Below are 119211 nucleotides of genomic sequence, written 5' to 3' on the forward strand. Positions count from 1 at the left end.
GGCCAAGAAATAATTTTAAATTTCTTATTTACTTTTAGCAGTAGATTACAAACTCTGTATAAAAATGCTCCAACAAAGTACTCCTACTGATCCCAAAGCGATCAGCTCAAAACAAGGTTTGAATTTTACCATGGTTAATAAAAGTTGCATATTGCCTCTGATATAACTCTGAGAATAGAACTCACCGAAAACACTCAAGTTTGCCAAACACCAAATTGTAACCATAAGTTGCTTATCAAGTGGCACAAGGCACAGGCACTGTTCCACAATGAACTGTGGAGTCAGAAACGCTATATAACTTGCCAAGTAAGTCTTCAAATGTACAAAGAGTTTATTCTAAAAATGAGATTTAAATGTTTTATCTGAAAGTCAGTGGCACAATTTCTTCAGCATATTGTTGTACCCTTGGAGCTCTTTCTACTTCTGTTTCACTATCACTGCTGCCAAAAATATACTGTTCGCAAATTTAACATCAGACCTATTGCCTGGTCTGTGTTTATATCCATTTTAGGCAGATTTAAATGGAAAGTCTTTTTTCTCTTTTTTTTTCTTAATTGAGGTTATATCACCGAACCACACAGAAAATAGGTTATATTTATAGTATTTTTGAACAGAAAGGCTCTGACAGCTCCGAAAACGTTCGTCTTCAAAATCGCATATCCGAATACTCCGCAATCACGTGATTTAACTCGGCCTCTGCCCGCCCTCATCTGCGATTTGTAATGTCGAACGCAGCTGTAATATGTTTTCGATTTCGATGAAGTTTTCGATCGTATGTTTTGGAAGTTCGAGTTGAATTTTCCTTTTTTTGTTTCTTTATGAATCGCTAACTTTGCAAAAGTAATATAATTGTAAAAAAAATAATACATTTTATACTAGATAGGATAAATGGAAATGTAAGCAAGTAATCCCTAGATATTACCATTGTCTATATATATTAAAATATTATTGTATATTAAAATATTAATATTTTTATATAAAGGATTTTATGTTTTTTTCGTTTAGAATAAGTGAAAACGCTGCTAGTCTAAGTAATTATGAAGTATTTGTGCATTTACAGAAAATCAAGGAAAGTAGGAAGAAACAAAAAGGACAACTTGCCACCATTACTTATGAGGTAAATTAATATTTATATATGCTTTGTTCACATTTCTATGCAGATACTTGTAGACTTTGAGATATCTAGAAGAAACTTCTTGTAAAAATCAGAATCCAGAAGATATAACACAATGTCTAAAAGACTTGGAGGAATTTAATTTAAACAAATCTGAAAAATTAATGTTAGTAAATACACCTCCCGCGACTCCACTTGAAATTCAGTTGGCAAGTTTCCCTTTTATTTGCATTTACAGATATACATAATAAAGTAGGTAATTTTAGATGATTGAAGAAAGTGAGGAAAGACTCTCGGAGGAGCAAGTACAAACTATATTAAGTATCTTGGCAAAACACTTTCCTCATTTGCACATTGTTAAAACAGAGCAGGAGGATGAAGAAAACTTAGATTAAAGAACAAAATGTATATTTTTTGTTACATTTATTTATGTTAATTAATTTTTATACAAATAGTTTATTAAATTATCTTTTTTGATCTCCTAGATCTTCAATAAAATCTTCATCAATCTAAAATAGTTAATAGTTAAATAGAACCCACATTTTTTATTAAAATTAACCTACTTCTGACCACTTTTCAGGAATTACATCAAATAAATCATCTTTTACATCGCCTTGAATCACAATTTCATCATCGCCTGTTACTGAGGAGCCACAAGCAAATCTCTGTCCAAAAAATTTTGCAGCTACTTTCAAATCAATGTCTAAAATTGACCAATATTATTATACGTCCATTGATTTTTATCACCTTACCAAAAGTACTAAGTCCTGTTACAACAGTCACAGACTTCTTTTTTCCTCTTGGTGCTCTAGATACACATACTTGTTTAGGCCCTTCTTCCTTCTTCTTAGTTTTGATAATACCTTTTCCACCTCGTTTTTGTCTTTTCTTCTCCTCTTCGCCTATTGCTGTGTCACTATTATCTCCTATTTTCACTTTTTCAAATTCTCTGGGCAAATTTTTTTCTAGCCATTGTTTACATCTGTCATATTCGGGATAATATTCACAATACTATAAATAATTCTTTAATCGAATGAAAATCAAAATAATAAATGATGAGTTACCTCAATAGGCATTGTACAATTGCCACAATATACAACTTGAATAGGGTATGTTACACCTTCTTTAGGTCCGATTCTCAGGCGATTTTCCTCGGCCATTCTCTGTAAGTTTTCAAATATAAATTAACTTGAAAACCTGCAAGAAAACCTTTATTTTAAATATATCTTATAAATTTACTAACCTAAACCACAACCTTTGACAGTGACAAACGACCAAAGATATAGAGATCTTCTTCTTGTTTCACGATGACCACATAATTTTCCTTTGTATGAGGCAAGAACAGTTAACCTAATACAATGACTAAAGAATAGAGGTGGGTTGTGAAATCGCAGTCCGCTACTTTGTCACAGCTCCACCAACGTCGCAGTATGTGACTGCTCCAGTTCCAAGAAAATCGCAGTGACATTTCGGAGCAGTTTACAAGTTTAGGACATCTGCGCTCGTGAGTAGCAATAGGAGCAATAGCAGGCAATAGTGTAAATTCTGACAGGAGATCTGTATTTTTGGGGTTATGGTTAAGAATTGTTTATTTTAAGACTTTTTTAGTTCGTTTAATTTAATAATTACTAAAACCAGCAGTTCCAAAAAATATATTTAAAAATAATAATTATCTATTAACATGGATTAGGACGATAATAGGTAAGAATACTAAATTTATTTCTATATTCGGTATAAAATTGTTTATTAGGTTTTAGTTTGCGATGTTTATGGTAAATAATTTTCATGTTCATTGCCTCTGAATTCACATGAGGACAGAGATGAGGATATCTATGGAAAAGTAACCACAAGAGGAATTGTTACATCATTTAAAAAATGTTGGAAAGTTTATTGTTTCCCATTGAACAGTAGAAAATGCCAATGCAGATGAATGTATTGTAATTGTGATAGAAGTAATTCCAAGGGTGAAGTTTATTATAATTAGTGGAAGTAATTCCAAGGGTGAGGTTTATTATAATTAGTGACCTGTGCTTCTTTTTATATGTAGATGTTTCAGGTTTTGAGAATAAATCGGTTGAACGAAACCCAAAATTTAGAGGAAGATGCCCATCAAGGATTATATAGCTCAAATTTACTTTAATGGTAGGCAATTATTCAATGCAAATTAACTTTTTAAGTGACTGAAATATTAAATAGTTTACAATATGGTATATCAGTAAAAATATATTTTACTTTTAGGTACAATTAGGGCCCGATACATTTCAAAAAGTAGAATATTATTTTATATTAAATGAGGTATTGTACCAACAATCAATTTATATTAATACCGGAGATTAAAAAATCACAGAATAAATAGTTCTTTTTTTTATACTACAAAAATAAACTATAGAATACAACAGTATTTAAAAAAATAAATAAAAAGTTATGTCCCGGCCGAGATTCGAACTCCGGTCTCCGCTTCCCTAACCCGACTCCTTATGCACTACTCCACAGTAACTTGCTTAGCGATAATTCAATGACGGTATATAAACAAAAAAACAGGTTTATAACAATATCTTGACGATTTGAACTGGCGCGCGAGGCGTGCTGACCAATAGCGCCTGTTATCACCTGTGACGTAGCAACCAACCTGCGCAATATCATACCTTGTATTCTTTGTACCATGCTAGAGACCTGTCCCAAGTTATTCAAAGGTCCCAAGGTTTTAAAAGATAAAGGTAAAAGATAAGCTTGTCTCGTATCCAGAGATATGAAAAGTTAAGAGACAACCTTATCTTTTAATAACCTTGGATTCACTCGGCAAATTTTAGTAGGCCACCAGATGGGCCACTGACCATAATACGGCCGAGGACCGCGGTTCGGATTCAAATATATATAGGAACTAGACTTGAACGAGATCATAGTCATTTTATATGATTAAAAATTAAGTCAAGGTTATATGATTAAAAATTATAATCGTCCTTGATTCTTGATGTCCTTGATCTAAATATTTTATTTTGATTTGTCAAAAAAAAATTAGCTAAATTTTATATAGTGTACATCTGTAATCTGTAATCAACTGGAATCAACATAGAATAGATAAATACATAACATACATACCTGTTTTTTTTTAGAAAAATATTAACGAAAACTAGAAAATATAAAATGAAGAGTGTTAATCGAGTAAGAAAAATTACAGTTAATACTAAATGTACCTAGTATACATTAAAAAACCGACATTTATTTCTAGTGGAAATCGTTTGATTTTGGACCTAAAGCTATTCTAGATGAAAATATTCCGCATAAAAAACTAAAAACCAATCGTAAAAGTTTGGTAAACTTCAGGAAAAATAACCACCAAACAATAAGTAACAATATAACTGAGATCAATTTTTTGAATGATATTATTCCCCAAACTGTTGGTGATCTTTGTGTACATCCTAAAAAAATAAAGGAAATTGAAGAGTGGTTAAAATTTGCTTTACATTTAACCAATCATAAGGTGAATAAAAGCATAACTTGATTTTTAACATAAATATAAGAACTATTTACAGAAGAACACACAATTTCTTCTTCTAACAGGTCCAACAGGATGTGGAAAGACTGCTACAACATTAACAGTTTGTAAATCAATGAATGTTAAGGTAGTGGAATGGATAAATCCTGTTGATATTGATTTTGAGTTCGTTCATGGTTCGACACAAACATCTAGATTTTTAGATTTTTTTTCCCAATCAAAGTATAGTTCTCTATTTGATTCCAGTGATAGTAAAAAAATATTGCTTGTTAAAGAATTTCCAAATATTTTTTTAAAGAGAATTGGAGAGTTTTTTGATATTCTTGAGTATGTCAAATTGACTGCATGTGCTGCAAATAAACTATATCTTTTTAGGGAATGCTACTACAAAGCAACATATCCTGTGATTTTTATCTGTTCAGATACATCAAGCAAAGACCTAAATTTCCAAAGAATTTTATTTCCAGAGGAAGTTCAAATGAAATATTCCATTGCAAATATCAAGTAAATATTTACATTTAAGTATATACCTTAAGATAAAAAATTGCTTTAAAAGGCTTTCATAGGTAAAATTATATGATGCATGTCATCCTTAGATGGTCATTTCTGAGGTAACTTAATGCCAGTTTTTTTCCATCATTTGGTATAATTTTTATGTAGTAGGGTTGAAGGTCAAAAATGGATAGGTATTTAAAAAGCATTAAGGTTTTATTGACAATTAATTTCCAAATCTTAGTTATAAAAAATGTAAGATGTTTTATATGTATATATAGATAAATTTAGTAAATACTGGGATAAACTAAACTCTTCTTTTTGACCCCTTAATTGAAAATATATTATATTAACCTTCCTACCCATTTCTTGGCAATTTTGATCTGATATCCTTTTGAAAAACTTATTTTAGTTTTAATGCTTGTGCACCCACTTTATTAAAAAAGGCCATAGAAAGAGCACAAGATGTTCTAAAAAGAGATCCAAACACATTTAAAGTGCCTTCTCCGGCTATTAGAGAGGCAGTTATAACTTCTTCAGGGGGCGATATACGATTAGCTATACACCAGTTTTATATGGCCAGTTTAAGAGGTAAAAGGAGGATATTGCTATAAATATACATTTATTAAAATATAAAATATTGATTATTATTTTAGAGTCTGCTGATCTCCATATTATAACAGATAACAAGAAATCTCATAAAAAATGTTTGGGCAACAAATTTACTATTAAAAATATGGGCAAAGATGAAAAATTAGGATTATTCCATGGATTAGGTAGAGTTTTGAACCCCAAAAGACAAGTAGATGGTAAACCTAATTTTATCACAATGTTATAGGTATTAAATATCCAATCTTTAGGGTCTTCTTGGAGGATTAATTGTGATATTGAAAAACTGATTGATGAATTTAATGCCCAGCCTAATAATTTCAGTTCTTTCCTATTTGAAAATTATTTGAAATATTTTGGTAACCTATTAGATGCAGGGCATGCTGCAGATGTTTTAAGCTTCACTAGTTTACTATTAGGAAACTGGGAAAATTCAGACTGCATGAAAATAGGTTTGTGGATTGAAGTTTTGGGATTGATGATTTTCAATCAACATAGAGAGAGCAGGTGGACTCAGATTAGTGCACCAAAGAAAATAGAAAAAAAGTGGTGAGAATTTCAGAAATCTTAGTGTAATACTGTAATTAACCATTAACCATTTGGTTCTTATTTCAGTGCCATTGGTGATGTCAAGTATGTCCATGCAACTGATAGATTTTACTATAATCTTCTTGCTGAAAATAAGAAGTATCATGCATTTAATTAGCTATTACTTTTTAATGAATAAATTATAAAAAACTAAGTCTATTATATATATATATATATACATTCTATTTAATAAAATAATACTTGTTTAAAATACCACTAAACATCAAAACGTTTTCTTTTAAACACTGGATTTTAAAGGTTTTGCTAACCATTGCAGCAGATAATATAAACTATATGTTTGTGTAATTCTGTCCTAACAAGAGAGCTTCCAGGCTTATTTGTATTTGAAAAATAAATCTTGTCTACTTGTAAGTAAAACGCAAGGTTTCGCGGCAAGTTCGATGACCACAGAGACATTATGATATTTTAGAAAATTTATATTTATATTTGCATTTATAATAATAAAAACAAATTTTTATACTTGAGAACATAATAATTTATATATTTATTTCTGTTTACAAAATTATTTTTTCTGAACGGTAAAAGTCGCCTATTCCTATATAAAATTCACTACAAATTACGTTACTGCAGCAAAATACTTACCTACTTTAGTCTTATCCATTTATATTTGCTTTTTGTGTCTGACACTCTTAGCAGACTGTACGGAAAAATACTTAAAATCCTAATAGAAGATGAATTTAGCCTCCATGAGATTGAAGAACAAGCCGGGTTCAGGGCAGGCCGCTCATGCATTGATAATATCTTTCCAATAACTCAGATCATTGAGAAAAGGGAGAACACAGATCATTGAGACGGCAACGAATAACGACCAAATTCATCTCCTTTTTGTGGACCTTAGTAAGGCTTATGATACGGTACCAATTAAGAAACTATGGGAAGTTCTCGAAAAAAGCCCAATAAATATAACACTAATAAAAGCGGTACAGCAACTTTACTGCAATTGTTCCGCAAGAATTAAAATAGGCCTAACCTCTATCTGAATTATTCCCAATATCAAAGGTCTAAAACAGGGTTGTTGTCTGTCCCCAACTTTATTTAAAATCTACCTATCAGAAGCTCTTAAGCACTGGCGCAAGAAGTGCTCTCAGATGGGAATACCTATTAATGACAACCTTTCTCTGTACACTCTGCATTTCGCCGATGATCAGATAGTAATGGCCCAAGACAAAGAAGACCTAGAATACATAACCAGAAAACTGACAGAGGAGTACGAGAAATGGGGACTGGACCTAAACAAGAAAAAGACAAGATATATGTGTGTTGGTGGCGAGTTGGAAGACCTAGTATTAAATAACTGTGAAATACTCGGTGGTTGAATGGAAATCAAACTTTATATATATTTTAATAATACTATATTTTAATAATGTTTAAAATAGCCAGTATAAACTCTACAATGAAACTGCGTCTTAATATCTAAATAATATTTTATTTATATATCGCAGAACTAGGATAAAATCAACATTTTTTTAATTCTATGTACCTACAAACATGATGTAATAATATGTATATATTACATTCTCCCCTACTAATTAATGTTACATCTGAACAATTTTTAAGAAAAATCTTTAACAATTTAAAATGTTATAAATAAAAAAATTCTTTAACACTTTCAAAAATGTAAACATTAATTAACAATTTAATTTGCATCTTACACAAAAAATAAATTATAAACATTAATCAAATAATTATTATGTGATAATAATAAAGAATAATTTCTTACACTATAAATTAACATACTAAGAAATTAAGGATTGTAAACTAATCTATCTGGAGGTTTTGTACATCTTTTAGGCCTCCCTTTAAATGTAGAAGGTACATCAAAAGGTATGATGGTTAGTAATAATAGGTATGATGATTAGTAATAATATAAATTATTACTAATCTCTCTTTTTTCTATTTGAATTGCATCATTATTATCGCTATTTTGGATAGAAACTTCAGAATCAACAATACCACTTTGAATTTTTGTTTTTCTTATTTGATTTGTATGTCGTTTCTATTTTTTTCGATCTCAGGAATGTAAACTATGTATGTACATTTACCGATTATTTTTAGAATAGTACCTGGTATCCTTGGTATCCAAGAAACCTTATTTACTTGCCTATAATCTTTTACTAAAACTTTGTCGCCAAGCTGAAATTTATTTTTTAAAATACCTCCAAAATTCTTTATTTGAATTTTTTGCTTGTTAAGAACTCGATTTTGAACTTTTTCATTTGAACTGTTGTTCAGATCAGGTTTTAATACCGAAAATCTTATTCTTAAATCGCGACCAAACATGAGCATTGCAGGAGAAACACCCTTTTTTTCCTCAGCTGCTAGCTCAGTTACAGCAACTTGCACTACTTCAGCAAATTTGGTAGAAATATCCAATTTAAACAATCTTGACTGCACTTGTCCTTTATCAAATCCAATGATAAATGATAAATCGATCACGTAACGTCATGTCAAAAACTGTTTCGGAAAAACTACAATTAATTGCCATACTTCGAACTCTTGCTGCCCATTCAGTCGCACTTTCATGAGTATCTTTGAACGAAGTAAAGAACTTTGACCTTGCTACGAATACTGACTCAGCCACTTTAAAATGTGTATTGAACAGTTCGGTGAGTTCATTGTAGGTCTTATCTTCTGGCATCTTCTGGTAATCTTGGTAAAGCCAAATTATAGATAAGTTTATAAGCTTCCTCATCCAGAGCATTAAGCAACAATGCCTTCCTCTTCTCGTTGTCAGTTATGCTATTTACGGTGAAATAATTTTCCAGACGCCAGTCACTATTATCCCCCAGTCACTATTTTGAGCACTGAATTCTCTCATTTTTCCATAATATGATGGTTTCTCAGTTTCCTCCATTTTTTTAAAATCTTTCTTCAAATTATGTTTTTCTTTCCAGGAATGGAGACTAAGACTGATTATTTTTTTATCCTCGTCGCCAATGTGAAATACTCGGTGGTTGAGTGGAAATCAAACTTTATATATATTTTAATAATACTATATTTTAATAATGTTTAAAATAGCCAGTATAAACTCTACAATGAAACTGCGTTTTAATATTTAAATAATATTTTATTTATATATCGCAGAACTAGGATAAAATCAACATTTTTTTAATTCTATGTACCTACAAACATGATGTAATAATATGTATATATTATATATTACAATAACAATATAAAAATTGAAGCTTGCTAAGAATATATGTATTTAGGGGTAAAAATCGCAAGCAAAGGGAGATGCGAAAAGGAAATCGAAGAACGGATTGGTAAAGGCAGAAAGGTGATAGGAGCCCTGAACTCGGTGCTTTGGTCTAGGGATATCTCGGATCATAGAAAAAAACTGATTTATATCGCGATTCTGAAAAGCGTAATGTTATATGGCTCTGAGGTATGGCAGTTAAGCGAAAAACATAAAAAGAAGTTGTTGTCGACCGAAATGGACTTCTGGCGAATATCAGCCCGAATCTCCCGTTTAGACAGAATTAAGAACGAGAGAATTCGTGAAAAAATGAAGGTGGAGGGTAACATTGTACAAGATATACAGTACATCTGCTGGATCTGTGTCTATGAAAGGAATGCGGACAAAAAACATTTAAATAAACAGCAATATATTTTATACGTCGATTTCACGAGTGCGTCACCGCAAATCGCTCCGCCCACTCATTTTATTGGCTACTTGCAAATTTGTTGAATTTTTATTGATGGGACGGGTCGTCTATTTTTTTACGAAAAACATCGAGAGAATATCGTTTCCCCTCTCACGGATACCCCGTAGCTACAGAACGGACAGACGTACTGTACAAGAAAAACAACTGCAGTGGTACAGCCATGTACAACGAATGGCTGACAATAGAATACCAAAGCAAGTGTTGCAGTGGACACCTACAGACAGACGTAAACGAGGCCGACCTAAACTCTCCTGGAATCATGGAATTGACAGAGCCATGTCGGAAATGAACCTACTACCAGGAGATTGGGATAATAGACGAGAGGCGTTTATAGTAATAGAGAGAGATTGAGATAATAGAGGTGGCGCATGGAGACCGGAGGGCGACGAAGGACGCTGTAAAACCGGACATACATACATACAATATTTGCTTTTTATTGTCATTATTTTTACAAATTCCGCATTTTTTCATAAGCTTTTAACACAAGTATAATATTACTACTGACGTCTTTTCAAAACCTTACTTAATTTCAATAAAATAGTATATTTAATAAATCAAGTTAAGATGCAAATACCGTATGATCGAAAAAAACGGCGTCCAGTTGGCTAGGAAATGACGATCGCTGACATTTCCCATAAAAATTCACATATAGGCTTGGTCCATTTCAGTTGATTTTAACAAATTCCGACCGCAGCGCACTCTACGGCAGAAATCAGAAATTATCAATAAATAGTTCACGCCGCCGTCATGTCGATCGCATTAAAATAATATTGAAATGGGGTTTTGTCGTAATATTTAAGTATTTTAGTTTTTTGCTAGTGCAGTTATTGAGACTATAAAACACTCAGATACGAAGTTTGTGTGATGTAACGCTGTTTCTGGTAGTAAAAAATAAGTGAAAAAGAATTCGAACTAGGCGTCTTGTTGTGTTGTGACAATTTCAAATATTAATAAAATTGCCGAGAGCATAATTAGGGCATTCTTGGGTGCAATAACATTCAATAACTCAACTTTCCCGGATACTCAACTCTCCCTAAACAATATTTTATAGCTTCATAATTTCTTACACCGATTTGATCAATAGCAAAAATGGATTCAAGCAGTTCGACGAAACAAGTGAGTAAACAAAGTGCTCGTTACATAATCAAAAAATTAAATAGACATATACCATACATATACTATGAGAGGATGAAATATAATTTGTGTGTGTGTGCAATATTATTGGTATACTTTTTTAATTAACTAGTGATTAAATGTTTTATGAACATCTTCTAAAATTATAATTATGTACCTTTAAAAAATGTCGTTATAGCCAAAATAGCTCCAATTATGCCCCACTAGCAAAACCGGTGATAAGACTATGCTCGCTACCGTAGTTCAAACTCATATAATTTTTAGCCGACCATACCCATAGCACATTTAGGAGGGGGTTAAAAATTAAAAAAAATCGTAACTCCAAAATTACAGTAGCTAGCGAAACGCGGTTTTCAAATTAAGATTAGGAATAATATTTGCAACAAAATTTGTAATAACATCAAAATCAGGCAAAGTCGCAGTTTTCGAGATATTAACATATTTTAGTATGGGCGGCTATACGTGCCTCCCGGCGCCAATTTATTTTTAACTGGAATAATAAATTATAATGCAAGTTAGACCTTCTGAAGATATCAAAATATTTACCTTCTTATTTTTTTTGTTTAGAATTTCCACAAATTATACTTTCTAACACTTTTAGAATAATTATATACTAATTTTTTCTTTTACTTTCCATTTAAACCCGTGTATTTGTATGTGTTCGTTATTTACGATATTCTCGGGCGGTGGCAGCAGCGGCGGAGAATGCACCAAGCCTATAAAATGAGAGCGTTCTTCATTTCATAGCCAATATGCATGCAACTGCAACAAAACCCGCCTTATCCGAATTATTATTTTTTTGTTTAAAAATTAAATATTAATTTTTATTTTATTCCACTCAATGGACACGTTTTTTGAAAATTAACTAATCAAACATTTGCTAAAACAGTTTTTGCTTATTATCTGGAAACCACGTTTGTGGGATAAGACGGGTTTTGCAATTTGACGCCTCATATAAATGGATACCCTAATTTTTATTAAGTATTTAAATTATCTTAAAATTTTATGAATTTTTATATTAAACACTCTATATCTAACATTAACCGTTTTTAAATTATTTAAAAATTTTTGTCACAAAAAACTGCCTATCAAAAAATTTGTGTCTATAGGCTTTGGTCAAATTTAGTGATTACCACAGTCACTGTGACATAAAGCGAAGACGTGTGTGCTATCTATTTCAAAAATTAAATTGTTCAAATGTCATATAATATTGTCCGTAGCTGTCATGGAATCAAGTGATAACAAATATAAATTAATTTTTCAAGTGGAAACCAATTTTTTTTATTTTACTAGTGAAAAGGGTTTTCAATTCGTTTCTTTTTAATTATACATATCCCTATAAACTAAATAATTTTTAAGTTATTTAATATTTAGTTTTAAAGCTTATATTTGTTTGACTCCAGGTTGCCTACGACTTTAAACGTTAAACAATGCAAAACAGCAAAATAAATATGGACATGTTAAATTATGACACTTTGTTAAAAAAATATTGTTTGTCATTTTTAAGCCAACGCTGCGCCATTTGATATAAAGATTGAGTGTTTGATAAAAAATTCCATAAACTTTTTAGATTTAAGTTACATACGGAGCTGCAACAAGTCAGTTTTAAAATGACTTAATTCTTAAGTCAATTCTAAAATCAAAATGATTTAAGTCTCAAGTCAATTTCAATATAAAGTTCAAAACTTAAGTCATTTTCTTTCAAGTCAAGTCATTTTTGTAAAGAATTTTGGAAAATTTTTAAATCTTTTAGAAGATTTAAGTCTTTTGTAAAAGACTTAAGTCATTAAAAAAAATTAAATCTTTTCTAAAAAGACTTAAATCTTATAAAAAATTTAAATATTCTGAAATATTTAAGTCTTTTACAAAAAAGATTTAAATCTTTTTTAAAGACTTCAATCTTTTCCAAAAAGACTTAAATCTTTATCTAATGACATAAATCTTTTTTTTTACTTGGGAATAAAGACTTAACTCACAAGTCATTTTGAAAATGACTTATAATAAAAAATAGGAGTATCCATTTAAAATACGAAAGTTGTTGTCTACTTCCGGTATTTCCGAAGTGCCACCATATTGCAAATAGTTTTAATCGATAGACCTCGTTGAGAAACACTGATGTGCAAAAAATTTGGGATCTAGATATTGTAGTTCTCTAGAAACTACTAATGCAAGCTCAGTTCCTCAGAATCCTCTTGTAATAAGTTTAAGGTTGTGCCAGGTCTTATAGCAGTGTGCGAATTAATAAAAATATATTTAATATACATTGTAAGCTTTATTAAACAAATAGTAACAATTATAAATGAATAAAATATAAAACAATGACTAAATATAAGCCCGCTCATATGTAATTTTACTTAAAACAATTCTAATATTTACTGAAAAAGCAGCGACAAGGGTTCTAGGAATGCTTATTTACGTAAATTAACTGTAATATCTAAATATAATAAAAATATTTTCTATACACTTTTCATAAATGTTAACAATACAAACTTTGACAATACTCTAGATATATTCAAAATTACACTATACAAAATAATTCTATGCTGATTAAAATTGTATAATTAGTATTTTATTTTATAAAGTGCCTGATTTAGTATAGTTTATAAATACTATGTTATATATATATTTATAAATACTGATTTATAAGCATTACTGTTCCTTTTTGTTGGTATTCATGGCCTGATTGTAACTTGGTGGATTTTCCTAGAAGTAAAATATATTTTATTCATAAAATTTTATAAGAAAAATAATATAGCTTACATAATATGCTGGTGGTGGTACGTATGCCATTTGCGGTCTATTGGGATCATAATAAGCAGACTGTGCAGCTTCTGCTGCTTTAGCATCTAAAAATTGTTTTTATTATAATATTAATGTAACCACACAATATGTTTATATTATTAGAAGATAATAATTCTTATAACTTCTAGACAACTACACAACAAATTCTAGGTTATATTTTCAAAGGTAAGGTGTGAGTGTGGATATTAGACAATCTACTGTACAGGTTTGACTAATATCCACCAGTTTCATTAAAGAAGTTTATGCATTAAATGCAAGGTTTTTGATATTTAGCGTTTTCAAAAAATGATGCAGAAATTTTAAATTTGAATAAAGACTACTTTATTTATAATTTTTGTTGTATAGTATGCTGCTGTATAAGATTGCCTACCTTCTATATATTAATATTTATAATTAAATTCACTTTTATGATTAGTGCCATTAGATCTTAATAAAAGCCAAAATAGCAAGATGAGGAATTCTGATACCCTATCCTCGTGAATTTTGGCAGATAAAAGGTTTTAAATCAAAAAATGAAAGAACTGGAAAAAGTTCTTATTCACAAAATTATTTAATTTCCATAATAGGTCAATCAAATTAGAGGGTTCATTTGGAAAAAAGTGTTGGAAAGCTAATTATGGTCTTGATTTGTTCAGTTGCCACGAAAGATAAGTATCCTAGTTTAGCACGGTTGTTCGACCGCTGCTCGACTCAGGAAGAGCAAAAGATGGTAACATTTTTGGACTTTTTTCAGATTTTCGCTTATAGTTCCGAAACGTTGCGTTCTAGCCAATATTTCACTATTACAACAATTAAAGACCAATAAATTCTACGTATAATTCGTTTAATTTTGTCCAGTAGTATGGCAGAAATCCAAAGATGAAGAATGGTGATATTTACCTATTTTGCTGATAAACGCATTATAGTGACATTCAAACGTTCGTCACACGGAAACGACCATTCTTAATAATAAACCATACAGTCACATTTACAGAGCATCAAATTAGCATTTTACATCAAGTAATACATGCCGAGAAAATACAAATTTTCGTGTTCCGTCGTCCAACAATTATGCGTTCTATTTGGTTCAGTAGTATTGCTAAAATTGATGCTTAAAAATAGTTATTTTTACCAGTTTTGCAACTTCAAAAGGGTTAAAAAGTTATCCAACAACCTCTAATTAGCAAGCTCCATAAAAAGCTATATGATGAAGGATTTATTGTTAAAGACAGAAGAAGATGCCAATAGACTCATTGTTACAATTGCAATTCACTATATTCAAAATAATTTGTACTCTCCCAGATACTTCAAATATTTGGAAAGTTTAAAATCAAACATTCTATTCCTGCATGCTTTGTGGATGTGATACTACGTCATCATTGTATCAGCAGGAGGAAATGAAGTTTGTCAAACCTTTTGACAGGAACATAGGTGACAGATGCTGCGCTTATCTTCAAAAATAATGCTTGTGCTGATGAGATAGATGCTGTTGGGATAAAATTCCTTGTAGCCATTTATGGCTAGCCGTGCACACCATGAAGGAAGTAGCACCCCAGAAGTACTCAACAGCGTGTCCTGTAAGTGCTCTACGGGATGCCGAGATCGCTGAAGTTGTCAGAAAGCAGAAATAAAATGTTCGGCGATCTGCTTTGAATGTCATTGAAAGGACATTCATGCTCAAATGCGCCCGATGATGATGACATCTCGCCTTTAGTCGTTAACGAAGATGACGTTGTTCAATTAATATCTTGATCTCAGTCAGGTCTCTATTACAATTGCTTCATATACTCATAACTCAGTAAGGCCCAATTCAGTTTTTACGTTACAGAATATGGAGATGATATCATGATCTCGGCCAAAATGTCAAACAATAACAAGTCAGTTTTGAAAGATTGTGAGCCAAATGTGAGCGACTATGGGCCCTCGACTTCAAAGCGTATTTGTAAGAATATGCCATGATTCCTTGAAAAAATGGCATTGGAAGAGTAATCTAAAAAATAAAAAAGTAGTTTTTGATAAAACAACGCTGCATAGAATGCAAACCCAAACTAGCTTGTAAGTTGCTTTTTACTCGTAAAAGAAATTTGACACAACACTTCGTTAGGCAAATTTGTTTTACAAGTAAAAATTTACTGACAAGCTAGTTTCCGTCTGGATTAGACGCAGTGGTATTTTACAAAAAAACTTTTGACGAAATATTAACCCCCCATGAAGTGAAGATATAGACATTATGGTGATTGTTGTTTAAGAAGAATACTTCACATATATTATATAATATTAGCAAAATTAGTATATAATATTTTAATGTTAATTAAATGTACATGTATATTAGTTTAATTCAGAATACCACTTCTTAAGTAATTTCATGGAGAGTTGGACGGAACGCGAAAATTTTAATTTGCTCAGCACTCAGCATGTATGTATTATTTGATGTAAAATGCTAATTTGATGCTCTACAACTTTCATTGTATGGTTTATGATTTAGAATGATAATTTCTGTGTGACGAACGTTTGATTGTCACTTAATGCGTTTATCAGCAAAATTGGTAAATATCACCATTTTTCATCTTTCGATTTCTGCCATACTACTGTACAGAATTGAACAAATTGATACTCGTTATACGCAGAATTTAATGGTATTTAATTTTTGTAATAGTGAAATATTGGCTAGAATGCCAGGTTTTGGAATAGGCGAAAATCCGAAAAAAGTTCAAGAATTTTACCATCTTTTGGTTCTCCTGAGTCGAGCGGCGGCCGAGCAACCGTGCAAAACTAGGATACTTCTGTTTTATGTCAACTAAACAAATCAAACCCATAATTAGCTTTCCAACACACTTTTCCAAGTAACCCCTTTAATCTGGAGGCACGTCAGTGCCCCCGTCAAGTCGAGCATAGCCCTACCGTCCTTTTCTCGAAGGTATTAGCGGCACTTTTGACCACCCTGTAAGTTCGTTGTGGATAAAGCAACAATATTAATTTTCACTACACTTGAAGATATACTATAGCTGGCTAGGTTACCAAAATATCTAGTAATTATACCTCATACTTTATGAGTTATCGCTTGTCAAATTTCTTTAGTTTCGACATTGACCACTGCCAGATCATTAAAATTCTAAGGTACTTCTAGATGTGTCACAAATTCCAAATTTAGAATTTTACGTAGCTTTAAGCTTATAACCAAAGAAAAAAATAAAAAATCTCGAAATATCCTTATAGATTAAAAGTTAGTTGTCTAGCCGCTACCGGTAACTGGCTTTCCAGTAGAGAAAAGATAGAAAACTAGAATTAATAGGAGCGGTCTCTTCTGATTTTATTTCAATATACCAACAATAATTCAAGGATTATGATTTTTTCTATACCGAATTCAAATTCGAAATGCACCAGTATACACAAATGCACAGTGCGTGATCAGCACGTGCTAGGCGAGAGCCAGCGGCGAAATCTACCCTGATTGGCCGGCCAGCCATGAAATAGTTGAGGTAGGCGGTTGAGATATTTTACAGGGTCGGCTTGCATAGCTCGTATAAGGAATACTCTTTGATAGTCCACCGCGTGCCGAATATTGAGATTATATTGCTTGTCCGAATTTATTATTTTAGCCGGACTATTTATTTTTTTATTATATTATTATTTAAAATCGTTTTTTGTTGCCTTTCGCGGTCTGTTATTTATTTGTTCTTGTTTATTATTATATTTTTTCTATTATTTCAATATTTGTTGATCACTTCGTACAAGTTACAATTAGAGAAAATAATATTTATGTTTAAATAAAATATTTCAAAACAAAAACTCAAAAGTTAGATATTTTATATTATTTATTTATTTATTATTATATTTATATTTTTGTAAATGTTAATAAAATTATAAATTTTATAAATCTAATGTTAATAAAATGTTTGAAAATAATTAAAAAAGTGTTTATTTGAAAAGTTTTAATATATCCGGCTTTTTAAAAAAAATGTCGTTAGACTTTAAACCGGATAATACAGCAAGTTAAAAGTGTTTTTTTTTAGTAAACTAAAATGTATTAAATTATGTTATAATTTAACTGGTCTTTTAAATGTAAAAAATGTTTACATCATTGCATTTTTTGCAAATAGTATTATAGAAACAAATACCTATTTAAACCGATATTCAGATATTGCTGTCAATAATGGAAATAAAAAAATCAGTAGTACCAAATAAAAAGATAATTATTTTAAAGAACAAATTAATCCCTTTTAAAAACACTAAATTTGTTAAAATCGGTCGTGCCAAAGAGTAATGTAATATTTTAATATGCCCGCCCCCTACCCCTACCCATCACTTTATTTCACTAGTTTTATGTAGTTTGATAACAATTAAATAATATAAATTTCCATCATAAATCATAAACAATAAAAAAAATCATAAAAATATACATAATAATTTTATAATTTGAAATACCCGACCTTAGTGCGGCCCTGGTGATATTACTACAGCGTTCCTGTTCACGTGCTTGCCTCATGTCTCTGTTTACGTTTGGTGCAGCTCGGGGTTGAATATACTTTAGTCAGACTTTAACTTGTAATGAAGTCCCTATTTATTTTTTTAGTTTAATATGTTAAATGCTAGGCTTGAACATATTTCGACCAAGGCTTGATAGCGCGGTGGCAAAGTATTCTGCTAGTTCGGAAGGCCGAACTCGGGAAGCCCCGAAGGTTTTTTCGGGCACCCCATCATCACACAAGAAGTTTCCGGTGAAACTCACCAATAGAAAAATAGTACTCATCACTAATCCTGATAACTAACCTGCTGGATTAGTAAATCCTGTAGATCCACTTGGACCTCCTGGAACAAAGCCAGCTAACCCTTGAGGTGGGAAATTCCCACCTGGAGCATATCCTGGTGCTGGACCATAACCACCTTGTGGAGGACCATATCCATTAGGTTGTCCTCCTGGGTAAATACCTGGATAAGGAGGTGGAGCGTCAGTCATAAAAACTCCATCAGTAGGTGGTTGTTGAGGAAATACGTTTGTTGGGGGTACCCAACCATAGTAACCTAAAAAATATTATGTACTTTTTCTAAACAATTGGGCACATATGTATATCTACCTTGAGGTGGAGGGGCATAAGCAGGCGGAGGAGCTGCATACCACTGTGGTTGTGGCGGTTCACATGGTGGAGGTGCATTCATAGCGCCTCTGGTTGCTGAAACAAAATATTTTTCTTGAACGTCTAGTCTATTATTTAATAAACAATATCACAAAAAAATATCACATGTAGGTAGAAGTAATAGCAGATCCATAGACCCCAATAGTGTAGTGGGATCCATAGGTCCAATAGAGGAAAGAGGGATATTTACAATGGAGTACAGAAGCAAATCGCGAGGGGACCTCTGAATCGACAAGTGGCAGGAAAGATGGGTGAGAGGTGAGACGAATAAAATGAAGATGGCAATAAAACTTGATTCCTGATATTAGGCAACGGATATCCAGGCCATGCGGGGAGACTGATTACTTTGTCACTCAAGCTCTATCGGGACATGGTTGCTTTATAAAGTATCTAATCGGGAATGCGAATCAGATAGCTGTAACTACTGTGGAAATATTGATGATGCAGAACATAACTGTTTAGATGCACTAGACGGGAGAACATTCGTAATGAATATAAAACACATACCGGCTCAGTTTTCAATGCGGAAAATATGATGAAATATCTCACTGGGACAGAAGAAATGTGGAAACTAACTGCAGGAATCATAAGACAGATATTAGATTAAAATAACAGTAACCGTACAGCTATCATGGCGAACTAATGTGAAAGCGGTTTCCACCATGATCAGTGTTAGGGTAGTGTGGGTTTTTAGCTGGTATCCAGCACTACCCGACACTAACGACGATAAGTTACTGTTATTAGTGCTTATGCAAGACATTCTTTCCCACAAAAAAAATCACATGTACAGTTCGTCTGTTGGATCTGTGTCTATGATAGGAATGCGGACAAAAAACATTTAAATAAACAGCAATATATTTTATACGTCGACTTGACGAGTACGTCACCGCAAATCGCTCCGCCCACTCATTTTATTGGCTACTTGCAAATTTGTCGAATTTTTATTGATGGGACGCGTCGTCTAATTTTTTACGAAAAACATCGAGAGAATATCGTTTCCCCTCTCACGGATACCCCGTAGCCAGAGAACGGACAGACCTACTGTATAGTAACCTCAACCCTATCTCCGCTCTTATAGATAGGTATTACAAACGACTTCTTCCAAACATCCAGATAGGATCCAGCTACAACTGACTTTTTAAAAATAATACTTAAAATAAAGGCCAAAATAAATGAACATTTTTTCAGAACCAAAACTTCCAAAACATATTGTTATGCACAATACTCGAATTCGGGTAATTGCCGAAAAAAATGAACAGAACTAGGTTTGAGCAAAAAATATTTCCCAAACCCGAAATTGTACATTTAAACGGGTATTGCGCATTACAAAATAGCAAAAACTAGTATTGTGCATTTTAAATTGTCCAAAACTAATTTAGTGCATTTCAAAATGACCAATACTAGTTTTGCCCGTTTTCTTTAAATAAGACGGCAAAAAGTAGGGTTAGCAGTTTGTTTAGGTTTTAAAGGATTCTTATTTTGATTTTGTTGTTGGTGGAAATACGCAATACTTGGTAAAATAAAATATAAAAATGCAAGAAAAAATGAAAGCCGAGTTCGAAATTCAAGTAAGTCGATTGATGATGGCTAAAACACAGAAACATAACCTTATGTCGAAAAACCAATACCTAACGATATTGACTGAAGTTAGGGAGGCAAATTTTCTTATTATTTATTTTTCTGATTTAAAACCTTTGTGTGCGAAACAATATAGAAGGATAAAGCGTTTTGATATAATAACTGTGGGTGGTGTGGAAAAATTGATCAAGAAGCGCCAAGGAGATTCCGATGTCATACATATATAGCTACAGGCCATAAACGACATAAAGGTTTGTTTTTTTTTTTGTTTATATTTTATCTATTAGGTATCTAACCACCGTTATTTTAATTTTAATATTTTATAAGTTGAATGATAAGTACTAAGTACACTAGACTAATAAATTTACAGGAGCGTATGGTCCTGTGGATAGAGTATTTGCCTCTCAACCAGGAAGTTCGGGGTTCAAATCTCGATAGCGACAAAAACTTTTTTAAGTATTTTATTGTCAGTTTAATCATATTTGAATCAAACACATTCATAAACAATCCATTCTTTGTGTTAGGGCGTTATTGATCAAATAGGACAAGCAAAACTAGTATGGAACATTTTGAAATGCACCAAACTAGTTTTGCGCAATTCAAAATGCACAATACTGGTTTTGACTATTTTGTAATGGACAATACCCGTTTAAATGTACAATTTCGGGTTTGGGAAATATTTTTTGGTCAAAACTAGTTCTGTGCATTTTTTTCGGGCATTACCCGAATTCGAGTATGGTGCGTAACATATACATCATTTTCACTAATATCACAAGTATTTATGGCAATAGATCTAGGAACATTAAAGTCATAAATATCACATTTTTTGTCACAATAAACAGATGAGAAAAAGTCTTCAAAATAATTGACGTCAGAAGTTTCATTTTTGTAAGACATAGTCTTAGGAATATTATATGAGTTATACTTTTCCCTGACATTTCCAAAAATCTCTGCTATTCTGATTAATAGAGCTTTCAACTTGCATTATATGATCACAGTAAGAAACTTCAGAAAGACTGTTACATTCACGACGTAAGTCGGAGAAATGTTCATAATCATCATTATTAGTCTGCCTAAACCAATTATGTGCAATTTTTTTCTTTAGAATGCACTCTTTTAAAGCATCACTATACCATGATGGAAAAACTGGCTTGTTTAATAACCTTCTTGGAACATACAACTCAAAGCTTTTATAAACAATGTCATAAAACACTTTTATATCTATACTAGCGTGTACCCGCGACTTCGTTCGCGTCGAATTAATCATTTGTAATGGTGATGATAAAGCAAAGCAAAGCAAGAATTTTCATTAACATACAAACTGGATAAAATTTTCTCACATTTATGTCAGCATGAGAAAAAACAATATAGGTCTGTTCTCAGAAGAATCCCTGACTAGACAGCACGTTTCTCATTGGTTAAAATGCGTAGAAACCTGACTGTTAGTCTGGTTTCTACACATTTCAACCAATAAGAAACGCGCTGACTAGTCAGGGATTCTTCTGAGAACAGGGCCTATGACGATATTATTGAGTTTTATGTACGGTGATATTATTATATAACTTGGTAATATTTGAGGCGTAGTTTCATTTCGTTGGAATTTGACTTTCGAAAAATCCGTTTGCCAAAAATAAGCTTTTTAGGTCAAGCAGTTTGAGTAGAATCGTGGTTAATCAATTACCCAACTTTTTGAAACATCCTGTATGATTTTTTTAAAAATTTCAAAATATGTAGAAAAACAAAATAAATTATGCATGTCCAAGCGTTTTCCCGAAAAACTAACCGTTTTTTAAATAACAAATATTGTAATATTTGAGGGGCGTTTTCACCCTCTTGGAATTTGAGATCAAACCTCTACACCCCACAGTCAATCCGTTTGCCAAAAATCAGCTTTAAACGTCAAGCAGTTTAAGCAGAATCGTGATTACTCAATGGTCATATTTTATGAAACACCCTGTATAAATTTATAAAAAATCTAAAAATATGTAAAACAAAATACACGTTTAAGAGTTTTTCTGAAAAACTCACCGGTTTTTAAATAAAAAATATTTTAATATTTGAGGGATAGTTTCACCCCCTTAGAATTTGAGTTTCGAAAAATCCCTTCTTATCGAACCTCTACACCCTGAAGCAGGGTTGGTTTTTGATTTAAATCAGATTTTTTTATTTAAATCAGATTTTTTTGGTTTTAATAGAAAACATTATTTAAATCGGATTTCCAAATAATTAGGACTTAATTCGAATTAAAGTCCTATCCTAAATGGCTAAATCTTCATAACTCTGCCCAATATTGACAACAATAACAATTCTACGTCGCGTGTCATTTTCCCTCATCGGTCATCAATATATTCCGCAAAAAAAGTCGCTCGCATCAGATCAAAAGGAGTAAAAATGTACTTTTGTGTCTCCCTGTTTACGCTGGTCCGTCAAACGTACAACCTCGTCAAAAAAGTATAATTTTTAATTTTTACTCCTTACACAATACACTATTGTTCGGAAATAGTCTTAAGTCGAGAATCAAATTAGTATTATCTGTTTTGTCAAAGTGTAAAATAAAGAAATATAAAACAGCATAATTTCAAAATAAATCTCTGCCCTTTAGAAGTTAAAAGTCTTAATAATAATAATAAGAAGAAGAAAATTTATTGTAATTTGTGTACATATATTAGATACAAACAAAAGAATTATAAAACACAATAAACAAAAATATAAACAAAAGAAAAATATACAAATTACAAAAAGACTGGAAATACAGCATAACTGATCAAGTTCCAGCTTTGTTTAATGCATTAACATGTAAATAGCAATAATATAAAAAAAAGAAAATATAAAAAAGAAATACAGGGTTTGCTTAACAAATTAAAAATTAAAAAAGGAAAAAGAAGAAACTTAAAAATAGAAACTATATGTAAAATTGTTTAGGAAAACACTAAAAGGAAAGAAACGCTGCTCAAGTATAATTTAACATTGTTCTAGAAGGTGTCGCTTTAAATGCGATTTAAAACTATGAACTGGCAGGTCTCTAAAACATTTATCGATGCCATTATACAGTTTATAGATATTGTACGTAAAGGATCTTTGGAATAATGCTGTTTTATGATAAGGTGGGGAGATGAGCCCTTTATGTCGCAAATTCAAATTATGAACATCTGTTCGAAACTGAACCTTTTCGTATAAATAAGGTGGACACTTGTAATTAATTATAGAATGATATAAAGTTAGCGAGTGATATTTTCGTCTAGTTTCCATATTCAACCAGCGAGCCTCATGAAGTTTGTATGATATGCGATCGAATTTACGAATTCCGTATATAAATCGTAGACATTGCTTCTGTACACGCTGAATCTTAGCAGCATCAGCAGCATCCAGACAAGGCCCGTAAAGAACATCGCAGTAGTTAAAATGACTGAGGACTAACGCATCGGTGAGTTTCCTCTTAAGTGACTTATCCAGTATATGACGATGAGGATAAAGCATTTTCAAATTCAAGTAAGCCTTCTGAAGAACCCTTGTCATGTACTTCTTAAATCTCAACTCGACATGAAACTCCACTCCCAAATTTCTAGCAGTGCGTACAGATGTAATTTCGACGCCATTAATTTTAATTTTCAATGAGCTCTCAACTGCCTCGCGGTTGGTCCCAAAGACCATGACGAAAGATTTACTGGGATTTATAACTAAATCATGTTTATAGGATATCTCAACTAAACTGGAAATTTCTTCATTAATTATTTCATTAGCCCTGTCAACATCTTAATGGATTCACACGAAATTACTTCAAAAATCGGTCCAACATTTTAATTGATGAATAGATATGTAGTAGGTATATGTGTTATACAAATCATTTTTATACTCTATATTTATATATATAGTTTTATAACATTTACAATTTTTTTTTTCGATTTATTAAACGTATTTAAACGTTACAATAGCAAGTGTAACATTTTATTTAACTAATAGATATAGGGTATATATGTTATAGAAATATTTTTTATAGTTTTCTAGGACACATTTTTATAACTTTTACAGTTATTAAAAAAAAATTTAAAGTTTTAAAAAAGTTGATCTTTTGATTCAAATCACCTGATTAAAATTAAAAAAATCACTTGATTTAAATCATGCCAACCCTGCCCTAAAGTCAATCTGTTTTCCAAAAATCAGCTTTTTACGTCAAATGCTTTAAGCAGGATCGTGATTAATCAATGACTGACAGATTTTTTGAAACACCCTGTATACATTTTTAAAAAATCTTAAAATATGTAAAAAAACGAAATAAAATATACGTGTTTAAGCGTTTTTTCGGAAACTTGGCTGTTTTTTAAATAAAAAATATTGTAATATTTGAAGGGTGGTTTCACCCTTTTGGAACTGGAATTTCGAAAAATCCCTTCTTATCGAACCTCTACACCCTAGAATCAACCTGTATGCCAAAATTGAGCTTCTTACCTTGAGTGGTTTGAGCAGGATCTTGATTAATCAGTGAGTCAGTCACTTAAGGATTTTATATATTAGTATAGATTAATATTATCAGAATTTAAAATCTGACGCCAATCAAACGATCCAAGAAAGTTAATTATCGATATAGTTTCTGAAATCATAAAACTCCTGGAAATAATTTAAAGTGTCAGATGACTGACTACTGACTACTTATATACACTCCAAAGGACAAAGCTGGGTGGTAGCTGTCAAGAGATATCAGAGAGGTTCAGAGAATGATCAAGAGGTTCAGAGACTGATGAAACATTCAAAGAGTCAATATCTATTGCTATCAATACAAGGTACCCCCAACTGCATTTGGAATATTATTCTTCTGGCTTAAATTCAAGCATGCAAAAAAATCTAAAACAACAGGAACGCTACACTTCTACCTATAGGTATGCATTTTCGGTCGAAAAAAGCCATTGGAATTAAAAATGAATAATTAAAATAAAATGTACTTGATAAAATAAGTACAAATACAGTAATGTATATTAATGAGAAAACGGCCAAAATCACACACCGAATATTCACAAAACACAAAGAAATATAAATATTGACATATTTAAAAGCAAATGAATATTTGTTAACTTTTTAATGACTAGCAGCGCCTCTAGTGTTTGTTCGCAGAGTATAGCTTCCAGTCATCAGTCACTGCCATTACAGAAAATGTTCTAAAGGGTGAGGTTTTATGATTTATAAATGTCACCCCAGAATACAGAATAAATTACCCTGCCTGCATTTTATGATGTGACCTAATTGTTTTTCTAGTTGTCAATCCTAAATTTACAAGAATATCACTCCAATGGTTTTAAACGAATCTGAGCATACCAATAATTAATATAAACAAGTTTTATATAGAAAAATTTATATAGTAAAAACTTACCATAATGTGCAGCACGTAATAGTGCTTGGCCAAAATCTATTGCCCCACCATGTTTAAAAGTAATTTTAAATTTGGCTTCTCCTACCCAATTGCCATTTGGTTGTGCTCTTACTTTCCCTTTTACATAATTTGCCCCAAAAACTGGTTGTTCAACCTCTACCTGTCAAAATATATGCATTATTCTCAATATCTCAGTCAAAGATAATTACTCACTTCTCCGAGAGTCACAAAAGGCATGCTAAAACTTTGCATCTCGTCAGAACTTGAATTATTATTAAATATAACCCGGTGAGTAGTGAGAAAAATTCGTCCATGTTTCTTGCCTCTGAATGCACTGACCTCTTGACCTGACCATTCGATGTTTACGTTGTCAGAAAATAATAGGATTCTAGGAAAGATAAAAAAATAATTATTCTACGATGATTAAGTTCGTATGTTATCCGTGATGATTAATGACAAACTGGGTAAATATTGCGAAATAGGTAATTAAAATCTAAAACATCAATGCAGGTACTTACTGTTCACCTGAATGTATTAAAACGCCACCGTTTATATGAGCCGTATTTAACGACATTTTAATATTGAAGATATCTACCTCTGTTTAATTTTATTTTCAGAATGAAATGAAAATCAGTAAATTTTAGATTTTAGTAAATTAAATCAGCAAGATTTGTCACTCTCTCAATTTAAATCACAAAATTTAAATTGTCAATGTCAACTAATGTCAAGATTGTAGGAATTGTCATTTGTCATGATTTGAAATCATATATGTATATTTTGCATATATTTTCAAATGGTCCCTATATCATATATATACATATTTTTGTCGTATATGATCCGGCCACAGCATGTAGGTGTATTGAAAGAGATAAAATGACGACCTAAAACTAAACTAGAACCAGCTAAAACTACATCCCGTGAGAACTGCGGTTTATATAATATAAATTCGTAGATAACCATTTTAAGCCAAGTTACGGGCATGTTACGGGGCTTAATCTAAGGGCTTGTGGCCGTTGCGGGTAGCAAATTAGGCACACTAAATAATTAAGTCATTTAATTAACTCGATCAATTGTTACAAACTAAATAACTATTACAAAACATAAGAATTCGGTTTCTTGGCGCGAAACGTGAATGTTGAAGGTCAAAATGTCTATCCACAGAATAATCCTTCTTCTTCCCCGATTGACAGATATCAGCTGGGTGGCGATTCAAGGTTGCTACTCTCCTCCCGTGGAGCCAACCAATCTGTGGCGGGCACTTGCTACCTTCGGAAGTCTGCCACAGGCTTAATAACCACGGCGTAACCTTGCAAACCAAACCAAACCAAACCAAACCAAACCTTGGCGTAACCGTTTTTATGTCAGCTCAGTTGTCATATGTCATATCCAAATGTGATCCAAAATCCAAATCTTGTCAACAATCTGCAACAATAGAATTTATTCCGTTGTGTTCCTGTATTTATGAAAATCATTTTGTGGGATATTTGGCGTGATAATATATATTTTCTTCGCAAGACGCCCAATTAGACATTTGGTAAGTTTATTGTTTATCAATTCTTCGGAGAATTTTTCTGATGTTTTTAATAGTTTGGTCAAGAAGTTGCATTTTTCTAAGAAGTTGCTATGGCCGAGGAACAGCCCGAGCAGACCCACCTTGTGGAAGTATCTCCACAAGAACTTGAAAAAATGGAAGAAGCCAAGCTAAAAGCTAAATATCCAGCCGTTCCAGGTGGTCCAGGAAGGTTAGGAGGTCACTCTGCTTTCTTACAGAAAAGATTGGCTAAAGGTATGTCTTAGATAGTATTTAGTAACAAAGAAATAATATTTTCTGTTTTAGGTCAAAAGTTTTTTGATTCGGGTGATTACCAAATGGCTAAACAAAAGATGGGTGGAATTAATAAAGCTCCATTAAAAGTGCCTGGTTCAGTACCATTCCCAACAGGTGAAGCTATACCAACACCAGAAACCGTTCCAGCAAGGAAAACTTCTCTTGTGCAACCATCCAAACTTACTACAAGTGTAAATAATTCAGCAGCAGTAAATAGCTCAAACCATAGTTAAAAGATTAAACTTGACTGAAACAAAAACAATTGTGATTGTAAAAATGAGGGTGTATTTGAGCTATTATGTCAAATCAGAATATTTACCTTGTTTTTATCATTGTCTTAATACTTGAATTTATAGGCTCTATTCTATAAACCTGATATACTTGATAAAATGTATATCATACACATTTGGTTTCGATATGTACTGCTTTGAATTATATGAAAGTACTAAATTACACTGATTAGACAAAGTAAAATTAGTTACAATAAGTCAACATTTTAAGTTTAGTTATTTTTAAATTAAAAAAAAATTAAATTAGTTATTTTTAAATTAATCTCAGTATTTATGTCCCTAGTTTAGGAAATACTGTAAATAAAAAAATTGTAGATTCATTATAATTATTGGTAATAAAAAAACAAATTACAGTTTGAGAATACTTTTATTATCACTTACAAGACACTATAGATCTATATATACATAAAAATAAACTTAATACCTATATAGTGCATCTACTTTTTAATAAAGGGTAAGGGTTATACCGTATGATCGAGAAAAAACGGAGTCAGCGATGGCTATGGAATGAAGATCGCTGTCATTTTATATGTAAATTTATATGGGAAATGTCATTGATGTTCATTTCCCAGCCAACTGGACTCCGTTTTTTTTTCGATCATACGGTAGTTCTCACATTACTTTTCCTTGTTTTCACATTGTGTATGGTAAACTAGCTCAAATAAAAATATCTGCAATTGATACAAATATACACCGCGTTATTTCTGTATTATTTATTTTATTTTAAATTTTCAATTACCCCTCTTTTAGTAAATACATTTTAGAAGATTTTTAAGAAACAAAAATTTAAATGCTTCTAATTAAAACGATACTTCTGAATAATACATTTCATATCATTCTGTTTTGTTTCGCACTAACTTAATGTTTTATAAAAAAATACCAATTTTCATTGCTTTGACGGTTCGTTATTGAACATATTAAAAAAGGAAAGGCTTTGTGATTAGAACTATTATAAGTTGGTACTCAGAGTGAATAGATTTTTTTAAAACATGCCGAAACTTCTGTAAAAATATTGAATCATGTAAGTATATTACTATATTTATGATTAAATTTGAAAATTAAAATACTTATAAACTATTTGTTAAAAATTTGCGCTGTTCATGATATTGATGATTTCTCGTTGTCTGTCCCAGTATCAGAGTTTTCAACTAATGCAGTAGTCAATGGCAATTCAGCTTGGATTTCACAGAAATTATTTTCATTTTCCTATAAAATTGAAATAGTAAATTGACGAATTTGCATAATGTCAAATAAGAGTTTTTCAAGCGAGTAACCATAAATTACAATTTAACGTTGACATTTACACGTGCGACTGCGACTCTTCGAAGTAATAGTTTCCGGATCATTATTGCATTTGGATTCGTGACGTATTGAAATATATTTAGCGCTTTCTCATACCTATTCATGCAATTCGTATTCAAAAAGACAAAAACGAAAAAAAAAAGAGTGAAACCAAAGCAATCATAACACGCTTACGGCGTGACAGCGTGTTTAGATTGCTAGAGCTACATTATGACAACTTCAACCTTATTTCAGAAGAAAATCATATAAAACTATTATATTGGTTTGACATAGGGATGACGTCACGGATTCAAATGCAAAAATGATCAGGAAACTATTACTGCGACGAGTCTCTCGAGTATTTATCAACGAAATTCAAGCGATTTTGGTTATATGCCATTATCAACCTTTAAAAATGTACACCATTTGTCATCTGCAAAACGGTCATAGAGAAATGACCGTAATTTTGCAAATATAAGTACCTTTTATAATATAAAACGGCATTTACTAATCTTAACCTACTCATAAAAAAAATAAAAACACTAAATCACCACAATACACCAAAACACTTTTACTTTTACACTGGACGCGCGTTTCGCTAACCATGTTAGCATCATCAGCAGATGATTATAAACTGTTTTTTTAAATTTTAAACTTCAGTTTATAATCATCTGCTGATGATGCTAACATGGTTAGCGAAACGCGCGTCCAGTGTAAAAGTAAAAGTGTTTTGGTGTATTGTGGTGATTTAGTGTTTTTATTTTGCTGTTTAACACCAAAGGTTCCAACCCTCAACTGTAATCTACTCATAAAGCTGTGTTATAAGCAGGGGCAGTGCCGCACTTAGGCCTAGGCCAACTAGGCCCGGGCCTGGGGCGGCAGATTTTTAGGGGCGGCAAATTTTGAGTATACCAAAATATTTATCTTTTTTTTTAACTATTATTTGTTCATAAAATATTTCGAATAGCCGATTACATATTTATTTACTTAACTATTATTATTGTTTAAATATATAATTCGCTTGGGTTATTTTTTACTGCATTATGCCATGCATCCAGTTAATAAATACATAAATACCTCGAATATAAAATCCCCTTTTACTTTGAAATCGCCGCAAAAAAAGAAGGGCATAAGAAGGGCCATAGAACTGTTAGGTGAGAAAGAATATGAGACAGATAAAAAGAGAAAAGTGAAACGGAAACGATGAAACCAGTGATAATGAAACTCTATTTAACGCTAGGGACGATTTTAGGATAAATGTATTTAATGTTATTATTGATAAATTAATCCTTGAAATTTCCTACAGGAAAAGTGCCTACAATGACTTTTCAACCAAATTTGGTTTCTTTAGTGGTTTATCTACTTTAAGTACTGACGATCTTCTAGTTTGCCCAACATATATACAACAACAATATTAACTAGATTTAAAGAACATTTGGCTCAGATAAGATATGGTAGACCGGATAAATCTTGCGTTGCCGAACATATTGTTGATAAAGAACTTTGTATAGATCTTAATAACTTGAAATTAATTAAACAAGTCTCAAATTACAGGCAATTAGATGCATAGGAAAGCATCAGAATTAATAAATGTAAAGATAGTATGAACAGAGACAACGGTCCAATTCCTTCAAGTTCTTTGTTCCTACTACTCTAGTGGCGGAAATCTAACTGTTACGCTCGGTGGGTTCTGACTCGGTTGGCTAGATCTTGCCACGCCCACTCTGTGCCCACTGAGCGAGTATATAAACGCTCCAATTGTAGATTGTATTTTAGTTTATAATCATCTGCTGATGATGCTAACATGGTTAGCGAAACGCGCGTCCAGTGTAAAAGTAAAAGTGTTTTGGTGTATTGTGGTGATTTAGTGTTTTATTTTGCTGTGTAACACCAAAAGTTCCAACCTTCAACTGTAATCTATCTGTTATATGAAGAAGCGAAGTTGCCACTGTTGCCATTTATCAAATATCTTTATATCAAATACGTTTAAATAAAATATACGCAGGGTACCGCTTAATAGTTTTCTTGCAGTTTTACGTATATAAATAAATTATATAATTCTTGCCGTGAACTGCTATGAAAAAATTTTAAGTCCACGTTGTACCAGATCTCCACTATGTACCGGCGATTTAATATCTAACTGCTAGGTTCCGACAGTACCCATTGAAATTCTCCGCGATGCGTTTGTCATTTTAAGAAATCGACCAGAGCTCACTTGATGAAGGGTAAAGGCCCAGAAACCGGTCGTGAGAGGTTGGTTGATTTTCCCGAAATGACAAACACAACGTGGACTTAAACGAAATGACAAACACAACGTGGAGTGCTTTTCATAGCAGTTCACGTACAGGGTGTCCCAGAAATGAGTGCAAATATTTTAAGGGGTAGTAGATCTGGTCAAAATAAACATATTTTCTCTTTACCATTTTTAAAATTAATTGAAAATAACCGAGTTATTTAACTTTGAAAATTTAAAAAAATAATAGCAACATTTTGAGAACGGCCGGCAGATATTGCCAACTACATCCAATTACCCGGATCAAGCCCGGATTTCAGTTAATTCGACGCCCTGTGTTGCCATATGGACAAGAAAGTATATGTTTAAAAGTAAGTCATAAAATCACAACACCTGAGGAGTTTGCAGAGATGCATTACATTTTTAAGATTGTGATATTATTACATAAAATAAATTAAAAGTTAAATGTTTAAAAGTTAAAAAAGTTAAATTAAAAAACATACCCAACATTAAAAAAGATACTTATGACAAATTGATGTAACTGCGACAGTTCCCTTTTTCGATACACACTTAACTAAAATACACTTCATTGTGCTGCTTTACTTGTACATGCTATTATAAAAACTGCTAAAATAACAGTTCCTATTTTTAACTTAACAAATTATTTTCATATAGGCTTCATCACAATTTGAACCACTGATTTACAAAACACCTTGAAAAGCACACGTTACACATTACTTTGAATACCTTTCTGAATGAATAAATGTTGAGAATTATTGTCTCTTACCGCCACTTTACGAACTACTTTCAATCTAAGAAAATACATGTTTCACTCAACAATTTTAAATACGTATTTTGTTTTTTCGTTATTTTTTCGATGTACTTCGACAATTCCGTCGACAGCTCAACCGTCGGCCAAGACAGCCGCGCATCACTGGTTGGTAACTGGCGTAACTGCTCACTGTCCTTTGTCGCGCCGGCGCGGCGTGTCGAGCTTGCGTCATGCGAGGTTGCCGTAGTTTCAACAATTTCAAATTCAAGACACTCGAAGCAATCAAATTCTTATTAAATTTTAAAAATAAAACAGAAAAACATGAAAGGAAACAAACAAAACACAAATGAATTGATTAATGATAAGGTCACAAAAAAGAAATTTCTAAAATGTTTATCGTAATTCAGAATTCAATATATCGAAAACAGCCCGACGAATAATCAATTCATTTTTGTTTTGTTTGTTTCCTTTCATGTTTCTCTGTTTTATTGTTAAAATTTAATACGAATTTGATTGCTTCGAATGTCTTGAATTTGAAATTGTTGTAATTGCGACAACGTTGCTTAACATCGTCGTCTGACGCAAGCCCGCCACGACGGCGCGGCTCAAAGGACCAGTTCACACGTGGCACTCTTGGACGACGCGCGACGCGACTGAAATACATCGGCTGTCGAAATACATCGAAAAAATAGCCAAGAAAAATTTTAAATTTTCAACATTTTTTTTTCGCAAAAAAACCCTCATAGGCGTGTTTCTGGGGTTGAACTATACTACCAGTTAAAATATTTGCACTTATTTCTGGGACACCCTGTATAATTTATTTATATATGTAAAACTGCAAAAAAACTATTTCCACGTTGTTAATTAAATTGTTTTGATACAATTTCCCCTTCTACTCGTAGATTGCACCTCTAAAGAAAACCAACTGCAAAATAAATCATTAATACCATAAAATAAGCTCAGTATACATCCGAGACAAAAAATCCATAAAATTTCAAACTGTCAAGGATAGGGACCTATGATCTCGATTCTACCCACCATGCATGAATTCATGGATAGTATTATACTCTTTCCTTAATATTTTTATTTAAAGTTATAACGCAATAATTTCAAGTCAGTGTATACTGCCGAGGAAACAATGCGTAGGTAATGCAAATCGCAAAAGACGTAGACACGGCAAAACTTAGCGTTATGACTTATAATAACGGTTACGTCTAAAATATAATAGATATATTTTAATAAATCATAAATTAAGGAAAAGGGGATTTCGTATATACTTTCTAATTTTTTTTTGTATTTTATTCATGTTAGTACACAAATTCAAAACTAAAAACGTTATATTAATCACCAGTTCAAGAAGCAAAAGGAGTCTTCGAAGCGCGATCAGTTTAGGATTTAGCACTATTATATGTCAAATAAGAATGCTAAGAGATAACCATTTGACCAAAATTATAACCGATATATTTATCAATTCGATCCTTTGATTACCTTAAAAAAAACTTACCAGGGTTTGTTGTTGGCCATCAAAATCATCCTCCCCAACCATTTTCATTCTTGTTTCAATCTTTTGAATTTCGCCATTTTCTTCTATAAAATACTCTTCAACTATACCTTCCATTTCTTCGTCTTCATCTTGAGACTCGTTTTCAGGATCTATGCTCTAATGGTTCATATAAAAGACACAAAATTAAAAATGATGGGATATACCGTCGGCATGGTAAAAAAATTGCGTCAAGTTACCTCGGGAATGTCTCTCGTGAAATTGATTACATATACTATATAATGTAATCAACAGTAATGATTATTACTGTTGGTTACATTAACTATGTCACGTAAACAGCATACGATATCGTAAATCCGTCTATACATATATTTAGTAAATAGCCATCCGTGATTCCAAATTTTAACTGCCTTAACTCCACTAATTTTAACTGCCTAAACAGCAGACGATATCGCGAAATTTGTTGATTGGTTGCTCGTAATCAGCATTCAAGATCGCAAAATTCGCAAGTGCGAGATGTCTACCAAAGAATATAGTACTAAATAATATTTTGCAAAAAAAAGTTAATTTGCGCCCAAACCACGAGTATATAAGTTAATAGATAAAGAAATTATAACACGTTTCGTTAAAAAGGAAGAAATTCAGGTAAGTTACAGAAATTAACAAGAGTAATTAATTACTCACAACAAATTAACTTAAAAAAAAAAAACAGATTATAAATCGAAACCAAAAAATGGTTGAAATGAATAAAGTTACATAATGTTTTAAATTTCGAGGACATTTTACCCAATGCTTAGAGAATGACCAACTTTACTTCGAAAATTTAAAATAAAAACTACACTTTGTGTTTTGTAGGTAAAATTTGACTTTTTCTAGTACAATAAGATCAAGAAGATTGTAACTTAATTCCTTCTTGAATATTTTTTATAGTTAAGGACAGATCTTTTTTTTTAAGAAAACATAAGTATTAGTATTAGAAATTTATTACTATTTTGTATTATTGTTTGTTTTAAGTAATTTGCATACGAATGTAAGTTGGATGTAAGTTAAGCAACAATATGCGTGGTTGTTATTGGAAGGGGTGGCCGCTTAAAAAAACCTTTTTTTATTTTTAGCTCGTTAAATTTGTGTTGACAAACAAAATTTGCGATCCTGAATGCTGATTACGAGCAACCCATTAATTTATAAATTTCGCGATATCGTCTGGTGTTTATAAGAGGTGTTAAGGCAGTTAAAATTTGGAATCATCGTTTTCTATTTACCAGACGGATTTGCGATATCGAATGCTGTTTACGCGGTATCGTTCGGCAAGGGTTCGGCCTAGAACCGAATCGCGATCATGGACGTCGTTTACAAATATGCATCCCGGATCAAGTTATTACCGCGTCCTTTTTTGTAATAAAAGTTGAGTAGAAAATTTGTTACTTTTAAAAAGGCTAAAATGTCAAGATTCCATGGGTATATTGATAAATACGAGAACCTTAAGAAATAGCTTAAAAATAGTGTAATACAGTCAGTTTGATAAATATAATTAAATTTTGCATGTGGTGCTTTCAGAATATACAGTTATAGCATATAACTGTTCTAGTAAATATACAGGGTGGTCCGAACTGTATTCCGGAAACTTTGGCAGCATATTTTGCAGATAAAAATAAGTAAAAAAGTTCGCATAAATGTATATCCTAAAATGCTTAGTTTCGGAGATACAGGGTGTAGAAGTTTCATGTTTAATTCGATTTTTTCCAAATAATTTCTAAAGTAACATGAATATTTGGATGAAAATAGGTGTCTGGGAGATTTTTGATATGAGAAATTTGATTTTGATGTCAATATGACTCCTACTTCTAGGGGGCGCTACCTACATGTGTTTGAGCTGCTTTGAAGGGTAATAACTTTTCGTCCGTACCTGTATAAAACTACTGAGTGAAAAATATAGATCTCCGTGACTTTTTATGTAAAAAATATTTCTTGGTAAAAGTCGCTACGAGCAACCGCTCTCAAGATATTTAGAATGGAAACAGCAAATACATGTCATTATTGACAAAAAATAACCACGTTGATCTTGACTAGATAGTTATTTGACTGAAATAATAAATTTGGGAAATTTTTATTTTTTTAAATTAATCCAAAATTTTTCTGCGAAAAAGCTATGATAAAACAGTTTCTATTGAACTTTTGACACAACAACATCTCAAATAAAAGTAACAAAATTTTACTCTAATAACTATTTAGTGAACATATTTAATTTATGTCAATGATGACAGGTATTGATAATTTCGATTCCAAATATCTCGACAACCATTACTCGTAGCGATTTTACATTACCAAGACACCTTTTTTACGTAAAAAAAAATCGTAAATGTAAGGTTTTTTACTCAGTAGTTTTATACAAGTACGGACGAAAAGTTATTACTCTTCAAACTTCAAACCAGATAAAAATATGTGGGTTGCGCTCTCTACATTGTAGGGATCATATTGAAATCAAAATCAAAACCCTTATGCCAAATACTCCCAGATGCCAATTTTCATCCAAATACTTACGTTACTTCAGAAATTATTTGGACAAAATTAAAATAGAAATGAAACTTCTACACTAGTTCAGTCATTGGGGATTTTTGCTTGGAAAAAAGTCCGGAAGTTTTGAAATTTTGCAGGTTTATAGGTTTTGGGGTCCCTAACTAAAATCCATAAAATGCACATTTTCAGACTTGCCGCCGGCGCCGCCATCTTGCCAAGATGGCGCCCAAAATCGGTATTTTGTAAATATCTCGAAAACTATGCGTATTTTCGCAAAAATTTCAGGAGGAAAGAGAATAAAATATCCTATAAAAAAGATTCTATGAAAATTTTCGCTAAAGTCAACCGTTTAGGCCCAAAATCTCTGGAAATTTTTCAATTTTGCGTAAAATATGATACCTATATGTATAGTCGATTTTCCGAAATCAAATGTCGATTAGGGTTCACTAAAACTAGTTTTAGTTTAGTTTCTTCAATTTTATCATGAAATAGTGGCGTATCATTAATTTATGAATAATTAATTTTAATTATTGAAAATGTGTACTTGTTTCCACACCACCCAAGAAGTAAAGTAGATGGCGCGTTTTTTTAACGTGGTCTCCCCGGAGGCCTACTCCACTAGGTAAATTAAAAACTTTAACTTATCTGCACAAGACCGACGGACCTGGCTCATTGATGTCAAAGTCGATCGTGTCTGCTGTACTGGGCTCATCAGGGTGGTCTCTCAACTCGTCCAACTCTTCATCTTCAGCCGCTGGAGGGATATCTACAGGCAAGTCCAACTCCTCTTCATCGGATTCGTCGAGTGACACATCAGTGACGTTGTCACAGGATTTCCCATTGCAGTATGCACAAATCATTGAACATTTTAATCCTGTTTTTCTGCATCCGCAGGCTTTACCACAGTTGTTGGTTTTGCATTTACAGGATAAAAATGCCAATAGGGATTTTGGAGCTGGATCTGTCAACGTTGTGACTGGAGTAATGCCTGTTTTTGTTTTCTTCCAACCCCATTCTTCGGCATCTTTGGTACAACCAGACCAATGCTGAACCTGGTGGTAAGTTCGCAATGAATGCTGTCCAGCACCAAGGTTATTAAAAGATAAGGTTCTCGTAACTCGATCCGCCATTGTCGAAAACGTCATCTACTACGTCATAGGAATGACACCGCTCATAGATAAAGGGATAAAAACTGCCCACAGTCCGACAGTGCATTTCCGAATCGATATTCATTGTGTATGGCGTCAATAGTTTTCAGTTGTTTGATGTGTGCTTTATTTATTGTATTGTCCATTTATCTCTCTTTGTCGGTTGCACTTTATTTTCTATTCCCTTTATCTTTGATTTTATACGTTCTATCTACGTAAGAGTGATGATATTCCGCTTCGCTCCTATTGGTCCAAAAGTTACGAGACAACCTTACCTTTTAATAACCTTGGTCCCGCACGACAATTAATTATTCATAAATTAATGAGCGAATTAATGATACGCCACCGTTTCATGACAAAATTGAAGAAACTAAACTAAAACTAGTATTAGTGAACCCTAATCGACATTTGATTTCGGAAAATCGACTATACATATATATCATACTTTACGCAAAACTGTAAAATTTCCAGATTTCCAGACTTTAGCGAAAATTTTCATAGAACCCTTTTTATAAGAAATTTTATTCTCTTTTGCTCTCCTCAAATTTTTGCGAAAAACGCATAATTTTCGAGATATTTACAAAATACCGATTTTGGGCGCCATCTTGGCAAGATGTAGATTTTAGTTAGGGACCCCAAAACCTATAAACCTGCAAAATTTCAAAACGTCCGGACTTTTTTCCAAGCAGGCCCCTTTTTTGATCTCCAATGACTGAACTACACCCTGTATCTCCGAAACTAAGCATTTTAGGACATACATTTATACAAAACTTTTTTACTAATTTTTATCTGCAGAATATGCTACTGAAATTTCAGGAATACAGTTCGGACCACCCTGTAGAGTGTTCTAGTTAAATTAATGCTAGAAAATGCAACAAGTAATATAGATTATTTTTTAGATACCCTGTAGAAGCTAGCATTGTTTTAATTATAGCAACACAATATTTCCGAGATAAGAAACTTCAGTGTATATACGGTTTTAAAAACTTAAATACTCAAAAAACAACTTTTTCAAACTTAAATATTGCAAAAACTGTGCTTCTTGAAAATACTTTTAAATTTTCCCTCTAGTAGTCTTTTAACGACGCGACGCCAACATTTCTAGAAATTTAATCTATTCAGCTATAATTCTCCCTGTCAAATAGCATAAATAACCCCGTATATTTCAATAATTATTGAATGTAATTTGTCGGTTTTTAACAGTAAAACTAATCTTACGTTGCAAAGGCCCTTCAAGTTGATATTCAAAATTAAAAGAAATTTAAAAATATAATTACGTTTAAAATTAGTCTGAAGAAAGTAATATTCGTTTTACCTCTATAATCCGAACTGGACCTTCATTAAGTATGGAAAAATTAGCAGCATTTATTAATTGATCGTTATCCTTTAATGCATATCTGTAAAATCCCCAAATCCACAACTAAAAGTAACAATAAAATATATAATCGATATAATCAATAGAGTATAAGTTTTATAAATACCTGATTCTCCATGCATTTAATATATCCTAAAACCTTCATGAAGAAATGATTAATATTAATTTTGGGATGTTCTTCTATATACTGCCATGCTTTTAAGACATTTTTCTTTTGTGAGCTACTCAAATCTTTTGCAAAAGATTTTTTCAAGTTAGGGTTGTTGTAGGTCTCTCTCAAGAAATTCTCCAGATCAATTAATTTTTCTATTACATGAATTAATGGTATATTAACCATCACATCAGCCCACCTGGCATGCTTTGAACTTTTTGCAGCCATAATTAAATCCCTAAATTTCTTAAAAGGAGCCACAATATGCTCGTTTATTCGGTTTTCTAGTCGGTGAACACAGAACAATTCTGGAGTAACTTTGCAAATCCATTCATCATAAACATGTCTAAACAATTTACTTGAAATACTATCCACGTCCAATTCTTTAGCTTGAATTTCGATATTTTTCAGTCCATCCAAAATAGTATTAACTGGTAATAAAGGAAGCATTAAAATCATGTTATAAATGCTTCTGAAATTAGAATTCAGTTCTAGCTCCTTTGCTAATTTCAAACTGCACACTTTCTTATATAAGTTTTGTGTATAATAGAATAATGATCCCCCTAAAAAGTGTAAAAAGTTATTCTGGGAATTGAATAATTTGGATAATTCCATGATATGGTAGGGTAGTCGTCCTTTTCTAACAAACCAACATATTAGTTAAAAAAAGTAATTTAGCATTGAAAAGTGTTTCGGATTCGCAAAAGCTAATGATTGCATCACATTGACTATTCTAGAGAACTAAGTGTAAGTCCGCTCTGATCGTCTCTGTTGTGTCGTTTCACATGGAGTAAATCGTCCGTCCGTTAAACGGTAGTCCGGACCCTCCGTTAGATGAACAAGCACCAGCGGCCGTTTTTTGTGTCCAGTGCTCACTGGTTATTACCAATGACTAAAGAATACAAGGACTAATAACACACGAGACCAAATTGTTACCCTTTGTTAACCCTCTGACAAAATATACATACAGGGTGGAGCCTCTCATACGCCGCGGCGGCTCCAAGGAGAACGACAGTTTGTATTGAAATGAAATTTTGTGAGCATATGTAGGATAATTCAGAGCACTTTTTAAAAATATAGAGAGTTCTACAGGGTGTCCCAAAAAAACTTACATATCAAAGTTGTTTTTTGTAATGAAACACCCTATATATTAATTGATTTTCGGATTCTGGTAGAAAAATAAAGGTGAATTTTATGTATATGACTAAAATGTAAGGTTTTTGACATATTTAACATTTTCTAGAAATAAAGAACAATTTTTAAATTACAATAAAACTACCTAAATTGGAATTTACCCGGTATAGCCGAATATGTAATTAAATTAACTATTATACTTTAAATCAAATTAAAACTTGATCCAAACAAATATACAGGGTGAGACAAAATTAATATTGAACTTTGGTCACCTTTAAAAGCATGTTACTTTTTTATCTTAAATAGGACACCCAGTATATTATTCCGAGATTCGATGGAGAATTCATGTCTCTTCAAAATACTATTAAGGTTGCCTACCCCTCATACAAAGATCTTCCTAGACATTTTGATTTGCATGATTTGATCTGAGTAGATCTTTATTATTTGATAAAATCTAGCTGGTTGTGATATGTCTGACGTTACTTCAACATAGCTGTCTAATTAGTCCAACTTTAACAACTAGTTATCATTTTGTGTCAGTTAAAACAAAAAAAATTGAGAGAATTGATATGATTCTATTAGTTGGCGAATGCAGTGTGCATTCACCAATTAATAGAATACTTAAATGCTCACATATGCCTTTTAAAATGAAAAGATCCTTTTGAAAAGACAATCATTTTATACAGTTAACAAAAAAGGAAGCATTTTGAGCATTTGATTTCATTTAGCTAATTTTTGTCACATAATTAGAGGTTTAATTCTGTAATAATTAAAATATGTTTTAAACGTGTATCTTTTTATTACCGTTGAGTATTTTACTCTACAATCTTTAATTTTTGTTAAGTTAACAAAAAGTATGTCACACAGCCACCTAGATTTTTTCAGATAATAAAGATCTACTGACGTAAAATCATAAAAATTAAAATATCTAGGAAAATCTTTGTTTGAGGGGTAGGCAACCTTAATAATATTTTGAAGATATATAAATTCCCCACTGAACACCGGAAAAATATAGTGGATGTTCCATTTAAAATAAAGGAGTAAGTTGCTTTTAAAAGTGACTAATATTCTATATTAATTTTGTCTCACCATGTATAACTTTTCGGGTCAAATTTCAATTTGGTTTAACATACAATGGTTACTGTAAGGTGAACTAAAATTTAGGTAGCTGTTATCGACATTTAAAATTTACTCTTCATTTTCACAAAATGTGAAATAATATGTCAAAATCCTTAGATTTTTGGTATATGTTTCTATAATAAAACTCACCTTTATTTTTTTCCTAGAATCCGAAAATCAATTCATATATAGGGTGTTCCATTAGAAAAAACACAACTTTGATGTGTTTAACTTTTTTTGGGGACACCCTGTATAATTCTATATATGTTTATAAAATGCTTTCAGTTAACCTACATATGCTGCTAAAATTTCATTTCGATATAAACTACCATTCTCCTTGGAGCTTCCGCGGCGTATGAGAGGCGCCACCCTGTATACACACATATATAATATACAGGGTGGTTCGAATTGTATTCCGGAAACTTCAGCAGTATATTCTACAGATAAAAATAAGTAAAAAAGTTCTTATAAATGTATGTCCTAAAATGCTTAGTTTCGGAAATATAGGGTGTAGAAATTTCATTTTTATTTCGATTTTTTCCAAATAATTTCTGAAGTAACATCAATATTTGGATGAAATTTGGTGTCTGGGAGTTTTTTAATATGAGAAATTCGATTTTGAAGTCAATATGGCTCCTACTTGTAGAGGGCGCCACCTACATATTTTTAACTGGTTTGAAGAGTAATACCTTTTCGTAATAAACAAAATCTGTTGCCCACTAAATACAAGCCGAACTAGTAGCTTATGCCATATTTAAACAGATAGCGCCACGCATAGCTTCAATAAGTGAGTATTCTAAATTACCAACAGTATTCCCAATTACCCTCATTGTCTCTACGCATTTCTAGAATCAATATAAGTTCATTGGACACAATTTACCTCTATACAAAAAGGCTTCGTTTGTCCGCTAGAGGGCATAAAATAGAAAAAATAAACACATTTTTTCAGATATTTTAAGAACCGTTATTTCGACATTGTGATCTGATTTTGACTTTCACAATAATCAACAAAAATTACGGAAAGGGTAAAAATAAACGGAAAGGGTAAAAACTATCCCTACCTCTACATAAATTTTAGTTTAAATATTTTCCAACTCAACCGAACCGAGTTTTTTTTTTCGTAAAATGGTCCGTTTAGTATTTACTACATTTCTTGTCTCCAGTAAAAAAATGCCACATCGCATAGTTTTTGAGAAAAAAAAGATTAATTTTTTTTAGTTAAAAACCATAATTTCTTGATAATATGGCAACATAGGTAGTAGATCGAAAGTAAAGAAATATACATTTCCGACGTTTTTAACGTAAAAAAGATCTCTTAATAAAAATCGCTACGAGTAATAGTTCTCGAGATATTTGAAATCGAAATTATCAATACCTGTCATCATTGCATACATTAAACATGTTGACTAAATAGTTAATAGACGGAAATCATAAATTTGAAATGTTTTCGAAGAAAATTTTATGATTAATTAAAAAAAATAAAAATTTTCCAAATTTATTTTTTTAGTCCAATAACTATCTACTCAACATGTTTATTTTTTGTCAATAATGACATGTATTGACTATTCCCATTCTAAATATCTCGAGAAGGGTCGCTCGTAACGATTTTTATCAAGGGACATTTTTTACGTAAAAAAATATGAAAATGTATATTTTTTCACTCAGCAGTTCTATACAGGTACGGACAAAAAGTTATTACTCTTCAAAACAGTTAAAACACATGTAGGTGGCGCCCTCTACAAATAGGAGTCATAATGACATCACAATCAAATTTCTCATGTCAAAAAACTAACAAACACCAGTTTTCATCCAAATATTTACGTTACTTTAGAAATTATTTGGAAAAAATCCAAATAAAAATGAAATTTCTACACCCTGTATCTTCGAAACTAAGCATTTTAGGACATACATTTATAAGAAGTTTTTTACTTCTTTTTATCTGCAGAATATGCTCCCGAAGTTTCCGGAATACAGTTCGGACCACCCTGTATATAAAAAATGCAGAACTGAATAAAAATTGGAATTTTAATTTTTCACAAATATTTTATTTTCGGACGTAGGGTTCAGAACCGGGAAATCCCGGTACCGAAAGTACCGGGAATTCCCGTTTTTTCGGGCCTTTTGTGACTCGGTAATAATAATTAAAAACATATTTTTTGTTACGTGCGTTAAGACTTTTGCTACTTTCTAGCGGTCGAAATCAAACTCTTCTAAATAGTTACTTCTAAATAGTAGTGATGCTATCTCTTACTGTTCTTACTTCTGAAGTTATTTTGAAGTTTCTATAATGTTTATTAGCAATTATTGAAATTTGAATATGTTATTTTATTATTTAGTATATCTTTTTATTACCGTTGAGTATTTTACTCTACAATCTTTAATTTTTGTTAAGTTAACAAAAAGTATGTCACACAGCCACCTAGATTTTTTCAGATAATAAAGATCTACTGACGTAAAATCATAAAAATTAAAATATCTAGGAAAATCTTTGTTTGAGGGGTAGGCAACCTTAATAATATTTTGAAGATATATAAATTCCCCACTGAACACCGGAAAAATATAGTGGATGTTCCATTTAAAATAAAGGAGTAAGTTGCTTTTAAAAGTGACTAATATTCTATATTAATTTTGTCTCACCATGTATAACTTTTCGGGTCAAATTTCAATTTGGTTTAACATACAATGGTTACTGTAAGGTGAACTAAAATTTAGGTAGCTGTTATCGACATTTAAAATTTACTCTTCATTTTCACAAAATGTGAAATAATATGTCAAAATCCTTAGATTTTTGGTATATGTTTCTATAATAAAACTCACCTTTATTTTTTTCCTAGAATCCGAAAATCAATTCATATATAGGGTGTTCCATTAGAAAAAACACAACTTTGATGTGTTTAACTTTTTTTGGGGATACCCTGTATAATTCTATATATTTTTATAAAATGCTTTCAGTTAACCTACCTACTTTTAATTTTTCACAAATATTTTATTTTCGGACGTAGGGTTCAGAACCGGGAAATCCCGGTACCGAAAGTACCGGGAATTCCCGTTTTTTCGGGCCTTTTGTGACTCGGTAATAATAATTAAAAACATATTTTTTGTTACGTGCGAAAGACTTTTGCTACTTTCTAGCGGTCGAAATCAAACTCTTCTAAATAGTTACTTCTAAATAGTAGTGATGCTATCTCTTACTGTTCTTACTTCTGAAGTTATTTTGAAGTTTCTATAATGTTTATTAGCAATTATTGAAATTTGAATATGTTATTTTATTATTTAGTATAATGCTGAATGTATTAGTTATTTTATTATAGGCATTTGCATCTTTAATTGAAAATGTTATTTTTTTCCAATTTAGTTAAGTTGATTTCGAGGTTGGTTGATGTTGTTTGATGTAATTTTTAAGCTACCTATGTGTTTTCTTTGTTTTTCGCTTGTGTTCATGTTAACTTTCTCATGACTTAATAATAATTTCATATTATTTTTATTTGGAACTGAATTTTTTATCGGTTTTAATTTTGAGAATCATCCCTTGCTTGCTAATTGATGAACTCCACAATCGTTAAACGAAAATATTTTAGTACGATTCTGGAAACTCTAATTAATACTACCAATTAGGGTTCAGATCTTTTTGGTCATCACAGAACCGGGCCTCGGTAACAATAACTAAACAATTATTTTTTTATTACGTGAGAAAGTCCTTTGATACTTCCTAGCGGTCGAAATCAAATTCTTCTAAATAAGTAATGATGCTATTTCTTATTGTTCTTGCTCCTTTTCTCTTTTGAAGTTCTTATAATATTTATTATGTTATGTTTTAATATATATTTGCATTTTTAATTCAATATTTTAGGACTTTTGTCTCAAATTCAGTTCAGTTGGTTTATGTTGTTTGATGTGAAATTTAATGTTGCTAAGAAAGTATAAGATAATAATGTAACATTATTACCTATACTTTTTTTTACTTGTGTTCATGTTACTTTTTTCATGACTGATTACTTAATAATTTGATATTATTTTCATTAAAAATCTCAATTTTTTATCCATTTTAATTTGAAAAACCATCCCTTGCTTTCTGGTTGATGAACTGCACCACCATTGAACAAAAATTAGTCAGTATCAAAAAAAAAAACGGAAAATCCTGGATCCTAAGAGGCGCGGTACCGAAATTCCCGGTTCCGAAAAACAGCTCCGGTTCTGGAAGACCTATTCGGACGGTTACAAAATTTAATTTATTGCTTAGTGTTACACTTATAGACTTATTTAGTTAGACATATTATAATATAATATCAAAAAATAATTATGAAATTCAATAAGAAAACGCTAAAATGGTTGAGTGCAGAAAATTAACTGTTTTAAATATAATTCCTGGCTCTTTCTTATCGTTGCGACTTTTACACTTGAAAGCTGACCAAATCACCATTGCAATAAAGTTTAGACCTGGTTTAGACAAAGATCACTACATACAACAAACTATTAATAATCGTTAAAATTGTCGCTAGTGCCACATCTGATATCTCCAAAAAATGGCGTCTAACATCACAAATTTTGCTTCAGCCCGTAATGCGCGTTACGAGTCCTTGTATTCTTTAGTCGTTGGTTATTTGGTGTACCTTTTGTACCGACTTTACGCCACAATCATTAGCAATTTGAAACTGTTACTTAGCTTCAAACATAAACTTGATAGTAAATGTTTAGTGTTGCAGTATTGTTACAGTAACACTCCTGTATTAACACCGCAATAGGAATTAGGGAAGATTCAAGTCTAAGTCCAACATCAATCGTTTTGGAAAATGGTAGAACAAACGCAAGTGACAATTATATTTTTGTATTTGCTTGAGAAGATTGGACCGTGTAAATATCAAATGAATTTGGAATATTTTTGAGTACTTGTGGAAGCACGTTTGCAATAAGGTATCGAGATGGTTCTGTGATACGGGTGGTTGCCATCTTTTGTCGGTCGAAGATCTGGCGTAATAAGGAAAAACAAACATTCTCTTGTTCATAGCTTAATGAAAGGCGAGCAAGTAACGCCAGGAAGCAAGAAACAAAAAATAAATTCAGCAATAAAAAAATACCCGTTGCAAAACTGCATTAAATTCAAAGTATAATGTAGGTCGAACTTGAACCACATTTTTCGAATATGTCAGCTACCTGCGATTACTCCCTAATATAATTTAATAGAGCCGACATATATTCAACGTATTAACGTTTGACATTTTATGTTTAGTTAAAATCGGACTCTCCTGCAAAATAAAACACTAATAATTCACCCCAATACACCAAAACACTTTACTTTTAAAATTGGACGCTTGGTTTTTAGTTTTAATTATCTGTTGATGATGCTAAAATGATTAGAGAAACGCGCGTTCAGTGTTAGTAAAGTGTTTTGGCGTATTGTGGTGAATTAGTGTTTTATTTCGCTGTTATAAACCCAAAAGTTCCAACCACCAACTGTAATCGGACTATCCTGTTAATATTCATTTACCTATGCTTGAATCCAAGTATATTTCACCTAAAGCATAATAGAGATTACATTCATAATCGGTAATGATTTCTGAAGGCCTTAATTTTGGGGCTAAGCTGTTGTATATGAAGTCGAATATGAATTTGTATAGTTCTTGGGATTTTGCATTGACAATGGCAAATACTATAGGATAATACTGGAAAACATGTATTTTTATTAGTTATATATAAAATATGCATTTTTAAATAAAGAGATATTGTGTTAATAATTACATGAGAGAAAATTAAAAAAGAGTTCTTATTTTACAATCTGTGTGACACAAAACATAAAAACATATAATTCATTAAGTAAGATAATAAAACAGCCCAACAAATACGAGGCATACACTAAGTCAAAAGAGTACTAGTTAAAACAATTATTATAAAACAAACAAATGTAAATGCCTTGCAGTTGTACATTGTGCGAATAGCCTTGTCATATTATACCAGTTATTGCTGAAGATAATGCATTGCGGTTTTTACGAACGTTAGCTACTTTTTCGTGAACTTACGGTCGCGTAATCAAAATTGTCATTTTGGAACCCTTCTCGTATCTCGGTTATCAATCAACATAATGAAGAGTCCAAGGGAAAAACTTGATAAGCGCCAATTTCTTAATTTTAGGATTTTACAATATTATAGGTCTAACTGGTCCCTACAAAATGTATAAACTCTGCAGGCAATAAGGTGTTAAATCCTATGATATATGCCTCTTCCCCTAGGAGATGCAAGACCTTGTCGTTGGTGGGAAAGCTCCTGGTCAGGTGCTGAGGGGAATCCCATCTAGCACTTTGGTTTGGTCTATGAAGTATCTCACTCATTGTCTTGTCCCTGGCTGCAGTGTCGCCAGGGAATTGCACCAAGATATATAACGATACCGGACGGCGCTATCTTTTAATTTTTAACGCTATGGGGCTACCCTGTCCGTCATACCAGGCACCCTCTACTGTCTGTGGTCAAGTCTCAAGGATAGAGGATGTGGGGGGGGGTCTTGGCTTAACCGCCCGGACCAAGAGGAGACAACCTCACCAAAAACCTAAATCCCACGATGGCGGGACCAGGTCAAAGGGATGCGTGGCTAGATAGAAGACTAGTCTCTACTGGTCTCAACCTTGGGGCACCGGGGGGCACCTCATTATATTTACCTCTTACTTCTACATGCGGGGCTCTTGTGCGAGGCCAGCCTCCACAGGTGGGACACAAGCTACCACTTTCTCTAGTAAGGGTCGGGAGTCTACCTCTAGACCCAACAAGTGACACAAGCTACCGTTTCTTCTACCGGGCCTGAGTCAACCAGGCGGACTAGACGCTGAGAGTAGCTCTTAGCGGAGCAGAAGCACGGATATACTCCCGCCTGCTCCACGTAAGACATGCTCCGGAGAAAGCAAAAGCGAAAATACTCATCGAAAAAGGAACCAAGAAACAACCGGCGCATCTCCACAAAGGGCAAGAGAGGGAGTGAAAACCTTTGCTCCGGCAAGGATGGAAAGCCGTCTGACAACGAGAAGCAAGCAGGGACGTATCACTAGCTATGCCGCTATTGCTGGACAAGTGAAAATTACGGTGCTGCCACAGGATTATCCGGAGGTTGTACTGACCACCGACCAGCAAACGGCTCTAGAAGAGGCGAGGTTGGACGAAGTAGTAGTGAGCGGATTGCGACGCAACGATCCACAAAGTGTGGGCCAGCTGCGCTTGGCGGGGATACACCTTTGGATGGACATGATTCTCATAGATTGTGCATCTCAAGAATCGGCGGATTGGTTGGTGGAAACGGCACCTAAGCTTAAAAACTGACAGGGGCCGGGACTGGTTGCAATGAAAGGATAATAATTGTCACGGTCTTTCTGCCGAGAAGCAAGGGGAAAGACACCACCTACCTGCTAAACCTTATCCAGGCTCAGAACGAGAATGTATGTACATCGAGATGGCGAGTCCTCAACTCGAGGGAGCAGGACAAGGACCATGGTCAGGTCTTCACAATAGGAATTGACCTCAAATCCAAGGAGGCAATAGAAAAAGAGGGATATATCCTCTATTATAGATTCAGGATAATACCGGTATCAGGCTCAAGGAGAGACCAAGCTAAATAGGGGGAGAAAATGGAGATAAATACTCTAGCCTCCACCTTACAGGTACCTCAGTTGGAGACAAGTTCCTCGACTGTGAAGGATACTCGGAGGAAGTTGACCTCCTCAGAGAAGGAATATCTGTTGTCAAGGGGGGAATGGAAAATAACCTGTCCCCCCTACAACAGGGGAATCCTTACATACCCCAGAAACCTGCATGTATACTTAAACAACATTAACTACACATGTGTTTTGTTTTGTTACAACCCGAATCAGAATTTTCAACCCGAGATTTTGTTCCAATCATGGTTCAACTTAATATCGAGGATTGTAGAAAAAATATCGTGATTGTCTCTGCAAGTACAGGAACACCTGCCTCCGGAAGTACAGGAGCTTGCGCGATTCTGCAGCCAACGGCGACTACCTCTGCTATTGGGTTGTGACTCCAATACGCACAATGAGGTATGGGGAAGCACTAATACTAATACTAGAGGTGAGTGTTTACTTGAATTCCTCTTAGCATACAATCTTGAAATTCTCAATATAGGGAACACCCCCATGTTTGTGACAAAAAAGCGGACGGACGTTGTTTAGAATTAGATTTAACAATCGAGAGTGATAGTTACGTAAAAGATTAGAGATTCTCAACGGAACCTTGCCTATCAGATCACAGAATCGTCAAGTTCAAATTAGGGGAAATCATACTCCAGACAGAAATTCGAAGAAATCCAAGAAGAACAGATTGGGAACTATACCACACCAATTTCGTAGACAATCTGAACCAAATAGATGCACGTAGAGCTAGGAACCACCTATATCTAGAGTGGTACGCAAGGGAAGTCAGTGTGCAATATTGGATGCAGATAAATCTAGTTGCCCCACAAGTAAAGACATACAAAAAAGTAACAAGCCCTGGTGGAACAAGAAGTTGGCCAATCTTAGATCGGAGATCCGACGACTATTCAACAGAGCCAAACCCAGCGGCGAATGGCAGCTCTACACCAAGAAATTAACTGAGTATAATAAGGAGATTAGAAGGGCAAAGCGGTCTGACTTCAGATCTTTTTGCGAAAACATCACTTTAACTACTTATGCTACGATGCTACCGCTCTACTTAACCGACGCATGTTCGAAAGTACCCACTTATACTTCGGCGCTCAAATCTCTCGTTTTTGGTGCACTCCTGGAAAGTGAATGTTTTTTGGTTAATATTTTTTTGTTGATTCCAGGGCTATTATTTGCGTCTTATAAAAGTTCATAAATAAATTTATAGTTTCTTTTGTGTGACGTCCGGATTTCAGAGCTCATTTGTCCGGATTTCTGAGTTCATTTGTCCGGAATTTCGAAAAGCCTTTATAGGCCAGTAAGCGAGGGTTTTAGGGTCCGAATTCTGAACACCTACACTGATTGACGTGAAATTTTAACAGTGAATAGATATATGTAAGAAACAAAAGTTACATAGTAGCGATGTGTGCTTTCACCCTGGGGGTGAGTCCCACCCCTTCTCGGGGGTAAAAAATAAATCACCCATTTTAATTACAAAAATCAATAAAGGGATGAAATATGTAAGCAAAAACTGTTCTATAACATTTTTTCTTAAAAATAATATTTTCCGAGTTATTTAGGATTGAAAATGTCGATTTTTCATCTAAAAACTGCATTTTTCTGCTATTTTTTATAATTAACTCGAAAACCTTACGATTATCGCAAATTACGTTTTATCGCAAAACTCATATAAAGAAAATATGAAGCTTTTGGAATAACTAAACGTTTCGTTTTTTGTTGTTTACCGTAGGTGTAATAATAGCCGAGTTATCACTCTGTAAGTGATTTTTTATTTTTCGAAAACTAAATTGCAACATTTTACCGTAAAATAATGGCGAAAGAACACATTTTTCGGAGAAAATGACCGTTTTCAAAGTGCTTGAAAATAGCTTTTAATTCTTTTTTTTTCTTCAGTATTTCAAAAACTTTGTAAAAAAAGTCGTAGCTCAAAAACTCGCGGAGTTATGATAAAAATAAAATGGTCCCCTCATTTTTTTGTAAAAAAATTAACAACAAAATCTATGACTAAAATCATAAAAATAAAAACTATTCGTAATACATGTACAGTTGGCTATATTTAGGTACTAACAATGGTCTCTTCAAGTTCGAGCGGTTTAGAATGCCTAAATTTGTAAAAAAGTTGAAAATAATGAAAAAAAAAATAATTTTTTAAAAAAATTTAATTTTTTTGACATTTGCTCTCTTTCAATTTTCTGTAGATCTCTTAATTTCGTAGATATTACGTTTTCTTAGTTTGACTTGCGTGTAAGAACCTACTTCTTTGAGCCCTTAAAACCCAAAAATTTCGTAAAAATGAAGAATTCAAGACTGTTCAGCTATAAAGGTTTATTTGTAGCTCGTGTAATTTCCTACAACCTGATAGTTTTTATTTTTATGATTTTAGCCATAGATTTTTTATGGCTAATATTTATGTATGGGAGGGGCTTAAAATTTTTAAAAAATCGTAACTCCAAAATTACAGTATCTAGCGAAACGTAGTTTTCAATTTAAGATTAGGAATAATATTTGCAACAAAATTTGTAATAACATCAAAATCAGTCAAAGTCGCAGTTTTTGAGATAATTGAAACTAAAAGAACTGCCTACCAACTTTTTATTAACATATTTTAGTATGGGCGGCTATACGTGCCTCCCGGCGCCAATTTTTTTTTATCATAACTCCCGCGAGTTTTTGAGCTACGAACTTGAACAGACCTTTGAAAAAGTCTTTTCTCAACCACTTTAAAAACGGTCATATTCATTTTCTTCGAAAAATGTGTTCTTTAGCCATTATTTAACGGTATTTTAATTAAAAAATGTTGCAATTTTGTTTTCGAAAAATAAAAAATTACCTTTAGAGAGTGATGACTCGGCTATTATTATACCTACGGAATTAACGATAAATGAGTCGATTCGTTATTCCAAAGGCTTCATTTTTGCGTTACATGAGTTTTGCGATAAAACGCAAGGTTTTCGAGTTATTTATAAAAAATGGCAGAAAAATATATAGTTTTTAGATGAAAAATCAACATATTCAATCTTAAATAACTCGGAAAATAATAATTTTCTGAAAAAATGTTATAGAATATTTTTTACTTAGAATTCAGTTCTTTACTGATTTTTGCAATTAAAATTGGTGATTTATTTTTCACCCCCGAGAAGGGAACTCACCCCCAGGGTGAAAGCACATATCGCTACTAAGTAATTGTTATTTCTTACATAAATCTCTATTAACTGTTAAAATTTCACGTCAATCTATAGTCTAAAATAAAGTCTATATTTATCCTCGCTTACTGGCCTATTATGGAAACTATATAAAAATGCAGTAACAATTTTAATGCTTCATTTCTCTAAGTGTATTTAAGTTTTTTAAACCAAATATTGTACTGAAGTTTTTCTATTTACTACATTTTGTGTTGCAATAATAAAAATAACATTACCTGATGCAGAGTGTTTAATAATTTATGTAAAATAATTACTAGGTTTAAACGGCAATAACTTGTTTAATTTAAATGGAACACATCGTATATTTTATGTGAGTAAGATGCAAGGATACTATATAGAGATACGGATAGTTCGATACCTATCTTCCTGCACTGTCAGTTTTTTTACGTCATCTACTGACCGAGTTGAAGTTGGCGCTAAAGATTTTAGACAGTGACCGTTATTATTTGCACAAAAGCGTTTGGTTAGAAATAAGCCAAAAAATGTGTACTGATAAGAATAAATAGTAGACATTCCAATTGATACAAAAATGCATGAATATTCTTTGTATTTCGATACATTTTTATCAACCAAATTTGGTCGTTTTCTGCTCAGCAAGACAGAGATCATACGAAAACAAAATATTTACAAGTGCTTATAGTGTCAAGTGCTTTTATTAGAAAGCCAAATTATGTTGAAGATTGCCAAAGGTATGTACTTTTCTAGTTTAATGTATATTATATTATATTTTTCTAATGCATATTATTTATTAAAATCTTTCGTGCCTTTGTTCTGCAGATATAAAACTTTCACTTTTTTTTCAAATATCGATATATTGAATGATGTAGATCTTTTGAGTTACCAATAGTTACCAATACAGGGAGTTCAAGCTTAACAGGTGAATGCCCAAAAAGATTAATTTCAATCGGATAGTATAAAAACAAAACACCTCCATCAAAAGGCACTGAGTTTAAAAAATTGTCTTAGATACTTATATGAATTTACAATTACCGAGTGTTAAAATTAAAATTAAAATATCTATCTTATTTATTATTTTCAAAATAAAATATATTTTTTAAAATAAATTATAGAGGGTGTCACAAGATTACAAATTAATTTAAAAAAAAACTGCTAAAGAGTTTTTTGATATCATAATTTTATGTATTTGGCAATAGTTTACAATACGGTTTTTGTGTGTCATGTACGAATAATATCATAGTTTTATTATCTTGTATTTATTTATTAATAAATTAAGTTGTTAATAAATAAATAAATTTAACCATATAGTTGCTATATATTAGACTATTTGCTACGTTCTTAGATTTTAAGTCCCAAACATTGCTCTTGAGATTTTGTCGCGCTAGAATAACCATCCGGCGCCCTGTGGAGCGCTGGTCAGCGCGTGACGTAGCATTCCACGGCGACTACGACAGCGGCGATTTGACGCGATCGAACAGTCCTTTAGAATATATACAGTCCTTGAGTAAGATGCACAATTTAATTGTGTATCAAATTGTCTTATACCGTTTTTACCCCAGTTTTTTTATCTCTTCCAGTTTTCCTAGAAAATGCATTTTGGAATATTGACATTTTAGATTATTTTTAAAGATGTAATATATTATCACAGTTTAGGTACCTATACTATAAGTATACAGATAAAAATCTTGTCCCTAATTCGTGGTACGAAAATTGGTTTTTATGACGATGAGCAAACGAGTAAAAAGCCATAAGAGGGCGTGCTATGTGCGCGAACTAGTAACCTAACTAGTGCGCGACTCCGAAAATTGGAACCACGAAAAACAATGCTTTTGACGATAAGTTTATAATCTGTGATCTGTGATATTATTAATAATACTCCGTGTCGAATGAGCATATTGTATGAAACTGTATAAAAATCAGATTTAATAAAATACTTACTATACTATTAGATAATTTTTGTTACTTACAAAAACGTCTCCCATGACCTTGGAAGCGCGATAATCTTCTGCCATTGTTTTTTTATATAATAATGGTTATGTATTGTAACATTTATAAACGGTAGCTTTTATAAAATACTTTTAAAGTTGGTAAAATTTGGACATCTGGCGCACCTAAGTAACTCAACGTTCCACCTAGCTGGGCTTAGCGAGACTCAATTTCATGGTTGGCAGGTATGAGAAATTCACTGGGGGACAAAATTCCAGGTTTTATAAATTACATATAAGTTGCCTGCCACTGGCTTTTAGACTATTATATGACCGGTTGTATACCCATATATTTGTTGTCATTTTTTTTATAATTTTACCTAATGATTTATTTTGCTTTTACCTGTTTGTGTCTAAAGATGAAGAGTAGATTTCTCCGAAATTAGTAATTAATAAACAGATTGTTAATTAAAGAGTCGTGTTTAATTTCCTTTTTAAATAATTATTATTTTTTGACTTACACTGTCATACACCCATACAAGAACTGTGAGAACTTGATAGAAAAAAGCATCAGTTTCTATATAAAATGATGCATCAACAAACATTATTTTGCTGTCTGAATATCGATTGACAACTTCGGAATTAGCAAATACAACTCCTTTTGCACCATCTCCACTCTCGAACTTTTCCTATAAAAAATAGAAATGTGCTACTTATAAAATAAAAAAAAAAATAAAACTCACTTGATAGAACTGGTTTTCATTTAGTGTAAAATGAACTTTTTTGTAAATACTATTTTCTATGGTACTAAAAAAATCGTCAAATGACTTCAATCTTGGTAATTCGGTCTCAGGGTGTGGGGTACAAAGATCACACATTATTTTACGTAGAGGTATTGTATCTCTTATAGAAGGATCTCTAAAAAAATAAAGAGTTATGTATGTTCTATAAATTAAGCAAACTTTTTGGTTTTACACTTTAGTTATCTGCTCATATGCTACTTTGTAGTTAAAGTTTTTATCAGTTCGCATTTTTTTGTAGATAATACTATAACAAATTTGTTTCTTTCTTTCTAATGGATCTGGCGCAGGATGATTATGAGCAACAATCACTTCAACCTCTTTTTTATAAACAGATCCACTTGAATCTTTTCTTTGTATGGCTTCACCAGGACATTTTAGTGCTATACAATGTAAATATCTAAAACAGATTTTATCATTAAATGGGTCCAAAATTATGAATCAGTACAAAAAGTATATACAGGGTGGCGCACCTCATTCTCCTCGGTTGATTATACGAAAACGGAAAGATGTAGAACCAAAATATTTTATGGGTATATGTGGGGAGGCAATGTCCACAATTTAAAATTATTTTGAAATATACAGGGTGTTTCAGAACTAAGATCCATACCAAAGTTATATTGTTTCTTGTGGAACACACCCGGTATTTTATTTCATTTTTGGATTCCTGGGTTCAAAAAATGGCATTTATTATAAGGGTTAAATATGTTTAAAATCTTTGTTTTTTGAGATATTCAATGATATTTAAATTTGCATGCTACCAAATAATAGATTATTAACACCCTGTACATTACTTTCCAGAATTAATTCTTGTGCTAAATTTAAAGGTAGAGGAATAAACTTTACTGCAAAATGTTATTGCTTCCTTAAATTTATACAGGGGTATCAAAAATTGTTGATCTATTTTAAGGATTTATTTTACATAAAATCTTCGTTATTTCAAATACAACACCCTGTATTTTTTATAATATATCGAAGCTGATTCAAATGCTTTTTCAAACTATATTAGGGTTTCCTATACCTATCTCGCTCAGATTTTGAATAAAAAGCAAAACTTTACTGCTATATAACTTAACTGCTTATATAGAAATTTAATTCTCCGAATCCGAAACTGGTAGTGAGAGCAGATTGATCCACATTATGACAAACACAGCGTAGAATTAAATTTCTATATAAGCAGTTAAGTTGCAAGAATCCTTATATAATTTTATTCTATACCTATACTGCAAGAAATTTGTTTTCTATTTAATAATTTGGCTTGCCTGAAAAAAAAACCTTTTACCATCCTTTTACTATCGATAGTTGCGCCCCGGTGGTACGAAAGTACTACCATTAATAATAATAATAACAAAACGCACGCGGGCCGCTATCTCCCGTTCAGGACTTAATATCTAACCGACACTTTCCGACAAGTCGGAATTAACTATCTCTGCGCTGTGGTTGTCATTTTGTGGATTTGCCCAAGCTCACCTGATGATGGAGTAGGGCTCCGAAACCGGCAGTGAGAGCAGGTTGATCCACATTATGACAAATACAGTGTAGAATTAAATTTCTATATAAGCAGTTAAGTGGCAAGAATCCTTATATAATTTTATTATAATAATAAGTATATATATATGATCTTAATGTTATGTATCACCCTTTACCTAAAATTTTGCTTTGTCAATCTAGTACTGTATAAACATTCAGCTGCTTTGACATATTCTAAATTGAAATAGTATTTCACAATTTTGCAAGCAAATACTCCAACAGGGGAACAATACTTTTGCTTTACCTAAAAATTATCGATAAATTAAAAATATTTCATTTTTATTTCAAAGTATATCTGTACTTTAATCCCACTTGGTAGAACTACAACTTCATTTGAATCCTTTCCGGTTTTTATCATTGTAATATTAGAGTTATTGACATCTTCAAGTTTTCTCTTGACTGGTTTCCTCCCTAGCAGATTGGGATAGATAGTCTTTATAGTTATAGGCAAGTTATTTACTAAAGTTTCTACTTGCGAAGGAGGTTCATCATTCTCATCATTAACCATTTCTGAAATATAATGCATATTAACAATTTTCTTCAAATAAAATAATTTATCTTTACCAATAACAATATTTTCAGTATAGAGATTATCATCATTTTTCTTCTCAATCTTATTACTACTCTTATCACCTTCTAAAACCTGTCATAATTAACATAGAATCACAGAATTCCTATTATTACTTACTTTCAATAATTCTTCAACTTTCTCAAATTTTTTGTCAATATCAGATTTTTGAGGGGATTGTTGTTTAACAGTTTTTTCCACATAATCTTCTAATGATTCCACAAGAAATGAATCTTCAGAGTTATCACTGAAATCATCTTCATAGTCCATTGATATCAATTCACGCTGTTTCTCATCCATACCAATACAAAATTGATGAAACTCATAGAACTCTTTTAAAATTTCTAAGCATTTTGTACATATGTTTTGGGATAACTTATCTTTAGGGGATACCTAGGTTAGATGTATTTTTAGTAAATATTAAAGGTTTTTAAAAGCCTTTTTAAAAATATAAGAAATTGTAAATTCATATTGGATAAAGGATACATGCACATTAAACATTTTACTCACTTTAAGGGGGTAAAGACAAGTGATAATTGCTTCAGCGATACTATGGTGTTTGTCAATTTTACTATATATATTTTCCATTTCCTTACTTGATTGAGCCATACATAATCGACAGATTGAGTCAAAAACTTCATTATCTACAATATATTTTATACTTAGAGAATTTTCTTTTTTAGTTACTCATACACAGTGATGGTTATGAAACTAGTGCTGCGCTACCGGGACTGTCAACAATGGTAATTTTAAAGCAATTAATATATATAACTTTGGTCAAATTTTAGCTTTGCCACTTATAATACTTTCCTGTGTAATATACATCTTTAAAAATTAATGTTAACTGCAAGTAAATATACTTAATTAATCATTCATTAGTACAAAGCACAATGATTACTCAACAATCCTGGTAGCGCAGCACTGGTTTTATAACCTCTAGAACCGCTACTGTTTATACCAAAGCTTATACATTATAATAAAATTAATACCTAATAATAGTAATAACAATCGTAATACTAATAATACCACCTTTAGATATATTTTTTTGTTTATGCACAATATCTTTTGGAGTAATTTCTGACCCTTGACTCTCAGTATCATTCTGGTTACATATTGTGCTATCTTCTTTAGTGACTTTAGGTTCTTTCATAGTATTGACATTTTTAGTAATTTCCTTGGATTCTCCATTCTTTTTTATAGATTTAATAACATGGGGTAAAGTGCCTGAAGAGCCTAAAATATACATTACGCTTTAACACAAACAAGTTTAAATAAGATATTAAGTACCATTATCATCAAAATGCTCTAAACATATAAAACTGGTTGAAGATGGCTTCATATATCCAATGTTTAAAGAATTCAACCATTTTTTCTTCATTACTTGATTTTTGGGAAATAATACACCAACTTCATTATAACAGTTTGGTACAAAACATTTTGGCCGAGGATTTTCCATCATAAATTAAATAAAATAAACAAGTAAATAGCCCTTTTTTAATTTTCCTTTAGAATGTCCATATCCCAATCATGAAGATGATTGTGTATTCATTCATAGAATGAAAATATGCGAAGTAAATAAAATTCGTTGATGAAATATATAAACAAGAATATAACTAATTACAGATAGATAGTACAATTTACCATTAAATCGAAAAATTAAATAAAATTTTCGGATTTGAAGAAAACGACGCTGGCTGAATGAATTTATTAAGGTTATCTGACATTTAGCCGACTTTATTAGTTCAATTGACAATAAATAGGGCCGTGCCATGTTTATCGATGTTACAAAAACATCGATGTTGAGTCGTCGATGTTTGCAGAAGTGCAGGATTCGGAAAACTACATGTTACTTTTAAAAACTACATAAACTACATTACATGTAGTTTATGTAGAGGGTGTAGTTTATGTAATCTATGTATGTAACTTTCAAATATCAAAGGTTTGAGGTGAGGTTATAATAAGTTGAAGCTCTAAAACACATAATGTATTTAAGACAACAGAAGAAATATGGCTTTAAATATAATATTTACATCATATTATCTCTATTCCACCTCATATAAAGGAAAATTATTCATAATATCAATACATATTATATCAATACATTATTCATAATATCAATATATATTAAGGTAATGGTGTGGATCCGGTGGCTGACCTTGAAACGAGTTTTTGCTGCATATAGTCACAGACACTACGCAGGCGCACATCTTCGATGTTGCCAGATTGCAAGTTATTTTGGAATTATTTTCAGTAGAAAACAAATATGTGCTTTTCAGTGTTTTTTTGTCAATATATACCGTATGATCGAAAAAACGGCGTCCAGTTGGCTGGGAATTGACGATTGAGGACATTTCCCATATAAAATGACAGCGATCTTTATTTCATAGTCATCGCTGACGCTATTTTTTTTCAATCATAGTACGCGGTATATATTTATATTATTATTTTAATATTTCGCACAACACGTGAACGCTTATTATGTATATTCATAGTAATAAAAATAAATAGAAATAAAACTCTAGATTCCCATAATTAATCTAATTGCTCTAGATTATTATGCTACGTTTAAAAAGTGCTTCATTAAAAATTCGGATGTGTCCAAGTTTTTTCTTTTTTTTTAAATTTTTAAATGCTGTAGCTTCATGTCATGTTTATAACAGATTTTTTTAACATTCCATCAAAACTACGGAGGCTTTAAAAGGCCTTTTAGCCTCCGTAATTAAAATTGTAGAATCAGCTTCAGCAACATTAACAGTTACCTTGTTTAATTCTGCTATACATATATTGTATTAATTCTCTGCTACCTTCGGTAGCAATCTATTCTTACACCTAATGTATGTGATTTTCTTAGCATATATGATTTATAAACCATATTTTTCCTAATGGAAGGATGGAATAGGATATACAAAATTAAGATATTTTAACATTTATTTTTCAGACAAAGCATGATATAGTATTAAGATTAAGACATAACAAATATTATAAGAAAGATCTTAATATAAATCACAAACTAACTAAGTCTTAATTTGGTCTTGTAGTCTTGTATAAACATAGGTATAAAACTAATAAGATTAAAACTCAACCTTCACCATATTGTCAAGATTTGGCATTTTAGGAAACAATTACAGTAAATTAAGAAAAGAATATCAAAGTACACGATATTAAATACTGTAATGTATTCTACGACACAAACCATCTCCCTTCTAAAGAGAAAAAGATAAAACATAAAGCTTATTTTAGTCTTATCAACACACCTTTCGATAAAATATTTGTCTAAAATTGCTATTAATCTACTAACTTGATATTTTTAAGAAACTATGATACAAACATTATAATCAAAGTAGGTAAAATGTTACCTCTATCTCCCATTGACGTGTATTGTTCTATAAGACTCGTCATGGTAGTACTTTAATACATATAACCAAAACTATTGTTGCCTGTAAATAACTAGAAATTAAACAACTTGGATGTAATAAATGATGTGTCATATTGATGATACAAAATAATTCTAATAAGTTTAAAACCATTAAGAAAAAATCCGTAAATGATAATTTTTAATTCTAATGTAAATATATAAATACATACGTTATTATTATTACAATTTTATATACTCATAATACTTTCATTTCACAATCTTCATTTTCCTTCTTACCTTAATTTTGGATATCAAGATAAGTCTCAAATTATAAAGTTAATTATAGAATTTGTATTATTACTGATTCACACTCAAAAAAAAATAATTTTGAACTGCAAAGAATTCGAAAATAAACTGCAATTTGGCAACATCGACGATGTGCGCTTGCGTAGTATCGATGATCAAATGCAGCAAATATGGGCTTCAAGGTCAGCCACCGGATCCACACCTTTACCAAATAAATATACTATAAATAGTAAAATTACTATAAACAATCGTAAAAGTTAACTTTTATCCAGCCTCATCGTACTGCGCATGAGCAAATATATATTTCTTATTTTATTTTATTTGACTGTATGTACTTTTTACAAATAAAATTTCCCCTTATTTCTTATTTTATTTTATTCTTATTTTATTTTATTTTGGCTGTATGAACCCACCACTTAAGACCTTGTCGTTGGTGGGGAAGCTCCTGTTTAGGTGCTGGGGGGAATCCCCTCTAGCATTTGTCTTGGTCTAACAAGCATCTCACTCATCGTCTTGTCCCTGACTGTAGTGTCGTGGCCAGGGAATTGCACCAAGACATATAACGATACCGGGCGGGGCTACGGACAGCCTCAACCTTGGGGCACCTGGGGGCACCCCATTGTATTTTACCCCTTACTTCTACATGCGGGGCTCTGTAGAAGTGGACCGACTGTCCCTAGCGACTCATAGGAACACTATGAGATCTGATAATAATAGTAATATAAACATCACCGGTGAAGCTGTGGGGAAACCCCTAACAACACTGGGAACAGTAACAATGAGGAGTTCAAGGGACCAAACCTCAAGAGAACTACCCAAGAGAACTACAGGAGAGGTGGCTGACACTTGCGTGAGACCATCCTCCGCAAGTGGCATACAAGTTACCACCTCCTCCAAGGGTCGGGAGCCTACCTCCTACCTCGAAACCCAACAGGCGACACAAGCTACCGTTTCGTCTACCCGGCCTGGGTCGTAGCCCCTCGACTGTGAAGGTCACGGGTCTCCGTATAAAAAATATAGACTTATGAGTCATAAAAACGGCTTAAATTACATATATTGATTTAATTCTTTACGAAAATGACTTGACTTAAAAAATAGATTTAAGTCAGACTTAAGATTTAAATCATTTTGGTTTTAGTAGACTTTAAACTTAAAAAAAAAATAAATGATTTAGGTCTTTTTGAAAATGACTTGCTGCAGCTCTGGTTGTAGGGATATTTAAATTTTTGTCCAACATTTAATTATAAAATACAAAATATTACAAATATACAAAAATAATTTATTTGTCACCGTATTTCTGCACATAGTTAAGCAGCTAAGTTGAAACCTAAATATAATATTTTACTTAGAAATTATAAGAATTATGCTAAAATAAACAGATTTATATACAATTAATACCAGTTTTTTGAGTGTAGATTTTAACTCACAGTCAGTCACAAGTCATTTGCATCTCACGACGTTTGTATAATAAATAAAAACTAACTTTAGCAAAATAAAAACACTAAATCACCACAATACACCAAAAACACTTTTACTTTTACACTGGACGCGCGTTTCGCTAACCATGTTAGCATCATCAGCAGATGATTATAAACTAACTAGTTTATAATCATCTGCTGATGATGCTAACATGGTTAGCGAAACGCGCGTCCAGTGTAAAAGTAAAAGTGTTTTGGTGTATTGTGGTGATTTAGTGTTTTTATTTTGCTGTGTAACACCAAAGGTTCCAACCCTCAACTGTAACTAACTTTACTATATATTCAAGAAACAAAATGAAATTCTAAAAAATATTTCACTAATATGGTCCACTTTGCGCCGGGACACCGTAAGTTGGTCTTGTCGCTGAACTCGTTGAGGATCCTCCAATGGCAATACCACCAGTAGCAGCACCCGTAGAACCGCTTACGGAAGCAGTACCTGCAGCAGCAGCACCACCAACAGCTTCGGATCGAGCCTTGTATTTGATAAAGTAAACCTCTGGTTTGCTGGGTTGAGTTGGAGCGGCGGTAGGTATGGTAATATCAGTTTGATCTTCTGGTTTTTTGACTAAAACGTAAACCAAGGTCTTTTCTTCACTTTGGGCTTGTTGTTGTAAGAGCTGTTGTTGATACGTGGAGTAAGATGGTGCCTTGATAAAGATGATTTTGTAGTGTTTTGTGGATTGTGCTGCTGGAATGGCTGCAGCTTGCCTAGTCTCTTCAGGTTCCGGGGGAGCTACATGAACGTAGATGTGTTTCTGAACTTGAACGGTACCACCGGCTGCACCTAAATTCAGAAATAAAAAAAATGGATTAACACAGTTTTCACGACTAGAAAGTCAGTTTTGTTTCAGTAAGCTTCAGTTTGAGTAAAAAAATAAACTTTGATTTGTCGATTGTAACGAGCCAGGCTGTGGCTATATTCGCGCCTTAGGGTAGTGTATAATTCAATCAACAAATTTGTTGTATGCTGAATCTTTTTTACGAACTTTTTTATATGTCCAAGGACAATGTAATTCCGACGTTTCGCGACTTTATTGACTTTAAAACAGCTCCTATCCCGGAAACTCTAATTAATATGTAGAAAAAAATCATGAGTATTTGGTAGTGATGGGATAACTCGAGCGAAAATTCGCTCGAGTACTCGATTATTGAAATAACCGACATCGTTCGACTATGAACGAGCGATGCAAGTGACGAGTTACGAGCGACGAACGCAAGCGATCCTAGAATGAAATAAATTGAAATCCAATTTTAATGTGACATATTCGATAAAAAGCCGAGTGAATTTTCTACATACATTGCAGATAGCAAATTTATACGGCGTTATCCGTTGCGTATCGACAATGCTGTGAAATAAACTAAATCAAGCGAATCGCTCGTCGCTTGCTACTTGCCATTCATCACCGAAAGAATATGTGTTCTACGCATGCAACTCACTGCTTGGCGTTACGAGTACAACAAGCGACGGGCGAAAAACCGTATTGTTATATCAATACAAGCGATATTTCACTCGAGCGATGGCTCGATTATGGAAATTGCTTGAAACTCGAGTACTCGATTATTGAAATTAATCGGTTTTTCCCATCATTAGTATTTGGGAAGGCTCAAAAGGAAACAAATATGTTTTTACGACTTTTCGCGACTTTATTGCCGCTTCTTCAGGCTCTATAGGAGAAGCACATTTTTATTAAAGAATGTGCTTCTCCTATTATAGAGCCTGAAGAAGCGACAATAAAGTCGCGAAACGTCGTAAAAAATATATTTGTTTCCTTTTGAGCCTTCCCAAATATCCACGATTTTTTTCTAGATACTACATAGTATTAATTACTGAGAACAAACAATAATCATAATGGAATACGGAATTATTTTATCGGGGTTTGCTGACTGGAAAAATGAGTACCGAAAATCTTCATTGCCTCCTGGACTATTAGATGATTTAAAGATAACTTGATCTCAACTTATGTATTGGCATTTATTGTACCTCACTGAAGCTTATGCCAGCTATACAAGGTGATTCACGATCATGGCACATGGCACGTGACGTTTATGGTAAGCTGGTGATAAGATTTTTTTGAAAATTTGGATTTTTTTGTATAAAGGCACCTGCAGGGGCGGATACAGGAATTTATTTTAGGGGGGAGCCAAATGAAAAGTAATGTAGAATATGCTTTTTAGGGCGCCATTTTTAACCCTAAAGCCTAATATTTAACCCAATTTATAGATTTTAGGGGGGGGGGGCGGGCTATTTATTATTATCTCTTGCGGATCCGAAATTTAAAGAATCCTATAAAAATTTCCAACGCATTTAACATCTTAACAAACTTGTTATAACAGTGTGATTTAACAAACAACAAATGTTATTGACCAACATAAATTAATGAATAAACTGCAGGTATTAATAATAGATGTGATAATTTCGGGCATAAAATGATTAAGGAGAAATATATTTCCAGAGGCTTTCAAATTGTTTGTTTTGTATGTTACTACACCATTTACAAGTACTTGGGTTGAGAGACATTTTTCATGTTTGAAATGCATTAAAACTTATAGTAGAGATTCCATGAAAAATAAACGTTTATCGCCACTTGCCTTACTTTCAATCTAAAAAGATCTTTTCACAGCTCTTCAACAATCTGATGATTTTACTGATATAATAATAAATAACTTTTCTTTATTAAGAGACCGACTCATCAACTTAATATATAAAACATAATTATTCTTTCTCTCAATACTACCAATTTTTAAGTTTGCGTAAATAAATAAAAATAAAATAAAATTCTGTGATGTACTCCATATAGTGACTCCAGAGTAATAGATAAAAAAATAATAGATAAAATAGATTAATAAAAACTATACTTGTATATTATGTCAATCATTATGTCATTACGTTGAATGTTGTTATTTTTGCTTTAGTTTTGTCTTAAATATTTTTGAGCTATGTTTTTAACTCAGAGATAACAATATATTTACAAACTGGGCTAGGGTATTATGTAAATTAGGGGGGGGGGCAAATAGACGCAACTAAAATTTTGTCGCCTACCCAGTCACACGGGTCACGAGCCGCCACTGCCTGTGGTATACAGACGGGTCAAAGACCGCTGAAGGAACAGGAGCTGGAGTATTTGGGGAAAGACCAAGGGTAAGCTTATCCTTTTCTTGGGTAAACACTCAACCGTATTCCAGACAGAAATCTTCACCATTCTACTATGTGCGAGAGAAAACAATAGAAGAGCTTATTCAGGTAAGCTCATCAATATTAGCTCAGACAGGCAGGCGGGACTTGGGGCGCTTATGAGCCCAAAGGTATCGTCGAGACTCGTCTGGGAATGCCTAGGTGAACTGGAAGCTCTGGCACGAAAGAACAGAATTAAATTATTTTGGGTGCCAGGCCACAGCGGAATCCAAGGCAACGAAAAAACCGATGAGCTAGCTAGGCAAGGATCATCGGCATCCTATCTTGGTCCAGAGCCAGTACTGGGAATACCCAAATGTATGGCCCGTAGTGCATTAAAACTCTGGATCAGGGAAAAGCAGAATGTCCATTGGAAGACAGGGGCACAGGCACAGCAAGGCAAGGACCTAGCTCTAAAACCGCAAAAGAACTGCTAATGCTTATCAGGAATAAAGTGCGGATTACAATAGGCCTCTTGACAGGACACATGGTTGTCAAGTGTTATCTGAACAAGCTCAACCTGTATCAAGGAAGTTTGCTGCAGACTCTGCAACAAAGATCCTGAAACAGCGGAGCACATAATATGTCATTGCGAGGCTCTGGATCGCAAGCGACACTTTTATTTGGGAAAGCTAGGCTAGAATCGGAGGAACTATGCTCCCATCCTATCAAGAGCTGCATAAGTTAGTGCAGGGCACAGGGATAGGAGAATGGGTGCAGATATAGAAAGGGGACAAACATAATAGGCCTCACAGGTCGCAGTGTTTCCGGCAGAGGACGGCCCCTTATTATGAAAAAAAAATCACCGGTTATCCATAAATGTCTAACAAGCCATCGGCATCGCCGTGAATCACCCTATAATATACTTCTATATTACTAAGGAACAACATTGACAACGTCCCTTATCTAATTTCCTGTTACGTTCCCAACGTGGTGTGTTTCACTGCTATGAAAGATGTTTTTGTATGCGCATTTATTTCAAGTTACGATCGAAAAAAAAACGGCGTCAGCGATGGGTATGAAATGAAGATCGATGTCATTTTGTACGGAAAATTATATGGGAAATTGTATCGATCGTCATTTCCAAACCAACTGGATGTGGTTTTTTTTCTATCATATGGTATTTTCCAGGGTTGGCATGAATCAAATCAAATGATTTAAGGCGATTTTTTAAATTTTAATCATGTGATTTAAATAAAAAAATCAACTTTTTTAAAACTTTACAATAAATAACTGTAAAAGTTATAAAAATGTGCCCTAGAAAACTACAAAAAATATTTCTATAACAGATATACCCTGTATCTATTCATCAAATAAAATATTACACTTGCTGTTGTAACTTTTAAATACTTTTAATAAATCGAAAAATAATTGTAAATGTTATAAAACTATATAAAAAATGATTTGTATAACACATATACCTACTACATATCTATTCGTCAATTAAAATGTTGGACCGATTTTTGAAGTAATTTCGTGTGAATCCATTAGACTTCTAAAGAGCAGGGCTTTATTTTGAAATTTATGTACAAGTGACAAAAAAACGTTGTTTGAATACATTTCATTCGCAATCTCTAGTGCAGAAAATGGTTCTTTTCATGTTAGACTATATCTTCAAATCGTTGTCAGAAAATATGCTGTTAAATATCTTTTTTGAAACAGCTGTATATTGATCAAGACAACTTCTGCCTTCATCAATTTATCTTCTATTTCTTTCCAAATTTCTATCGACATGACATTTCGACCTGCAGTAAGTAGGTACTTTACACTTTGACAATAGATAATACTAATTTCATTCTCGGTTTAAGACTATTTCCCAACAATAGTGTATTGTGTAAGGAGTAAAAATTATACTTTTTTTGACGAGGTTTTTGTACGTTTGACGGACTATCGTAAACAGGGAGGCACAAAATATATTTTTACTCCTAGTAGAATATACTATATTTTTTCAAACATTACAAATAATTTTTTAATCAATTTCAAACATTGCAAATAATATAAAAGTAATACCTTGTAACTTGTAAGTAATCGAGTACACCTTGTAACTTGTAAGTAATTTGTATACTCGTTGAAATTGACGCTTAATATCAGTTTAATAATATATTTTTGTACTTTTGCTTAGGCGTAAAAGTGCTTTACTTTTATGCCTAGGGGTTGAAATGACAAAAATTAATACTCTTGTGACATTTCAAAAAAAAATCCTTTTGATCTGAAGCGAGCGATTTTTTTTGCGGAATATATTGGTGACCGATGTGGGAAAATGACACGCGCCGTAGATTTGTTAATGTTCTCAGTATAGGGCACAGTTATGGGGAAAATTTAGCCATTTAGGATAGGACTTTAATTGGAATTAAGTCCTAATTATTTGGAAATCCAATTTAAATACTGTTCTCCATTAAAATCAAAAAAATCAGTTTTAAATAAAAAAATATGTTTTTTTAATTTAAAAAAAAATCATAATTTTTTCCAACCCTGGTATTTTCGTTTGTTTTATTTGGTTTTATTCACAAAAACATTTGGTTGACTGAACGGGATTTGTCAAAATAAACTTAATAAAAAATATGAGATACCTCCGATATTTACGCCGGATCCAGTTCCAAAACCAGTTCCGAAAGAATCAGCTGAAACTCCACTGCCCGAAAATCCTCCTACTGAACCGCCGGAGATTGATGAAGATCCAGAGGTACCTCCGGCAAAAGAGCTTGATCCTCCAAAATTAATAGCGGAACTCGGCGATCCATAGGAGGTTCTGGGTGGTGAAGGAGCGGCAGGAGCGGGGTAGTTGTATTGAGGCTTAGCTTGACTTAAGCCGAAGCAAAGAACTGCAATCTAAGAAAATAAATAGTTTAATTATATAAAATATTTAATCATCTTCCAAACCACCTTAAAGGTGTGCAGTCAACAAAATTATTTAAGAGGCAGAAACAAATCGTGGGTGTTGGGAAGGCTCGAATGGAAACAATGTTTTTGCGACGTTTCGCGACTTTATTGTCGCTTCTTCAGGCACGCAAAAGCATTGTTTCAGAAACGTCGCAAAAATATTGTTTCCTTTCGAGCCTTCCCAAACACCCACGATTTTTTTCTGCGTACTAACTACTGTGAACTAACAATTAACAATAATCATAATTATTTAAGAGGTAACTTTACTATAGCATAAAGTAAACCCCCCTTACCATAGCATAAATAATTTTTCTTTCGTCTTTCGTTTGTTTGCTAACGGAAATTGCAGTATAATGATTATATTTAAATTTTAATTATTTTATTCCCTTCCAACTAATTTAAATTTTAGATATATTAGTTGCAGGCATTTAAGATTTAAGTACTTAGATTTTTTACTTGTAGCACAGCTTGTAGGTATAATGTTTTATTATTATATTATTGGTTTTAATTCTTCTGTTGTTAAGAATCTGTAATCGAACCTTTTAAACATTATCAACATTTCTAACTTGTTATTCTAAATTTCGACCAATGATAATAGTTATTTTGACTATCTTATGGTGCGTTTAGACTTGAGCACGCGATCTCGGCTCAGTTCAAATTAAAAAATTATTTTTCGACGAATGAAGCGATCCATTTGTGCGCGCACAGCAGAGTTGTGTTGGCGAAAATAATGGGCGGCCAAGAAATAGTCGAGGCTGCAGTCATTGTTATGCACAGCTTAATTATTAAAAAGGAGAAAAATCGAAAACATCGTCGCTGGTGGCAAACCCAAATTTTTAGAAATCGATATAATTTACTGCAACAACTTAGTGTCTGAGAAGGGCTATGATCAGTTCAAAAACTTTACAAGAATGACCAGACCCGACTTTGAATATTTACAAAATTTAATACACCAAAAATTACGAACAAAAGATACAAATTTTAGAATAGCAATTTCATTAATGTCGACATATTCAATATTAATTTTATTTACAAGATCTTGCCATGCGTTTTTTTTATATTTTTTAATAATACAAAGAATGTTTAACATCCCATAATATAGGCAACTTTTCATATTCTTCAATTAATAATATCGAAGATTTATTGGCCACTCCATAATTTTAATAAAGAAAACGAAAAAAAAAATCACACACGGCACGCACGAACGCAGACAAAACAAATTTCCGGTGCAAACTGAGCGTTCGCGCACACATAAAATCCCTTTGAGCACGGATCAAAAACCGACACCAGACGGCTCACGTTCGCGGCTGCTCGCGCACAGACAGATTCAGAGTGAGCGTGCGCGCACAGCCGTTTACACTTGAGCATTCGCGGAGGATCAGTGCGTGCGTGCTCAAGTCTAAGCGCATCATTAGATTTAAGTGCACTAGCTTCGTCAACAGAATTTTTTGTATTTTTTATGATAATAAAACATGTATTATTAGTATTTTTTTTCAATTTATTGGGTAGTATGTTGAGGAACGGATATATAGCTAAGTATCAAGCACTCTCACTTTTAGTTAACCAAGAAAGATATTAGTATTTTTTACGACATTTGTCTGTATCTAATCTAAGGGAATTTTTTCCTATATATTTTTTATAATTTCTTGTAGCTATTACTCCATCTTGAATTGCCGTGACGAATCCCTCAGTTTCTTTTTTTTCGTGATTTTCTGAGCTAAGTCACTCACATTTCGACATTAGAGTTCGCCAGCAATTGTGGGAATTTTCCATGTAAAGCTTTCGTTGTTCAATTTTCGCGTTGTTGTACCAGATATTATTCTTCAACTGCTATTTTAGTAGTAAGAGGAGTGTATTTGTCCAGTTTAGTTATTATAAAGTGGAATTCTGAAGTTTCACATCTCTTATTAAAATACATTTTGAGACCTTTAATTTGACTTTGATGTAGCGCTACTAAGTTAAGCAGGCCTAGACCACCTGTTTTCCTTGGGTAGTATAATCTTTCGGTACACGCTTTGCAATGGTGAATTCTAGCTTTGGTCATTTCCACTCTGATTGTTCTGTTCATTGCTTCTAGATCGGTTGCCGACCAGTTCAAAATACCGAATGAATGGCTTACAGCTGGTATATCCCAGTTATGGCTGTGATAATATTTTTTCCATTAAGTTCAGTTTTAAGTATTTTCCTTATTTCCTCATCAGATTATTTTGAAGTTTCTTCCTTTCCGGCGTTTGTGTTGTAGTGAGTTGTTGAGAATATTCTCTAGATATTTGTACGGTTTTTCGTTTAGGTAGGGTAAAGTAAGGTAAGTTGGTGATATTTTTGCTTGAACATGGGCAATTTGAATTCGTTAAGATATATTATTTTCCAACTTACCTATCCGGAAGGTTTATGTTTCAAACAATCGCTTATAGATACAAAACGATATGATGGTGTCAATTTTGACAGAAAAAATACATTTGAAACAAAATACAAATTGGTTGGGTAATTTGGTTATAAGTAAGTTAATTTGGTGATAGTGGAAAGGTATTTTGGTGATATATGAGATTACGAGCAGTTGAAAATAAAATGGCTGAAAATTTTTAAGTTTATAACAAAACAAGTATTTTATCTAGTAGAAATAATAATAATAATTTTTATTATGAGTCGTTTGAAGACTGCTCATCACAACCGTCGCACATAAAGATGTCTTCATCGTCAGGTCTCGTTTGACAATTTGTGTGATACGGGACACAGCAAAAAGAGCACTGAACCCATAAGGCACCATTTTTAGCGTTTCCGCAGACACCACAGTGCCAATCATAATTTTATTTAAAAGTCTGTGTCCTAACATTCACGTTTTGCATGCAAAATTGCTAAGTAAATGGCCGAATAACTTAAGCCCTAACAAGAGTAAATAATTTAAGCTCATTATTATTGTACACTGATGTCACACAACGGCTGGCGCGCGGCTGGGAGCCGGGAGATGTCGGAGAGCTGTGGAGGGGGAAGTGAGAGATGCGCGCTGCCAACCGTACTAGACGACAAGGGAGGGGCAAAGGGTAGGTTTAGGATGAATATTCCGAGGTAGGGTTAAAAGGGTAATCTCACAAGGGTCAAGCCGACGGCACAGACCCTAAAATGATCAAATTGAATGACTTTATTTACCGGTACGAAGCAAACGTTTTCCTAAACGTAAACAAATGAACCGAAGCCCGCCGCAGACTATGCAGCATGGAGAGGATATTAGATAGATTTAACCGACACGTTTTAGAGCCTCTCACTGAATAGGCGAGTTGCTGAAAAATTATTAAAGAACTATCACCAATTTACCTATATCACCAACATACCTTACTTTACCCTATCTAATGATGTTTGTGTTTTCTAGGTCTTCATAACTCATTGGTTTTCCTCTGATTGCAATTAACTTAGCACATTTATTTAGACCAAATTTCATTTTTATGTCTGTGCTGAACTCCCCCGTAATTTTAAGCAGCACATTTAGATCCTTTTCCGATCCCGCATACAAGTTCAAGTCGTCGACATAGAATAGATGATTTAGTAGATACTTTCTATTCCCAGATTGTAATTTGTATCCTACACCAGAGTCTTTAATCAATCTAGATAGCAGGTTCAGACAAGTAATAAACCAGAGTGGACTTAAAGAGTCGCCTTGGTATATTCAGCTTTTAATTGGAATTTCGTTTGTCTCTACTGTCAATCCATTTTGTCTAAAATGTAGTTTTGTTCTCCAGGTTTGCATGGTTGATTCCAGAAATTTGGCAGTCATCGATCTTGTACAGACTTCAATGAGCCACGAGTGCGACACACTGTCAAATGCTTTCTGGTATCAATCCATGCTACCGCAATATTTCTTTTATTATTTTTAGCATTTCTAGTTGCAATACTATCTATAATAAGCTGCCTTACACCCTTTCGTATCACTTCTGCCTCTCTTCTGCTCATCGGTTAATATATCGTTGTGTAAAAGATGTTTATTTATGCTACCTGCTATCACTGCTGTAATGATTTTCTACAGTATCTGAAGATTTTGGAACCATTTTATTGTTCGAGCTTGTGTAAGAAAATTTGGAAAACTTTCTTTATTTTGTATTATTCTATTTATTTGTGCTGCTAGAATGTGATTGGCAGCTGTTCTAATAGTATTAGTATTATTATTACTATGTGTTGAAAACAAGATAACCAAACTGATTAACAACGAAATTGAAAAATTATCAAACAATTTGAAAACCAAATGAAAATATTTAATCGTATAAAGATCTAACAGCGCTTTTAGATGGAGCGGAGCGTCCGCGACTTCGAGCAAGTATACCATGAGTTTATATGAACAATTTCACATGGGTCGCGTATGCTCCGTTCGGATGATTTCGTCCGAAGGTTATCTTCGGACGGTCCGCTCCATCTGACGGTCCGCTCCTTATCGGACGGTCCGCTCCATCTGAAAGCGCTGTAATCGGCATGCCAAGTTCGCCAACGTTAAATAGAGTTTTGGTACGTAAAACCGCTTTCAGATGAAGTGGGTGTAACCCGCGTCCGCATCCGCTTCGTCTGAAAGAGGCCTAACAGGCCAAGTCCGCAGACCAAGGGTTAGGTCAGCAGGGCGGGTCCGCAGGACCTGTCAACAGGCCGTTTCTTGTGGTGCATGGTGCTCTATTGACTAAAACCGATAATTATTGTTGATGTTATTAATTTTTAAGGTAAGTAAGGCCCGTAGTCAATGCAGTTCTTGTTTAAATCTATAGAGTTTCATTAAATTTTCTTGTCACAACAGTGAAAATAATGAATTCTTGCTAGATAAACAATTTTTATATAATAATTGTTTAGGTGTACTTAAAGTACAACCTCTGTAATTTATTTTCTTTATTTGGAATTTAATTGATTTATGTTTCATTGTATGACATTTAGCTTTAGAAACTTTCTAAATCAAAGTGTTACCTAGTTACGTTAAACAATTTATTTTATTTGTAATAGGTAATATTAAAACATTAATAATCAATATTATTGTAGGAATTTTGGAATATTACGGGTTATTTTGGCATATATTATTCATATTTAGTTATTGAAGTATCTCGTTAAAAAGCTATATTGTAAAAAGGGATGTAATGTTAAATGCAACTGAAAAAAAGTTGCATTGTTTTATTAACTGCATGAACCAGTTGTCAATCTTGAATCACCGCGCTATCAGAAGAGGATTCGGACGATATCAGCGAGGAGACATCTGATACGTGACTAGAAAATATACTTGCACAAAGTAGGAAGTCAGAAGAAGTATTAGATGATTATAAATCAGACGAATCATTTTCCACAATTTTTTAGAATTCACATCGTTTTCATGACTTCTAATAGTAACATTTCTTATTATTAATCTAAAGAGTAGAAGGGCTAAGCCGATATCAAACCGATATCAAGACCTACAAAAACAAGATGGCGGCGGTTCATAAAATGGCCGCGGTTCATATCGACTGTCATCCTCGGAGGGTCTGTTTTAAACCGGTTCTGTTACAAACATGGCCCGTTTTTCAGGGGGTATGTTCAAAATCTATTAATACAGTTATTTTTATGAAAATATATAAAAATATATATAATAAATTATAATTAAGAATAAATGATAATTAATGGAACTGTTGTATTAATATTAATGCATTCATTTTATAGGTACCATATTATTGATAGACGATGACTTGATATCTAAAATAATAGTTTATGGCCTGGAGGACACGGACGACAATAGCGGGTATGGAATATGATTGAAGTGATGTGATTGAGTATTGCCCTGTCAATGTTCCGTCACGTAGAATTGTGTTGTAATGGAACGCTATTTATTATGACAATTTTAATGGTAATGGGTAGCACACTTTTCACAAATTATTTTCATGGATATAAATATTCTTAAATAAAATGCTGTATTTTTTCTGTTCAGTGGATTTGTCATAGACAATCGTGACCATGTATATCTAAAAGTACATTTTAACTGACTAATATTATATAAAAAAATATTTGTTGATATGAGAATTTTATAATATCATATTTTTTTAAACTGAGAAAACTGAAAATATCTTCATCTTAAGGTGCTGTGCAGACTTCTTCGTAGGCGTTCATAACTTTTAATTCATAAATTTAGTTTTTCTAATATTAATTTTTAAACCCAGTCTAGTGGACAACCATATTGGAGTAAATCATCTAAAGGTTAAACCACTGCACGATACTCAGCATGCATATAGAGCGGGCAGATCCACAGAAACTGCTCTGTACCAGTTAACCGAGGTAATACAGGCCAGCCTGGGTAGCAAAGAAACATCACTTTGTGCCGTCTTGGACATTGCAGGGGCAATTGACAATATACCTCACAAGAGGGTCAAGCGATCTCTGGAAACAAGAGGGGTGAACGAAGTGCAAGAGGGTAGTAATGATTGCACGGGTCAAACATGAAGGCACCCTGTGTGATATTATCCAAATAGGACTCCGCATCGCTGAGAGATGGTGCAGGACTGTCGGGCTGAGCATCAACTGAAACGCAAAAGCATCAAAACAAACTAATAAAAATAAAAATTAATAGCAAACCAAGACATGAGATTTTGCTACAGGTGTTCGACATGTCGACCGTCTTCTGTTATGGACGGACAAACGGGACCGTTTTTGAACATTACTCGCAGAATTCATTCAACTCAGTGGGGGTGAAAGATACCCTCGCATAACTGCTAAGTACTTCTAATTCTTGTCTAGATTATACGGCCAATTTATACAGCCTACTAAAAGTGGCCAACTTATAATATTTTTGTATTTCGAATGGGGCTATAACAAAATATCAAGTGTGCTATATGGTTGGAAAGGAAATTTTAAGTTCTTTTCACTTAATTAAAAATATACAGGGTGTCCCAAATAAAAAAGCAATTTTTATGTTTATCACTATACTTAAACCATTAAATCCTACATAAAAAGGTTCTTTAGAAATGTTTTCACAAAAATACAAAATTTTCCACAGCAAAAAAGTTACAACAATTTGTTAAAAATGCACATTTTTGAATAACACCCCGTAACTCCGAAACGGTAACAGATATCGATGTGCGATTTTCACCATCATGTTTTTGATAAAAACTGAGCCCTAGACACCAATATTAGTTTTCGTCTATCTCCTATAAAAAAGGGTGTTTCCCTTTAAAAGCGTCCAATTTGACCCACCCTGTACTTTTGAAACTAAATCTTTCATAACTGAAGAGAAGAAATTAGCCACTCATTATAAAACGAGTTTGAATTATAATGGCTCATTGGATCGACTAAAGCACAGTCTTGTCAACGAGTAAAACAAATAAGTACTTAGAATATTTAACCATATGCAAATAAGAAGTGACTATTTCGACATATACATGTGCCGTCTAGAATCTTTACTTAAAGTAAAAAATATGATCTATAAGTCGCACCTGTCCGTGTGAAAAATGAAAGTTGCTTAAATTAGGTGCGTTGTGTATGATGCTTTTTGTCGGGCGGAATCATAAGTTCACGTTAATTAAATTATTTAATAGTATCTAATTTTATTATATTTCATTCAAATAATCAGTTTTTTTTGAATATACACCAACCCACTGTTTCGAAAAATATTCATATTGAATGGATGCCTGAAATTTTTAACTTATTTTTTAAGAAAATATATTAGCAATAATAGATACTATCGTACATATATTAAAAAATATATTTGTATGAAGGGTGGATCATCTTTAATGACAATTGATTATTATTAAAAAGAAATAAAAGATGTTTAAATTTATTTCCAAAAAATCAAAAATTATCTATAAAGTTATTTTAGCATTAATAGTTTTTATTTCGAGATCTTTAAAGAGAACATTTTTAATAAAGTAGTTCCTGTTAAACATCATTAATATACAAGGTATAGTCATAAAATTCTTAGAGAATGTTAAATTTGAAAAAACTGGCAAATTTCAATAAGCACTTCGTTATAAATTTTGTTATTATAGCTTTTATATACACAAATTTAATAGGAAATTAAATTAGCACAAAATATATAGAAAACAAACATCCATCGACCCAGTGTGAGTTCATATTAATGAATATCCTCAAATGAGGGAATAAACGACACAGTATCCTCACAATCTTATATTAGGCTGTTTTCTTAGATTAGGCAAACCATAAAAGGAATATATATATATATCCCTTGTGAGTACGCACACTGCAACGCGTCAAAACGCGGGAGACGGAAAAAAGTTGCTAGAGAAGTCTTCCAACTTCTTGACGGAAATCCGCGGCGAGCTTCTGCGCTGCGCGCTCTCTAATGTGCGTTGGTCCATTTTAAATACATGGCAAGCAGACAAAAGAAATTTCCACATGGCGCCGCGCCGCGTCGCGCCGCGGTCTAGTGGGCGACAACCTTTACTGTTCTACAGAAGGAGTTGTAAACGAATTGGGCCACATGATTATAAACTACTAAAAAAAATATGTAATTTCGAAAGGACTTATTTGGAACATTAAAATTTTATATTTTTTATAATAATTATTAAAATAGACTCACCGGCATGAAAAACGGGCATCTTAAAATTTTGATGTATTTAAAAAAAACAATATACAGGGTGGCGCCCATAGAGTTAAAAATTAAGTGGCGCCTCTCATACGCCGCGGAGGCTCCAAGGAGAACGACAGTTTGTATTGAAATGAAATTGTCTGAGCATATTTAGGTTAATTCTGAGCACTTTTTAAAAATATAGAGAGTTCTACAGGGTGTCCCCAAAAAAGATACATATCAAAGTTGTGTTTTTTGTAATGGGACACTCTATATATTAATTGATTTTCGGATTCTGGGAGAAAAATAAAGGTGAGTTTTATAAGAGAAGTATATGACTAAAATGTAAGGTTTTTGGTTTTTGACATATATAACATTTTCTAGAATATAAAGAACAATTTTTAAATTACAATAAAAGCTACCGAAATTGGAATTTACCCGGTATAGTCTAATATGTAGTTAAATTAACTATTGTACTTTAAATCTAATTAAAACTTGATCCAAAATGTTATACAGGGTGAGACAAAATTACTTTTGAACATTGGCCTTTACAAGCATGTTACTTTTTTATTTTAAATGGAACACCCAGTATGTTATTCCGATATTCAATGGAGAATTCATGTCTCTTCAAAATAGTTCAAAATACTATTAAGGTTGCCTACCCCTCAAACTAGATTTTCTTAGATATTTTCATTTACATGATTTGATCTGAGTAGATCTTTATTATTTGATAAAATCTAGGTGGCTGTGATAATGTCTGACGTTACTTCAACTTAGATGTCTAATTAGTCCAATTTTAACAACTAGTTATCATTTTGTGTCAGTTAAAACAAAAAAAAAAATCTCAGAAATTTTTTCAGATTCTATTAGTTGGTGAATGCAGTGCGCATTCACCAATTAATAGAATACTTAAATGCTCCTGATTTTATTCAGTGCTGGTTTATGGGGATATGTTACAGTTTTTATGGGGATATGGTACAGTGTTTACTAAACTCGACCAACTATTGTCGACAACATGAGAGAAATTATTGTAGCTGCTTTTCGAGGTAGAACTCCACAAATGCCTTTTAAAATTAAAAGATTCTTTTGAAAAGACAATCATTTTATGTAGTTAACAGGAAAGGAAGCATTTGAGCATTTGATTTCATCTAGCTAATTTTTGTCACATAATTATAGGTTTATATTTAGTTTTAATTCTGTAATAATTAAAATATGTTTTAAACCTGTATCTTTTTATTACCGTTGAGTATTTTACTCTACAACCTTTATTTTTTGTTAAATTAACAAAAGCCATATCACACAGCCACCCTAGATTTTTTCAAATAATAAAAATCTACTGACGCAAAATCATAAAAATTAAAACATCTCGGAAAATGTTTGTCTGAGGGGTAGGCAACCTTAATAATATTTTGAAGATAAAAATTATATAAATTCCCCATTGAACACCATTAAAATATACTGGGTGTTCCATTTAAAATAAAGAAGTAACTTGCTTTTAAAATTGACTAATTTTCCATATATATTTTGTCTCACCCTGTTTAACTTTTCGGGTCAAATTTCAATTTGGTTTAACATACAATTCCTTCCCAGTTCCTGTAATTAAATATTAGGCTATACAAGGTCAACTAAAATTTAGGTAGTTATCGAAATTTAAAATTTACTCTTCATTTTCACAAAATGTGAAATATGTCAAAATCCTTAGATTTTAGGTATATGCTTCTTTAATAAAACTCACCTTTATTTTTTTCCTAGAATGCGAAAATCAATTAATATATAAGGTGTTCCATTAGAAAAAACACAACTTTGATGTGTAATTTTTTTGGGACACCCTGTATAATTCTATATATTTTTATAAAATGCTTTCAGTTAACCTACATAAGCTCCCAAAATTTCATTTTGATATAAACTACCGTTCTCCTTGGAGCTTCCGCGGCGTATGAGAAGCGCCACCCTGTACTTTGTGAGCCGATTTTGATGATTTTTAAGCAATATGTAGCTAAATTATTTGAATTGTTATTGATTCTTAATTAAACAAATAATTAAAAACTAAAAAATTTTGTTATTTAGTTTTAATGTAAAAATTTCGGAAACAAAAACTTCGGAACTTCTTCAAAAGCGAATATCTCCAAAAAAATAAACCTATTGAGATTAACTAAAAAAATAATTGAGAAAGGATGTACCTAGCTTATTTTTTAAAATCGTTCCTCTCTTAACATATTCCAGAGGGTGTTTCAAACTTTCATCAAAATATCAACTTTGTTTTCTCTCGTAAAATTGACGGACGGGAACTTTCATTTTTAATTTAGAAAGAGACACTAAAAAGTCAAATAATTTAGCTACCAATTGCTTAAAAAATCATCAAAATCGGCCCACTAGAACAAAATATATTAAACTTTAAAATACATCAAAGTTTTAAGGTAACACTTTTAAAATTTGAGATTTTTTGCAGAATGACATTAAAATCTTCGTTGAAATTTAATTAAAACTGAATATACATACGTACTTAATAAAATTTATTATCAATAGATGGCGAGAGCCTTAGATATAATTGAAAATGAATGCTACTATTTTATTAAAGTTAAAAATTGAATTCCTTTTATTCAGTGGAATGTGTTTAAAATTATTGGAATATTTGATCCGAAATAAAATATTTCTTCGATAATATTCGTTGATGGTCTACATATCCATCTACCCTCTCCATTTAGAAATTCATTTTTAAATCCATTACTGCTTTGTTGCTTAATAAACGCATACCATTATTATATATTTTATTAGCATTTTTAATTTTTCTTTTTTTAAATAAATCCATTTTTATTTGAAGTTAACATAGAAAATCTCCGAAAAATTGTAAATCATGATATCTATTAACTGCTATACGGTTAGAAAAATCCTTCTTCCTTTGGAAAAAGTGTACACTGTCTCATATTTGCTGTACTACTTTGCAATGGCAGCAAGACTATTACCGGTCATTTTGTCATCTTGTGTAACCATTTTTATATTATTATACAAAGTGGCACACCTCATTCACCTCTGTTGACGATACGAAAACGGAAAGATGTAGAAAAAAATTTATGGGAATATGTGGGGAAGCAATGTGCATATTTAAAATTATACAGGGTGTTTTAGATCTAAGATTCATACCAAAATTATATTTTTTCTTATGGAACACTCTGTATTTTATTTTAGTTTAGGATTCTTGGACCTAAAAAAGGCATTTATTATAGGGGTTAAATATGTTTAAAATCTTTGGTTTTTGAGATATTTAAAGACATTTAAATATGCATGCTGCAATAGAATAGATTATCAACACCCTGTACATTACTTTTCAGAATTAATTCTTGTGTTGAGTTTAAAGGTAGAGAAATACACTTTACAGGAAAATTTTATTGCTTTCTTAAATTTATACAGAGGTACCAAAAATTGTTGATCTATTTTAAATATTTATTTTACATAAAAACTTCGTTATTTCAAATGCAACACCCCCTATTTTTATAAATAAATTGAAGCAGATTCAAATGCTCTTTCAAACTGTATTATATATAAATTATATTCAGAAAGTAGTCTCGACTGACTAGTGAGAAAGAAAATCTAGGAAGTAGTGGGGTTGCAGTCGAAAGGTAGAACCCTTCCTAGTTCCTAGAATTTCTAAATTATATTCTATACCTATCTAGCTCAGATTTGGAACAAAAAGCGATTTTTTAATAAAATGGCAATATAGATGGCTGGTATCATCATAACAATTTTCTAGTAGTTACAGTAAGACAGTTAGTAACTATTTTTAAAATCGACATTAGTTTATGGGCTTTATTATTTAAATGCATAGAAGTTTACTTTAGTTTACCTACAATAGTTTAATAAGTCAGTATTCATTATTTTATCAAGAATAATAAAGCAGTATCTGCTGGCAGAACCAATGGATATCTTACAACTACAAGTGATTTTATTTTGTGAGAAAAATTGCTTGTTGGCCTTAAAGGCCTATGCTCAAAGCTCTCAGATATAGCTAGATATAGCCAGAAAAACTAAATTTTTCCTATTTGGCAGTGTTGGTGGTGTGGTATATTATGAAAAACCTATTAGGCAGAAACCTGTCGTTAGAAGTAAAGAAAATTAATTTGCCATAATTTTGGTAATTTGGTAATCTAATAACATATCTACAAGTCATCGTAAAATAAATGAAGGAACTACTTCTTCCTTTTTCTTGATAAAATAATAAATACATATATTTAATAAGTATTATTTATTAAACTATCGTAGGTAAATTAAATAAAAGTAAACTACTATAAATTTAAATAAAGTATAAAACTAATTTCGATTTCAAAAATAGCTACTGTCACTAGAAACTTGCCATGACGACACCAGCCCTCTTGGTTTGGTTTTTATTGAAAAGTCGCTCTAGGTATAGGGTAGATAAGCTAGATAGGTATAGGAAAAATAATATAGGAATTAAATGCCCTCAAAGGGCATTTAATTCTGTTTTAACTTGTCTAAGAAAATACAGAGTATTGTTTTAATATAACGAAGTTTTTATGTAAAATAAATATTTAAGAAAATAAATAAGGAAGACCAGCAATTTTTGATACCCCTGTATACATTAAACGAAGCAATACATTTTTTCAGTTAAATTCATTTCGCTAGCTAAAAAGTTAGAACAAGGATTAATTCTGAAAAGTAATAGACAGGGTGTTGACAATATTTTTTTATTACAGCATGCATATTTAAATATCTCAAAAACCAAAGCTTGTAAACATATAAATGCCTTATTGTGTGTCCAACAATCCAAAAATGAAATAAAATACGGAGTGTTTCATAAGAAAAAATATAACTTTGATGTGAATCTTAGTAATAAAAATATTCCAAAATAATTTTAAATTATATTCATATTGGCCTTCCCACATACAGGGTCCGGCAATAGTGCGTCGGGCATCTGTAGATCCTAGAATACAAAACTTGGAAATTTTGTTTAAGTGTAAACCTAAAGTATGTACAAGGATATATTTCAGGAAAATATTCTATTGAGTGGCTCATAAAAGTGTGGGTGGATCAGGATGATTTTTTTTAAATGGAACACCCTGTATATTATTGCATTTTTGGCTTCCTTTCAGATAACTTTACATAATCCTAAGATATGAATAAATACATTTCTATAGTTTCAGAGATATTAATAAATAAATAAAAAAATTATATTTTTCAACCTTAATTAAGAAAATATATTACAAATACAAGAACTGTCCTGAAATCAAAACTATATTAGGTATTTACTTTAGATGGTCTTTACTTAACTTTGCTATAAATATCGTAATCTTAAATCATACAGGATGTTCAAAATTCTACGCCAAACTTTCTATAATATAAAGTCATTTTTCTTTGTTTTTTTTTTAAATAAAACACCAAATAATAATGTATATTATTTTTTACATAATGTATATTATTTTTTTATTAGATGGAGAATTAAAAAATGAACATTTTTTGTATTTAAAGTATTTCAAAAATTTTAATGGTTTGGCAGTAACACGCAGTATTATTTCATATGGCTGTCTCAATGGTAAAATACGAGAGAAAAATCACTGGGTGGCTTTGATAAAAATTTACAATGGTTTTCCATGCCATATGAAATATAAAACCGCGAATATCTCCAAAACCGTTAAAAAATTTCAAATACTCTAAATACAAAAAATGTTCATTTTTAATTCTCCATCTAATATAAAAATAATATACAGGGTGTTCCATTTAAAAAACCAAAGAAAAATTATTTCATATTTTAGAAAGTTTGGCGTAAAATTTTGAACCTCCTGTATGATATACGATTACCATATTTATAGTAAAGTAAGTACAGACCATTTAAAGCAAATATCGAATATAATTTTGATTTCAGGACAGTTCTTGTATTTTTAATATTTTTTTTAAGAAAGGCTGAAAAATATATTTTTTTTATTTATTTATCAATATCTCTGAAACTGTCGAAATATATTTACTTATATCTTAGGATTAGGTAAAGTTATCTGAAAGGAAGCCAAAAAAGCAATAATATACAGGGTGTTCCATTTAAAACAAATCATTACGATCCACCCACACTTTTATGAGCCACTCTATAGAAGTTAGAATATTTTCCTGAAATACATCCTTGTACATACTTTAGGTTCGCACTTAAACAAAATTCTCAAGTTTTTTATTCTAGAAGCTAAAGATGCCCGACGCACTATTGCCGGACCCTGTATACCCATATAATATTTTGTTTCTACATCAACCGAGGCGAACGAGGTGCGCCACCCTGTATATTGTTGTGCTTGACAAAAATCTTTTGAATTTTTTCCAAAGAACAGAGGTTAGATTTTATGTTTCAAAATTAGTTGGGAAATTTCTACTTTACATTGAAATTAAAGAATACAAATTTTTATTTTGTCAATGACATGCGATGACAAAACTGTAACAATAAATAATTCAAATAATATAAATAAGTAATAAACAATTATTAATTTAATTCAAATTGTATTATGTAAATAAATGAAAAAGTACATACCAGAAAAGTTTTCATGACTAAATATATGATCAAAAAAAGCTGAGTGATTAATACTAACGACAGATGATCAATGCCGGTTTCTTTTATACTTAATTCCTCTAATTGATGTCTTCTCGCGCGTGTCAAAAATTTATTTTGGGAGAGGGTATGACTTCTTCCGTAACTTGGTAGAAGAAGAAATCTTTGTTCAAGATGTACCTAAGTACTGCGGGTACTACGTAACCTACGAGGCTCGGCGAATAACATTTAGGCAAGAGTGAAAATCGGCAAAAGGTTGCGACCTCTAATACGAGCCGCTCGTTGTCCTAATGTCATTAATTTGATTGAATTATAGATGAGAATAATAAGGTATTATGTTTAAGGGGCAGTGGCGCTCAATGATAAAAAATTTAAGGTATAACAAAATATAAGATCAGAATGTACGATAAAAAGCGATAATGAGTATGTACAGGGTGGGTCAAATTGGAGGCTTTTAAAGGGAAACACCCTTTTCTATAAGAGATAGACGAAAACTAATATCGGTATCTGAGCTCAATTTCTATCAAAAACATGATGTTGAAAACCGCACATTGATATCTGTTACCGTTTCCGAGCTACGGGGTGTTTTTCAAAAAAAAAAAATTCAACAAATCGCTGCAACTCTTTTGCTATGGAAAATTTTGTATTTTTGTGAAAATATTTCCAAAGCACCTTTTTACGTAGAATTTAATAGTTTAAGTATATTTTTTTTTATAATTAATAATTTAAGAATTTTCAAAATAAATTTTATTTTTTTTTAATTAATTGAAAAAAAATAAGATTACCTTTCCAAAAATATAGCATACCTACTTGATATTTTGCTCGATTCCCTCTTCGAGATATAGAGATTTTAAAAATTTGCCCACTTTGAATAAGTAGGCTTTGAACGGCGCAGTCTCTAATGCAAAACAGTTCTGGCTGTGAGCAGCAGTTAAAACGAAAATAATATTTGCAATGAGATATGCAGAATTTTATAACAATTTAAACTATATTTAACAACATCAACACATTTAAACTATAACTGATAACAATAAAAATTAATAGCAAACCTAGACATGAGATTTTGCTACAGGTGTTCGACATGTCGACCGTCTTCTATTATGGCCATGGCCAGAGCCAGAGACGTGTAACGTTTTTAGTTCGTTACATGTCTTTTTTAAATATAATATATGATGTCTGGCCTATCATCACCGGATTCCCTCTCGTTCAGGCCGGATAGTTTATTTGACGCGTAATTTTTACGTTCCCTAGTCTCCAACCCTGTTATCGTTCGACACAACCCTGTTATCGCTCTGAGGAGGCGCTGTCAACATCGCTTCTGTCAACTCTCTCCGTGCTTAACCTCACTTGGTTTTGACGCTCTGTTGTATCCCAGCTTTTATAAATGGTGATTATTTAAATCTTGCTGTATAATTTGAATCAGCTGCTATTTCGAGGCTACAGGGTAGAGTTACGGATGTCCCAACTTGTATTTGTGTTTTGCTGGCACGTTGGCGTCCCTTTTCTTTTGTCCTCCAGAATGTCACATGGAAGAAAGGACATGTTGTTTATTATTTATTGAGCCCTCGGAAGTATTTCGAGGGTCCAAGGTACGGACTGTGTCCAAGGTACGGGTAGTGTCTTATGTACGGACATTATCTTATGTACGGATGTCCTGTGGAAGAGTGTCCCCAGTAAGAACGATTTTTTCTTACATATAAGTGCCACAGCGTGGATGTAGCTTGAGTCCCATGCTGCTTCGTTCCCAGCTGTAAGCTAGTTAGTTACGGCTGTACCAATTCATGGTGCCCTCATTCTGGCTCCTTTGGTTGTGTTGGATGGCTGAGTACAGAGATGCGAGACCACCTCACGCTGTTACTGTTTAAAGCAGGATTGCATAAAGAACAGCTAAGTGTAGATTTAAGTTATAGTTTTGCATTTAACATTCAAAACATTTACAGTCTTAAACAATAACGTACATCTTAAATAATATCGTATAGACTATGTTGAGTGGTTAGATTGTTAAGAACATTCATGTCGATTTAGTAGTTAAAATATAATTTAGATCTTAGGTTTCATTGCATTATGTCTTGTAATAGTATTACTTTTTTATAGATATTATTATTGCACTAACATCATATATATATAAAATATATCAAATTAATTAAAGTAATGCTACATAATTTCATATAATCTCTTAAACTTTAAATGTCTTGTATTTTATCAGTTGCTTTCATAGATATTTAGTACTCTTACCACCACTTTCTTTGACATATAACCACTACATATTCACTAGAACTCTACAATGTCATGTATCACCAACGAACATCATGAGTAAATATAGTCATTATTTTTAGTTAACATAGAACTGTGTTTTCTTTCTCTGTACATGCCTGGCGCCCAATATCTATTTTTTTGTTTATTGTTCTTAATTAGTTTTCTTTCCAGTGAAATACCTTATCCACGACTGCTCTCCGATGAAAAGCCGCCGTTCGCAGTGGTAGTTCTAAAAAAAACGCTACAAACGGAACCGTTTTTGAACATTTCTCGCGGAATTCATTAACCCAGTGGGGGTGAAAGATACCCTCGCATAACTGCTAAGTATTTCTAATTCTTGATTATACGGTCAATTTCAAAATAAGAACCTTTTATTCTTCCGCAAAGATAAAAATCCATAGGCACTAAGTCCGGCGGCCTCGGTGGCCTCGACGATCAACGGCTGGGATCTTGGTTAGCTAATCAATTATTCTCGAAATTGGCTACAAAAATTTGCTGATAACTTCAGCGTTCTGAGACGGTGCCTCGTCTTGTTGGAAAAAGATGTTTTCGAGTTCCATTAAGGGCAGATTATCAATAAGGGGTCCAAAGCCTTGTTAAAAGTGACGAACTTTTAAAAATTTTATATTTCGAAGAGGATTATAACAAAATATTAAGTGTGCTATATTTTTGGAAAGGTAATTTTAAGTTTTTTTCACCTAATTAAAAATATACAGGGCGTCCCAAATAAAAATCAATTTTTCGGTTGATAACTCTTAAATTATTAATTTTTAAAAAAATATACTTTTACCATTAAATTCTACGTAAAAAGGTGCTTTGGAAATGTTTTGACAAAAATACAAAATTTTTCATAGCAAAAAAGTTACAGCGATTTGTTAAAGATGCATTTTTTTGAAAAACACCCCGTAACTGATAAACTGTAACAGATATCGATGTGCGGTTTTCAAATCATGTTTTTGATAAAAATTGAGCTCCAGACGCCGATATTAGTTTTCGTCTATCTCCTATAGAAAAGGATGTTTCCCTTTAAAAGCGTCGAATTTGACCCACCCTGTACAGTAGTTGATGATAAACTGTTCTTCTGCAAAGGTACTTTTAGCGATTTTTTAAATACGCCTCGAAGCCATTTAAATTATAAAGAAATATTGAGACCTCTGAGGTCGACATGTATCGAATTGAAGGTTGATGTCGCAAAGTGCTATGAGAACTATTCAAATCATTATGTGACTGTTTTATGACATACCATCTACAGGGTGTTTCTTAAGTACTCTATTAGTCTAAAAATACTTCCTTTCTTATCTATAGGGTGTTAAAAATTTAAAAAGAAATTGAATTTCTTTCAACATGTCGAAAACTACTTAAATCTTTTCTTCAATTTTGGTATGTGGTTTCCAGGTATAAAAGGTTGATTTTCATTAACTGTTGTTTTTCTACTTGAATACGTGGCGCCAGTACGCACACACCCCTGACCTCTGGATTATTTGGTTAAAATACATTTTGTTGCTTTTTTCAACAAAACAATTCTTTTTCTTGATTGATTTTTCTTTCCCATCCTTGTTGGGTTGACCTCTTTTTGAAGTTTTTCTTGAACAGGGTGGTCGAAATTGGTCTGTTTTAACAGAGAAAACCTATTTCCTGACTAGATAGAGCAAAACCGATATAGATATTTTGGGCTCGATTTCTGAGACACGTTTAATGGCGTAAACAGCCTGTTGATATTTTCACTGCCAACTGAGATACGGGGTATTTTTGTATTTTTGACCATTTTGAAAATTGCTCATAACTTTTTTATTTTGCAGAACAATAAAATTCTGTGAAAACGTTCTTAAGGCACTTTTTTAAGCACAATCCAGTGGCGTAGTGCATAAAAACACTTTTTACGCATAAAAAAAAACAATTTTTACGCGTCAAAAAAAATATTTTTAATTTATTACTTTTTCAACATTTGCATTTTTTCAACATTGCCAACATTGCATCAAATTTAATAACGGGATCTCATCTTAGAAATCGCCAAAGACGCTACAGAAACGTCTTTTGCGAGACACTCCGAACACTACACGCTTTTGGTTGGGTCATTTCTATACAGGGTTGTTCACCACATACGACACGGAGTATTGTAGCTAAACGACAAGATTTTTACAAATTGTAAGTTTTGGGTTCGTTGAAGGACTATTAGAGCTACAATTTAAAAATATTTTTACAAGATACGGAGTGTCCCAAATAAATAAAAAATATCAAAGTTGTATTTTTTTAAATGGAACACCCTGTATATTATTGCATTTTTACTTTCTACGATTAAAATAAAGGTAAATTTGATTAAGGTTTATTACACTTAAACCTTACCGTTTTTGAAATATTTTCAATTTTGTGAAATTGCAGTATAAATTTTAAGGCTTCATTTCTCCGAGGGTATCAAAGTTTTTAATACTAAATATTTACTGAAGTTTATTTATTGGTCAGTTATTGTGTTGCAATAATAAAAACTTTATTACCTTATACAGAGTGTCTAAAAATTTATTTTAAATAATTACTAGCTTTAAACGGCAATAACTTGTTTGATTTAAATGAAAAACCCTGTATATTTTATGAGAATCAGATGCACAATTTAATTGTCTATCAAATTGTGTTATACCGTTTTTTACCTATGTCTTCAAGTTTCCGTAGAAAATGCATTTTCTTGTAATTTAGAACTCATTTATCAATATAAACATGGAATACTGACATTTTAGGTTATTTTTAAAGATGTACCAAATTTTTAAAGAGTACAAATACTAATATTGTCGATATAGTTCGTTTATTTCATTAAAACATAAAAAAAACTGTTTAAATATTTGTTAAAGAGGACCAATTAATATGATTCCAGTATTCAAATTACATTAATTGACTGTTTGCGTTGATTAATAATAATTGCTCCAAATACTAAAAAACTGAATTATGTTTGTGTATTAGACAGTGTGGTAAAAAGTAACACCTTAAAAATTATATTTAATTTTTTGACAAATGCTTATTTATAACAACAGAGACGTTCATTTTCATAACTTATTATTATATTGATTTCTGATTCAAATCCACATTTATTTAGAATAATTTATTAACGAACACAATTAAGTATGTAGTTAATTAGTATTTGGGCGGAAATACTGGTGGTATATTTAATTAATGGTATACTCTTTTATAAAGATTTAAATAGTTTTCTTTTTGCATACAAATGGGCTAGTAATATTATCGTTTTACTAAAAACGATAATATTATTAGCCTGTACATTTTGTACATTTGTTGTTTTAAAAACAATCTAAAATATCAATATTCCATGGGTATATTGATAAATGAGGTCTAAATTATAACAAAATGCATTTTCTACGAAAACTTGAAAGAATAGGTATAATACAATTTGATAGACAATTAAATTGTGCATCCGATTCTCATAAAATATACAGGGTGTTCTATTTAAAGTAAATAAGTTATTGCTGTTTAGAGCTAGTAATTATTTAAAATAAATTTTTAGACAGTCTGTATAAGGTAGTATAATTTTTATTATTGCAACACAATAACGGATCAATAAATAAACTTCAGTAAATATTTAGTATTAAAAACTCTGATATCCTCGGAGAAATGAAGCCTTAAAATTTATACTGCAATTTCGCAAAATTGAAAATATTTCAAAAACGGTAAGGTTTAAGTGTAATAAACCTTAATCAAATTTACCTTTATTTTAATCGTAGAAACTAAAAATGCAATACTATACAGGGTGTTCCATTTAAAAAAATACAACTTTGATATTTTTTATTTATTTGGGACACTCGGGCCCATATGGTCTGTATCTTGTAAAAATATTTTTAAATTGTAGCTCTAATAATCCTTCAACGAACCCAAAACTTACAATTTGTAAAAATCTAATCGTTTAGCTACAATACTCCGTGTCGTATGTGGTGAACAATCCTGTATATATACAGGATTGTACGTATATATATAATCCTGTACGTATATATATAATCCTGTTATTTTGTTTTAATCGCAAAAGACGCTTCACGTAAAAAACGCAAAAATCGCTTTATTGACAAATTTTATTAAAAATTAATCCATTTTAATCATAACCATCTTGTTTACAATATTTTTAAAGTTGTACCATTATTTTTTTAACGGTTTTTACCCTTTTTTAAAAATGTACTTTTCATAAAGGGTTTGAGATGTACTTGAAGTTTCTTTCTCTATGCGGAAATATTCGTAATTTTTTTTGAGGGTGAGCTATGAGTTGTGGATATAACGAATGATATTCACGAAATTCTCAATGAGACCTCTCAATTTGATAATACTCTTATGCCGTATACTTTTAAGGTTTTTATATATGAACATAAGGTGCCCGGTGGCATAGAGGTACAGGCTCTCGTCTACCAATCTGAAGGTAGTGGGTTCGAATCCCACACCCGGCATTTCATCAGCCGACTATTTTTATTAAAATAAAAATAGTTTGAGTACCTAGGTCGACTCAGCCTTACATGAGTACTTGGGATTCACAATCCTGAGGTAATAATAGGCGGTTGAAGCGTAGTGCTAGCCACATTACCTTCCTTGTATACCGAACGGTTCTAGCATGGCAAGCTGTACCTTGCTACTCCCAAGGCGTTAAACGCTATATACGGGAGCTATTATACAGGGTTGTTCACCACATACGACACGGAGTATTGTAGCTAAATGATTAGATTTTTACAAATTGTAAGTTTTGGGTTCGTTGAAGGATTATTAGAGCTACAATTTAAAAATATTTTTACAAGATACAGAGTGTCCCAAATAAATAAAAAATATCAAAGTTGTATTTTTTTAAACGGAACACCCTGTATATTATTGCATTTTTAGTTTCTACGATTAAAATAAAGGTAAATTTGATTAAGGTTTATTACACTTAAACTTTACCGTTTTTGAAATATTTTCAATTTTGTAAAATTGCAGTAAAAATATTAAGTCTTTATTTCTCCAAGGGTATGAAAGTTTTTAATACTAGATATTTACTGAAGTCTATTTATTGATCAGTTATTGTGTTGCAATAACAAAAACAATACTACCTCATACAGAGTGTCTAAAAATGTATTTTAAATTATTTCTAGCTTTAAACGGCAATATCTTGTTTAATTTAAATGGAACTCCCTGTATATTTTAGGGGAATCAGATGCACAATTTAATTGTCTATCAAATTGTATTATGCGACATTTTACCTATCCCTTCAAGTTTTCGTAGAAAATACATTTTTTTATAATTTAGACCGCGTTTATCAATATACCCATGGAATATTGACATTTTAGATTGTTCTTAAAGTAACAAATGTATAAAATGTAATATATCGTTTTTAGCAAAATGATAATATTACTAGCCCATTTGTATGCAAAAAGAAAACTATTTAAATCTTTATAAAAAAGTATACCATTAATTAAATATACCACCTTTATTTCCGCCCAAATACTAATTAATTACATACTTAATTATGTTCGTTAATAAATTATTCTAAACAAATGTGGATTTGAATCAGAAATCAATAAAATAATAAGTTATGAAAATGAATGTCTCTGTTGTTATAAATAAGCATTTGTCAAAAAATGAAATATCATTTTCAAGGTGTTACTTTTTACCACAGTCTCTAATACACATACAAAATTCAGTTTTTTAGTATTTGGAGTAATTATTATTAACAACGCAAACAGTCAATTAATATAGTTTGAATACTGGAATCATATTAATTGGTCCTCTTTAACAAATATTTAAACAGCTTTTTTTATATATCAATGAAATCCACAAACTATTTAGATAATATTAGTATCTGTACTCTAAAAATTTGGTACATCTTTAAAAATAATCTAAAATGTAAGTATTCCATGGGTATATTGATAAATGAGTTCTAAATTATAAGAAAATGCATTTTATACGGAAACTTGAAGAGATAAGTAAAGAATGGTATAATACAATTTGATAGATAATTAAATTGTGCATCTGATTCTCATAAAATACACATGGTGTTCTATTTAAATTAATCAAGTTATTGCCGTTTACCTTGTTACCTTGTACAAGGTAACTTAAACAATGTTACTACAACTTACCTTGTACAAGGTAACTTAAACAAAAGCAAAGCAGCTCATGACGCCTTATTTGTCCTGGCTAATAAATATGATGCCAACACTGCACTAGTGTCTGAACCAAACAAAGCTGTCCTTAACAAATACCCTGGATGGGTTTGTAGTGAAAACTTCAATGCAGCTATCTGGTTGAGAAACGGAGCCTGCGACGAACTTTGGAAGGGAAGGAGCTATGTAGCTGCCAAGCTTGGAAAAATGATTGCTTTATCTGTATATCTGCACCCCAACGCCACGATAGGAGAGGTCTCAAATGATCTTGATGAGATGTCTGGGCTAGTGCAATCGGCACCAAATGGAATAAGTCTCCTCGTGGGTGGCGATATGAACGGCTGGCATGTTAGCTGGGGTTCAAGATGTAACAATACCAGAGGCACTATGATCGCTGAGTGGGCCGCACAAAATGGCCTAGAACTATTAAACCAGGGAAATACGCCCACTTTCAGCAAGGGTGGCAGATCAAGTATTGTCGATGTCACCTTCTGGAAAGCAGGGGCAAACAATATTAATGCGGACTGGAAGCTACTTGACGAAGATTCCGCGAGCGACCACAGAACCATAATCTTTCATACTAGTCTAACCTTGAAAGAACATAGGCCACCTCATAGACAAATTAGATGGAATAACCATGTCACCGCAAGATTCAGAGACAGGCTCGCTGAATCCATGCTTACTGTCAGGGAAAACACTATAGAGGCAATTGAAAAAGCACTAAGAAATGCATGCGATAGTGTTAGGCCCAAAGGGTGACCACGGAAAGACACCGTGTATTGGTGGACACCTCAAGTCTCCGATGCTCTTAAAGTCAAAAATGCTGCACATCGCAGGCTTGCGAGGCTACACAAGAGAGGTGCACCAACGGAGGAAGAGACTGCCGCCAGACAAGAACTGGTAATAGCCAGGAGAGCTGCTAAACGCGCAATTGAGGCTGCAAAAAAAGATTCGTTCAGAAATCTCATTAACGAGGTGGAGAACGACATTTGGGGCACGGCATATCGTCTTGTGACAAAAAGATTTGGCAAACAGGTGAGCCCGGTAGTGCCGGATAACATTACAAGAGTGCAGGTAGATAGACTGTTTCCTGACACACCTATAATTAGATGGGAGCTAGATTCAACTGATGGAAATAGTATCCCTCTCATCGAACGAACGGAGATAAAAATTGCGGCAGCCACCCTGAAAATCCACAAGGCTCCAGGACTTGACAACATTCCTGCAGAGGCGGTAAAGATTTTGGCATATGATTATCCCGAAGAGCTGGCAGAGGCCATGACAAAGTTACTGCGCGAGGGACGTTTTCCTGATCAGTGGAAAAGTTCACGAGTCGTTTTGATTCCCAAGCCGGGAAAAGACCCAGGAGAGCCTGGAGGCCTACGACCGATCTGCTTAATCAGCGCGATGGGCAAATTACTTGAGCGTATAATCCATACCAGATTGGAGGAAAATATAACAGCCAATAATGAAGAACTGAACTCAGAACAGTACGGGTTTCGCAATGGATGCTCCACCGTGGAGGCTGTTAAGAGAATTTTGCAGCTCGCTGAGAGCGCAAAGGCTGGTGGATACAGGCACAGGGAGACCTGCCTGATGGTAGCTTTGGACGTGAAAAATGCGTTTAACACGGCCAGGTGGGACATAATTATAGAAGAGCTGGAGAGAAGGAGAATACAGAAATATTTACTCAACATCGTAAAGAGTTATTTCTCCAAACGGGTGGTTCTTACTGGGAGTGGTTACAGCAAGATAGTCAGTATGGGAGTTCCACAGGGGTCAGTTTTAGGACCTTTTTTGTGAAACATCATGTATGATCCGGTTCTCGCCATCGATCAACCCAGTGGCGTCTACACGATAGCCTTTGCGGACGACTTAGCCGTTGTGTCTATAGGTAAAGGTCTGGATGAAGCCAAGAGACTTGCAACGATAGCCGCTGAAAATGTAAGGCTGTGGATAGAAAGTAGAAGGCTAGAACTAGCTCCTGAAAAGACCTGTGTTTGCAGACTGACCGGCAGAGCAAAACTGGTAGGGGCTTTGGAGGTCAACATTCTGGGAGTACAAGTGCCAATTAAGAACGAGATTAAATACTTGGGCGTCTGGCTAGACAAAAATGGCACCTTTGTCTACCACACTCAGACAAAGGCAAAGAATGCAGCGGAGAGTGCAAGAGCTCTAACAAGACTCATGCCGCGCGATGGTGGCGCCGGCGATTGGGCACGCAGGATGCTGGCAACTGCACACGCGTCGGCTGTGCTGTATGCTGCACCCACATGGGCAGAAACCGCTCTAAAGCTGGCAAAGAATGTTGACGCTCTAAACCGGGCACAGAGGACGGTGCTCCTATATGTAAGCAGGGCAAACAGGACAGTGTCCACAGAAGCACTACAAGTGCTCGCTGGGATAATGCCTCTAGACCTACAAGCTAGATATAGGAGCGAATCTTACGGTTAGAAAAAGGTGCCATCAAGGCAAAAAAAGAAAAATTCCTGGAGCTGTGGAATAGAAGATGGCAAAGCAGCGATCGGGGCGGATGGACTCGGCGCTGGATATCAGACCTGAGACCATGGCTACGGAGAGACCATGGGAGACTTACATACTGCTTGGTGCAGTTTCTGAGCGGACATGGTACGTTCGCTGCCTACAGGCATCGCATCGGAAAAGCTGCCTCTCCTCACTGCGGAGCTTGTGGCGATGTAGAGGATGCCGGGCACGTACTATTGGAATGCGACCGACATGCGGCACTGAGAACTGAGACGGAAGCCATCACAGGACCTCTGACTGAGGGAAGCCTCATCACGGTTATGCTGCGTGATGAGCACTGCTGGAAAGCTGTTGACCAGCTGTGTCTCGACATTCTTATTGAAGTCGACGAGGTAGTGGCCGCAAGACGTAATAGAACTATGTAAATTGTCCTGCATGGGCCCCTGTCAGTGATGGTCGATTCTGTGAGGATAAAGATTAAGTTTAAGCGAGCTACTAGAGCGATTCAACGTCGACGAAGTGACTAGTAAAGGTAGGAGTGGATGCATCCGTATGCCTCACGGCGATCGACATCCACTCCTAGCATAGGAGAGGGGTTTAGTGGGTATTATGCGGCTAATATGGCATTGTCGCATTGAGCCCCACACTTCGGCGGTAAATCGCTTCCCCTCTTCTCTAACAAAAAAAAAGTTATTGCCGTTTAAAGCTAGTAATTATTTAAAATAAAATTTTGACACTCTGTATAAGGTAGTATAATTTTTATTATTGCAACACAATAACTGATCAATAAATAAACTTCAGTAAATTTTTAGTATTAAAAACTTTGATACCCTTGGAGAAATGAAGCCTTAAAATTTTGACTGCAATTTCACAAAATTGAAAATATTTCAAAAACGGTAAGGTTTAAGTGTAATAAACCGTTATCAAATTTACCTTTATTTTAATCGTAGAAACTAAAAATGTAATAATATACAGGGTGTTCTATTTAAAAAAATACAACTTTGACATTTTTTATTTATTTGGGACACTATGTATCTTGTAAAAATATTTTTAAATTGTAGCTCTAATAGTCCTTCAACGAACCCAAAACTTACAATTTGTAAAAATCTAATCGTGTAGCTACAATACTCCGTGTCGTATGTGGTGATCAACCCTGTATATATTATATATGAACATGAGTATTTATTTCTTGTTTCAGTTTAATATAAATATGATCACTAGCTAATAAAAGACATAATATACCCCCAAGAAATAGCTCTTTGGTGCGAAATGAGACATGCCTGCTTCGCGCAAGCGGTTGTTAACTTGCTTCAATTGCGCAGGTTCACAAAGCGATGGGATCTGTGAACCGAGGAAAGCGGAAAGCCGGTGCACTATGGACGTGCCTTAAAGGAGTAAAGGAAACCTGTTGTTGGAAGGGTGAAAACTACATAGTAGTTCATAAGTAGAAGTATTTTCCGATTCCATCAACATCTATTTTTTTTCGTAAAATGGTCCTTGTAGAATGTAGAATGTTTAGGAGGGGAGTTAATCACCGCGACCTTACAGATCTATTGTTCTTGAGTTATAACGAGTTATAACTCATCATACAGTCTCAGGGCTTTAACAAAAGCCAGTATCTGAGACGGCTCCTCCGAGGCCAGCTCTCCATCCTCGACACCAGCCGTACCAAAGTTCATGGCACGAAGGGTCGTCGTCTCGGCGCACTCAGTGATAAGGTGTTCTGGTGTTTCCCCATTTTCCAGGAAAACCTTTGATTTTTCTCGGTCGTAAGTTCTGTTCTAAACTTTTTCGAGTGTCTTAGACCGTTGGTTAGGTTTGGTTAAAATGGCCATTCTAGTATTTACTACATTTTTGTCTCTTGTAAGAAAACGCCACCGCGCATATACTTTTTGAGGAAAAAAATGTTTTTCAAAACCTGACTTGAATGTTTCTTGTCACATTAAGCTATGTATAGGCGCATAAAATCTAGTATGCGCTAATAATCTAGTTGGTGAAATTATATAATTTTATGTCGGTATCACAAATGATATTTGACAATAAGCTTCATAAATTTTAAATTAATTAACGTTCGGGTTTATTTTTGATTGATTCCATCTAATGGACAAACGAAGCACTTTTGTATAGAGGTAAATTGTGTGCAATGATCTTTTTTGATTGAAAAAATTATGTCCACGGAATATTAGAACTCCCAATATATTTTGTAGGTCTGTTTTGGAAAAAAAATCTTTATATATTTTTTTCTCAAAAACTATGTGATATGGCTTTTTTACAAGAGACAAAAAATGTAGTAAATACTAGGAGAACCAATTTCAGTTTTCATCCTTCCCGGACTGTACAGGGTGACCCAGAAAAAAGTGCAAGTATTTTAAGGGGTGGTAGATCTGGTATCTGGTCAAAAGAAGCATTTTTTCTCTTTACCGTTTTTCAAATCAAAATAACTGTCCAAAATAAAGTCCAAAATAACCGAGCTATTTTACTTTGAAAATTTCCAAAAAAATGATTTTTTGCTAAAATTTTGAGAACCACTGGATCTTTTCTGGATTTTCTTTCATGTAAATTTAAGCTACTACCTATGTTGCCATATTATTAAGAAATTATGTTTTTAAATAAAAACTCAAAAAATCTTTTTTTTTTCGCAAAAATGAGGTGCAGGCGTGTTTCTGAGGCCGAAATATACTACCAGTTAAAATATTTGCAGTTATTTCTGGGACACCCTGTATAGAGGTGTGTAGATAAATTGTGTCCAATGAGCTTATTTTGATTCTAAAAATACTAGTTCCACAGGGTGAGTCTTAAATAAGTGCAAATATTTTCAGGGCTGGTAGATCTCGATTAAAGAAACATATTTTGCTCCTTGCCGTTTTTCAAATAAATCACCGACTTATTTTACTTTGAAAATTTCCAAAAAAAGATATTTTTTTGCTAAAATTTTGAGAACCACTGAATCTTTTCTAGATTTTCTTTCTTGTAAATTTAATCTACTACCTATGTTGCCATACTATCAACAAATTATGTTTTTTAACTATAAACTAAACAAATTTCTAAAATTTTTAAAAAAAAATACCAAATTTTCAATTTTTTTTTTCGCGAAAAAACTTCTTTTAATCGTGTTTCTGGGGTCAAAATATACTACCCATAAAAATATTTGCACTTATTTAAGATTCACCCTGTATATCCACGAAATATGGAAACACCCTATAATTCAAAGCAAAAACTCAGTTATTTTACCTAAATCAAATTACAAAAATATTAAATATTATTATGATAGTGATTTTATCTGTGACACTAGGATTTTAGTCTACTTGAAAAATAACATTTAAGAAATCATTACAACAGTTGTATTTTTACTCAATCAATAAGTGAAAATTTGTATTCTAACCTTCTTGAGTATAAGTGTTTGTCAATGGCCCAATCTCCTTGTATTACATTAACAATTAATGGTGTTAAGAAAAAATCATAATATTGTCATGCTCGAGTATTAACAAAAACAAATTCATGAAGAATCCATTGACCTATCGCATTTTAGATTTTTAAATAAGTTACGAAATAATACAATATACGGACGAATCATTAGGCCTAGGTTTAAATAATTTTAAAGCCTCTTATAAATACCCTATGATCGAAGAAAAAACGGCGTCCAGCAGAGTTGTAACAAGTTAGTTTTAAAAAGATTTAAGTCTTAAGCAAAGAATAAACCAAGGCCTTAAGTCTTAACTGATTTCTAAAATCAAAATGATTATGATGGTTTGCACCAACGAATTTAAGGGAGTCTTAAGTTAGGTGGAGCTTTGAATATGACAAGCGAATTTAAAAAGTCACAAATGAAGTCACATTCAAAGGTACATCTTAAGTCAAATTCAACATGAAGTTCAAATGATTTAAGTCTTAAGTCTTTTACTTAAATCATTTTATTTCCAATCAAGTCATTTTTGTAAAGACTTAAATCAATGTAACGTTATTTAAGTCGTTTTCATGACTATATTAAGTCTATTTTTTTGACTTAAATCATGATGATATGCAAGTTAAGACAATCAGAATTCAATTTAAGTACCTTTATTTAAATGTTAGTATTAATTTTCTTTCAATAAATTCAAACAATAATTAGCGATTTGTTACTATGTGTCATATTATTAATTTTACAGATGAGGATAAACCCACTTAAAACAAAGCGATTTATTCTCATAGACTAATATAACCAAAAATAAAAAAATAAACATAAAAGCATAACGAACATAAAAACACAACTTAAATTAAATTTTGTGGTACTTTGTACAGGATGACCCATTTTCGCGTGTTTTACAGGGTTTCTCGTTTATGAGTATAAGATGCGGTTTTTACATTGCTATGCTACTTTTTTATGAAACTAAAAATGGTACACACATATTTGTCCTAGCCCTCTTAGTTCCTGAAATACAGGGCGAAATTGAAATTGTTGCATTTTTCGACTCCTCTCATATCTCGGTCATTATAACTTATCGAAAGGGTGAAAATCGAGCTCCATAGAGATTTCCAAGTAAAATTCAGTGGCTCAACTGAAATTAAACAAGATATGAAGAGGGTCGAAAAATGCAACATTTTAAAATTTGCCTTGTATTTTAGGAACTAAGAAGACTATGTGTGTAATATGGCGTTTCTTGTTGCCTCTTTCAATTTTGTTTCGTTATGAGCTATTTCGAAAACGTGGCGGTATCTGAACCCAGGCAAAGGACTTTTTTTCATAAATCTCACTGAAATAAGTAAACCCTTAGACGTTTCTAAAATATCTGTTGTTACGATGATATTTCGTTAATTACAGCTCGTTTTATGTTGATATATATTTCACAAAATTAATATTTGAACACGGGTTAATAATATGTAGAGTAGGTATTTAAGAACAAAACTTCACTTAAACTGCAGGAATATAATTAAAATATTTTTATTATTTAATTTTATTATAATAAATCTATACTAATATATAAAATCCTTAAGTGACTAACATACTGATTAATCACGATCCTGCTCAAACCACTCAACGTAAGAAGCTCAATTTTGGTATACAGGTTGATTTTAAGGTGTAGAGGTTCGATAAGAAGAGATTTTTCGAAATTCCAGTTCTAAGAGGGTGAAACCACCCCTCAAATATTACAATATTTTTTATTTAAAAAACGGTCAAGTGTCCGAAAAAACGCTTAAATACGTATATTTTATTTTGTTTTTTTTTACATATTTTAAGATTTTTTAAAAATATATACAGGGTGTTTTGAAAAATCTGGTCATTGATTAATCACGATCCAGCTTAAAGCGCTTGACGTAAAAAGCTGATTTTTGGAAAACAGATTGACTTTAGGGTGTAGAGGTTCGATATGAAGGGATTTTTTGAAACTCGAATTCTAAGGGGGTGAAACTATCCCTCAATTATTAAAATATTTTTTATTTAAAAATCGGTGAGTTTTTCGGAAAAACTCTTAAACACGTATATTTTATTTTGTTGTTTCACATATTTTAAAATTTTTTATAAATTTATACAGGGTGTTTCATAAAATATGACCATTGAATAATCACGATTCTGCTTAAACTGCTTGACGCTTAAAGCTGATTTTTGGCAAACGGATTAACTGTGGGGTGTAGAGGTTCGATAAGGAGGGGTTTCTCGAATCTCAAATTCCAAGAGGGAAAACGCCCCTCAAATATTACATTATTTGTTATTTAAAAAACGGTTAGTCTTTCGGGAAAAACAAGCATAATTTATTTAGTTTTCTTACATATTTTGAATTTTTTTAAAAAATCATACAGGGTGTTCTAAAAAGTTGGGTAATTTCTTAACCACGATTCTGCTTAAACTGCTTGACGTAAAAAGCTTATTTTTGGCAAACGGATTTTTGAAAGTCAAATTCCAACGAGATGAAACTACCCCTCAAATATTACCAGGTTATATAATAATATCGCCATATTGTTTTTTCCCATGCTGACATATATGTAAATGTGAGAACATTTCATCCAGTTTGTATGTTAATGGAAATTCTTGCTTTGCTTTATCATCACCATTACAAATGATTAATTCGATGCGAACGAAGTCGCTGGTACACGCTAGTTAGTATATTGTAAAATGATTAATATAAAGGCGGATTCTCACGACTCGTGTACTTGACAAACATTTGTAATTGGTACACAGTTCGTCGGATATCTATACAAATTTTCTGAGTTATTTATTATAGGAGCTACGCCGCACTCCCGGCGGACCCTGTATGCCAATAAAAAATACTTGCCAAGATGTCAAGTACAGGAGTCGTCAGAACGCGCCATGAGTAGTATGGCTTGATGAGTAATACTGGTAACATTATCAATATATCGGGCTGATTGGGAAACTTATTGATTGACCCGATGTCAACAAAAGTATGGTCGACCGACATTTTTTGTTCCAACAAGCAATGTTCCTTTATTGTTCTTAAGAGAAATCTGTAAACGATACTTTTATCAGCACCCAGCATGGTTTGATATAAATCCATTCAACTAGTATTTATTATGCAGATATTTAGACAGTTAAAACTAGGGAAACAAAACCAAATTCGTAAATTAAACTTTGCTACAGACTACAGTTATATACTATAAATGTTACTTTACCATAACCAGAAATAATAAATAATTAGATTTTTAAATAATTTTGTGTATATTATGTCCATGAGGCGCAATACCGTGGATTATAAGCCGATAAATGATAGACCGCTAGTTATAGTCACTGTTTTATTTTTTTGACTATATTGTAATTAATAATATTGACAATGATTAAAACTAAATGTTCTTATGTAACCTTCTAGTACCTTATGTAACCTTCTGTACCCAATTTAATCTACCATCGGTAAATGTTTTTATATCAGTTTTTCCATGTTTACTTATTTTTTTAATCACAATTCTTATATGCTTATTTATAAATAAATAGCCCACCTTTCTGGATGAGATGTTTTGTCTTGAACCTTGAAATTTATAACTGGCCCTATACACAAGTTTACTGATATTCTTTAAATATTATTTTGACAACGGATTGACTGATGAAACGGAATTCGGACATAATCAATTTCAGTCAAATAACTATCTATTAACATGTTTATTTTTTGTCAATAATGGCATGTATTGACTATTTTCATTCTAAATATCTTGAGAACGGTTGCTCGTAGTGATGGGCATTGGGCATTACGATTCTTTTTAATTGAATCGAATCACACGATTCAATTTCTCATATTGAATAGACTCCTACGATTCGTTCATTTGAATTAACCACATTCACAATTTACGTTTCATAAAAACAAGAATCGTAACTGGCACTACCGGCGATAATTTGGTAGGACAATTTCTAAGGGATCGGAAAAAGAAATATACAGTTCTTTCATTTGGTTTTCAACACTTTATGACACTGGCGTAATTGGATTGATTATTTTACCAATAATATTAAATTATCAATCCAATTTATATATTTATGAAAGACTTCAGACTTAACGGAGACATTCAGGAAATGTTAGCTGTTATATTGTTGTTACTATTGATAGCTGTTGTATTTTAACGTTTTTAAATATTATATGGTCAATGGCGATATTGTCCGGACAATGACTGACAAAATCCAATGAAAAGTAGCATTTTCAAAATTGCCCTTAATTTATGGCCATTTTCGTAAATATCCAGCCTATGACGATATTTGGTATATGATGAAATTGAATACTTACGTTGTTTGCCGGGTATTATCGCAAATGCTCTGTATACATCATTTTCTGCAACATATATAATTATTTTTTATGCATAGTATGGGTCACTGATATTTATTATTTTTTGCTAGACTATATTCCTGTATGATTGTAACAGTAAAGGTATGTATGTATGTACGTATGTATGATTGTAACATAGATAAATAAACGTATTGATTGATAAAAAATAGTATCTGACTTTCATTCATAATTATAACAATTATTATTAATTTACTACAGTAAAAGAAATAGTGGATTGTTTCTAAAATTTTAGACATTACTAACCTTGGCCATAATTGATTCGTTTCTTAGTATATTTTTCTTCAGTTGTTAGCAGTCACTTGCAATAAAATTACTACATTTAAGTGTACATAAAATATTACGAACCGGGTTACTTAACCTTGTAACACAAATCTTGAAAAATTTATGTTTTTCTTTAGTTTTTTTTTCGAGAACGTTTTCACTTTTTATTTAAACCTAACATCTAATGTTGACAAGCCTTTAAAATTATGCATACATGTTTATATTGGTTCCAAGTTTAAAATTACTTTGCAGTGTTTCTCACAGTCGACAACGTTAACCTCTAGGAGTTCACGGCACGACGCAAATTTCCATCGTATGTATGGTAATCTACATTTTTTTTGACAAGTTTTGGGAATACGGTAGAAATGGAGCAGCCTCGGGAGCAGCAGAGGTTCTACCGAAACCAGTAAAATATTGTATGTAGTCTAGGAGAAAAAAAAGTTTGGGAACTCTTCTTTAAAGGAATAAGATATGACTGATGTATTTGCTTACATAAAGTTTATAAAATACAAACAAAATTTTCACTTACTTTGTAATTAAAATTTCGTATTTACTTGCCCTGGAACATAATTACAAACTTTTGGAAATAAATATTATTATCATTGTAATATTTCCTAGCTACAGTTAACTTGTGTCTAAAATAGTGGGATAGACAGGGGCAAAAAAATGTCATAATCCGGATTTTTGTAATCCGATTTTTGTCATTATGGTATCAGTGTGAAAATAAATATATTGGTATTATTTTTTATTATTTTAATATCTATTTTTATAATTATTTTAAATATTTTTAGGTGGGTTTATACCGGAGTATTTTTTTTGCGTGTATCTCCGTGTTGTCCCTGACTGTAGTGTCGTGGCCAGGGAATTGCACCAAGACTTATAACGATACCGGGCGGGGCTACGGACAGCCTCAACTTTGGGGCATCGGGGGGCACCCCATTGTATTTTACCCCTTACTTCTACATGCGGGGCTCTGTAGAAGTGGACCGACTGTCCTTAGCGACTCATGGGAACACTATGAGATCTGGTAATAACAGTAATAAAAACATCACCGGTGAAGCTGTGGGGAAACCCCCTAGCGACACTGGGAACAGTAACAATGAAAGTTCCAAGGGGCCAAACCCAAAGAGAACTACAGGAGAGGTGGCTGACACTTGCGTGAGACCATCCTCCGCAAGTGGCATACAAGTTACCACCTCCTCCAAGGGTCGGGAGCCTACCTCCTACCTCTAAACCCAACAGGCGACACAAGCTACCGTTTCGTCTACCCGGCCTGGGTCGTAGCTCCTCGACTGTGAAGGACACGGATCTCCGTAGGATGTCCTGGGACTGTATGATGAGTTATAACTCAAGAAAGGGGCACACAATAGATCTCTAAGGTCGCAGAGATTAACCCCCCTCCCACTTATTCTAAATTCTAATTATTCTTATACCGGGGTAAATGAACACGTTGTTTTTGCAATAAATTCAAAACACCTAGATGCATTCCTAACATTTCATTTTTTGAATTTCCCCATTATCTCTATTTTTTTATGAATAGAGAATCGCCATTTTTACTTGTGCAATAGCGGCAAGTAGGAGGCAATTGTGGAGGATGTGAGGTAAAGTGTCGGCCGCCTCTCCTGTAGTTTCCTTTGGGTTTTAGGCCAGTAAACGTAGCCGAGTATTATATGTAAAGGTAGAAAAAATTAGTAACCAACCAATATCAACGGGAATGTGTAGTTTAAGATCTCCTATTTAACTCCTCAAAAGTCCCATTCGGTCGAAAGTCGGAAGTTTGAAAAAAACCGCCGCCATCTTGGATTTTTTTGTTTTTTTTTAAATATCTCCGCTTGCATAACTTTTTTCGAAAAAACTAAAGGTACGTTTTTGTAGAGAATTAAATTTAGAATATTTTGTTTTCAATCACTTTTTTTAAAATAAATAATAATAGAGATAGAGCAATTTTTTACTATACGTTTTATAAATTTTCCAGTTTTTTTAAACAAATCAGATATATTTTTTGCTTTAACAGTATAGTGTTAACATAATAGATAAACCAAGTATAAATTTAAGCATTAAAACAGTTAAAAATAACGTTTAGATATTATTTATTAAATAAAATTATGGTTAAAAAATTATTATTAAATAAAGTTATTAAATAAAATCTGCTATGGGATCATCCTGAGCGTCATTTTCGTCCTCAACTAAAAGACAAAAGTTTGTGCAACTGTTTCCGTAGCACTGACCACACTTTGAAGAACATTTAAGGCCCAGTTTTCTAAATGAGCAATTTTTAGAGCACTGACTCTCTTTGCAATTGAAAAAAAAAATGTTAGTAGGTCACCAGGTGCCACACCTTCTGTTGATTGAATAGGTGTCAGATTGCCTTTTTGATCTTTCTTCCATCCATATTGTAAATGATCTAACTTATTGTTACCAATCCATTCTTGAATCTAAAAAATATAACTTACAGCATTTCCTATAATCTCTATTACTATTTATTTTAGAAAAAAAATGATTGGAGGTAAAATATTCTAAATTGAATTCTCTACAAAAAGCATATCTTTAGTTTTTTCGAAAAAAATTACGCAAACGGAGATATTTGAAAAAAACGAAAAAATCAAAAAATCCAAGATGGCGGCGGTTTGAACTTCCCCCACTGGGACCGAATGGGACTTTAGAGGGGTTAAATAGGAGATCATTATCTACACATTCCCGTTGAGATCGGTTGGTTACTAATTTTTTCCACCTCAACCTCCAGATTGACTGACCTATTAATTCCTTGGAACTTTCATTGCTAAAATGTTCCCAGTGTCGCTAGGGTTTCCCCACAGATTCACCGGTGGTGTTTTTAATACTAGATATCATAGTGTTTCCACGAGTCGCTAGGGATAGTCAGTCCACTTCTCCAGAGCCCCGCATGTAGAAGTAGGAGGTAAGTTTGGTTCCCCAAGGTTAAGACCAGTAAAGGCTAGTCTTCTATCTAGCCACGCATCCCTTTGACCTGGTTCCGCCATCGTGGGATTTAGATTTTTGGTGAAGTTGTCTCCCCTTGGTCCTAGCGGTTAAGCCAAGACCCCCTCACACCCTCTACCTGTGATACATGACCTCAGACAGTAGACGGTGCCTTGTATGACGGACAGGGCTACCCTGTCCATTGTGGCCACGACACACATAGGTCATTTTATGTATTTTAGGAATTAATAAATAAAAAAATTGAATGTCGAAAAAAATATTTTTTTATATTTCATCTTGGAGCTAGGGCCCCATAGATATTATTTCTGCAATATTATATTTTAATATTAACAGAGGTGGCCATGGCGAGAATGACAATATCAAAGTTTGTTTGAATTATTTCACATTGTAAAATTACTGTCATTAGTTCATAAAGTTTCAATTTTGTTGTTACGAATAGAAAGTGAGTTTAAAAAGTAGTGTTGTGTTATTGTGTACCATAAGGTAAGATTTAATATTAAAAAAAATAATATCCGTGTAAAAAGCTTGTGACTTGGCGAAAAGATACAATGTTTTAATAAAAAGAAAAAAATAGGTTTTTTTTCATAACCTTGTATTTAAAAAGGTTTATAATTCAGGATTTATACAGATTTATTTCAAGAACATTTTTTTCCTATTCACAATCTTTTTATCGATTAATCTATTCTAAATTTAGCTGCCAAGATGTGCCAAGAGAATAAATATATATTGTTTTAGGTACCATCAGGTACCATGTCAATAGAAAAATCTCTCTTGTTTTCTGCTTGGTGTGAAGGCAATTCTTTGAAGGAAAAAAATGCATCTGTTTTGCGATTTGTTCTGAATACGCTAAACTTAGGGCAACATGATGGCGACGAACATTATAATGAAATAGTGGAAATTATTAAAAAATTAAATTATTATTATTATTACTCTTTGTCTAAATGTCTGGAAGCACGGTCAAATAAGGAACCACTTATCAAAGAGGTTCTTAATTTACTTCGAGGGCGTACTTTACAGGCATCAGAGTTAGGACAAAATGATGAAAATATTAATCCGGATGATGATGATCATTATTGATAATTGAATATTATTGTTACATAAATTTCTTTAGTAAAATAGTTTTATTATCATTTTATTTATATTTGTTAAATGTTTTAGGTGGTTTTTTTCATTGTTCAAGCCAATTTTTACTTTCAATTACTAATACAGTACATCTTCTGTAAACCTTCTAGATACTAATAAATTCACTTACAAAAAACTAACGAACTACAGTTTTTGTTTGAGTTCGATATAATAAAATGAAAAAAAAATAATAATATATTTCGTAAGACACCCTGTACAAGCATAAAATGAAACAAAATATCATTATTCCACGCATTTATTTATTTTCTTACCAAACAAATTATTTTTGTTTTAAAAAATAATTTAAATTTTAAAGGCATTATTTATTACCGCCTAAATTGGCGAAAATGACCTATGTGCGACACTACAGCCAGAAACAAGACGGTGAATGAGATGCTTCTTAGACCAAGCTAAAGTGCTAGAGGGGATTCCCCCCAGCACCTGACTTCCTAGTCAGGTGCTGGGCTTCCCCACCAACGACAAGGTGTTGCATCTCCTATGGGAAGATCCCCGGTCTTGGTCTTGCACTGTCGGTGTTGGTCTTGGTGTTGCAGGTTTAACGCTGGTCTTGGTTTTCGTTAGGTTAGGTTGTAGTCTCGCTCATCACTAAATAGCAGGCGTTTATCATTAAAATTTCAAACCTATCTGTTACTGTGTGAGGCCTATATGCCACATAATATTGAATATTACGTCTTTTTACTAATCCATTACTTCAAAAGGTAGCTTCATTGGAAAATTAGAATTAAGTTAAATGCTCCAATCTTCATAAACTGTATTAAGTATATGCACTGCAAAATTCAATCTATTGATTGAAGTCATATAGATCTTGATGTAGTTCCAATTGATAAAGATGAAATTTATGTGTTTTTGTAATTCTATTAACAATACTTTGAGAAACGTCTGTTTGAGCCAATATTTCTCGAGAGGAAACAATGGAAGCACATCTTTTTTCCTAGTTCCCCGCGGACATATGTATATCTCCTTTTAGTCTATATAGCAACTATAAAACAGTTGATATCTCCTGACTAATCTCTTATTAAGCCGGAACAACTTCTGGGGTCATAGTATACACTAAATAGCAGGAGTTTATTATTAAAAGTGTCAAACCTATCTACTACTGTGTGGGGCTATCTGCTACATAATATTGAATATGACGTCTCTTTACTAATCCATTACTTCAAAAGGTAGCTTCATCGGACAATTAGATTTAAGTTAAATGCTTCAATCTTCATGAACTCTATTAAGTATATATTGCGAAATTAAATCTATTGATTGAAGTCATTTAGATCTTGACGTAGTTCCAATTGATAAAGATGAAATTTATGTGTTTTTGTAATTCCATTAACAATACTCTGAGAAACGTCTGTTTGAGCCAATATTTCTCGAGAGGAAACAATGGAAGCACACCTTTTTTCGTAGTTCCGCGCGGACATTATTCTATTAACAATATGTATATAGGGTGGTGAGAATTTCAATGCTCAACATTCGCATCTCAGAAACTACGAGAGATACGAATTCGGTTAAATGGGACAAAAGTTGCGTAATTAGAAGTTTGACAAACACTTATGAAGAAAACCTCGGTATCTTGATTAGTTTCTGATTTATGTCAAAAAAATGAAAATAATACGTTTATTTTAAATGACAATAACTTCAGAACTATTGTATCTATTGCAATGTAAGTTGGTAGTTTTATATTTTTAACCTCGGCCAATTAAGTGTCGTTTTCAAAAAATTTCTAAGCCTTCTAGATTTCGCACAACAACAGTCAAGTTTTTGTTTTCTTGTGGCCGCCATTTTGAACTTTGATACTATTAGATAGAACAAAAAATAATTTATACGTGTGTATCTAACTTTTATTCATTATTATGTAAATTTACTAAAAATATTTTAAAACTTTTTAAAAATTCGCTCAAAAGATGCAGTCTGCATGGAAATCCAATTGACACTTTAAATGACAGCAAGTTAATTTTTGTTTACTCTATAAGGGTGTATTCCGTTGCTTACCTTGGTTATGGTTTTATGTTCCGCTTCTATTGGTTCCTTGAAATTTTTCTTTTTACGGAACACGGTTCCTGAAAAATTCAGTTATAACTCTCACCAAACTAACCAGCACGAGAAGGCTGTTTTTTTTTCTTCTTCTTCTTTCTTCTCACACTCTCCTTTTCAGGAGAGAGTTTCGTTGCCTAGGCTGCCAGGACCATTCTGGCAAAGTACTTTTCTGCTTTTCTTTTTTCTTTTTTTTTTGGGTTGTCACGTTTTATGAACTTTCACCGATTTATCTTTCTTAACGACTAACAATTATAAAACAGTTGATATCTCCTGACTAATCTCTTATTAAGTCGGAACAATTTCTGGGGTCATATATACACCTTTATCCTGTCCTGATTAACAGAATTCTATTGAGTTCCACCCTGCAAAGTTGGATACACCGTTTCGTTTACATTTTTATCAGGGTGGGACTAAAGAATTGATATTGAAGAAAAATGTGGATCGATTTCGACATAATTGGGGACGGGCTACATGATGACCCTTTCGACGTTTCGAACCGATGGCTCTAAATGGACGAAATCATCAGGATTTTTCTTAATTACTTATGGGTCGATTGGAACCAAACTTAGATCGTCATTTTAATACTTTACTTTGTAACATAACTTTGTGGAAGTGAATACTAATATGTAACTTTGTGTAAGTGAATTAAATTATTAAGAAGTTTCACTTCAAATATACGCACATAGTTCACATACAATTTTTTTTTCATAGAGAATAACCCGAAAGCCCTTTACGCCACTGGAGTATGCATTAGTCAAAACTTTATTTGTTCATATATATGACTGAATTATGCAGTGTATATAATTTCCATTTATCTATTGTTCAATGTATAGAAAATATCTGATTTTTATCAATCCCTAACGCTAATACTTTTCTATAAATAAATTAGTATTGTCACGGATACCATAACTCTAATGCCAAAGAATTCTCTATATTTTATTTGTCCGTGTGGACAATATGCCTGTTACATTTTACAGATTTTGCTTTTGGTTTTCTTTGAGACTGGGCTCAATTATCTCAGCTATAATTTGCTCAGTAAGTTTAGAAGGGTTTCTTTATTGTCTCTTATAATAACCACAGTTATTCTCAAATTGTATTATACATTTTAGATGCAGGCATCTGCCATTACAGCTTTTTGCATTCTCTATTTGAAAACAGGCATTGAATCCGGAAGTAAAAATCATATTAAATTTTTTCACGCTATAGATTTTGGAATAGATTTCGAAAATTTTATGACAAACAGTATAAAATCGTACAGACTTATTTAGTTCGCTTTCTGTAATATCTTATTTTTAGATATTTCAACCATATTATACTTGATGAGCACATTTATGCTGCTGTATATAGTATCTTGCATACTTTTACTTTTTGGTGCATATCATGTAAGTACCTTTTTCTAATAAAGATACGTACTGAATACAAGGATACTAATTTGTAGTGCAAGCCTAACTTTTGCTACTCATTTTTAACGCACCATTTCATTTACATTCTTTTGAATATTGGAAGTTTGGTAATAACTTTTAGATATTTGATGAGGTTAACGTACGTCTCCATTATTGAACTAAATGGCCATAAAATCAATATAGGCCATGTGATATTGTACTTAACCTTCCTGATCCTATATATTTGTAAGTAAATATTTCTAATTTTCTGTTTAAGTAAATTATGTCATATCTATGATGGATATCATTAGATAAATGTTTTCGAAATAGTCATCTTGTGTAAAAACATGTAGATATGAAAAAAAATAATGTTGAAAATAACATATGCAATTTTTCATTTTAGTTTATCAATGTTACATCTGGATTATCGTCTACGATTTTGTACATATTATTATAAGTCTTATTAAAGAGCTGACTCTGAGAAGAAATATGCCGATTATGGTAGCCGTAAAAAAACACAATTATGGAAAACTAAAAAAAGGTCCCCACGTATTGTTTTTTCAGCATGACAATTACCAGAAAATATATAAGAATAATAGATTCTAGAATAGACAAAAATTAGATGTACAAAAAGAAGTAAATAAGAAATATAATAAATAAGTCTGGCGCAGTCTAAATCATCCAGCCCTTAGTATGCCATCGATATATTACATAGTGATCAAAACACATCACCCTTTTTTAATAAATATGTATTGGATGACATGAAACTGTAATGGTAATAAGTAGGTACTACAAAATCGGTTAAATTTTATAAAAAAACATATATATTTTTGCGTTTGTAGTTGTTCTGAAAATTAATCGTTTTATTTTATGTGGTTTTAGTCAGTGGAGAAGCTATGGGGGGTGATGGGGGGGGGGGTGCTCCCCCCCCCATGTATAATTGAGTTGGGAAATTAGTCATGACAACGCGACGTCTATATCCCAAATCTGTAAAAAAAAATTGCCGCTGCACTAATGTGAAGCGGATATTGCCATCAACTTAAATTTACAAAAAATAATAACTGGGCCACTTTGAATACCAGACGACTAGTCTACCTATACTAATCTATACTAATATATAAAATCCTTAAGTGACTGATATACTGATTAATCACGATCCTGCTCAAACGACTCAACATAAGAAGCTCAATTTTGGCATACAGGTTGATTCTAGGGTGTAGAGGTTCGATAAGAAGGGATTTTTCGAAATTCCAGTTCCAAGAGGGTGAAACCACCCCTCAAATATTACAATATTTTTTTATTTAAAAAACGGTCAAGTTTCCGAAAAAACTCTTAAACACGTATATTTTATTTTGTTTTTTTACATATTTTAAGATTTTTTAAAAATATATAGAGGGTGTTTCGAAAAATCTGGTGATTGATTAATCACGATCCTGCTTAAAGCGCTTGACGTAAAAGCTGATTTTTGGAAAACAGATGGACTTTAGGGTGTAGAGGTTCGATAAGAAGGGATTTTTCGAAACTCGAATTCTAAGGGGGTGAAACTATCCCTCAAATATTAAAATATTTTTTATTTAAAAACCGGTAAGTTTTTCGGAAAAACTCTTAAACACGTATATTTTATTTTGTTGTTTTAGATATTTTAAAATTTTTATAATATAATAATATAATTTATACAGGGTGTTTCATAAAATATGACCATTGAGTAATCACGATTCTGCTTAAACTGCTTGACGTTTAAAGCTGATTTTTGGCAAACGGATTGACTGTGGGGTGTAGAGTTTCGATAAGTAGGGGTTTAGAGGATAATAAGTAGGGGTTTCTCGAATCTCAAATTCCAAGAGGATGAAAACGCCCCTCAAATATTACAATATTTGTTATTTAAAAAACGGTTAGTCTTTCGGGAAAACGTTTGGACAAGCATAATTTATTTGTTTTTTTTACAAATTTTGAAATTTTTTAAAAGATCATATAGGGTGTTCCAAAAAGTTGGGTAATTTCTTAACCACGATTCTGCTTAAACGGCTTGATGTAAAAAGCTTATTTTTGGCAAACGGATCTTTCGAAAGTCAAATTCCAACGAGATGAAACTACCCCTCAAATATTACCAAGTTATACAGGGTTGTTCACCACATACGACACGGAGTATTGTAGCTAAACGATGAGATTTTTACAAATTGTAAGTTTGGGGTTCGTTGAAGGACTATTAGAGCTACAATTTAAAAATATTTTTACAAGATACAGAGTGTCCCAAATAAATAAAAAATATCAAAGTTGTATTTTTTTAAATGGAACACCCTGTATATTATTACATTTTTAGTTTCTACGATTAAAATAAAGGTAAATTTGATTAAGGTTTATTATACTTAAACATTACGTTTTTGAAATATTTTCAATTTTGTGAAATTGCAGTAAAAATTTTAAAGCTTTATTTCTCCAAGGGTATCAATGTTTTTAATACTAAATATTTAATGAAGTTTATTTATTGATCAGTTATTGTGTTGCAATAATAAAAATAATACTACTTTATAGAGAGTGTCTAAAAATTTACTTTAAATAATTATTAACTTCAAACGGCAACAACTTCTTTAATTTAAATAGAATGCCCTGTATATTTTAGGAGAATCAGATGCACAATTAAATTGTCTATCAAATTGCATTATACCATTTTTTACCTATCCCTTCAAGTTTTAGTAGAAAATGCATTTTCTTATAATTTAGACCTCATTTATCAATATATCCATGGAATATTGACATTTTAGATTGTTTTTAAAGCAACAAATGTACAAAATGTACAGACTAGTAATATTATCGTTTTTAGCAAAACGATAATATTACTACCATTTGTATGCAAAAGAGAAAACTATTTAAATCTTTATAAAAGAGTATACCATTAATTAAATATAACACCATTATTTCCGCCCATATACTAATTAATGACATACTTAATTGTGTTCGTTAATAAATTATTATAAATAAATGTGGATTTTTGAGTCAGAAATCAATATAATAATAAGTTATCAAATTAAAGTCTTTGTTGTTATAAATAAGCATTTATTAAAAAATGAAATATCATTTTTAAGGTGTTACTTTTTAGTTACTTTTTTATCACACTGTCTAATGCCCATACAAAATTCAGTTTTTTAGTAGTTGGAGCAATTATTATTAATCAACGCAAGCAGTCAGTTAATGTAGTTTGAATACTGGAATCATATTAATTGGTCCTCTTTAACAAATATTTAAACAGTTTTTTTTATTTTTAAATGAAATAAACGAATTATATCGACAATATTAGTATCTGTACTCTTTAAAAATTTGGTACATCTTTAAAAATAATCTAAAATGTCAATAGTCCATGGGTATATTGATAAATAAGTTCTAAATTACAAGAAAATGCATTTTCTACGGAAACTTAGAGAGATAGGTAAAACATGGTATAATATAATTTGATAGATTAAATTGTGCATCTGATTCTCGCAAAATATACAGGGTGTTCCATTTAAATTAAACAAGTTATTGCCGTTTGAAGCTAATAATTATTTAAAATAAATTTTTTGACACTCTGTATAAGGTAGTATTATTTTTATTATTGCAACACAATAACTGATCAGTAAATAAACTTCAGTAAATATTTAGTATTAAAAACTTTGATACCCTTGGAGAAATGAAGCCTTAAAATTTTTACTGCAATTTCTCAAAATTGAAAATATTTCAAAAACGGTAAGGTTTAAGTATAATAAATCTTAATCAAATTTACCTTTATTTTAATCGTAGAAACTAAAAATGTAATAATATACAGGGTGTTCCTTTAAAAAAATACAACTTTGATATTTTTTACTTATTTGGGACACTCTGTATCTTGTAAAATTATTTTTAAATTGTACCTCTAATAGTCCTTCATCCAACCCAAAACTTACAATTTGTAAAAATCTCATCGTTCAGCTACAATACTCCGTGTCGTATGTGGTGAACAACCCTGTATAATAATATCGCCATATTGTTTTTTCTCATGCTGACATAAATGTGAGAAAATTTTATCCAGTTTGTATGTTAATGGAAATTCTTGCTTTGCTTTATCATCACCATTACAAATGATTAATTCGACGCGAACGAAGTCGCTGGTAAAGCTGGTTATTAAATAAAATATTAAGGATGGTACGATTTTATTTTAATTTTAGAGTTGTCATAACAATAATTATTTATGGATGTTATAATGTTCAATAATGTTAAATTTAAATTTTAAATTAATAAAACAATTTTTTTAAAACAAGGGTTTTTATTCCTCTCACGGTACATTATTACATGTATTATGGCCTTTAAAAAAAAGTAGGAAGTTGGGAAAATTGCTTGTCCCCCCCCCACACCTTGACTTGCAGATCATCATGATTTTAGTCAAAAATATAGACTTAAGTCACAAAAACGACTTTTTTTTTGTGCGGGAAAAAATTTGCAAACAAGAGACCGTATGCGGTACTGTCGGGGTGGTTGAGGTACCTTACCGACTAAAAAAACCTCCACAAGCCGCTTTGAATATCTCCCCGAGGAACTACCTTTCGGCATTACTTCTCGAGGAGGCGGTTTTACTGCGATGTTTTAGTTCCCTTTTAAATCTATTAGTGTCTCCATAAAAGTGTGAACACTATTCCAATTTTCTGGGGATCGAATCATCTCTGGAACTAGATCGGAATTCTTAATTTTATGGACTCTTAGTTTTTTGTATAGAACTCTTCGTTCAGCAATTATAATTATTATTTTTTATCATCGGTTACATTCCCAAAGGGTATGCTCCACCGTATCTGCATCGGAGTCGCCATAGAGACATCTCGAAAAACAACTTAAATAACGTTACAAAAATTGACTTGACTTAAAAAATGACTTGACTTGAAATAAAATGATTTAAGTCAAAAACTTAAGACTTAAATCATTTGAACTTTATGTTGAATTTGACTTAAGATTTAAGTCTTTTTAAAAGTGACTTGTTGCAGCTCTGGTTTTAATGTCGTCAGATCGCGACCAAATTTGGTGGGTAGGCTATATGAGCGACGGTGCACACGGTCCCACTCTGCAAAGTTGGATACAACGTTTCGTTTACATCTTTATCAGGGTGAACAATTTGATAATGAAGAAAAATGTGGGTCGATTTCGGCATAATTGGGGACGGGCTATAGGATGACCCCCTAAACGTTTCGAATCGATGCCTCTAAATGAACGAAATCATCAGGATTTTTCTTAATTATGGGTCGATTGGAAACAAACTCGGTACGTGGATAGAGGTACCCGAATGGAGTCCTCAGACGAACAGACAGACGGACAGACAAAAGGACGGACAGACGGAAGTAAGAAGTTTCACTCCAATTATGTGCACATAGTGCACACTTTATTATATATTTCTCTATGGTGCACACAATTATTTTTTTTTTCGATTTTTTAGTTACGCCCTTTACGTGAGATAGAGAGACCACATATATTTTCTATATCAGGTCATAATTTTTTATTTAACTTTTTCAAAAAGCTCTAAATTTTTATTGTACTAAAATCATTGCCTGGAAACTTATATGGTAAAATTTTGATAAAATAATTTAGTACACACTAAAAACACGGTATGTCGCTAGTGGTAGGAAAAATAATTTTTAGAGGTTACTAGTATATTTGCTTGCCTGTGATATGCATATACAGGGTGTTTCCTAATTAATCTAAAAAATAAAAAATCGTTAGAAAACGAATTAAGGCGGCCTCTTAATAAGTATATTTATTTTTTTCTCGACAACCGTTTGATGAAGAAGAAAAACTCAAAAGATCAATTTAGTTGAAAAAGGATGGCCAGTCAAGAAAAAAATATATTTTCTTTAAAAAAGCAGAAGTGTACCATTTATGTTAAGCAAAATATCGATTTTTTTTTTAAATTTTAATTCCCTGTAGATCAGAAAGGAAGTACTTTAGACCCAATGGTTATATAAAAATTGTTTTAAGAACACATGAGAAATCACACCACAATTTTTTAGACTAATTAGAAAACACCCTGTATATTGTCAGGCTTTTTTCACAGAAAAGGTATTTTTTGATTTATCAACAATCATTGTCAAGTTCTATCTATCTAAATAATTATATCTATCTAATATTCTATCTATCTAAATTTTAAATATCATAGTCAGAAATAGTTTTATTATTTATTAACTGTAAAAATGGTATACTTATAAGTTTTATCAAATATTGTGATTTACTTTCTACCTTGTAGTCAAAATGTATATTTAATAAACTGTAAAATATATATATTCTTATGTTTTATTAAAGTTACTCTGATATACTAATATATTAGTGTATCTTTAAAACTAAATCCTTTGAAATCAAATATAAACATAAAAATATTTACAGCAGAAAAGGCGAATGTTAAACGTAGTCTCTACTAAGAACACGGAGGGGCGCTTTGAATGAATTACATTTAAGTTTTATTTAATTATATAAAAAACAAAAAAAATTGACATCTGTTTTAAAAACTAACTAGCTTGAAGAGCTCGTGCGACAGAGTGTAAAAATAGAATCTGTACTTGGAAAAATGCTAGTCTATTGTTGTCTATTCAGCACTTATACACACACACACACACAATATAACTCAGTGATAGTTTGTCAATAGAAACTCAATAGACAGGCTTTTCGAATAGCATACCGGGTGCGTCTCAAAAGTGGCTCACCCCTATAACTTTTTGTTTTTTTAGATACAAAAACGAGATTTGGTATGTTTTTGGTCAATTCCTGTTTCACCAGAAATGACTACAACTTTTGATTTTTAAATGGTACACTCGGTATTTTTTTACTTTTTTGATCTCATTTTTTTCAAATGGAACGAGAGTGGCTCATTAGCATATGGAAAAGCATTTTTTTACGAATAATTTGGTAACACACAATGTATTTCGAGTGAAATTGTCGTTCCGAACCGCAAGTTTTAATTTCAAATAAACCATATGAGAAAATGTCAAAAGTTGACATATGATATGTCATTCTACTCAGATTCTCATTTTCTATCAAATTAAGTAAAAAACTACCGAGGATGCCATTTAAAAATCACTAGTTATTGTAATTTCCGGTGAAACAGGAAGTGACCAAAAACAATAGACATGTTCACTGATTTCTAATTTCAATGAATTTCGATAGCTACATATGAGTAAAAAAACATGGCACTCAAAATTTTTCTTGAAAACTATAATTTTCTCACATAAACGCAAAACAATATTATATAATGTATATTATGTATATTAATACGGCCCTGTATTAGATCAACAATACGATAATTTTCCATTGTCTTAGCTTCTATATACGCATTCAAATTTTCAGTTTAATATGATAATTAAAATTTAAAATTTGGCCCCCTCCTTACGATTATTTCGCACGGATTTTTGAGGCCTTTTACGGAATGTTATGAAACTTTGCATACTGAGTTTTAATGTCATAATGATTTTAGAAGTAGGCACGTTTTAATTTTTTTGTGAACATTTCTATTGAATATGTCAATCAATCCTAATTTATTACATAAACTAACATACCAAATCTCGTTTTTTTACCTGAAAAAAATAAAAAAGTTATAGGGGTAAGCCACTTTTGAGACGCACCCGGTATATCAGAAAGTACTTAGATATTAAAATTAGGATATTAAGTAGTAAATATGGTAGATATTGAAATTAATTAAGTAGATATAAAATTAATTAATTTTTGTTTTATTCTATTGCTTGCCAATTCATGGATATTATTTAGTTTAGTCTTCGGCTATATCAAATTTCGATATAGATATCGGTTTTATGAAGATAATTCTACTCTTTCATTATTTGTTAGACATAGGAGCAAAGGTTGTGTAATATACCACTTTGGAGTCAGTAATGTACAGGGTGTCCCATTTTCGTGTGTTTTACAGGCTATCTCGCTTATTGGTAGAGATACAAAGACGCGGTTTTCACATCACTATGCTACTTTTTTATGAAACTAAAGATGCTACACACAGTATATCCTAGCCCTCTTAGTTCTCGAAATACAGGGCGAAATTGAAGATGTTGCATTTTTCGACCCCCTTCATATCTCGGTTATCTTATAACTTATCGAAAAGGTGAAAACTGATCCCAGTAGACATTTTTACGTAGAATCCAGTGGCGTAACTAGTTTTTCGTTGGGAGCTGTTATTCTCAAAATATAACTTAAACTTATGTCTCGACTTATGTTTTTTTTTTAAATGAGATACCCTGTATATTATTTTTTTATTAAATTTGCCTTGTCATGAGCTTTCCAAAAATATAATATACTCTAGATTTATTTTCATAAATAAGGTAAAAATACATTTTTTAATTTTTTAACATAGGCAGCAGATAGACATAATAGATATAGTCATGACAATTGAATAATTTATTCAACGTCAAATTTTGGCTATTGTCTTTTGCGTGCTAGTGTCCGTGTTGTTTTTTTATTCACTGTAGCTGCTAAACATGACAGAACAACAAAATTTTGATTATTTTTAAAAATATGACATGAATAAATGTTTTATATTAGCCAAAGAAGATTCTGATGCAGCGGCAGAGCTCTATTTGGACAGATAGGTTACCAGGTACAGGTATTCTTGTATATAATTAAAACATTGTAATTAATCGTATTCCAGATATTCCGAAAGAAGACAGCCAGATAAGCGCATATTTCGGAAAATACAGAGCAACCTAATTCAGTATGGATGTTTTAACACACCCAGATCAAAAATATATAACAAAGAAAATGAAGCACATCTGAGGTAAATGTTTTAGTATCAGTTGAAGCCACACCAGACACATATTGTAGATGCACAGAGGAAGATGTGGGTGTATCTAAAACCAAAGTGCAAAAAATTTTAAAATAATTTAAATTCAAACCATATTATATAAACTTGTGTATCATTTTTACCCTGGTGTAGAGTCGACTTTTGCTGGTTCATCGACATGTGCGGAAGAGTGAATAATTTTCACAAGATCATTTGGTCGGACGAAGCGTATTTTACTAGTACGGGTGTCCGAAATAGGCAGAATTCAAGATTTTTATTTATTCTCTACTTTTATTTTGAAAGTTCAATCAAAGAAGAGGCAATCAAACCTAAAAGCTGGTTATGCAGCTTTTAGATTTGATTTTGCCAATTTTCATAATAAAAAATTGCCTGGTTAAATAAAATAAAATAATAGTCTTTTGAACTAGGTTATTTTATGTTTAAAAGTTAAAAAATGTATTTTTTACCTTACTTATGAAAAATAAGTCTAGGGTATATTATATTTTTGGAAAGCTCATGCCAAAGCAAATTTAATAAAAAAATAATATATAGGGTGTCTAATTATATTTCCCATTTTATTACGCAAATGAGAGCTCCCAACGAAAAACTAGTTACGCTACTGGATTCTACGTGAAAATGTCCACTGGGCTCAGTTTTCACCTTTTCGATAAGTTATAAGATAACCGAGATATAAAGGGGGTCGAAAAGTGCAACATTTTCAATTTCACCCTGTATTTCAGGAACTAGGAGGGCTAGGACAAATCTGTGTGTAGCATCCTTAGTTTCATAAAGAAGTAGCACAGTGATGTGAAAACCGCATCTTTTTCCCACACGAAAATGGGACACCCTGTACTACTTGATAGTTACAATTAAGTATCT

At 32.4% G+C, this 119211-nt stretch overlaps 8 protein-coding genes across 9 annotated transcripts; 4 read left to right on the plus strand and 4 right to left on the minus strand.

The window, feature by feature from the left end:
* The first annotated feature begins 542 nt into the window (after nt 1–542).
* LOC115874343 (DNA-directed RNA polymerase III subunit RPC9) lies at nt 543–1631 on the plus strand. The gene is made up of 4 exons (XM_030889464.1): nt 543–896; nt 1006–1117; nt 1171–1323; nt 1381–1631. Exons 1-4 carry the CDS (start codon nt 889–891, stop codon nt 1507–1509), a joined length of 402 nt encoding a protein of 133 aa, XP_030745324.1. The 5' UTR covers nt 543–888; the 3' UTR covers nt 1510–1631.
* Nucleotides 1506–2657, minus strand: LOC115874342 (density-regulated protein homolog). Of its 2 annotated transcripts, none has more exons than XM_030889462.1 (5): nt 2370–2657; nt 2179–2311; nt 1867–2125; nt 1678–1817; nt 1506–1623 (listed from the first exon to the last, which is right to left on the minus strand). In XM_030889462.1, the coding sequence occupies exons 2-5, from the start codon at nt 2272–2274 to the stop codon at nt 1579–1581; spliced, it is 540 nt and encodes a 179-aa protein (XP_030745322.1). In that variant the 5' UTR covers nt 2275–2311; nt 2370–2657; the 3' UTR covers nt 1506–1578. The 2 variants fall into 2 exon arrangements, with proteins under 2 accessions (XP_030745322.1, XP_030745323.1); XM_030889463.1 differs by having other exon boundaries at nt 2179–2277; nt 2358–2657.
* Nucleotides 2658–4073: 1416 nt separating this feature from the next.
* Nucleotides 4074–6449, plus strand: LOC115874344 (cell cycle checkpoint protein RAD17). Its single transcript, XM_030889465.1, has 8 exons — nt 4074–4276; nt 4344–4595; nt 4648–4937; nt 4986–5114; nt 5515–5693; nt 5759–5911; nt 5963–6260; nt 6327–6449. The coding sequence occupies exons 1-8, from the start codon at nt 4259–4261 to the stop codon at nt 6415–6417; spliced, it is 1410 nt and encodes a 469-aa protein (XP_030745325.1). The 5' UTR covers nt 4074–4258; the 3' UTR covers nt 6418–6449.
* Nucleotides 6450–13371: 6922 nt separating this feature from the next.
* LOC115874345 (WW domain-binding protein 2) lies at nt 13372–26706 on the minus strand. The gene is made up of 7 exons (XM_030889466.1): nt 26494–26706; nt 26189–26363; nt 25976–26135; nt 18976–19071; nt 18671–18922; nt 13880–13965; nt 13372–13822 (listed from the first exon to the last, which is right to left on the minus strand). The coding sequence occupies exons 1-7, from the start codon at nt 26547–26549 to the stop codon at nt 13769–13771; spliced, it is 879 nt and encodes a 292-aa protein (XP_030745326.1). The 5' UTR covers nt 26550–26706; the 3' UTR covers nt 13372–13768.
* A 624-nt stretch (nt 26707–27330) lies between these two features.
* On the plus strand, nt 27331–28339 carry LOC115874348 (cAMP-regulated phosphoprotein 19). The gene is made up of 3 exons (XM_030889468.1): nt 27331–27509; nt 27563–27761; nt 27813–28339. The coding sequence occupies exons 2-3, from the start codon at nt 27599–27601 to the stop codon at nt 28034–28036; spliced, it is 387 nt and encodes a 128-aa protein (XP_030745328.1). The 5' UTR covers nt 27331–27509; nt 27563–27598; the 3' UTR covers nt 28037–28339.
* A 771-nt stretch (nt 28340–29110) lies between these two features.
* On the minus strand, nt 29111–58658 carry LOC115874347. Its single transcript, XM_030889467.1, has 15 exons — nt 58233–58658; nt 57975–58178; nt 57456–57589; nt 57066–57338; nt 56942–57020; nt 56679–56887; nt 56494–56621; nt 55023–55247; nt 54791–54965; nt 54569–54736; nt 46810–46984; nt 39027–39634; nt 38861–38965; nt 33884–34039; nt 29111–29299 (listed from the first exon to the last, which is right to left on the minus strand). Exons 1-15 carry the CDS (start codon nt 58402–58404, stop codon nt 29192–29194), a joined length of 2919 nt encoding a protein of 972 aa, XP_030745327.1. The 5' UTR covers nt 58405–58658; the 3' UTR covers nt 29111–29191.
* Nucleotides 58659–62006: 3348 nt separating this feature from the next.
* On the minus strand, nt 62007–83236 carry LOC115874309 (cell wall protein AWA1-like). The gene is made up of 4 exons (XM_030889416.1): nt 83169–83236; nt 67830–68088; nt 62354–62871; nt 62007–62088 (listed from the first exon to the last, which is right to left on the minus strand). The coding sequence occupies exons 1-3, from the start codon at nt 83181–83183 to the stop codon at nt 62402–62404; spliced, it is 744 nt and encodes a 247-aa protein (XP_030745276.1). The 5' UTR covers nt 83184–83236; the 3' UTR covers nt 62007–62088; nt 62354–62401.
* A 10825-nt stretch (nt 83237–94061) lies between these two features.
* LOC115874307 lies at nt 94062–94461 on the plus strand. The gene is made up of 2 exons (XM_030889415.1): nt 94062–94121; nt 94165–94461. Exons 1-2 carry the CDS (start codon nt 94062–94064, stop codon nt 94459–94461), a joined length of 357 nt encoding a protein of 118 aa, XP_030745275.1.
* The last annotated feature ends 24750 nt before the right edge of the window (nt 94462–119211 follow it).

The sequence above is a fragment of the Sitophilus oryzae genome, unplaced genomic scaffold (assembly GCF_002938485.1).
Source record: "Sitophilus oryzae breed Bouriz unplaced genomic scaffold, Soryzae_2.0 scaffold_1274_pilon_pilon, whole genome shotgun sequence".
NCBI classification, from domain to species: Eukaryota; Metazoa; Arthropoda; class Insecta; order Coleoptera; family Curculionidae; genus Sitophilus; species Sitophilus oryzae.

Bases quoted from the DNA above. Each gene is read 5' to 3' on its own strand.
- LOC115874343 (XM_030889464.1), top strand. The intron at 1,118-1,170 runs GTAAATTAATAT...AGATACTTGTAG, and splicing joins TTGCCACCATTACTTATGAG to ACTTTGAGATATCTAGAAGA. The intron at 1,324-1,380 runs GCAAGTTTCCCT...AGGTAATTTTAG, and splicing joins CTCCACTTGAAATTCAGTTG to ATGATTGAAGAAAGTGAGGA.
- LOC115874347 (XM_030889467.1), bottom strand. From the start codon at position 58,404: ATGATGGAAAATCCTCGGCCAAAATGTTTTGTACCAAACTGTTATAAT. The intron at 54,737-54,790 runs GTGAGTTTTATT...TATTTTTTATAG, and splicing joins ATGAAAACCAGTTCTATCAA to GAAAAGTTCGAGAGTGGAGA. The intron at 29,300-33,883 runs GTAAGTTTTTTT...TCAATTTTATAG, and splicing joins ATGGCCAACAACAAACCCTG to GAAAATGAAAATAATTTCTG.
- LOC115874342 (XM_030889462.1), bottom strand. From the start codon at position 2,274: ATGGCCGAGGAAAATCGCCTGAGAATCGGACCTAAAGAAGGTGTAACA. The intron at 1,818-1,866 runs GTAAGGTGATAA...GGTCAATTTTAG, and splicing joins AACAGGACTTAGTACTTTTG to ACATTGATTTGAAAGTAGCT. The intron at 1,624-1,677 runs GTAGGTTAATTT...TAACTATTTTAG, and splicing joins TTCCTGAAAAGTGGTCAGAA to ATTGATGAAGATTTTATTGA.
- LOC115874345 (XM_030889466.1), bottom strand. From the start codon at position 26,549: ATGTCGTTAAATACGGCTCATATAAACGGTGGCGTTTTAATACATTCA. The intron at 26,136-26,188 runs GTGAGTAATTAT...ATATTTTGACAG, and splicing joins CTTTTGTGACTCTCGGAGAA to GTAGAGGTTGAACAACCAGT. The intron at 18,923-18,975 runs GTAGATATACAT...AATATTTTTTAG, and splicing joins TTATGCCCCTCCACCTCAAG to GTTACTATGGTTGGGTACCC.
- LOC115874348 (XM_030889468.1), top strand. From the start codon at position 27,599: ATGGCCGAGGAACAGCCCGAGCAGACCCACCTTGTGGAAGTATCTCCA. The intron at 27,762-27,812 runs GTATGTCTTAGA...TTTCTGTTTTAG, and splicing joins ACAGAAAAGATTGGCTAAAG to GTCAAAAGTTTTTTGATTCG.
- LOC115874307 (XM_030889415.1), top strand. From the start codon at position 94,062: ATGGCAAAGCAGCGATCGGGGCGGATGGACTCGGCGCTGGATATCAGA. The intron at 94,122-94,164 runs GCTACGGAGAGA...TGCTTGGTGCAG, and splicing joins ATATCAGACCTGAGACCATG to TTTCTGAGCGGACATGGTAC.
- LOC115874309 (XM_030889416.1), bottom strand. The intron at 62,872-67,829 runs GTATCTCATATT...TTCTGAATTTAG, and splicing joins ATCCGGCGTAAATATCGGAG to GTGCAGCCGGTGGTACCGTT.
- LOC115874344 (XM_030889465.1), top strand. The intron at 5,115-5,514 runs GTAAATATTTAC...AACTTATTTTAG, and splicing joins TATTCCATTGCAAATATCAA to TTTTAATGCTTGTGCACCCA. The intron at 5,694-5,758 runs GTAAAAGGAGGA...TTATTATTTTAG, and splicing joins TTATATGGCCAGTTTAAGAG to AGTCTGCTGATCTCCATATT.